This window comes from Notamacropus eugenii, chromosome 4, assembly GCF_028372415.1.
Source record: "Notamacropus eugenii isolate mMacEug1 chromosome 4, mMacEug1.pri_v2, whole genome shotgun sequence".
NCBI classification, from domain to species: Eukaryota; Metazoa; Chordata; class Mammalia; order Diprotodontia; family Macropodidae; genus Notamacropus; species Notamacropus eugenii.
The window spans coordinates 474,200,316-474,344,494 of NC_092875.1; the positions used below are offsets into that span (position 1 = coordinate 474,200,316).

Sequence of the window (144,179 nt, forward strand, 5' to 3'; positions counted from 1 at the left end):
CAAGTTACTTAATTCTGTTTGTTTCGTTTCTTCATCTGTCAAATGAGCTGGAGAAGGAAATGGCCAACCCCTCCATCGTCTTTGCTAAGAAAACCCCCAACGAGATCACGAAGGGTTGCACGTGGCTGACAGCTGACTGAACAACGTAAGTCTCTTCTAACTGAATTCTTTGCCTTCTATTTTTTATTCAGTCCGACTTACCCTGAGTTTCAGGCCTCCTCTGATTGTCCTCTGCTAGAAGAGATCCTTCCCTTCCGTGCTCATTCCTCTCTGCTAAACTTGTCATTTCATGGTTCTAGCCCCAGTATCTTGCAATAAGTAGGCACTTAATAAATGCTGGACAGAATTGAATCATCTTGCCTTCCTTTATGTATTTTTAAGCCTGTCCAGGAACATCCTGTGAAACAAGTGAGCACAAACATCTTCCCCATTTTCCATGTGGGCAAGGAGGGGGAAGTGGGAAGACTACATAACAAGCTGTGGAAATGACCACTACAGATCACTCAGGTATGCTCTTCAAGGGCCATCCTAACTTAATGGGTCAGGGGAAGAAACACCTGGAGGGACCAACTCTAGATTATATTTTGCCAAGTTTTGAACTGGGAGCTACAGACTAACCTAACATAATTTTTCCTGATGCTAGAATCACTTATTTTAATTAAGACTATTCACCAATAGCTTCCTCTTCTCTTTTTCATTCTCTTACACTCAGATACCTTCCAACACTATTTCCTCCTTCAGCCCTGTCTCACACGAAGAGGTAGAGCTTCTTGCCATGACAAACCCTTCTTCGTGTACAAGTGATCCCATTCCATCCTGTCTTCTCAAGCAAATTATGTTCTCTGTCACCCCCCCTTTCACTAAGCTTCTCTCTCTCTGTGTCCACTGGTTTCTTCCCTACTGCCTACAGATGCCTGTGTTTTCCCCATCCTCCAAAAACCATCCCTTGATCTGTCCTTCCCTGCCAGCTCTATCTCTCTTCCCTTTAGTGAATGAATTTCTTCAGAAGGCGCTCTGTAATCAGTGCTTTGACTTTCTTTCCTCTCATTCTCTTCTACACCCTCTGAGGCCTGACTTCTAATCTTATCATTAAACTAAGCAGCCTTCTTCAAAGTTACCAGTGATTTTACAATTGCTACATCTCATGGCCTTTTCTCAGTCCTCATTCTTCTCAATCTTTGCAGCCTTTGATGCGATTGATTTGTTGTTAGGCTGTGTAAAATTCTTTGTGACTCTATTTGAGGTTTTCTTGGCAAAGATACTGCAGTGATTTCCTCCACCAGTTCATTTGACAGATGAGGAAAAGGAAGGAAATAGAGTTCACTCAGCTAGTAAGTGTCTGAGGCTGGATTTGAACTAACAGATGAGTCTTACTGACTCTAGGCCCAACACTTTATCCACTGTACCTCCTAGCTGCCCATATCCAGTCGGTTGCCAATCAAGGTCAATTCTACCTTGGTAACATCTCTTGTATACATGCCCCTTCTCTCCTGACAATTCCACCACTCTGATCCAGGTCCCCATCATTTCACTGCAATAGCTAGCTAGTTGGTCTCCCTGCCTCAAACCTCATCCCATCCCAGTTCATCTTCCCTTCAGCTGACAAACTAATCTTTCTAAACTGCAAGCCTGTCCATGTCACACTCTTATTCAATAAACTCTAGCACAAGAGTAGGAAACCTGAAGCTTTGAGGCCACATGTGTCCTTCTAGGTACCTGGGCATGGCCTTTTGACTGAGTTCAAGTTTTACAGAACAAATTAAGCGGGTTTGTTCTGTGAAGTTTGGATTCAGTCAAAGGGCCACACTTGAGGACCTAGAGGGCCATATGTGGCCTCAAGGCCACAGGTTTCCCACCCCTGATCCAGTGGCTCTCTATTACCTTCAGGAGAAAATCTAAAATTTTAAATCCCTCCATCACCTGGCCCCTTCCTACCTTCCTAGCCTCCTTACACCTTACTTTCTCCATGTACTGTATGATCCAGTGTCACTGTTCTCTATGTTCCTCACACAAGACAGTCCTCCCTCATCTCCCTTGTCATTGATGTCTCCCATGACTGAAATTCTCTCCCTCCCCATTCTGGCTTGTCTCCTGGCTTCCTTCAAGTCTCAGCCCAAATCCTGCCTTCTATAATCTTAATGCTAGTGCCTCCCTAGTATTACTTAGCTCCGCTTTATGCTGGGTATAGCTTGTTTGCACATATTTATTTGCTTGGCATCTCCCCCAGTAGATGGTGAGCTCCTTGAGGGTACGGACGGATTTTTGTTTTGTTTTCTTTTTTGCCTTTCTTTGTACCTTAGTGCTTAGCACAGTATGTGGCACACAACAGACACTTCATAAAGTTCATTGGCTTGACTAATACTTGGCAAAGTTGGTTCCATAACTGTCCATTCATGTAGCATTTCTTCACGCTAGCGGAGAAGTTAGGCCCGGTCTAGGAGTTTCCCTTTTCTTCAGAAAAGTCCAAATACCATCTTCATGGGGCTGATTCTTCAATGCTTCCCACCGATTCATGCATCCACCTAAGACAGTCAGTATTTGGATAAAGCCCCTAAAATCCTTGGAGCAGCTAGGTGATTCAGGGGATAGAGCATAGGCCTGAAGTCAAGAAGACTCCTCTTCCTGAGTTCAAATCCAGCTTTAGACACTTACTAGCTGGGTGACCCTGAGCAAGTCGCTTACCCCTGTTTGACTCAGTTTTTTTACCTGTAAATGAGCTGGTGAAGGAAATGACAAACCACTCCACTATCTTTGCCAAGAAGACCCCAAATGGGGTCACAAAGAGTCTGAAACAACTCTGTTATGGCTCCACTATGCCTTTCATAAGCATTCTACTCAGCAGCCTGCTAACTGAGGTCAGCTGGAACTAAGCAGGCAAGAGACAAGATACAGGGGTACAGGGACAGCTTGGTGGCCGAGTAGATAGTGAACGAGCCCTAGAGTCAGGAAGCCCTGAGTTCAAATCCCAAATCTGACATTTCCTAGCTATGTGACCCTGGGCAAGTCACTTAACCCCCATTGTCTCCAAAAACAAAGCAAAAGATGCATGAGTACAATGAAAAGAGCACTCTGAAGTCAGGAGATCTGAGTTTGAATTTCAACTCTGTCTCCATGAGAAGGTGGAGAAGGCCTTCCTATCTCAAAGTATCACTTTCTTCATCTATAAAAGTAAGTGGAGTGGTCAGACTGGATGACTTCTAGGAGTCCTCTAACATCCTCTTGATATTTTGTATGATATAAGCTCATTAAGCATTGTATTCTGCAGAGAGACAGCACACAGAGCTGTCTGCACTGTGTTGGGCCTGAAGATGCTTGCCAAGAAGAAAATCAATCTTCCTGTGGATGAAGGTCAAGATTCCATGACCTCAGCAAAATCAGCACAAAAGAATGCAGTGAGAAGTAAGAGGAGGAAGCCACAGGGTTTGCTTTTGTTTTATGTCTCACACAAAACCTAATCACGTTTTATAAAGCCTGCCCACACGGAGACAGAGGCTGGTCGGTTGTCGTCCCTCATTCTTGAAGAGGAGCAAAATCACATTCCTATGTTAGAGTCAAGTTACAGTGTGTCCGAGCTCTGCCAGCTCTGCCACAGGTTGGGCGCAAATGGTCCAACATCTGTGCTGAATTCTCTAAATTTGTTGCAGAGATGGTTCTCTTTCATGATCCCAATTCATGAATCTCTCTCTCTCTCTCTCTCTCTCTCTCTCTCTCTCTCTCTCTCTCTCTCTCTCTCTCTCCCTCTCCCTCTCCCTCTCCCTCTCCCTCTCCCTCTCCCTCTCCCTCTCTTTCTGTTTCCTGCAATCAAATCTGGTCTCTTATGTCTATGCCTTTGAACAGATCGTCAAATCCCTCCTCACTTCTGTCTCTGAAGAGTCCTTATTGTCTTTCAAAGCTTCTACCTGAAACCTGTCCTAATGCCCTGTGAGTGCCCCTCTCTACCTTAAATTTGTCTTGAATTTCCCTTGTATTTCTTTACATAACTATAGAATGTAAGCTCTTTGGGGACAGGGACTATCTCATTTTGGTTTTTATATCCCTACCACCTAGCACAGCACTTGGAACATTGCAGGCACTTTAAAATACTCAAATGACTGAATTATGCCAAAGAGGAGTTAAAATTAATCCTAAAGCAATTGTATAAATACTTTCATATTAACTTTATTAAAACACCATTTCATATATGTCCTGACATCTTCAATAGCTTCTCTTTGTAAAATTAAGGAATTTATCCTTAGCTAGGCATTGAGGGATGTCCAAAATCTCACCCCACCCCACCTCTCCAGCTCTGTTTCCCATCACTCCCCTCCATCATGCTCCCCCCCAATCACATTTATTTACATGCCATTCCATGAAAAGGCTCTGAACATTCAGCACCCTGTTCTGGACACCCCCTTGTAAGAGGAACCCTGACACACCAGGTAGTATCCACAAGAAGGTCATTAGGATGATGAAGCATCTGGAACCCATGTCATGTCAGGAACAATTTAGGTAGGTTAACTGGAGAAGAGACCTAGTAGGAAGGCTGGGGAAAGGTAGCACTGCAGTAAGCAGCTATGTGGGAGACGAGAGTAACGGTTTTGTTGCTCTAGGAGGAAAGCTAGGACCAATGGGCACCACTATAGAAATGCCCAATCTCAGCTCACTAAAAGAATGAGCTTTCAAATAATGAGTCCTGTCCCAAAACAGAATGCACTACTTCATAAAGTAGTGAGCTCCTTGTCCCCAGCAGGATACAAGCAGGTGTCAGGATAATCTAGAGATGATTCCTGCTCTGGGGGAACAGCTTGTTGTGAGACAGTATAGAAGACTTTGGTTCTTGCTTCCAAGGGCCCACTCTTTATTACCTGGGCAAATGCTATCCATTGCTTCAGGTCTCTTCAAGACTCACATCTACCCTCTAACTGAGGAAATTGAGGGGATTAAGACAGCAAGTAGTTATTTGCAGGAATTGAGTGAACCACTGACTCCATCTTGGGCCTCAGTTCTGTAGCTAGCTCAGTATCTCATCTATTCAGTTATGCTTCTAGTCCAATTTCTTGTGAGAAAACTGTATTCAGTTCTGGGAATGAAAGAAAACATTGTATTGTTTGAACCTAGCCCCCGCATGGCTGGGAAGCTGGACCACCCCTACCTGCTGCTTAAAGATCCTTAACTAAAGACCAAGTCTATGCTGACCAGAAACCCAGTCAGATCCAAAGATCGATGCAAGGAGTTTTCTCACAATTGTACATCTCAAGCAACCCATTTGTCTTATCTGAAAAGTACCTCCAAACTGATCAATCACTTATTGCTTCTGTTGGATGTTTATGGGCACTTAGTGGGCGTGGGGGACCTCTTTTTCTGAATTCAGGAAATTTTACCTATTCACTTCCAACTTGGAAAGTCTCTAATCTTCCCTCCAATTAGAAATCAAATTACCTGATGTTGTATTGTTTCCTTTTAATTAATTGGTCTTTTTTGACTAATTGTTTTTAATGTATGAAAGTCTGTCTCCCTCTGTATTGGGGTTCACACCTATGCGGAGGAGATCTGGGCCTGGTTTGTTAGACAATTGTCAATTGCTTAATAAATCAATAAGCTTAGAAGATCAAACCTTTGTTTCCTCATTTATTTCATCTTTCACAGGTCACATGCCCTTTCCTGGCAATCCTAATCCTCAATGATCATGTGAGCCAGAAGTACTAATTATTTTCCTATCATATACTTTCCTTTGTTATTTTCTTAAGAATGTATTCTGCCTCCCCAACTAAAGGCTAATCTGAATCTCTGAATCCTACACAACTGGCGGGATGCCTGGCAGAGGACATTCTCTACCTTAGTACAAATTAGCCGACTTTAGGAGCGGAGACAACTGGCTGGGAGGCTATAACTAAGGGGCTTCCCATACAGTCAGGGACAAAGGATTAGCACAGATGGGGCAGAGGCTCTTGGGAATCAAGTTTCTTTAAGGGGTTCATCCAAAGCAAACCTCTCCTTCACAGCCTAAGCCTTCCTGAGGAATACCTATCCCTATCCATTATCCACCCCTAAGGTATCTATCTGCCAAACATATGACAGTCAAGAAGCACTTATTAAATGCTTACCACATATCAGACATTGCAAAAGTCTGGGGATTCCAAGAAAGGCCCAAACACGGTCCCTGCCTTTAAGGGGCTAATGTTATATGGAGCAGAAAACATTTAAATGCCTGTGTACATACACAGCACATACAGTGTAAACGGAAGATTTCTGAAGGAAAGGCCTGGGAGTCTGTAGAAGGGGGAGAAGACCCCCCCAGAAGACAGGATTTGAGCAGTGTCTTGAAGGAAGTCAGGAGACAGAAGTTAGCAAGAAGGAATCCCAAGCATTCAGAGTCAGGAGATGTAGTGTAGTCAGGAAGGAACAGGAAGAAGGCTGGTGTAAATGAGTCCCAGAACATAGAAGGGAATGAAGGAAAGGAGCCAGCTGATGGAGGGCTTTAAATGACAAAAGAGAAGATTTTATATTTGATCCTGGAGGCAATAGGGAACCACTGGAGTTTATTGAGTAGGGGGTGGTCAGGCCTGTACTTTAGGAAGATCACTTTGGCAGCTGAGTGGAGGATGGATTAGAATAGGAAAAGACTTAAGGCAGGAAGACCAACCAGAAGGCTATTGCAAGAAATGTGTGGGTGCTAGGTTGAGGAAGAAAATGGGGACCCTAATGGTTTGTAAAAGACTGGTTTTATCATATGTAGATGGGAGTGGCAGGGTGGACTTGAATGACCAAAGTTACTTCCAGTTCTAAGATCTTATCCATTTATGTTCAGGATCATCCACATAGTCAGTCAACATGTATTTAAGTGCCTACTATGTGCCAGGCACTATACTAAGCCCCAAGGATACCCACTCCTTTTAAAAAAAAAAGAAACAAAAACCAGTTCACTCTCAATCTAAGGAGACAACATGTTATCAACCATGTACAAATAAACTATCTAGAGGGTAACTTAGAACTAGTCAAGACAGGGAAGTCACTAGAATTCAGGAAGATTGGGGAAAGCATCCTATAGAAGGAGGGATTTTTGCTGAGACTTGAAAGAATCCAGATAAGGGAGGAGGCAGAGATGATGAGGGAGAGCCAAGAGAAATAGTCAGTGAAGAGATCTGGGGTCAGGGGGTGGAATATCCTGTTTGATGACCAGAAAGTGGACCAGCGTCACAGGATTACAAAGGTCTAAGAACGGAAAGGTTAGAAGGGGAAAGCCAAGCAGAGAATTTTATATTTGATCCTGAGCATGATAGGGAACAACTAGAGTTTGAATAAGGAGCTGTTCCTTGTTCAGTTGAGGACTTGTTCTAGAGCCTTCGACGGTTTCTGAATGACTTCTAGATCAAAGGATCATAGACTTAGATCCAAAAGGGACCTCAGAGACCACTTAACCAAACCCACTATCACCCCGAGGACACAGAAACTCCAAACAAGGGAAGTGACTTGCCTAAGGTCACATAAGGTAGAAAGCCATCAGTTGCAGTTGGGTGTGGGTCCTCTGCCCCCAGTGCCAAGAGCTTTTCCTGCTGTACCACAAAAACCTCTCTTCCTCTCTTCTAAATAGAACAAGAACAACGTTGTTTGTTGAGTCACAAACACTAAACTCCAAATTACTTATGCTTCTCAAAGCTATTTTTTTATCTTTATAAATTGTTCTACTTCTCATTTAAATTATAAATTGTTTCTAACTTTTGTAAATACATGCATTCATATAAAATTTTTATTTGTTATCCATATACACTAGACCGTATTGTGCTATTTACACTTAAATATTATTTTAAAATTCCACATCCATGTTATCTATTGTTCGCTGTTGCTCAGTTGTTTCAGTTGTGCTGAATTCTTCATGACTTCATTTTGGGTTTTCTTGGCAGATACTGGAGTGTTTGCAATTTTGTTCTCAAGCTCATTTGACAGATGAAGAAACTGAGGCAAACAGGGTAAAGTGAATTCCCCAAGGTCACCCAGCTTGTAAGTGTCTGAGGCTGGGTTTGAACTCAGGAAGAGGAGTCTGCCTGACTCCAGACCCTGAATTCCATCCATATCATCACCATTAAGGGAAAGGGCTGAATAAAAAGTTCTCAAGATGTCTGGCCCATGTCTGTAGAACCCAAAGGATGCTGTTCATGGAAGGAAGCATCTTCTTATCCGCTTGTTTTTTGTTTTTTATGATCTGTATGAGTTCAAAATTCTTCTACTTTCTAAAAAAAAATAGATTCGTTCATTTTCAGTCTGGTTTGTCTTTTTTTAAAATTCTAACCCAAATTTCTAGTGAGGTGCACAGTAGGTCGCATTCTGCTTTTATCACATGGGTGAACAGAACTGAGATTATTCTCACATCTATAAAAGACACCACTGGCCCAGTGGAAACAAGCTCAGAGAAGGAACGAACTGGGTTTTTGTTATGTTTTATCTTGGTAGCCTCAGTGCTCACCACACAGTAGGTGCTTAATAAATGCTTGTCCAATTGAAATGACAGCCTTTATCTAAAGTTCTTTGCTGTGATTAAATCTATCAGTGTCTCAATCTGGAGATCCAGCTTTTTAGATTTGATGCAGTTTTAGGACATGGAGAAAAGGGGATGGGGATACAGACAGATGTGGGTGACAGAACGCATCTATCTCTGGTGTAGGACCAGGAGGGGCTAAGAGGGAGCTCTTGGTGGATGACCTTGAAGAAATCTAAGTGATCTAGAAGGCTCGTTTGCAGCATTAACAAGTATGAGAAAGGAAGCAATGACTGCAAGGCCATCTGGATGAGGAGACGGTGGAAGACCTCTGACGGATCTGAGAAGGGAAGGGGCTCTTTTAATGATCTCTATTTTTTTTTTCGGTGAAACAGGAGGCAAGGTCCTCAGCTGAGAGCGCAGGGGGAGGACAGGGCATGGGACATCTGAAGGGAGATTTGGAAAACCACTGAGGGAGTCTCTGCGTTTCCTCTCCTCTGGGCATCTATCTCCACGGTTTTCTGGTGTCTCATTTCTACTTTAATGGAGCATCTTACAGTGACTCTCCCTTCTTCCCTGACATACCCACCATCCTGGTCAAAGTCTTTATCATCTCACCCAAGACTCTGGCAATAGCTTCCTGGTGGGTGGAGCAACCTGCCTCCGCTCTCTCCCCACTGCACAGTACATCCACCACTATGCGGTCAAATTGATCTTTTTTTAAAAAATACAGGTCTGATCACTTCACTCCACACTCAATAAACTCCATGGCTCCCTATTACCTCCAGGATGACCTGTAAAATCACGCATTTGGCTTTTATCATAGCCAGGCCCTTTTTAACCTTTCCAGTCTTCTTACACCTTACTCCCCCTCCATGTACTCTGTGAGTCAGTGATTTAGGGCTCTTGTCTGTTCTGTGCCTGACCCTGGCTGTGCTCACCCAAGACCGCCCCCCACTCCCCCAGACCTTTCTCTCATCATTTCTGCTTCCTGGCTTCCCTAGCTAGGACCCAGCTAAAATCCCACCTTCTTTGAGAAGCCTTCCCCAGTCCTCAAATCTTAGTGTCTTCCCTCTGAGATCGCCCCAACTTATCTTGCATAGCTCTTGTTTGTACATGTTTGCCTGCTGTCTCCCAAATCAGACTGAACTCTTTGAAGGGAAGAATTATTTATTATTTGCCATTCCTTGTATTCTCAACATTTTAGCCTGGCAAATAGTAGGTAACTAATAACTGCTCGCTGACTGACTGCCATCAGCTGGTCTCCCACTGCCTTGTGGGTAGAGCATCTACCAGCTCCTCATTAGTTTACTGTACAAGTGTTCCCCTCAGATCTTCAGTGATGCAGACCCTGCCATCCATATCCAGGCATTTTAAAATCTGCTTTAAACATGTGTGTGTACACACACACACACACACACACACACACACACACACACACACACACACACACACACACACACACACTTTCAGACTATATCATTCCTTGGGTCTGGCAAAGCATTCCCAAGGATTCTATTTAGCAAAATTGGAAAGAAGCCAAGTGAAGCAGTGATGTGCCTTTCTTTTCTCCCGCTCCAGTGTTCTTCCATGAAAATCATAAGGTCAGCTAGAAAGACGAATACCAAAAGGGCTGGTGACCTTTGTACTCCTACCCCCTCAACAAAATTTTGCTTTTCTTTACCAGAAAACATTATTCACCACCAAGGCAGTGACTTTATAAATTGGGACCTGATGGGGAGAAGAAAAAAAAACCAGCTGATTTTTACATTTTAAACTTTATTCAGTTCTGTACTTAGCAATTTCTAAGTATAATACATGAGAGACTGCTTTAGACACTGTAGAAAACAGGGAGGTTTTTGGTTTTAAAAAAAAGAAAAAGAAAAAACCCAACACATACAAACCCAATTGTCAGTAAGAAGCTAAAATCCTCACCAAGTGGAGGCCAATACAAACTTCAAAACGGTGGTACATTTAACTCTAATCTAGCAAACATGTCCACATTATCCGACTACAGCTAAGTAAAAACATTCCAAAAACTACATTTAAAAAAAGTCTCTGTTTCAGGAAAGTAAAAAATTTTAAAAATATTTCTTGTAAAACTTATCATCAAAGTTTAAAAATTGCAAAAACTTTTTGCAGCCATTTTTGTAAATAAAGATAAATTTCAATCTTTATCAAAGGAAAAAAGCATCCTCTTAAATTTCTTATAAATATCCTCTGAAGACATATATTATAAATCTGCCACAAGCTTCACCTGAAAGAATTTCCAAGGCTCCTTCACCAGAAAGGATCACCTTACTGAGCTTACTTTCATTAAACCTCGCTCACATAAATAAGATCCAACCTCATCTACATTTGAATTTTTACTCCACTTTGTTTCTTCCATTTTTATCAAAATGACTGATTTTTAAAAAAATTCTTAAAAGGGGGATTCTTTGGTTAAAAATAAAATACTATTCCTCTCCTCCAAAACAACTGCCTCGATGGGTTTGATTAAATGCCTACTTGGGAAGGAATCTGGGAGATCTGAAGGAAAGACTTCAGACTGGACAATTCTATTTCCCACAGTTTTTGTGAACAGCTCTCCTTGGGTGACATGTCATGGAAAGCCCAGAGGAGATCCCAACTGCACCCAGAATATAGCCCTACGTTCAAAGCTGCTGAGATTTGCTAATATTACATAACAATAGGGAGAAAGCACACTCAAACAATGCTACAAGAAGACTAGATTTAGGATGTGGTCTACAAGCTAATGGTCAGACCCCAAGCTATCACTGGGCCTCCCAGATGAAGTTCTCACCACCCAGCATTCCTCTTGGGTGTGAAGCTCTTGACACTGGCATCCCTTTTCTTTTCACAAGAGATCATTTTTTTCACTTAAAAAAAGGTAAGTATTCAAGTGTGTATCAAAAGGACAGTATAGAGAGGAGGAAAGGGAGTGGGGGTGGGGATGAGGAGCCACAGCAGTTTCAATACAATCCCTGGGATTCCCTTTGCTAGGGAAACATGAAGCACCAGTGTAGTAAACTCAAGGGAGAAAAAAAAAATGTGAATCTATATATACTGCCTTATGGTAAAGGATAGCCTTTGTTTGGGAGATTCTATCCCAACATCCATGGCTGCTCACTGCACAAACACTGCTATGGGACTAGGAAGAAAAAACATGGAAGCCTCTCAGCTAGCAACCTCCCATTCGTAGGCACAGAAACTCTAACTAAGATCTTCAGGATTTCCCCCTCCCCACCTTATCCATATTTTACATATATATATATATAAAATATCCATTTCCCTAACCTCTCCAAGAAAAATGGCTCCAAATTCTTCTGCAAAGTAGTTTTCTCAAGCGCTTCTCACCAAAAAAAAGAAAAAAGAAAAGATGTATTTCTGAAAGCTGACACCAAGAACTTGGGTCAGGCAGTGCTCGATGTGGCACAGATGAAGGATCTGTGGAGCAAGACCCCTTAATAGCTTATATGGTAAATAGACAGGCTGGCTTCTTAAAGGACATATGGTCATCAAGTGTAGTACTCTTACATAATGCTATATACAATAATCCCCAGGGACCTCCATCTTAGTGTTTTCATCATTCACAAAAACAGGCAGAAAAGAATCTTAAGGGTTTATTCTTCCACTATTTCTAACATCAAGTGAATAAACAGTATAGAGAAAGAATGCAGACCTTTTACAGTCTCCTCCAGCTTCTACGAGGGAGGGAGGGAGGGTGTCTTGTGGAGAAGACATCCAAGGTCATTCCTTTAATTATTCACAAGAGGCGTCATCTTTTTGATAAAGGCCAGTGAGATGATCCAGTTCGAACCACTGAGAGTAGACCAGGTAAGTGAAGTTGGCGATTTTTTTTTCCAGTTTCTCTATCACCAGAATCACAACATCCCATAGCACAAAAAGACAGGTACACATACATATTGACCCATCACCTGAGCACGGCTTATTACTATAATAAATAAGGTAGATTTCTACAGATGTCCCCTAGGCCACCAGTACTTTGGGCACATCAATCCCATTTTATATCATACACATAAATATTTAAAATTTCAAAAGGGGGGAAAAATTAAACAGTGGCCACAGCAGCAGTGCGTGAATCTGCCCACTTGAGCACCTCAGGTTGGAAAAGACAGTCATGTGCCCAACACCAAATCTTCAGAAGTTACACATGGGACTATAATGGGACTGGATGACAATGGAATGTCCACACTGAGGTCATGTTCCCTTCAAAATGGTTGTTGGCCAAGGGTACCCTGAACTTCTCTGCCAGATGTTCTAGGAAGCAGAATGCCACTCTCTCATGTAAGCAAGACCCAGTCATTTGAGGGATTCAAGATACCTCTTGAATTTGGGTTCTGACTCAGTTCTAGAGCATAAGGCCTTTACTGCCCAGACAAAAAAGAATATGAGGGCAAAGTAAGGAATACTATGCCCTCTCCTCAGAGAGTAAAACCACTGCCCACCCCCACTAACCCCCGTTACAAAAACTTACTTGTGACTTCTCCAAAAAGTTCAAGTTTTCCCTTCTAACTTCTACTGAAGACTGCTCCTAAGCCTTATGCAACCAAAGCCTCAATCTGAGGAACTCCCTGACGCTTAGACAACACTGTGCCTCTAGGCTTCGAATAACGACCACAATGACAGATATTTTGCAAAGCTACAAAGCTATGTGCAAGCCGAGGCCTCCAGGGTCAGTATATATCTATTTACTTCAAGTTACAACACCAAATGGATTCAAGAAGCATGGTGATCAGTCAGTGTTCATTTTTTCATTTTTTTCCCCTGCTCCTGTGAAACTTCCTAATTATAAAATGTGAAGGAATTTACAAGGTTACATACAACATGTGGTTATGCATAATTAGGGTGTGTTCAAATAATTCTTTCTTCGAAAATGAAAAAAAAATACTTTCCATGGTGACTAGTAATTGTTTCTTTCATTTCACAGGGGAAAAAAAGTCCATAAAATTTATCTAAAAACTGAACACTGTGGCCAACATAAACATATGCATAATTGTGTATATTATATACATGTCATATATGTGTTGCACATATGTAGATGGGTGTGTGATACATATACAGTTCTAGAAGTATTGATCTATTATTATAGACTGGTGAATGGGGCTAAGGGAGAGAAAGAAGAGGAGAATACAGATGGAGGAAGAGTCCAAGAGAGAAGAAATGGAATGGATACACTCTCATTAGATTTCTAACTCTGGTATTCAGCATGTTGTGGGCTACTTCAATTTACTAGGTCTTCTACAGGAAAAACTGTTCTCATCTAGAAGGATGAGAGCATTACTAACAAATCTTTTGGTTTTGAACGTCCTCCCAATGTACAGGAGGGGAAAGTGAGCTCTGAGGCTGAGCCCTCAAGCTGTTCTGAACATTAGTCATCTCCTACTTCTCCCCAGCTCTTATTTCTAGACCAAGAATGGAAAATTCCAGAAACACCAAGTGTAGATTTCCCCTATCACATCCGTGTCATGGAGCACCCAGGGTTACTCAGCAGACCATGTCTCTGTTTGGGCTGATTTTAATAAGATACTTCCTCATGCAATGGCCAGAAATTCAATTTCTCAAGGTAAGTAAAGCACTGATCTGGTGAACTGCCCAAGGATGTACCCAGGCAAATGCTATCCTTTCCCATAAAACAAAGGGATGCCCTTCTCTTAAGCCTAAGTGTCACATTCACAACAAACCTACTTGACTCTGGCCCCAAAGTTCTCTTGAGACACAACATCCCAGAGAAATAGCAAAGGTGATCATAGGAAACATAACCCAAGCTACAAAATCAAAGCCCTCTTATGCACAGAAACAGCAAAGTTGGTGGGAAGGACAGAGGAAAGAAGAGTCACATGCCCAGCAGGTTTCAGCCACAAAAGCCATTTGGGGATCCGAGCCCTTTTAAGAACATTATTATTAAAAGTACCTACAATTTTTTAAAAAACCCTATCTAAGCATCTACCCATAGGCTAGGTACGGAGAAAGACAACTTTGTAGTTATCTTGAAATCACGTATGCCACAATACAAATGACGGTTGTAATTACTGCAATACCTTTATCAAGTAATAATGATTAGGTGAAACTGTGTTGTCAACAAATTGTGCTTATTCACATTATAACAAAGAAGTGGCAGAGAACGGGTTGGGGGCTCAGGGAGACAAAGAAGACAGCCAACGATACCTGTGATATCCAGCATCACAAGCTCAGGGAAAGACATTCAAGACCCACAGGGAAACAGGACTGAAAAAAAATTTAAACGAAATCTCTGGGATTTGATTAAAGGATTACTATCACTAGGTATGACCTGCCTTGAAAGTAATGGCTGCCTCCTTCAATACTGAAATGTTAGGAAGTCAGGAAGAATGAAGAATATGGCTGCAACTCCATACTTCATCCCAGAAACAAAGGATACAAACCATCTTAGTGTTTCAAGTGCAGAGTCGGGTCAGCCCCAGAATTCCCCTTTCCAGATAAAGCCAAAAATTGACCTTCAGGCTGCTTGATATGCTTTTGTACATGGAATATAGATCTCAGACTACAGAAACTTGTTCTTTACTCTACAAAAATATGCTGAACCCTTGACCTCTATTTGGGGAAAAAAGAAATCTGCTGAAAAAATATTAACTCTCAGATTTAGCAGCCAGATTTCTAAATGAAAAAAAAAATAGAAAACGTAAAAACACCCCACCTTTTAGAATCCCGCTTTCTGAAAGCTGTATTCTAACTAGTGACGTGTGTATGTATCAAGTGAGACCTAGTAGACAATCAGCTTCATGAAGGCAGGGGACCACCTTTCACTTAACTTTACAACACCCCCAACCCCAGCACCCAGTATAGTGATGTGCATGTTGTAGGCACTTGATAAAGATTTGTTGAATTTGAACTTAATGGCACCATCTTGTTATAAAAGGTCAGGAAAGTTGAAAGCATATGTATAGTAGATATTACGTAAGATCAGTGTGGACCCAAGCAATTCTTCCTTCTGAGGTTTAAAATAAAACTGTGCTTCCCACAGTGAACGGTAGTTTCTTTCATCATTTCACATGGAAAAAACTCAATACAGCCCAAACATTCTTATCACACGCATGTTCCTCCTGACCTACTTTGGGCCAACCTAGAGCTGGAGACCTCACAGGTGTTTTTAAGGACTCCAATCAAATAACTGCTCACGTTTATCATTACTTAAAAAAAAACCTTTAAAAAAATAGTCTTTTAGTTGGCAGACTGGTCAAACTGAATGATGGTTGTTGATAAAAGAAGGACTCTCAGATCTTTCATACAGAAAATTCTCTGGTAGGGCAGCAGAGAGGAGCAAGGAGGGTCCACAGATAGATTAGGACACACATCCAACAAGACGCCATCTTGACCCAGAAGAAAGATGTGCTTCCGCTGAAGAATTTTTCAATGTGAGCACCTTCGTAGCTGTTAGAAAGAAAGATAAACAGACTCCTTGAAAGCTAATTCTTTTTCCTTTAACTTGCTTCCTTTTAGAGTCATGCCCCAACAGAACCAGGAGAACACTATACCCAGTAACTGCCAGTGTGGGGATGACTGACTTTGTTAGACTTGGCCCTTCTCAGCAAGGCAAGGACCTAAAACAACTCCAAAGGACTCAATGATGCAAAAGGCCATCCGCATCCAGAGAAAGCGCTATGGAGTCTGAATGCATGTTCTTTTTGGCTGTTGCTTTGTGTTTTTTCTTTCTTGTGGCTCCTCCCACTCATTTTAATTCTTCTACACAACATAACCAACGTGAACATGTTTAATAGGAACGTGTACATAGAACCTGTATCAGGCTGCCTGCTGTCCTGAGGAGGGGAAAGCTGAGGAAAGGGGAGAAAATTTAACATTGATGGAAGGGAATGTTGAAAACTAAAAACAAATAAATTAACTTAAAAAAAAAATTCTGCTCCAAGCCATCTAGGATCTCATAATTAAAATGGTGGCTTGGTATCCCAATACTCAGAATAATGACAGGGCACACCGTAGGAGCTTAATTCACGTTTGGTGTCTGACAGGGATGCAGGCACACTTTCCTATACTGATGCTCAGAGCCTACTGACACTTGATGACCTTCCTCTAAATCAGCCCTACAGGGTCCAGCAACATGGTAAGGGCCTCCCTCACATTCTCCTGACATTGTGTGAATACCCACAGAGCTACGTGGAGTTGGCCTGCTCTGCCTTTATCCCTTGTTCTCGATGTGTGGCTGGCCCATCTTTTTAAAAAACTGGATTTAGGGTTTCATTGCAGGAAAGCGCTGGTGAGATGGCTGATCAGCACCTTCTGAGCTGCTTGAGAAGCAGGGGACTTGCTCAAGGTCAAACACTGAGTATGTGTCAGAGATACAACCTGAATCTGGATCTTCCACAGCCCATTTCTAAAAAAAATCAGTCAAGTATTTCTCTGGTGGTATTCTCTACACTGGTTCTCCTGTCTTCTGATGTCATGGTCCTCTTGGAAAAACGAAGGACAAACACAACCTGTGAGTCATTCGAGCTGCCTGAACGGGGACCCAGCCAGTTGTGGAATTCTCCCTCTCTCTCTCCTTCCTCTCTCCAAAGGAAGGTAAAGTCTGATGGCTAGAAGCTGCCCAATGAAGTTGGGGTTTACTGGCTAGATTTCCTTCCTTCCTTCCTTAAACCCAGTTCACAGGTTCCACTTAATGACCATATTTTGGGCCCTCTTGGCTTAGAGTGAATGTCAATGGTAACTGTTTCTCTTTGGAACAGCAACCCTGAGCGTCTTCCCTTCTCACCTTGATTTTTTTTTCTTTTTTCTTTCTAACTAAAGGGGCCATTCCTTGACTCATCTCTTAAAGAGGCCTATTCATTGAATGGGCATTACCTCACTCTAAGTGAGTACCTGAAAAGGCCTCAGCCTACAAGGGCCAGGGTCTAGCCACTGGACCCAGATGGCTCTGGAGGAGAAAATGAGGCTGGTGACCTTGCACAGTCCTCCCTCACTCAAATCAAAGTCAGGTGCAAGTCATTTCCCTGATGTCCTGGTCTTCTTTGAAATGAAGGATAAATATAAGAACAACCTGTCTAATTCCTCAGTTATAATACTTTGTGTATTGTAAAATTCTAACCCCAGGGAGACTTGGATTAACTCCTGCATTCATATGAAGACATTGTGGAGCCAGTCTTGGGTTTTGTATTCTGAACCTCCCCATCATTTGAATAGCTCTTTAGGATGGTATCCTTTTTGAATTTGTTGATTTTTCCAGCCTACTTTCTGACTTCCAATTTCATGCTACTGGACTCTAGGCACTTCTGAAGGGAAGGTCTCACAACTGGTCCCTGCTGCTGCTTTTTTGGGATATCGAGTGTTATTTTACTCAAGAATCTCAGGAACAGATCAAGCTTTCAGCACTCCCCAAATGGTCTGATCCAGGGCAGCATCATTCGATTGCTGCATCCCTGCTGTGAGCTCTATTACTTTCTGAGCTGTCTTTGAGACAACTACTGGACTCAGCCATTATCAGACACCTGGAGAGCTCTGTTGGTTCAGAGTGAGAGAACCACACGGGCCCTTTTGGGATGCCTACCTTTCTTATAGCTACGCAGGTTTCACACTGGACTGGAAGTTGGAACTGAGACGACTCCAGGGGTATGAGCTAAAAGGCTGCTACTATCATATGAACTTACTTCTAGTGTCTGCAACTGCTCATTATCCCTAAACACAACATCCCTGAGCTCATGTGCCTTCCTCAGCTGGCCCTGGCTCTGTCATCAGAACTGGACAGTGAGCCACAAAACTGTCAGCTGGCACCTGTTCAAGGTCACAGGACTCTTCATTCCTTTTGCAACTCTTTCTCCCATAGCTCTCATTCCTTTTCCAATTACTTCCTCTAGTGCTCTCACTTCATTTATAAAAAACATGCTTAAACTTTTCTTCATCTCAACATTTTACCATCTACATCTAGGGCCTCTTCTTCGTCTGGTGTAGACTCCCTTCAGCGAGCTCTTGGCCAGGCCCTGAAGACCTCTCTGTGTCCCTTTAACAACCTGAACACACTGTGATCTTTTTCTTGGATTTCCCCATCAGGATGCAGTCTGGCATCTTTTCTAGGTTCATATGATTCACTGTGGCTTCTCTTGGATTTTTCTTTCTAGGTCCACGTGGAGGAGTTTTCAGAGAAGAGCAACCAGCTCTGCTCCTCCTCTCTCTAGGTTTCTTAAGAACGTGGATAGTTCAGAAGCTAAGAGAAAGAATTATTAATAACCTCTTCATTAACAGAGGTTTATTAAGAGATTATTAAAAATCTCTGGGGAGATCCAGAGTTTCCCCGTTTTTTTCTAGAGTCTTGATTTTAAATAGTTCACTCTCTTAAAGGACATTGCTGATAATGACATTGGGCTAACTTTTTGGTTCAAATTCTAACCAGATGGAGTAGCTATTATGTCCTGCTCAGGCTTGGGTGGGGCATAATTCTTTGAACAAATTGTCCAAAGGCTAGGAGTGATCCGGGTACGTAGGGATGGTGTCTAAAGGAGACGTAATCTCACTCTCAGCCCCTCATTGTAATATTCTCTCATTAATTGTCAACCAATCAGGATTGATATGAACCCTGAGGAACACCTACTCTTTGAGGGGTAAATAGACTCTTAAGCCTTCCACCATGATTGTCTTTGGTCTAAGAGAGATGGCCAAATGGCCATCTTCTTAAGTAATGAACATGCTGGCCTTACTAACAAAATGACACAATCACCTGGAAACTACGTCTCCTGGACCTTTTAATTCCCGCAAAGCCATATTAATTCATTTACGCAACAAATGATATATTAAGCACTTACTACACACATGCACTAGGGACACAAAGAGCAGTACAGTGCTGCTCTCAGGAAGCTTAGTATGCTCTACAGAGACTGGCGAGAAAACCCTTCCCCAGAATCGGACCCTCATTATTAATTACTAGGCAATATATTATGTTATTATTAATTATTATGACATTATAACTATATTATAGTGTATTATAATTACATTATAATACATTATAATATTATGACATATTATCATTATAGCAACATTCAAAACTGCCGCCTTGGCCTCCCACCACCCACCATGAAGCATTAGGGAGCACAGGCTACTCACTTGAACCAGTTGGTGACCGTCATCATCACATAAAGGGAAGCCAAGAAAAAGACAAAATGAAAGTAGGCGTAGCTGTAGACGGTGCCTTTCTTCTCATCGTAGATGACTTGCTGTCCTCCCCTCCGCCCATCAGGCTCCTCCACATCTGCTAAAAAGGAAAGGGCAGAAGTGAGGGGCTCGGCTGCTCCGGAGAGGCTGCCCCTGCTCCCCCACTTCCCTCCAATCTTGTCTTGCTTCTAACTGTGGAAGAAATGCTGAGAGAAGCTCCCTGGGGCTTAGTGCAGATTTCATCCTGGCCTCGAATGCCCTTACAGAAGAGTGAGTGTCTGGAAAAAGAAATAACTCCTTGGCACCTTCTGGCTGAAATGGATTTACTGAAGAGCCCCATCCATTTTGGCACAACTTCCTAAAGGCAAAATGGTTCCAACTCAGAAGAAAAATGCCCAGTGTGGAAGAGCCCCATAAGTACCCAGACCCTCTCCTTAGAGGACATAGCTAAGGATCCACAAAGATTATCATCAAAGATTTCTTAATTCATTTGGATTTTTTTACATTTAGCCCTTAAATAATTATAAGTCATGACTGACATTTATACTGGGCTTGAGATTTAGGAAAGCATTTTATATATATAATATATACACACACACACACACACACACACACACACACACACACAGAGGTAGACAGACAAATAGATGAATAGACAAACAGAGATAGATAGGCAGACAGATAGATAGCTATAAACAGGCAGACAGACAGACAGATAGACAGACAGACAGATAGATAGACAGATAGATATGTGTGTGCGGAGGGGAGAGATAGAGAGCGAGGAGGTGGGGAGTGGAAGGAGAGAGAGGATGGGGGGAAGAGTCAAAGAGTGGGGTGGGCAGGAAAGAGGGGGGAAGGGAGAGAGTCTCTGCTGATCTTACCAATAATCTATAAAGTGGGCAACCTAAGTATTATTATTTTCTTCCTATTATGGATGGGGAAACTGGAGATTCAAAGACAGGAAGCGGCGTGCTTACGGTCACAGAGCTGGTAAATGGTAGAAAAGCTAGGACTTGTCCAACCCCAAAGGCCAGCGCCCCTGCTATTAAACTAGTAAACCTCTCAATAATAATTATGAACAACAAAAAACCCCAGAAAATAGTAACAATAGTGATGATGATAACAATAACGTAACATACAGCCAGGTACTGTGCTGAGTGCTGCATAATCTAATTTGATCCTCACAGCAACGCTGGGACATAGGTGCTATTAGCATCCCCATTTTACAGATGAGGAAACTGAGGCAGAGGTTAAGTGATGTGCCTAGGGTCACATATCTACTGCCTGAGGCTGGATTTGAACTCAGATCTTCTCTAGGCCTTGCCTAACTGACACTGTAATACAGTCAATTGAAAGATGGCCTAAGAGCCAGGAAATCACAATTCTGGGCCCACCCCAGGAACTTTACTGGCTTTGGGCAAGTCACTTGATCTCAACTCCAGAGAAGTCCCAGAGAAGGCACTGGCCTACACTGGTAGAGGGAATTTCCTCATTGAGGAACCCCTTATACCAAAGCAATCACAGGGCTAGCCTGCCTGTCCATGACATGACTCCAGAAAAAGGAAAATGGAGAAAGAAAGGAAGTGAGAGAAAAAAAAACCTAAGACTTTAAGAGCTGCTGACATTTTAATTTTCAAACTATTCCTTTAAAAAGCTGCCTGCAAGCCCTCTAAATTCCACTGGCAGTTTTATGTAAACAAAAGCCCTGGTAAAGAATGAGAGAAATGAGTATTAACCCCCACCCCACCATGAGGAGAAATGGAAAAAAGTCTTGGTGTATAAAGGCACACACACACGTGTGTATAAACACACATCAAACACTTCTACCGTCGACAAAATTATTCTATCTGAAGTCAACGGATTCGGATCAAATAAAGCTAATTCCCCACATACCTTCTCCATCAGGAGCTAAGCAAAAGCAGCACCGAGCTACCTATGAGACAAAAGGAAACAAACAGAACGAAGGGCTGTTATTAAAGTCATCCTAGGATCAGACTTAGATTTCAAGCTTGAATAATTGTATCATTTATATGGTCCTTTAACTAATTTGATTCTCGCAACCAACAACCCTATGAGGAAAGTACCATTATCATTCCCATTTGAAAGATGAACAGGATTTGAAGTCAGGCGCCACAGGGCTAGGAAACTGTCTGAGGCAGCATTTGAAGTCAGGCCCAGCATTCTAGCCATTGTGCCACGTTAGAGATCTCCTAATTCCAATCCCTTTATTTTACACGTGAGAAAGTGAGGCCCAAGGATGTGATATAATGTAATGTAGGGTACGTAGGTAGCAAGCAGCAGAACGGGAATTAAAACTCAGGTCCCTTAGAGCAACAGCCCCAAAGTCAGGAGGACATGAGTTCGAATTCAGCCTCAGACAAGTCATTTAACCCCAACTGCCTCCCAAAGAACAAAAAGACTCAGGTCCCTCTGCTTCTAAATTCAGCGTTCTTCAATACCACCTCCAGTACTATTACGAAAGATTCTGCATGTCCTAGCAGTTCAATGAAAATTTTTTTCAATGAACAATGCTCAGAGGGTCCAACAGCTTTCAAGATGGATCCAGCCAAGGCTATTATCTGAACCACAAAAGCCCCGATTGTCACTGTGGACTAATGAATAGAGAACGTCGATCTAAAACACAGCTGTTGGGTTCATAGCCCCAGTCAGACAATAGCTAGTCACTGAAAACCCGTGCACTTTTTTCTGCCTTTTTTCCTTCCTTTGTGAAAGAGACCTCTCGCAGATTTCAGTTATCATCCTAATGAAAACAAGACCTACTACCTTGGACACAAAATAATATTCATTTCTCTTAGAGGTCCAACAATGTCAGGGCACAGCAAATCCCACTCCTAATTGTAACAGCAAGAAACCACATTTCTAAAGTTCGTTAACTGTTTCTAACGGGTGTGACACATCTCATTTGTGAGGTTAATGTTATTATTATCATTTCACTGACGAGGGAACTGACGCGCAGAGCGTAAGTGACTAGCCCACAGAGGCAGGATTCCAACCTGCCTCAAGACTCCTGCAGAGCTGTAACAAAAGTATTATTGTCTCCAATGCCCCAGTAAGAAAATGACAAACCATATATTTGCTGGTTTAGAAAGAAGAAAATAATGGATTTTTTCCCCCACATCAAATACGGAAAAAAAAATCCCCTTATGTTAAATCTATCAGGAGATTGGCTGCTGCTTTTTGTTTAAACCCTAAACACAATCAAGATACTGAAAATGCGACAGGATGGTCTCAGCAGGAGGTCACCCACTCAGCTGGCAAGAAATGACTCCAGCTTCTGGAGGGAGGATTCTCTTCTCATAAAGGAGGTGCCATAACCATTTCAAACTCTGCTCCTGCGTGACAGAGATCCAATTAGATGCACTGGCCGGGAGACAATCCCAACTGTCTCAGCTCAGGTGCAGAAAAGATCATCCGCAGTGTCAGCTGCATAGAGACCACTTCTGGGTAGACAACAAAGCTTGTCTATCCAGGGGCGGTCACAGAGATGGAGCTGATGGGCAGATGTCAAAAGGGGTCTGGTGCTTCTGACCTGGGGCCAGAGCCCAGCTCAGCCCCACTCCACCAAAGTTTGCATTTCTACAGGGCTGACAGCTGGACCTTTCAGGATATCACTGTTTCTTCCTTTCTACAGTATCAGAATTCCTTCCAAATGTGGCCCTACCTCAAGTTCTTTGCAGGACTTGCTTCTGGATGGACTAGAAAATTATTTTTGCAGGGAATGGAAACGATGGACTTATCCCCACAAAACACTAGGTCCAGAGGGCTCCAAAAGCGCCGATTTAAAATGAAGACTTCCCAGCTGCATCATTATTTCCTCTCTACCTGCCTAGGCAATTTCACTGTGGCCCAAGGTGTTCCAGTGTTCCATTTAATTTTCCAACCTCTCAGCTCATCACCACAGATGGTGGAGAGGGAAGAATCAAGCATTCCACCGTAGCTCGAGTCGCTTACAGGTCTCCAGAAGCAGGACGCTCACCAAGGGAAACAGCAGAGACCTTCAAGAGCACAGCACGGAGTAGTTACTCAAACATCTGCTAGAGGCCCAAACAGCAGGAGCCGTGCGCAAAGAGCCAACTGTGGTGGCAGGAGCCTTGGAAACTGTTTAAACAACTTCGCCCCCACAGCACACATGGGAAGGTGCCAACCAGTTTTCTCTTTAATCTTCCCAATCTTTCCCAGGGAGAGAAGTGGATGACGAATACAGACCGAGGGGGACACAACATACAAAATGCACAGCTAAATAAACAAAGGAGTAGATAAGTAAGATGTAAATGACCAAATGCATTCCTGGAAAAAAAGGCTTCTGAGAAGCAGCAAAAACAGGGGAAGGAAATAAACCTACCTCTTGTTCAGGAGCCGCATATCTTCCCCGAAGAGCCTCCGAACTCGATCGGGTTGTTGATGTCAGACTAGGGAGACAGACAAAGGAGAGTCACCGAGACACATCATTCTGCTATGGCAAGAGCCATCCAACAAATCCGTGCCAGTGTGGACTGTCTAGGGAAGGCTTTCCTGAGGTCAGCTTGTCATCTGGAGGGCTAACGCTAGACCAAAGCATAGATCACCCTCAATTTCTACTGTATCCAGAAAGAGAATGAGAATACTAACATTAATAGTGCATTAAGCAAGGATCGAAGACAACTCCAAAAGACTCACGAGGCAAAATCCACACCCAGAAGAACAACTACGGAGCATGAACGCAGACCAAAACACACTATGTGCTCCTTCATCTTGTCATTTCTTCCTTGCAGTTTCTCCCACTGGTTATAATTCTTCTTTACAACATGATCAATATGAAAATATAGTTAATAGGAATATATATGTATAGCTTACATCAGATTGCACACTGTCTTAGAGAGAGTAGAAGGAGGGGGAGAAAACTTAGAACTCAAAATCTTATGGAAGTGACTGCTGAAAACTATAAATAAACAGATACATAAATAAAAGACAGTGCATTAAATTCTAATGCATCTAATAGTGTATCAATGTCTGCAAAGAGCTCCGCCTTCGTGTCCACTCATCTGAGCCTCACAACCACTTCTGTAAGATAGGTGCTTTTCATTTTACAAATGAAGAAACTGAGGCACAGAGAAAGTTTTTGGGGGAGTGAGCTGGTTTGTTAGTAAGATTTCATTTGTTTTCATGCATCAAAGGCTTGGAGTAAGGCATTTTTAAAGAGCAGCCTCTTTTGGCTGCCTCCCCACCATCACCAGCTTGCTGTTTCATGTTTTTTCTCACATAGCCATATATCAGAACCAAAGGCAGAATCATCTAAGTGCTGTCTGGGTTGTTACATTTTCATATTCCTTTCCCTGGAGAGAGGTGTTCACAAGACGGTGTAAAGCCAGATGTGCAGAGGGCCACACAAACAAAAGCCTCCACAATCACACCGTGGCCAGGTGACTGACACCCAGATCAGCTGTTTTTTCAGAATCCAGTAAATAGGAGCAAATGAGATGAAAATATTTGTCACTTTCCCCATGCCCAGAGGTAAAAAAGTATTCCTAGAAAACTTTAAACCATTGGGGGAAAAACAACTTTGAATTCCACCCAGCAGGAGTGGGGAAAAGAAGAACTTAATTATGGGTGACAAAGGGATTCCGGGGGGGAAAGGCGGAGGGAGGAGAAATTCTTTTGTTTAAGCAAAATCTAGTATTCAAGAAAGGAAATGCATGTCTGCGCTGCAGATCCAATCATAAGGAATTTGAGCCCTAAAAAAACCAAAAGCAACAACGACGGGATGCCAATAACGGATCAGTTGGCAGAAGACCAGGAAAGTTTTTCAGTTATTATCAAAAGCAAAATATAAGGCTCCTGTTTAAGAGGTGGTATCAAGGATGATCAACTAAGAGACCTGAGAGAGCATCCAGGCTCAACCAACTACTAATCGAGGGTGAGGCCCCGGACAAATCGCTTCATCCTCCTCAAGCCTCAGGTCCCTCAAATCATAAAGTGGAGCTAAAAACAACATCACCTCAAAGGGCTGCTGTGAGGCAATTGGTTCAAAACTTATATAAAGCATTATAAAAATGCAAGCTAATTTTTAATAAGAAATATGTGCTTATAATAGGTGCCATATTGGTCGACTTCTCAATGGATAAGGAAAGGACAGGAGGAAGGGAGATAATTTGGAACTCAAAAAAATTTTTTAATAACAATCACCTTAATTTAATGGCTTTTGAAATGATAAAATTTAAGCTGAATCACAGATTCCAAAAAAATAATTTAAAAAGAATACATGGAACCTTTCACAATGGGTGTAGATTTTCCCCACGCTCAGTTGCCAACCAATGGTGAGCTGCCTGATGTAAAGTGGATTTACATCAAGCACAGGAGAACTCAAAAATTTTGTTTAAATGAATGTTTAAAAGAAATTAAAAAGAAATACATGAAAAAAAGATTATCTGAACAGATTAGGCAACAAACTTTCTAGCTCCAAAAATTAGTCTGAGAATACAAAGATATGCTATCTACAGTTGGAAAGATCTTCAGCAATCACATAACTGAAGCCTCTCATTTTGAGGGGGTCCAGACTTATGATTTCATTGGTGAAGGGGATTCCTGGCATAGAAACTCCCTCTATCAATGGAGATCAGCAGATGGTCTGAACCATAATTGTCTTCGCAAGCTGCTTGGGTCCTAGAATGTTAGCTGTAGCAATAAGAGAAAAAAAAGAAATTGAAGGAATTAGAGCAGGCAAAGAAGAAACTAAATTATCACTTTGCAGATGATATAGTGATATATACTTAGAGAATCCTAGAGAATCAAGTAAAAAACTACTTGAAATAATAAACAACTTTGGCAAAGTTGCAAATTACAAAACAAACCCACATAAATCATCTGCATTTCTATATATTACTAACAAAGCCCAACAGCAAGAGATGGAAAGAGAAATTCCTTTTAAAGCTATGGTAGACACTATAAAATACCTGGGAATCTACCTGCCAAAAGAAACCCAGGGACTGTATGAACACAATTATGAAACACTTTTGGCACAAATAAAGACAGATCTAAGAAAGTGAAAAAACATCAGTTGCTTGTGGGTAGGCCGAGCTAATATAATAAAAAATAATTCTACCTAAATTAATTTACTTATTCAGTGCCATACCAATCAAACTACCAGAAAAATATTTTCTAGAGTAGAAAAAATAATATCAAAATTCATCTGGAAGAACAAAAGATTCAGAATATCAAGGAAATTAATGAAAAGAAATGCTAGGGAAGGTGGCCTAGCCCAACCAGATCTCAAATTGTATAATAAAGCAGCAATCATCAAAACCACTTGGTACTGGCTAAGAAACAGAGGGGTAGACCAGTGGAGTAGGTTAGGTACTCAAGATACAGAAGTCAATAAATATAGCAGTCCACTGTTTGATAAACCCATAGACCTCTGCTTCTGGGTTAAGAAAACTCACTGTGTGACAAAAACTGCCAGGAAAACTGAATAACAGTGTGGTGAAAACTGGGCATAGACCAATGCCTGATACCGTATGCAAGAATAAAGTCTAAATGGACACATGATCTAGATATAAAGACTGATACTATAAATAAATTAAGGGAGCAAGGAATAGTGTATTTGTCAGATTTATGGAGAATGGAGAAATTTTTGACCAAACAAGAGATAGAGAACATTATGAAGTGCAAAATGGATAATTTTCATTACATTAAATTGAAAAGTTTTTACACAAACAAACACAATGCAACCAAAATTAGGAGGGAAGGAGAAAACTGGAAAAGGATTTTTGCAATTAGTATCTTTGATAAAGGCCTCATTTCTAAAACATATAGAGAACTGAGTCAAATGTACAAGAATACAAGTCATTCCCCATGGATAAACGGTCAAAGGATTTGAACAGGCACTTTTCAGAGGAAGAAACTAAAGCTATCTCTAGTCATATGAAAAAATGCTCTAAATCACTATTGATGAGAGATGCAAATCAAAACAAGTCTGAGGTACCATATCATACCTATCTGATTAGCTAACATGACCAAACAGGAAGATGATAAATGTTGGAGAAGATGTGGGAGAGTAGAATACTAATTCATTGTTGGTGGAACTGATCCAATCATTCTGGAAAGTAATTTGAAACTATGCCCAAGGGGTTACAAAAATGTACATACCCTTTGACCCAGCAATATTGCTTCTAGGACTGTATCCCCAAGAGATCATAAAAATAGGAAAGGGTCCCACATGTACAAAAATATTTATAGCAACTCTTTTTGTAGTGACCAAGAACTAGAAATCAAGGGGATGCCCATCAGTTGGGGAATGGTTGAAAAAGTTGTGGTATATGAATGCAATGGAATACTATTGTATTATGAGAAACGAACAAGAAGACTTCAGAGAAGCCTACAAGGACTTATATAAACTAACGTTGACTGAAAGGAGCAGAACCAGAAGATTGTACACAGTAACAACCACAGTGTGTGAGGACTGTTTCAGGTAGACTTAGCCCTTCACAGCAATGCAAGGACCTAACACATTCCCAAAGGACTCTTGAGGCAAAATGCCTTCCACATCCAGAGAAAGAACTATGGAACTGGAATGCAGAATGAAGCAAAATATTTTCTCTTGTGTTATGTTTTGTTTGGGGTTTTCTCATAGTTTCTCCCATTCATTTTAACTCTTCTGTGCAATGTGACTAATATGAAAATATGTTTAATAAGAATATGTGTGTAGAATCCATATAAGATTACATGCTGTCTCGGGGAGGGAGGGAGAGAAAATCTAAGACTTATGGAAGTGATTGTAGAAAACTGAAAACAAATAAATTAATAATTAAAAAATTTAATTTAATTTAAAAAACAAAAGTCGCTTGGGACAATAACAAAAAATTAAGTGATTTCTCCATGCTCATCATGGCTAATATGTGTGATAGACAAAGACTTATTCAGTGGCTTCAGAGAGTAGAAGGGAGACCAGAGATCACCTCTTCCAACCCCCTAATTTTATAGAAAGGTTAAGTGAAAGTGCTGGTGGGATTTGTACTCATATCTGTCTTCCTGGCTCCAAACCCTACGTCACCCGCAAAACCATCTCTTTGCCTAACTTGGCAGACCAAATTGTGATGATAAATAATGTAAAAGTAGTGTTTATTCATAAGATTATAAGCTTATTAATTGAATTTAATTTTAAATGTTTCTAATTCTGTTACCAAGGCTAATAAAATCAAAAGAAAAACCTCAGAGACACCAGATTCTTGAGTTTATAAGAAGCAGGTCAAAATATGGCCTGACAAGAAAATCTCAGCAATTAGAAAATTACATTTCCTGCCCTTTTTACCTCCTCCACAGTCTGAGGAATACATAGATATTCTACAATAAAAATGTTTATATTCATCATTCTAGGAATATGAAGATATTCCTAGAAAATTTTAAACCATTGGGGAGAAAATAACTTAAAATCCACTCCCCAAGGAGGAAAAGACATTTGGAGAATTTAAATATAGGTGCAGAATATATCACTCATTTTCAGGAAAAGGACTAAGAAAATACTGTTTTTAATCATATCAGGGTCTTCTGAGTTCTCATTACCAATGGGTCACAGTTATCCTCAAAGCTTTCTGAAAAATATAGCTTTGCCTGGATTGGCCAAATAAAGCTTTCTACCCTTTCACATGCTACTTTATTTTTAATCTGCTGCAAACATTTATTTCATGGTATGTAAAAGATGGCAGAATGTGAACCAGGCCAAAGGAACCAAGAAGGGATTGTGTCATACATACAAAGACTTTCTTTGCCTCATTACAGAGGTGAGACACACTAGGAAGAATCCTAGCCTATCTTCTGGAACCTCGCACTGAAGGTATATTGTAACTGAGAAGGAACTTCCCAGCATTAAATCCTAAAACTACTGCATGCTTCAGAATGGAATCATCAAATGTTATCATCCCTTGTATTTCTGCCCTAGGGAGCTGGCAGAGGTGGGGAAGGGGGATTGAGGGGAAGATCTCTGCCTACTCCTACGTGGATCACAGGTTCTTAACATGTTTTTTTAGTGTATAAGTACTTCAATGTAATTGGGTTCCTTTGTAAACTTATGCCTTTAATTTTATGTATTTAAAAACACTCTGAGAAAGAGCTATAGGATTCATATGACTACCAAAAGTCTATGACACACAAAAAACCCAAAAAGAACAAGTCATGAAAATGAAGTTCACAAGCAAAGAAGGCACCAACGCCTTTCTTTTTCTTGTGAAGAGAGTAATGCTTGAGGACAAAAGAAGTGCACTGCCTCCCCCTTATATTTACATTGGCACGTGGGGACAACAAAGGGAAAGGATCTCACGAGGACGACTGCTTTATGTCAAAACTCCCTATTACACAGTTTTTAGAAATCGTTTGGTGGGGAGGGGGAGATTCAAGACTGGCTAGCAACATATGAACATAGAATTTGTCTGGTTATGTTGGAGGTGAAAGGGGCTGACCCTCCTTGTTTTACAGGTAACGAAACTGAGGCTCAAAGAAATATAATGACTGATGCAAGGCCAAATTAATGACAAAACCAGAACTAGAATCAAGGTCAATAACATGTTTTCTATGTTGTTCATCGATTTAAACTTCCTAAAAACAGAATTTTTCTTCCACCCTTCTTGTCTTCCTGCTGCCTCCCCTCTCTCCCCCCGAAATTGTTCAATATTTTAAAGAAAAGTCTTTGGGAAAAATAAGTAAGAGACACCTCCCCTCCAAATTTTCCATCTGTTTTTCTGGGTCTGCACTCTCAAGTACAAGATAATATTAAATAAGTGCCTTTTTTCTTTATTCTTAGAAAACACTTTTAGGTAAGCATTAGTGAAATATGGCTTGGGGCAATCAATTGGTCTTATGTCAAGAGTTTTGGTTAGTTTTAAATAAAGTCAGTTGTAGCATGCTAACTTTGACTAATGCAGGATTTTTCTTTAAGGGCAGGCATAATTATTTGTAATTACTCTAACCCAGGAAATTCTTATCTTCAGCATTCCAGCTTCTGCTAAGACTTGTCTGCTTCATTATAGCAATGTAGGTGGTAACCCAGCACTTTGGGCTCCCTCTACATTCCTCTTTCTGGTGCTACATGGCAGGCAGACTTTCAAGCATCCTCAAAACTTCTTCACTGGAGGCAGAATGACTTATGGGTACATGTATGTACCCCCTAAAAGACAGGTTTGAAACCCAACACCTGTTTCCTGCTCACTCCATCCAAAAGTAGCCTGCTTGCTTTGACCTTCCTAAAAATTTTCAAAAGACCATGGAAAGATGGTAGAAAATTATACCTAAAACCTAACCTTCCCCTGATAAAGTCTCTGGCACACTCAGCAACCTTCCAAATGGGATTTCCCCAAGAACTCAATGGTGATCCCAACAGTAGCGCTGGATGCACATGTAATTTAACACTTGTCCTTCTGTTTGTTACAAAGTTAGAGAGCCACCAAACATCAGACCTCGATGGGAATTTGGAGATTGAGGTGGATGTCTCAAAGAAGTAAATTTCAGTTAGAGGTGAGAAAAAACTTCCTGTCCGTAAGACGTATCTACAGGTGGAACTGATTGCCTTGGAAGGTGGTGGGTTCTGCCCAATGACCACATGGCTGGGATGCTGGGGAGGGAAGTCCTGTTCAGGTAAGACTCCCAAGGGTCCTCCCAGTTGCATGAAGTTTAATCCCCAAGAGGAAGAGATGGCCTGTCCAGAAGTAAGAAGGATATGATGACTGACGATCTACAATGGCTCTATAGTACCGTTGTGTCCATAACCAGGTATTAGTGATTCCTTAAGGAGAGCTCATTTGTGATGAAAGGTGGCCAGAATCACACTACCAAAAAGAGACAAGGTCTACGTGTCTGAGACAAAAACAGGTGAAAGAGGAAGGAGAGAGAGGAAAAGGGACAGAAGGAAAAGAGAGATAAGAAAGGGAAGGAAGGAAAAAGAGAGAAAAGGGAGGAAAGAAAAGAGAGAGGGAAGGGAGGAAAGAAAGGAAAGAAGGATAGAATGCAATTGATAAGCTTAAGTTCAGAGATTTACAGCCATAAGATTAGGTGAGCCAGTAAGATTCACCAAGAACAGAAATATTAACAAATATGCATGACAATAATATGTCACTTCGGTTGTGTCTGGCTCTTCATGACCGGAGCGGTTTGTTGCTGCTGTCAGTGTTTTGTTGATCAGTTGTGTCTGACTCTTCCTAAGTTGTTTTGGGTTTTTTTGGCAAGGATGAAGAAGCAGGTTACCATTTCCTTCTCCAGTTCATTTTACAGATGAGGAAACTGAGTAAAATAGGAAACTACCCAGGGTCACACAGCTACTAAGTATCTGAGGCCAGATTTGAACTCAGGAAAAGGCCTGGCACTCCATTCGCTGCACCCCCTAGCAGCCCCATAAAAGCAACTACTCACATTTCTATAGCACTCTGAGGTTTATAAAGGACGTTTAACAACTCTGTGAGCTAGGTAGTGTTTCTCTCTTACAGCTGAGGAAAAAGAAACTAAGAAAAGGGGTGATTTATCCATGGTTACACTAGTAAATAGCTGAGGCATGGTTAGAGTTCAGGTCTTCTAACTTCAAGGTCACAGATTAGGATTTGAGAAGGACCTTAGAGAATCAGCTAACTCCAATCTGAGGCCCAGACTGTTTTTCTAACTCCATATTCAGACTCCTTTCTACCACACTATGCTGCCACCGCTAATCTCTACTTCTGCCTGCTTCCTTCCTTCTAATGATGCTCCACTCCAAACCCATCACACTCTCCCCCACCTTTTTTTAAACTGATTCTCCACCTCAAGCACCAGGAAATCCCACCTGGAATTCTGATATAAGTCCAAACACAGACTCATGAACAAACACCAATTTAACATCTTTAATGACATTACCCCCAAGGTAGCAGGATGGCAAATGAGCATTTCCCTTAAACTCAAGAAGTATTTCACGTCACGCATTGTTTTCTAATTATAGGACTGTGTGTACTTAATCACGGAAAGCATCTATGTTGGTCTAGCTTCCTGTCTCTAAGAAGGCCTATACTTCGAACCACCATGGAAAAATAGTTGTCAATGTTTCCCTATGAGGTCTCTAAAAAGAGAAGAGGTAGATGCTACGTGAAGCTGGAGGCAGAGGGACGGAAGCAGGATGGCTAGAGTGGGACATCAGCATTTATGGCAAACTATCCATAGGAAGTGACCATAAAAAGCAGTGTTTTCTTAGTAACCCCGGATGGCCACTTAAATTAGGACAAGAAAGGTCTAGAACAGAGGTTCTTAAACTCTTTTATTGCCATGGATCCCCTCTGGCAGTCTAGTGAAGCCTATGCCCCCCTTCTCACAATAATACACAAAATAAAATGCATACGATTACCAAAGAAAGCCAATTCTGCATCCCAAAGAGATCATGAAAATGGGAAAAAGTTCCATACGTACAAAAAATATTTATAGCAGCTCTTTCTGTGGTGGCCAAGAACTGGAAATCAAGGAGATGCCCATCCACTGGAGATGGCTGAACAAGCTGTGCCATATGAATGTAATGGAATACTACTCTGTTATAAGAAATAACGAACAGGCAGGCTTCAGAAATACCTGGAAAGATTTATATGAACTGATGCTGAGTGAGGTGAGCAGAACCAGGAGAACATTGTACACAGTAAGAGCCACAGTGTGGGAGGACTGTTTCTGATAGACTTAGCCCTTCACAGCAATGCAAGGACCTAAAACATTCCCAAAGGACTCGAGGCAAAATGTCATCCACATCCAGAGAAAGAGCTATGGAGTCTGAATGCAGATGGAAGGAGGCTATTTTTTGTTGTTTTTTTCTCGTGGTTTTCCCTTTTATTCTGATTTTTCTTTTACAACATGACTAATGTGGAAATACGTTTAACATAATTGTACACGTATAATCACGATCACGTTGCTTGCTGCCTAGGAGACAGGAGGGAGGAAGAGGGAAAAATTTGGAATTCAAAATTTTACAAAAATGAATGTTGAAAACTAGCTTTACGTGTCATTGGGAAAAACATTAAATACCATTAAGGAAAAAAGAGATTTTCAAACATCAGAGTTGAAAAGAGACCCTCCCTCTCCCATTCTCCATCCTCCAATTATTAAAAACTTCTTTATAGTGTGCAAAAAAAATGGGAAAGTGAAAGTTCATGCATCAGACTGATCCACTGTGGGCCTGCCCCGGCTGCCATGGCCCACTCCGAACCTAAATTCCATTCTGTCCTTTCCTTCCACAAACTTGAACTATTTGCTTAGTAAAGTTAGTCTATGCAGAACTAGAGGAGGTTGCTATTATCCTAAATATTAATCACTAACTACCCCGACAAGCTGCTTCTCTTTCCTGCCAACTTCCAACAAGTGATGTGCTCATGGGAAATGTTAGCACTGCGGAGAGAAAAACCTTCCTTCTCAGAGATGCAGTTTACCACACTGGACAGAATACTGGACTGGGGTCAGGAAGACCAACATTCGAATCATATTCTCAGATACTTCTTAGCTAAGTGACCCTGAGCAAGTCACTTATTCTCCGCTCATCTAGAAAATACTCCTCAGTTCATCTATAAAACGAGGAAGATAGGCTTGAGGATCTATAAGATTCCTTCCAACTCTAAACTCATGATCCTCCACAGGAATCTCACTATTTTTCCTCCAAGCCCTTTGAAATCTGGTCTCCGAAAATCTAAGTTATTAAGTCAGATTATACTTGGCTTTCCTCTTGTTTTCTATCACCAGTTATGGAGGGAAGGGTCACTTCTCCCCAAGGGTCCCCTTATTTCCAACCAATTCCTATTAGTGGTAATCAGATTTGGTACAGGTTTTTCATTGCTTCCTCTACACCTTTTGTAGAATAAAATTACAGGTTCGTAGGACCATAGACCCAAAGCCAGAAGGGACCTCAGAGGTCATTTTGTACAACCCCATTTTAAAGAGGAGGAAAGGTCCATAAAAGTTGAGGGACTGGCCCAAGGTCACACATGGTAGTGAGTGAAGAGACTGGAACCCAAGTCCTAACCGAAATCACTGTTGCCTCCTCACCATTGAATTCAAGTCTAGAGAGAGGCATTCAGTGGATGTCTGGATAACCAGTGGTCCCCCACTACTTATATTTTTATATTCCTGTAGTAGACTGAGAAAAATAAATAAATACATTTCCCCTGCTCCTGAGTCCACTGCCCTTCACTAAACATTATCTGTTATGTTCCTCTTTCAGGGTCTCGGACCTCTTCACATGAGTGAACAACATGAACAGAACCCTCCTTCCCCAACCACTCACCTTTGTGCTATCTTACTTCTTTTGGAAAAGGTCTTTCATTCATCTCAGAAACACATTCCAGCTATCACCACCATCACCATAATAACTCACCCTTCTACAGCTCTTTGAGGTCTGCAAAGCATTTTACACGATCCTCACAACAAACCTACAGAGTAGCTGCTGTCATGCCCATTTCACAGATAAAAAACTGTGCCCACAGGGAGGAGAAGAGACTTGTCTTAAATCATACAAACTAGCAAGTGGTCTGAGGCAGGATTTGAACTCGGGTGTCCCTGATACCAAGGCCAGGGCTCTATTTCCTACCCTACCTAGCTGTCTATAAATCCTGGTTCTATCACTCAGTAGTTCCTGTGAGGCTTTGCCTCCTTGTATTAATAAGAAATCTAGTTCTTGTTTGCCAGGTAAATTCTGGGCATCTGCGTACAGACATTTGAGACCAAGGGTTTTATTGCATACTGGCTCCTTTCCTGGGAGTCGTCACTAGTGACTCACCTGAGGGTCCCTCACTTGCTAAGCATGGTCTCTTATATTGTGTCAGCCCTGCTCCTCCCTAGTTTCCCACAGTCCCACGGGCTCACAGTCAGGGCCAGCAATCCCTTATCTTTGGTAGCGGCCACCCCTCCCTCATTATCCTCTTCAGTCTCCTACATTTTCTGCACTGGGTGGTACAACGGATGGAGTGCTAGATATGGAGGCAGGAAGACACTACTATGAATCCTGCTTGAGACACTGGTTTCCTCATCTGTAAAATGGGGATAATAATAGCACCTACTTCTCAGAACTGTTGTAAGGATCGAAGGAGATAACACGTAAGAAGCACTTTGCAAACCTTGAAGTGTAAATACGTCAGCTATTATTACGATGATTACAGTTCATGTGGATAACCAGCCATCAGCACTTCAGATGTCGTCTCCACCTCATACACAGACTCAAAGGTGGAATTGCAAACACAGATTGCCTTAATGATAACCTTCTTAATTGCCCTAATGACACCTTACATATTAATTATATGTGCACATACTACAGTGGAAAGAGGGCTGGATTTAGAACTGATTTGTAGCTACAGACAAGTGCCTTTGGGGCCATCTTAGAGATGGAAGACATGCCAGTAGATGAACTAAAGAATCAAAGGCCTTGAGTGAGTGTTAAACGTGTTCACTATCTATCCCTAACAGGTTTTAGAACTTGAGGAATGGCTCATGAAAGCTTAATCAAAAATCCAGGCCACCAAATCACCTCAAGATCCCTGGAGCAGGGAAGAGTCTCTTCACCCTCAAACCCATGGTCATCATCCTGACAACGGCAAGAACTTCCTGGGAAGGTTCCCATACACAAGAGCTGCTGCGCTTGTTCAGTCATTTTAGTTGTATCCAACACTTCATAACCCTATTTGGGGTTGCAAAGATAGTAGATTGGCTTGCCATTTTCTCCTCCAACTCATTTTACAGATGAGGAAATTGAGGTAAACAGGGTTCAGTGACTTGCTCAGGGTCATACCATTAAGTAAACATGCCACTTAGTAGACACTAAGTGACTAAATAAGTGTCTGAGGCCAGTTTTGAACTCAGGAAGATGAATCTTCCTGACTCCAGACCCAAAACTTTACTCACTAGGTCACTGAGCTGCCTTCTCCCACGCTGTCCATATTAAGTGGTTACTATCCTGGAGCACTCCATGTAGTTATGAATGCTTTGCTTTCACCCCTAAAACCTTTCTTTCTGTCTCTCTTGATTATAACTTCAGAGAAAGGCGTTCCCTTGAGCTCAAACAGCTTCACAGCATCTGAAATCTCACACGAATTCTCTTCCACTCTTTACTTACCTACCCTTAGCAGATCCCAAGCAGATGACCAAGGGTGGGCATTTCAATACGATGCCCCTCGTCCCTTTCAACCAGTTATGATGCCCCCAAATCCCAAAGTCTAGCTCTGGAACTAGTAGTAGTAGATAGGCTCTTATTCACCACCAATCACCATCCCAGAACCCTAGAAAACTGAGAGATGATTTTCAATATTCAGTAGGCACGTGACTTTTCCTGAGTAAAAGGTGAGAGCAGGGGAGAAACTTTTGGAGATACCATCACATCATGACCCCAATTACTATGCAGACTTGGAATACCACAGGCCTGCCTCCCAACTTCAGCCCTCCTGAGGCCTCAATTGGCTGTAGAGAATATCTTCTAATAAGACCCACTGGGATATGTAAGTCTTAGACACAGGTTTTCTCCTTTTCCTTTCCTTAGTGGGGATGTTGACTTACACTTAATTTTTGATTTGGAGAGGTCTTTGCTACCAAATATAACTTGAAATGGGTAGGAGAAATAACCAAGTCTCCTTATTTAAAAAAAAAAAACCACCACCCTAGAATTCCCATGAGGAGCCCTCTTTCAAATGGCTCAAGTCAATGATCCTAATTCACTAGCTCTGCCACTTACTAGCTGTGTGAACATATCTATCAATCTAAGCCTGTATTTTGCCCCACCCCTAAAATGAGGGGGTACATATTACATGGTTTTTAAGGTCTCTTCTCCCTGTAAATCTGAGATCCCATTCCCGCTCATCACAAGGGACAGAGAAGAAACGGAGATGGGTGTGACATCAGGGTCTGAATTCTGCCTCAGATGAGAGATACGTAACTCTGGACAAGTCACTTCACATTCTTGGAGCCTCAGTTTCCTTCTTATAAAATGGGGTTAAAGGATAATAGCCTAACTCATAGGGTTGATGTGAAAATGAAATGAAGTTCATTTACATGAAATATTTTGAAAACCTTGAAGGGCTATATAAACGTGAGCTATCTATCATTGTTATTCCCTGAGAGAAAGTCAGTGCAAGGATCAACCCTCAAAGACTTGGCGACTCTGATCGATACAAGGATCCAAGACGATTCCAAAGGACTCATTGTGAAAAAATGCCATCCACCTCCAGAGAGATGAACTCTGAGTACAAACTGGAGCACAACTTTCTGATTTTCTCTGTCCTTACTGCTCTTTTCTTGCAACATGGCTAATGATTTCACGTGTGTAACTGCTATCAGGCTGCTTGCCTTCTCAGTGGGTGGAGGAAGGGGTAGGAGATAAACTGGAACTCAAAATTTTAAAAGGTTAAAAATTGTAAATTTTTTTAAAGTAAAAAAGGTTAAAGATCAGAGTGGAATTCCAACAATACACCATTATCTTCATGATTATTTCATTTCTGTAATGGGAAGGTTAAGATGGGTTCATTGGATAAAGTGAATTTTCATACAGAAACCAAATATGTGGACCAAAATGCAGTGATAGGCTCATGGTACACTAAAGGTAGTCTATATCCTGAACTCAACTTACCTCTATAATAAGTCATTTATCTTTTCACTCTCCCTTCCTGATTCTGATCTCTTCACTCAGGTTATTATTTTTGCTTAGTGATGGAGCAAATCATACCAGGGACAAAAGACAGAAGAGTGCTGTGCTTCCATGTCTTGCCTAAGGAGCTGCCAAGACTATTGGAGTGCTGAATCATGGATTTTGGCACTAAGGAAATGAAACCTTCCCATCTTTTCTGGATGGTTTACAAAATGGCGGCATGTGCAGCTCACATACCATCTCTATCAACAGGAAAAGGAATGTCTTTGGATTATAAAGTTGCTAAAACTCCCCAAATGGAGCCACCTGGGAGGTCTTGCCCAAAGGTGCTATTCAGGGAAGCATAAACGCCACGGCTCCTCTCTTTGATTCACCTCATGGGTGAATACCCAGCATTGTCTTTTCATTGCTAGCACCACCAATCAAACTGGCATAGGGATTTAACTGTTCCACACACCCCTACTAGCACCTCTGCCTTACGTCCTCAGGGCTACCCCCACAATCAAGTCCGGGTACTTACCACGAGTATAAGATGCAAGCAAACAGGAGTGTAGTCCCCAGGCCCGTGACCAGATTTTCATCTCTATAGAGTTCCTGGCCGAAGTTAGGTGAACAAATTGTTATGTTCTTCTGGTTTTTATCCAAAACTTACAAAGGAAAAATAGTAACCACAGTCAGTGAGGAGTAGCTTCCCATCAACTCACAGAACAAATGACAACATTCAGGGAAAAGCTAGCCCAGTTTCAGGAGTCTCTTAATCAAACTGGTCAATTCTTACAGAAACTATTGAGATTATTCACTGTAAGGACAAATACTAAAGCCGAAGCCACATAATGAGAAGACAGGGCTCACTGGAAATGACCCTGATTTGGGGAAAGGTTGAAGATAAAAGACAAGGGGACAGCTGAGGATAAGATGAATAGAGGGTGTCATGGAAGCAAAAAACATGAGTTTGGACAGCCTTTGGAGGATGAAAGGACCTGGCATGCTATGGTCCATGGGATCACAAAGAGTCAGAGGAGAAGGCTGAACAACAACAAAAACCCAGCCTTTGCCTTCCCTCAGAATCCCAAAGGATGAGCCCCATGAGAGGCTCTGACCTACAAAATCAAACATTGTCTAAGATAGACTTACAGGTATTTCTCTAGAGAAATAGATGGCAACCCTACTTCACTTCCTTATTCGGGGTACACCAAGGAAAGGAAATGACATGCAGGAGATGTGCAATCCCTATTTGGAACAAGTCCTTGGACTCTGCTCTGGCTGGGAGCTGCCCTAAAGATGAGCTGAAGTGACCATAAGTCCTACATTTCCAAAAATCAACAGGCTCATGTCTTCATCTCTTCTAAAGAAGATGAGGAAACTCACACACTTTCAATGACCTCTGTATTAGACAATTATACTAATAGCTTGGTGTCATTTTATAGGTTACTTCTCTGTGAATACCCCGTAAAGCAGGCACCTTTATTTCATTTTGTTACTTCTGTACTTCCTAAGAAGAAGGCAGGAGAGTTCAAGAAAATATTTAAGGTAGGCCCTTTTAAAAGAAAAACTTTTCTGAAAAATCATGGCATCTACTTTATCCTAACTTCCTTAATATTACCCGATGTCCTGGTCCACATGGACCCCAATTCTGAATACAGAAGCTGGGCTTCATTACCAGCTCTGACCATATATAATTAATACAGATCTGAAATCACCTTAGAAACCATTTCACAAACAGGCACATCCTAGGTATCTGAAGTTGCACTGAAATTAGGACGAGCAATTGCGCTTTAAAAACATTGTTGGTTTCCAGCCCAGTGGAAAAAATCTTTTTCTAAAGAGCACTGATCTCAGCCCCAAATAGGCATTTTCTGTCTAAGTAGAACCATTAGAAATTAAAAATAAATGAGCTCTCATCGCTGCTGTAGCACTTCCACCATTTTACCATAACCAAGTAGCACAACAGTCAAGACCTTGGGTCTGTGAAAAGCCACGAAAGAAATTAGGCTTAAAGCAAAAACATCCAGGATGTCCTCTTTGTCTTTTGGGTTTTTGTTATTTTTAACTGAGAGCTAGTCCTTTAATAACATAATCTGAGTCTTCTACCATCAACTCTTCCTCTTCTGAATAGCTATATAGAAAAAAAAAGGGACAGTACATACTGAGTTTTCCAAAATTCTCTCAATCCAAAAGGGAAGATGTAGACTTTGTGATGAATTTAATCAGAGAAGGAGATTCATCTATTTTATGCACAACCCGGAAGCCATGCTTAAGCTTTTATACAATAAAGAGAGCTTTGATAAAGATGAATCACTGCTTTGCCTAAAAGAAAAGTAAATGGCTTGAAGTTCAGAGCAGGCAAAATTTTACTGGCTAAGTTCAATCTTTGTTCACAGCAAGAATTCTGCAGTTGTTTAGTCTGTTAGTCATGTCTGACTCTTTGGGACCCATTTGGGGTTTTCTTGGCAACTACTAACGTAGTTTGCCATTTTAGTCTCCAGCTCATTTCACAGATGAGGAAACTAAGGCAAACAGGGTTAAATTAATTAACCAGAGTCCCACAGCTAGTAAGTGTCTGAGACCAGATTTGAATTCAGGTCCACCTCGCTGTCCTTTCTAACATTCTTACTAAAGAAATTTTTGGCAAGGTCAACCACTTAGAATGGATATAGTAAAACCGGCTCCTATCAAGGGATATCAGACCAGCCAACAAATAAGTAGCTGGCAGCCTGCTGCTGCCTTTGCTTCAGAACAGCCAAAGGGAAACAAATAATCATCCCTGATGTATTCACAATTAAGGCTTTCATTAGGCTAAAACACCTCCAAGTAACAACTCATTTGAATTTTTATGTTTTCAAACAACTTATAAACATGAAGGCAAGGTCCTTCCTCCACAAATCACACACACTCCACACAGCTGAAGCATCACTTACTTGTCTCCACAGGTTTGCTGGAAAGAGCTGAGAAGGTGAGATACGTGACATAACAGCTAATGAGGCCAGACTGCAGCAACCCAGAATGAGGCTGCTCTGTAAAGGAGAAGAGGTCCATGGTCAGACAACCCTAGAGGCCAGAATACAGAGGGCTTAGGCGCCATCTGGTCAAACCCCTTTGTGTTATAGAAACTGAGCTCCAAGGTCCCAGACTTAGTCAAGAAGAGGGCCAGGATTCCAATCCAGGGTTTGGACTGCAAATTCAAATGCTTTATGCTGTACCATGCTGTTATGAATTTGGTACAAACATCTGGGAAGGGGAAACATCATTTTTTCCTGGTGGATCTCCTCTGAATTTGGGTTTACAGGCTCCTAACAAAACTACCTGATTCTAAAATTAGAGGCCTGCCATAGTTTGAAAGGAACTGGGCAGAAGGAAATTACATATACTCTTACACAAAAGGTACTTTCTGCTACTATCTAGAATTTTCAGCGATAATTAACTTTGATAATGTTTTTTTAATTTAATAGAGTTTAAATATATAGTTATATATTTAATTACATATTAATTTTACTTACGATATTCTTTATTATGTATTATATTATATATTATACATCATATTGCATTTATTATATATTAATATATTTTTAGGAGGAACTTGCATAAATTCTGGTCCACAATGCTAGAGTTTTTTTGCCAGCACCTCATGATAATAATGCTGAAACATAACCAGCCTGAAACCTAATCTGATCCCTAAGCACAAAAGTGTTACTCCAATTATTAGACATCCCTAGTGGCTCCATGGAATAACATAAAAGAGATATCTTGGGAACAAAGCACCACAAACTCTCTTCCACAGATAGATGCACATCAGTCCCTTGGGGATAGGGGGTCAGACAACTGTTTCTTCATCTGTAAAAGAGCAAAGGCCCTAATGCTTGATGGAGCCTTGAGCAAAGAACAAAACAGATACCAATTAAGGAAGAAATCTACTGGAAGCCAGGCTCCAAGAAAGAGAGGTGTCCCTGGCTCCTAAGAGGCTGGATTGTAAATGAACAGGCTGACTGAGCTGTGATTTAGAAATGTTAGCTCCTACATGGGATCATTAAACCTGTTTTGTGACTAATCATTTCCGGTGCGATTTTTTTGGATTTATGAGGACACCACAGTTATAAAAAGGACTCGCCAATTACTCACCATGCTATCGAATCTTGCAAACTGAATGAAAAACGCACTGCCTGTCATGGACGCCTATCATGGATAACTCTCATGTGCCTTTCTCAGACTTGAGAGTGTCCCCTGAATATGTTTAAACCAGAAGTTCTTAACCTTTTAGGTCATGGACTGCACTGGCAGCCTCTGCTCAGAAGGATGTGCATTTTTAAAAATTCATGATAGAAGCAAATTTTAAATGTAGAGCTTAGTGAAAATAAAAAGTGTGTTTTTTCCCCACTCAAATTCATGGATCCCCTGAAGTCTACCCATGGACCCCGAATTACGAACTCCTTTATTAATAACTCACACAGGTCTTTCCAGATCTCTACACCCTCCAAACTCCTTGAAGACAAACACTGTTTGTGTCCTTGAATGCCCAGCACACAGCAGAGTGCCTAGCTAAGGGAAGGTGCTTAATATATCTGGTTGAATTGTACTTTCAACTTTTCAAAGCACTGTGACACCTATAATCTTCAAACTCAAAAGTGGGTAAGAATAGATGCCATTAGTCCTTTCTGACACAAGGATCAGTTAAGTGATTTGCCTCAGGGCACACAATTTTGTTAACTGACAAAATCAGGTTTAAATACTGAAAGTCTTACTGTGCTACGTTTGTATCCCTGGAACCTAGCAGGTGTTATGTAAATACTTACTGATTGACTAATCAGTCCTAGTCCTGACTCCTAATCGTTGTGTTCTGCAATTATAAATACTATACATTGTATATACACCATGTTATATGTTACATATAATACAGCTATGTGTATGTATGTATATGTGTGTATATATATGTACAGTGTATATATATAGTACGTATGTACATACACATGGTATCGTTAGTGTACACCGGGATTATACACTGGGATTTCCAATTCTATTGCCATCAACCTCACCACATTAGTAAATAAATGACAATACTTTCAAATGAAAACCCACACGGTTCTAGAGCTGAGGTTCCTATTTCCTAATGCTGGAATCGGATTAAAATGTAACTGGGAAATATTTGACAAAATAAGTAAAAATACAACATAGACAAGGCTAATTTGTGGTTGTGGTTGTCTAAGTCAATATTTGAGGGCTTCCAAGACCATAAGGCAGAGGGAAGGGAAGGAAGAAAAAGTCTCAGTGACCATGCTTACTATTTTGTACACAGGGCGAGATGGCTACCAGGGAAATGAGCAGGCAGAGGCCTCCATTGACACCAATGAAAATTTTGTTCTGCAAGCAGCCTTCCTCCCGTGTGTAAAACCAGGCCATCAATATCAGAGCTCCCACGGCGATCGTGTACATGAGAAGAGTCACCAGGGCGAGAAAGGCGTACCACATCTTATTGTGAACTGTGCCTGCTGTCCTATTTCCAAGAAGGGGAGAGAAAAGAAAGGAAGAAGTCAGAGAATCATTGGTCTCATAATACACTCTTGGAGTAATAAATCCCTTGTATTCAGCCCCCAGGATGATGTAACAAGTGGCACAAAAGTCACACACTGGCTTTCTGAAATGAATGCACCCCGTGACCATACCAGATGGGCTGGGAAATGTTTGACCCCCTTCATCTCTAAGAATCTCATAAATGCCCACTAGAAACTGCTTTGGCCTTCTACTTCTGGCCAGGGCCAGCTCTGGGACCCCCGCATGGCCACCACCCCTGCTTAGATGGATGGTTGTGTTCAGAGCTTTTGGGTTTGGGAAATGCGTATGTTTCTACTGGGGGACATCTTCATGAAGCCCTGAAAGGAAGACCATTAATGATTACATGATACAGTAGGATGAGTTTGGCACATACTCAAGGCAGTTCTTCTCCAAGGCGCTTGTCCAAGAAGCTTCCCTTGTTATACGTGTACCTAGTGGTTTTATTAGGTCTTCCCATGTCATTCCCCTGCTCAAGAAGCTTAAGGAGGGCTGGCTCCCCATGGCCTCTAGGATAAACAACAGCTGGCCTGGATGGAGTGATCACTGTGCACCAGGCACTGCACTAAGCGCTTGACAATTATCTGACTTGATCCTCACAACAACCCTGAGAGGTGGGTGCCGTTATTATCCTCATTTTGCAGATGTGGAAACTGAGGCGAACACAAGGTGAGTGACTTGCCCAGGGTCACACAGCTAGTAAGGATCTAAGGTCACATATGAGCTCGGGTCTTCCTGACTCCAGGCCCAGCTCTCTCTCTACTGAGTCACCAATTGTCCAAACAAAGTCCTCTTGGCTTTTAAAGCCCTTCACAATCTAGCCTCTGGACCCCTTTACATACGCCACATTCAAGCCAAACTTGGCATAATCTGTTCATCCCCTATACCTTCAATGTTCTCTAGAAGCTCACAGATCTCATCAATTCAACTTCCTTCCTTAGGCCTTTTCCTGAATTCCCTAGTTCAAGGGTGGGGAACCTGCAGTCTAATTTCCTCATCTGTAAAATAAGGGTTCAGTCAAAGGGCCACACTTGAGGACCTAGAGGGCCATGTGGCCTCAGTGTCACAGGTTCCCCACCCCTACCCTGTTTATTAATACCAATTACTTTGTATATATTTTCTATTGATTTATCTGTACAGATGTCACTTCCCCCCTAAGTGGGCCATCTGTTCCCTAAGAGCAAAGACTGTTCCATTTTTGTTTTCTGTATTCCTAACACCTTGCACAATACCTGGCACACAGTAGGTACTTAATAAATGCATACACTGATCCAAACTGATTTCAGAATTGCCCTGGAAGCATCTTTCTCTTCAGGGTTGTGACCAAACTACCATCATTCAAAGTCATGTTTTCTATACCTCACCATTCACTACAGGTAAGGGGAGGCAGCAAGAGAACTTTAAGTATAATGATGACAAATGGAGGCCTGGAAAATTTAGGAGAAAAGGCAAGTAGGAGGATTTATACATAAAAAACTGAGGAGAGGACAACACTGTGCAAAAGAAAAGCAGAGAGACTTTAAGTATGATTTCCAATGTTGACAGGGAAAAAAAATTACCTATCAAAAAAAAAATCTTAATATTGGTGAGAGAGAGAAGGGAAAAAGACATGATTCCAAACCTTCAGAAACTGTTCACACAAAAAAAGAGACACAGAGAGAAACAAAAGGAAGAAAAATATTTCGTGAATCATCGTCATCTGACTTTCTGCAACCTCATTCTCAAGAAATACAGCAAAGAAAAAAGAGAACAAGAATTTTCTCACTGTTTTCACAAAATTGGAAAACATTCAAGGAACCCAAGATAAAAGTTACTGGAACCAAAGATGAATGAAAACGGGAAAGACAGGATGACAACCACTCTGTGGTGACTCAAACTACTGACTACAAACTATCTCCAATTCAAAGATGAAAAAGCAGGAAAAACTGGAAAAGGATGACAGCATTTATTAAGTGCTACATTCCAGGCACTAGGGTAAGCACTTTATAATGCTCTCATTTGATCCTCATAACAATCCGGAGAGGTAAGTGCATGGCTTTCCCTATTTTGCAGTTGAGGAAACTGAGGCCAAAAGAGTTTAAGTGACTTGCCCAGGGTCACAGAGCTAGTTCGATGTTTGAGGCCATGTTTGACATTCTGACTGCAGGCCCAGAGTTTCCACTGTGCCACCAGACGCCTCCAGAGGAAACAACGGGTGAGAGAAACACTGTAGTGGGACCTTCCTTTCTCCACTGGTCCAGAGTCTTTTACAGTCATGACGTTGATGGACCTGTGATTTAGAAAGTGGGCAATCTACATCTGTAACAGAATTAATATTTATCAGGGTTTCCTGTGCCTTCTCTCTCCCCGCTTTAACATAACCAGTCCATACCAGTCTCCCGCTAATATGCAGTTCAGTACTGTCAGGTTCAGTATATGTTCTGAGACCAACAGAGTCACCGTACATTGACTGGCTGACCAGAAAAGCTTCCATAAGGAAGCAAAGGAAGCCCTACGAGTACCAAAACTCAAACTAAGTGCTACTACATCTTCACCAATATCGTTCCTTGGTGATATCGAGGTAAAAACCTCTTTTGTTAACTTCACAATGAGAATTTCATTTTGGGATCTCAAAAGGGAACTAACAGGGGAGTACTGGCATAAGGCCTACTCCTACCTACAGATACCCCTCACAGCTCCTCCTGGTACCTTATCCTGTATAATTTTTACCCACATCTTTCCATATATCCTCCAGAGAGGACAGGCAATGTTTTTATTCTGGCTCCTTCCATATTTAAGGGATACTATCATACCATCCTGAACCACTCATCTTTGGGTTACAATTCTTGTTTCATGACTAGCTCATAGAAAATTCATAGGAAAAAATTAATTGGATGATGTCTTTCATGCTGTAAGTCCCATTAAAGTAATGGTCTATCAGTCAATAAGCATTTATTAAACACCTACTATGTACCAGGCACCCTACTAAGTGCTGCTACAAAGAAAGGCAAAAGACAGTTTTTAACACAGGACCATGCCACATTCAGCCCACTTATACTCAACAAGAGTCTTTCCACTGCCCTTCTGGTCTTCTATGATCCAAGTTAATGTCTTATTCCTAAAAGAACACAGGGATAAAAGAAATATGCTGTTGTTGAATCGCTGGAAGTACCGGACGATGAAAAAAAGGGAATCCGGCCCATGCTCTTCTTCCTACTCAGTTTATGTATCAGCAGGACTTGTTTAAGACATATGAACTACATACCCTCTGACCCAGCAATATCGCTTCTAGGATTGTATCCCCAAGAGATCATAGAAATGGGAAAGGGTCCCATAAGTACAAAAATATTTACAGCAGCCCTCTTTGTGGTGGCCAAAAACTGGAAATCAAGGGGATGCCCATCCATTGGGGAATGGCTGAATAAATTGTGGTATATGAATGTAATGGAGTACTATTGTGCCATAAGAAATGATGAACAAGAAGACTTCAGGGAGACCTGGAACGACTTATATGAACCAATGCTGAGTGAAAGGAGCAGAACCAGGAGAACTTTGTGCACAGCAACGACCACAGTGTGTGAGGACTTTTTCTGGTAGACTCAGAACTACATTGCAATGCAAGGACTTAAAAAAATTCCCAGTGGTCTCTTAAGGCAAAATGCCTTCCACATCCAGAGAAAGAACTATGGAATTCAATCACAAAACAAAGCAGATCATTTTCTTTTGTATTATGTTTTCTTTTGTTTTTTGAGTTTTCCCATTCATTTTAATTCTTCTATGTCACATGACTAAGGTGAAAATGTATTTAATAAGAATGTATGTGTAGAACCTATATAAAGTTGTATGCCATCTCAAGGAGGGAATGGGGAGGTAGGGGGGAAGAAAGGGGAGGGAGGGGAAAATAAATCTAAGATATATGGAAGTGATTGTACAACACTGAAAACAAGTAAGATTATAAAAAAAATCAATTAATTAATTAAAAAAATAAGACATGAACTAATCCAATCAACTATCAATTACTTTCTACGTCTCCATCTGGAAAATGTATTTTTCATTCACTTGGAAGCACGGATGGTTTAAGCAACCTCTTTCACGTTAGTGTGGATTTCGCTGACACTTGGGAGGCTATTCTGGGATTCTCGGTACAATACGGAAACAGGAGAATTTGGATATTTTTGTTATCAATAGGGAATCCACACTTTGTTTAGGCTACATACAGATCATCTTCTATGACAATAAAAACTTAGGAGAACATTTATTTCTGAATTTTGCACCTCAGTTGATTCAACATCTTGCTAAAAATAAGGTTACCTCTGTGGTCACATATATCCTGGGGTCTCATATGTGTGCATGGCAGCCACCTTACTGGAGATCTCTTAGCTTGGATCCTGTTCTGATCACTCATATATTTGGAGCTAAGGGGGACCTCCTAGACATAATCTAGTCTGACTTCATTTTACAGAGGAGGACATGGAGGCCACAGAGACACAGTGACTTGCCTAAGGTCAAAAATTTGAGAGATAATAAAGTAGGCCTGTGAGTCATATTGTTGTCTCGTTGGTTGCCTTTAAGGGGTGAGAAGGACTTGGGGCAGAGGACGAGGACTGGCTATGCCTTTTTCCATTCTTTTAGCATATTCTCCAAGATATCTCAAAGACAAAAAAAAAAAAAAGGTCCCTGGTGCTCTACAAATTGTGGTGCCTGTCCTGGCAGTTTTCTGTCTATTTATTTCATCAGGTCCACATGCTGTTTCCAATTTCATCTTCTGAAAAGTCATCTCCATTTCCACACATAGCACTTCAAATGAAAAGGTAAGAGAGTGAGCGCCGTTTCACTATTATTGTAATAAAAACAGATCGCTATAAAATTGTGATTAAAATGCTAATCTATCTGGGGCGCTTCCCAGTTTCATCTATGAATGTTTTTGTGATAATATGACTCAACTGAATCTCATGCCAAGTTATCGTCTCATGCGGTTTTATGAGGCAAAACAGCTCAATCTGCTGTCATGCTCTAAGATGTTTTTGCAAATGAGGTTGTAAACGACATCAACCTTGCACTTGGTAAAGAGATTCAATGTTGGCTGACTGAGGCTTCTGGGTTCTTTCGGACTCCTTGTGGTCATGACAGAAACAGTGACAGAGTCAACGATTGGTGCTTCTATCCATTATTCAGAGTTGAAAATATTTAAACAAGTTGAACTGGAGTCACTAACTACTCATGATCTCATCATTACCCTTTCTTCTCTATTTTGACTTCTATTACAACCAGGAAATAAACTGGCTGTACACAGAAAATTGATTATTAAAAAATCATTTTTAATTTTTAATTATTTAAAGGCATCCAATCAAATCTGCAGATGAGACGAAACTGTAAAGTACAGTAATGTACTATATGACAGGCAAGTGAATAACCGATAGGGATGTGGTTTTGGTTTCACCAGTAGCATATGAAATCATCCACTGGTTACCAGATAATGATTGTACATTAGTGTGATGTCTTAGCACTGCCTAATCTTTGCCCCATCTCCCACCATCACTGGAGAAGGGAAGGAGTCACAGATTGAATGGCATTCTGTATTTGGTTTTTTTTAATGTTACCACAGACAGACAGACAGACAGACAGACACACACACACACACAAATCAGTTGGCAGTTAACTGTGGTGATAAGCTACCACAAAGCTTAGCTCATTAGATCTTTAAATAACTGCCAACTTCTGTGTCACTAGGATTATATTCATATGGTGAAGGATTTCTATTTAGAGCTAGGAGGGATCTCAAAGGCCTTCATTTTATGGATGAGGAAAAGGAGGGACTTGCCCAGGTCACCAGCTGATATGTCTGGGAGGATCTGAAGTCAGGTCCTCCTAACTCTAAGCTCAACGTTCTTGAAACTCTTCTGCACTGGTAGAATTTAAGATCATAGAAGAGATCTCAGGGAGCATCGAGTTAATCCCTTTATTTTACAGATGAGGAAACTGAGGCCCAGAGAGGGTGAAGTGGCTTGTCCAATGTTCACACAGGTAATGTCAGAAGAGGGATGTGAAGAAATGAGATCTGAACTCAGGTCCTCCGAGTCCAGAAGCAATGATCTTTCCTCTGTTCACTGCTTCCACTCTACTGACACGCCTCTCAAGAACTCCAAAGCATTAAAGTAGGACCTGGGTGGGGATGGGAGGAGATTGGGGGGGGGGAGGTTCCAGTCATTAAAATGACAAACAGCCAAAAGGGCTTCTGATGAATATTTTCAAGGAGCTTTCCCCCACACCACCCTCAGAACAAAGTGACATTTTCCTGGAAGAACACGTTGCTTTGAGCTGTTCCCTATCAAAAACTAAAATGATGATGATGATGGTGATGGGAAAGGGACGGGAACAGGCATTTACAGAACCACTACATGCCAGGCGCTGTGCTAACCACTTCTTACCAACGTTATCTCACTTGATTCTCAAAACAACCCTGAGAGGTAAGTGCTATCATTATCCCCATTTTACAGCCGAGGAAACTGAGGCAAACACCAGGTTAAATTACTCACCCAGAGTCACATAGCTAATAAGTGTCTAAGGTCTTACTGACTCCATGTCCAGCCCCGTGCTCTCAGCTCACAAGAAGATGAAAAAAAATCTGAACACCATACATTTGAAGAAACTTGTCAGGATAATGTTCTTTTAAGATCTTTGAGATGCATTTGCTTCCCGGCTCTTCTATGAATAGGCATGCCCTATGGGAGAGGGGCCAGGAAAGGGGCTGGGGCAGAAGCAGACAGCAACCAGACTGCTGGCAAGCTGAAACTGGACGTATAAACTGGTGGCTGGGCTCTGGTCCTTGAATAAGACTGGGAAAATCAGGGAGTACTTGAATCTTAACTGAAAATCCAGAAGACTGTTCTCATTAAGGGGGAAAAAATCTCCCTGCTCTCTAAATTCCTAGTTTAAAAAAAGTCTACACAGTACTGTGTTACATGGGACCCTCTTTCTCAAAATCACTTTTAAAAGTGTGGAAGAAACACACCCATTTTCTGCATCATGAGCTCTTGATTAAAGAAAAAAACCCTACTAAATTGGACCATTATGGGTGATATTACTACTGGCCCAGGTAGTTAATTCTTTATTTTTAAAACAGAAGTATAAATTTTATTAATAAGGGATTTTCACTGAGATATCAGTTGCAAAGTCAGGAAGGACATAAGTGACATTCACGATGTAGGCTTAAACTGCTTACATGGTGATTTCTAAAAAGTTTTAAAGCAATCCAACCATTTCCAGAAGTGCCAGCCAACAAAACAGCATGGATATTACAGGCCCAGAAATAAGATGGCTTCAGAAGTAAGAAAACCGTTACAGAGCCAAAAAACCAAGAGGCAGTCCCAAGAGAACACTGTTTGTTCTATAAGCAAATAAGTGACACTCTGCCAAGGACACTAGGTTTTCACTGTAAAGTTCCCTCTTTGAAATATGTCGCTACTTTGTGAGGAAAAAAAGGCTTGGAGAAAAAAAATTAATGAAGCCTTACGAAAAATTTATAATCAATGTACATACATGATTTAGGACTGCAGAGCTGAAGGGACTCCCGCTGGGTGCACAGCTCTCAGTTTATACAGATAAAGACAGGAAGGCCCAGAAATGCTCAAAGTTCAGAGGCATCCCCGAGATTGGAACGTGGCTTATTTCACTCTAACTCCACAGCTCTTTCCTTGTACCATCCTGCCTCCTGTTTGTGGACACCACCAAACATGATACAGGATGTCCGAGACAACTGGGAAAAGGGAACCCCAAAATAGTCACATGAAATGATTCTGGCCAAAGAGTCTGACTCAGTAACAGGAGTAATCAGAGAGTAAGGAGGTGGTCAGCAGTGCAGCTGAAAGACCCAACACTACAAATACATGTGTGCATGTGTGCATGTGTGTGTATATATGTGCATAGATACGCACAGATACATATACACAGGCATGCATACGTAAACATGTAAACATGTGTGTGCACATGCACACAGATAATATATACAGGCAGGCGTGCATACGTAAACATATGCATATATGTGTATATAAACACACGTGTGTTTATTACTCAGCACATACATTATACTGAGCTTTCTGCCACAAGTGCTTCATAACTCTAATATTTAGTAGATCATAAACTGATTTTGAACTTTTTGTTAACGCACATAAGAAAAAAATATTTTTAAGTTTAAAAAACACAGTAACTAGGCTAAGAAACCTCCAAAAAAAAAAAAAAGGACCATTCATGCACTGGGTATAAACTGACACTGACGAGCACTACTACAGGGTTCTGCTGTGGCACATACCAGTTTTTATTCCATTTATGTGCAAACTCCACCAACAGGATGAGCTGTATTCCTATAAAGAGAAACGCTCCAATGGCCCCCACATAGCGCCATGCTGCAAAGGAAAAAGACCAATGAATTCAATTTAAGACTTAAGTCACCTATATATCATTATTATTGCATATTAGGGTTTGTAAATTTATGTATTATTATATTTTATGCTTACAAAGCCACATTTCTGAATGAGCTATACATTGTGAAATAAGACCAATGAGAGAATCATTTTTCTTGACTACCGTATTTGTTAGAAAGATTGTCTTTTTTCCCTCGGGAAGCTGAGAGGTCAGGGAAGAGAACGGAAAGGAATAAATGTTGAACTTCTTTCTGGGGTTTTCTAAGTTACAGTGTCACAGTATGAATACTGCAAGAATGTAATAATATGGAAAGAAAACAAGAGCAAAACCTATAGACTGGGTGGAAACAGACGAAGGAGAGAAAACAAGTCATTTTATGAAGGTCCAAGAAAACCATTGTTCTGACCAATAAACGCCTTTTGGCTTACCCCATTGGTTCATTTCACAAGGCACGTAAAAATACGAAGCATGAGCCCCCAACTGCCCACTGGTACCTTTCAGAAACGTGTCCTGGTCTGGGATAAAGAACGCTCCTGAGCACATGGCAACCAACAGCAAAAGTTTAATGAACCAGAATCTGGCAAGGAGGAAAACAAGGCGGAAATGAATTTAAATGTCAAATACACAATAAAAGTACAAGAGAAACACGTGCTTACAAAAGAGACATCCTCAAAGAAGTGGAGAGCTTTCAGCTTGGTCCTTTGGAAAAAAGGTCTCTCAAAACAACGACAAAAGACATATAAAGGAAAACACCACCTTCAACCAGAGAAAGAACTGATAAACAGATGTATAGATGATTTTACATATGTATACACACATATCTGCTGCGTCTAATGGCAGCCATCTCTAGGGTAGGGTGGGGGAGAGTGAAGAAAAAAATTCACATGATAACTTTATTATATAATTAAAGGGATAATATAATAGAATTGCAGTTTCATGGGCAATCATCTTTTTATTATACTATGTCATAGAAATGCTTATTTTATTCTATAATTAAAAATAAAAGTTTAAAAAAAGGAAAAGAAAAAATGGTCTCTTGAAACGAAACACGAATGATTACGGCTATGATGACAGAAAGTTGGGCTCTGGAGTCTTATTTAAAGGAAAAACTCCACAAAACTGAAAAGACAGAAGAATAAGCTGGGAAAAAATCCTGACATAAGGCATGAACTTGGTGCTTTTCATTTCTTACTGCCACATTTCACTAACTTCAGATTAAATTTAAATTTTAAATTTAAGTTAAATTTAAACTTAAATTTCTCTAGACCGCAGGATATCCCGGTAGCCCCCACAATACACCTCCTTCTTGCTGCATTTCAACCGAAGGGCAGGGGGAGTGTGAGAGAATCAGAGATTCCTCAGAACTGTAAGGAAACTGGCAGGGGAGGGAACTAGGGCAGCGAGGTGCCAGGCCTAGAGTCAGGAGGATCTGAGTTCAAATCTGGCCCCAGGCATTTAGTAGCAGTGGGTACAGTTACCCTAAATGAGCTTAATCCTGCTACTTCAGCTGCTTCTCATTTATAAAATGATCATGACCGAAATGACTGAACTTCAACAGGAACTCCCCCATCAGCCACCTACCCATTGTGAATGTAGGCTCGGCAGCTCTTACTGTTGTTAATTTTGATTGTAAATAAGCAGAAGATGAAGAAGAAGCATGCCATTCCAAAGCACACTCTGTAAACCGCAGAATAGCCCACCAGCTTCTCACAGGTGTCTCCTGCTTTAATGCCTTTGCAGATATCTTCATAAAAAGGAATCTGAACGGAGGAAAGGAGAGAAAGAGCCATTTTTAAAACTGGCTAATCACCAAGGCCTTAGGCAAGGGCAGAGGGGAGAAACAGGGTTTAAAGGAGACAAAATTATTTTCCAATAACCTTTACTTCCCCCAGAAAGATTTTAAATTATTGAGAATGGAATGAGAGACGAGAACAAGAATCCAGAGCCTACTATGTGCCAGACACTGTGCAGCGCACTTCACTCATAACCGTCCTGCAGGGTAGGTGCCATTATAGTCCCATTTTACAGTGGGGGAAACGGAAGCCCAAGGTCTCACAGCTATTAAGTATCTAAGGGAAGAGCAGTCTAACTCTAACCACTGCACCACCTAGCTGCCTAGCTAAAAATAAGTGGGGAAGGGGGATCAATATGATACCTATATGTTGCCACCCAGCCCTAACTGTACCCCAATAACTCATAAGAGTCCAACAGGAAATGTTACATACACAGCATCAGATTATTGCAGATCTCACATAGTGAGGGTGGCGATGGGGTGCTGCCTCACCCTAAGTGAGTACCTGCAAAGACCTTGGCCTAAAGGGCCCAAGGCTCCCAGTGTATGCTGGGTCATCTCCAGTCATCCTGATGAATATCTGGTCACTGGATCCAAATGGCTCTGGGGGAGAAGTGAGGCTGATGACCTGCACAGCCCTCCCTCACTCAAAACAAAGTCAAGGGCAAGTCATGTCATTTATTTCTCTGATGGCAATGAAGGACAAACACAAACCATACAGACCCTCACAAAAGAAGGAAAGAAAACCTGTTAGCTTCTCCTTCACTGATACTCCCATGTTGTTGACCATAATCTCCTGTCTTTCCAGTTCTCCCTGTGACTCACTGCTCCTAAAGTTACTCTCCATGCAGAAAAAACCTGCAATCATTCCACTCCCTGTTTCCTAGCCTTGCTTTATTCACTTCAACATCTTGAGCCTCTACTTTATAAGTTCAATTTTATAATGTTCCTGACCACTGAATCCCTTACCCTACCATTCGCATAAATGAACAGATCACTAAGTTCATTCATTGATTGAGCCAGGCCCTGTCCCAGGCTTTGAAATAAAGACAAAAAGTAAACTCTTTTCCACAGCAGCCAGGTGAATATCTAAGTTCATCCACAGCATAGATGCCATGACCTAAGTTGGGGGGCAGGCAGATGCCCTATTCCTCCTCCCCCAGTTTATCCTTTGGGTTTGGGATTTGGTTTCTGTTTGGTCTTTTGGGGGGCATCCTTTCTCAGTTCTAGGTACAGGTGTTATAATCCCCATTGAACCCAGAACTGAGCTGTAGTGACCTTAGAAGCCAGATTTGCAGTCAGCCCAATCGGAAAGGGAAAACCAAGAAGCCAGGGTGTCTGGGACGTGGGCCCAAAGGGAACTTTGGACTTGGAACCTGGGACTGCGCTATACAAGAACAGCTCCAGACTATGAACCACTTAATCCCTCAGAGAAAAGGCAGGGGAAGGAGGGTAGGAATGATACCCTTGGTGTTGGGGAGGAAATATTCATGTGTTCATTCTTCCTATCTTTGAAGTAAATATTCCTTTTAATTGGTTACATGGAACAGGGGTGGTGCTGGGGGACACCCCCCCTACTATCCATAAGGGAATGGTGCCAGAGACAAAGAGCTTAGACATCATCCACCAAATTCCCTTAAAGAGAACCCTGGAGGAGAGGTAAAACATAGCACACCTGACCTTTATGTAGTGGGGGTAAGAGGTAGAAGATTAGTCACTGTGACATGTGAGGCCTGGGATAAAACTGAGCCCTTCCAATGCGCAGGGACCCCTGAAGAGTAGTCGTACATCATATCTCTAAAGTATGTCACAGCTTCCTCACAACAGTGCTGTGAGATTAGGGGTGTATAAGTATAATTACTTCCACTTTGGAGATGAGGTCACATATTAACTGGTAGGAGTGAGGCTGAGGTGCAGGCTTTCCGAGCAGTCCACATCCTTTGTCTCCTGGGTAGCTAGGAGACGTAAGGATAGAGTGCTGGGCCTGCAGGCTGGAAACTCATCTTCCAATCAGGACTCTACACCTCTAATGTGACCCTGGGCAAGTCATTTCACCCTGCCTCAGTTTCCTCATCTGTCAAATAAGTTGGCGAAGGAAACAGCAAACCACTCCAGTATCTCTGCCAAGAAAAGTCCAAAAAGGGGTCAAGAAGAGTAAGACACAACTGAAAATGACTTAACAACAAGGCTGGCTGTCTCTTTTCATAGCACGGCTATGACAGCTGACTACACCACCACACAAGCAGCGCCGGTAACCCTTGATGCTAGAGTAGGGGAGCCCTTATTCTGGAATGGCAGAATGAGCTGTGACACAGGAATGATTTCACAAACTGTGGCTGGCTTCTGATGTGGAACTGATAGCAAAGGGAGTGCTGGGCATGACCTGGAGGCGGTCGATGTTAGCAATAAGAACAGGGAAATACATTAAGGGAGACAGGGATGCTAAGTGATAGTAGCTGAGGGGAGTAAGGAACAAGGAGTACCGTGACTCTACAGCCACACACTGTGTACCTAAGAGCATGAGAGAGACAGTAGCATTCACAGGAGGGTGAAGGAAATGAAGACCCTTCCATAGAATGCAAGCAGGTGGAAACAGCATCAGAGTAGATGTAATACGCAGAGGGAACTTGAGAATGAGGTTGTTACAATGGAAGGGAAAGCAAAGACGAGGTCAGGAATGCGAAGGTGCAGGTCTAAAATGGGTATGGAAGGTTCCAGGAGAATTAGCAGGGAAGGAGGTTTCTGCCTGCACAACACGGAATCAATGGGTCATTCACACACCTCAGCTCAAACAGAGACAACCCCACCCCACAAATACCGAACAAAACCTTCTATACATTCTAGACATGACTTAATACAGTGTCCGCATTTAAGAAAATGTTAAATATATATACAGGGAAAAGAAGGCTACATTTTAATAAGGATAATTTGCTCTGGTCAAATATTTGTTGTTCCAAGCCCCTTCCTAGTTTTCAATAAAGAGAACACACACTACACACATGTTCCATACTAAGAAGATAAATATATCCCAGGCCAAAGGGTGTTACCTCCTTAGACTGACCAGACATGAGAAGAAACCTCTCCTGAACACTAAACCCACTGGCTTGCCTGTGATGGTCCTGTAGCAGAACGACCACATGGAAGGTTGGGCGAAACAAATTCAAGGCCAAGAACTACTAAGAATACTCAGTTTATAAATAACATAACTGGTCCTGTGGGGTCTCTACAAACATACCTCACTTTAGACAAATGCAAAAAAATGTCAGACTTAAACAAATTAGGTGGTTTCACTTTACGTATTAATTTAGTATAAGATGCCTTCATTAGGGCACTAAAACGATCCATTTGATTTTCCAAAAAATCAGATTTATATACAGGCATCCATGAAAAGTTTTAAGGTGAGGTATGCCTATAGACAAATAGTTTATTTAATAGAAAAATTAGTATACTGTGAACTGAAACACTACAGATTGAGAAAGGGAGAAAATGATATCTGGAGGGGAAAACCTATCTGTGCACATATATGAGACCATTTGCCCAAAATATCCAAAGATCATCAGACCTGGAGTCAAAAAAACCTAGATTTGAATCCTGGATCAATCACTATCTCTGGCTCTTACTTTTTCATTTGTAAGTAAAAGGGCTGGGCTAACACCCCTCTCTACTCTCAGCTTCTAGGACTCTGGCATTCCAGTGAGAAAAAAGATGGAAAGAAAAACTGAAGAAAAAGCAGACTGGCCAGTTCTGTTTGTTTGCCAGACATGGCAAACATCTGTTGTTGTTATTTTAAAGAAAGAGAGAGAAAAAGAGAGGAAGTCAGCGACTTAGCTGGTCTTTAAAGGGAAACACAAAAGTTAGATGGAGATGGAAAGAAGAATGAAAGATGAGAATTAGAATGATAGAAATACTGCAGGCAAAATCTATTTCATCTACATTAGGTTATTCTATTTGTGTGTAAATATTAGCTACAATTCATTCAACTGTAAACTCTTTTGAGGATAGGCAACATGCCTTAGTTTATATGAAGAGGACCTGGGAGTTTTAACAGGCTACAAGAACAGCAGAAATCATCAATTTGACAAGGAAACCAAAAGATAAGACGACTGTGTTAACGGAATCAAGTCAAGAAACATTTAGTAAGCACCTACTATGTGCTATGCACGGTGCTAAATTCTAGAGATACAAAGAAAGTCCCACCCTCCCTCCTCACAGGCAGGATTTTCAAAGGTTAAACAATCTCAGCCTCCTTAGAACACATCTGGGATGTTGTGTTCAGATCTGGGTACCACATTAATGGGCAACTAGAACAGGGAGCTGATTGGAAACCAAATCATACAGGGATTGCCTAAAGTAATTGGAGACTACTAAAGAAGAAAGGAATGGAGGCCTTGAAGCAAAAACAAGATGCCTCCTTATAGAAGGGAGTCTTCACCAGTTATGGGCTGGAATAAATAATCCCCAAGGTCCCCTTCCATGCTGAGATTCTAAGAATTCATTTTTGTATTTCTCCCGCTTACATAAATGTTTGTTGAGCAAATGAGCAGATGTCACTGAACTCCCAGCACTTTAGGGCAGTCCCAACATAAATTGGGTCTTAAAAATCACTGAGGTTAATTGAGCACACAAAAATGAAAAATGAAGGTCTCTATCCTCAAGAACCTATACTCCATTTCTGGAGTCAATGGTTTCTGTAGAACATCCTTCTCCACAGTAAAAAGAAATAAGGACCCTTCTGTAACATTGGGGCTGAACAAAGAAAAGATATTATCCTAAGACAGATTTCATTACGTGACAGAGCTGCACACTAACATCAGCTGAAGTCAAAAGCGGAACTGAAATTCTGCAAATATCTCTGGTGTGGTTTGACCTGCAACATCTTGAATCATGAAGTATTTTCCAAAACATCAACAGCTGTTCAATGACAATTCTCTGCCACCTCAAAGTTAATGCTATAAGAACAGGAGTACAAATAACCCTTTTAAAGGCAGGCATACTAACTAATACACCGTTGGTGGGACTATGAATTGGTCCAATATTTTGGAAAGGAATTTGGAATTATGTTTATTCAATATGATATATGATTTAACCTAAAGATCCCACTCCTGTGCCTATATTCTAAGGAAATCAAAGACAGAAAGAAATGTTTCACATTCACAGAAACACTTTTTGTAACAGCAAAAAACTGGAAACAAAGCAGATGTTAATGGACTGGCAAATGGAGAAACAAATGGAACATTATTGTACGACATGAATATTAAAGAGGAAGAAGCCCAGAAAACAGTGACTACAACAGCATCAATGGAAGAACAAAAAAATGGAACAGAACATTGCGCAATGACAACGATCAAGACTGAAGAAAAGGGAAGAAAACGTGCCTCTCTCCCTCCATCACAGAGGCGGAGGGCTAGGGAAGCAGAGCACTGCCCAACTATCAGATTTGGTGGATGGATGCGTTCTATTTGCTAAACTGCTTTTCATTTTATCATTTTCTTTTAAAAATTTTTGATTCCAAGAGATCACTCTTATTTAGAAATGAAGGTATATAAATATACACACATAGGCGTGTGCTTATCAATTTTGTTTAAAAGAATGAGATGTTGGGGCACTCAATGGATGAAGGGGAAGTTTCCACTAAAAACAAGATTAGAGAGGCCTTAAATTTCAGTTTGTTCCATTAATCAACATGAGCAAGACAGAATTTACTGAATCACGTGAATAATAATAGTAAAGCACACGAAGGGCTCTCCCACCCGAGACAGTGAATTCAGTCTCCGCCCTCTGAGCAGAGCTGTTCAGCATTGCCGAGGATGGCTGACCCACACTGGAGAAGTCCTCTTTCTGGCAGGATTCTCACCTGACTGGGATGGTTTTAGTTAAGTTACATGACTTTCTTCTTGGATGAATTCTAGCCTGAACATTTAGGGGAAAGGTCAAAGAAAATGCTAGCACCTCTCAGACACACATCAGACACCACGATGGCCCCACCTCGGAGGTCCTCATCGCTGCCCCCTAAGGTGTATTCCTCTCCCTGCCTCCAACCAGAGGCATCAGTGTGAGCCAATGGCTATCCTGCTGAGAAGCTTTTTGAATCTGAACCAAGGACAAAGAGGTTGGATGCCCATCCTGTTAGTAATAGCTTTGCCAGAAGAAACAATAGTTATTGTCCCGAGCCGGTGAAGATTTCTTCTTTGGGGGGGGGGGGGGGGGGGAGATGTCAGGCATTAATGAGATCTCTGACAATTCTGAAGGCAAGTTCTTTTCTCTGCTCTCCCTCCAGCAAACAAAGCTGCAGTCCAAGCCAATCTGCTGCCACCACCTCTTCTCAGGAATAATGATTAAGAGATTCCTGATAACTGAGTCCTAGAAACCATACCCTCTCTAAATCTACCTTTCAAGTACTGCCTGATCAATTCTCAGAGACCCTTGTGATTTCAAGTCTCCAACTCGAATTGAACAGTACATCTTACTACGTGTCACCATAGCAACAACCCAGAACTAAGCCCTCCCCTGACTGTTTCGCTGTTTTCGGTCATGTCTGACTCTCTGTGAGCCTTTTTGGGAGATTTCCTGCCAAATATCCTGGAGTGGTTTGCCATTTCCTTCTCCAGCCCTTCTGAAAGATGAGGAAACTGAGGCAAACACAGTAAATGAGTTACTGACTGTATTGGTGAATATAAATGAAATCATCGTATATTAGAGAATTTTAGAACTGGAAGAACCTGCCAACATCCCCTGGTCCTGGCACAGACTAATAGCAATAAGCATCAGCTCGGCTAGCAAAGAGGGTAAATTTAAGCTGAAAAAGGTGAACAGCGTCAGGGGCAGGATCTGAACCCAAGTATTTGGGATTCCCAAGCCCAGCATTCGCGCCAGTACATGAGAGATCCAAATGTTTATATACTGAAATTCCCAGGTCTTCGTTGTTTTCTTTAATGTCTCCTGTTCTTGCCTCAATATAAGGAACAATACTGCTTGTTTTAGACTGTTTGGGGTCACAAAGGCCTGTTTTATAACAGCCCTTGTCAAAAAGCAGCTTTTACTTGATGGAGAGGAAAAAAAAATGTTTTAGAAAGAAAATTTCTGATCATCTTTTCTCCTCCCTCTCCCCCAAACAAAGCCACAGGTACAAGCAAATCCTAATCTGTTAACGTGTGACACCAAAAAGAGAGACAAATTATCTTCTCTAGGTCAGGACAATAACCATTGTTTCTTCTACTTCCTGGCAAGCACATTACTTACTGGACAGGAATCAAACCTCTTTGGCCTTGGTTCAGATTCAAAAAGATGCTCAGCAGGATAGCGTTTAGTTCACATGGCTGCACATCTAGCAAAGAACTCATTCCCCACAGCTATTCTCCCAGCTCTCATTTCTCTAGATCCAGAGAAGAAAGGGAAAAGAAGGCTATCCCTTGAGGGCAAGGGACTGGAGGACGGGGAGGAAGAGGTTAAATCAAAGTCTTTGAAGTAGTCAAGTTTCTTTATGGGAAACTACTGGTGTTATATCTGGATGATATCAGGAAGAGAAAGTTCAGAAACCAGCTTTCTCACAATCAACCAGACTGGGAAGGAAGAAAGAGGGGGGAGCCTGCCAACACAGACACACACACAGATACACAGACATATACAGACACACACACAGATACACAGACACACACACAGATACACAGACACATACAGACACACACACAGATACACACACACACACAGATACACAAACACACATACACACACACAGACACTCACATAGATACACAGACACACTCACATAGACACACACACAGATACACAGACACATACAGACACAGACACACACAGACGCACACGCCCACACTCATATAAACACAGACATACACACACACACAGATACACATACACACACAGAGACACACACACGAGACTTTCCCCTTAATGTTCCAACATGTCCATCATCTCTGAAGGTACTTCACTCTGTGAGTTATTAAGAAAACTTTTGAAAAGCATATAGGGGAATAAAAGGAATCTTCAAAACTTGTGAGACAAAAGAACCCACTGGGTTAACAACTCTCTCTGCTGAAGCAGGTCCAGCTCTCACACCTCAGGTGGAAGCTGGCCTAAGAATGCCCATTTCTACTCAGGGGTTTCAGTGTTCCCATTAACATCCGCAGTCACTGTATCTCAAGGGCAAAAATTCACTGAGCTCAGCAAGTGTCTCTCATTCAAAATCAGAGTCAGACTTTCCATATTCCGCAGGCCGATCTGGTTGGCTTGGCGTAGGGGGAGCTACATGACACACTGGATCAGAGGTGAATATTATTTGCCAATGAAGAGTATGTTTGTTTCCAGAGCAACTTTACGGCAAGCTTCACTGCACATGGAAAGCCACCAAATACATAACTGAGGGTGACAGCTTCATTCCTCCTTCTTCCTAACAACCAACCAAGCTGTAAGGTAGCCTCTCCACAAAGGAGACTCTTTCACTCAACACAAGGGGTTGGAGAAGGGGGTGTTCATTGGCTACAAAGGGCTGCTTTAGGACCAAGAAATATTTCGGGAAGAATAATGGTCTCAGAAAATTCTGAAACTTTCTGGGAACGCGCACCATGTGAGTGAAAAAGGGCAGCACGAAGAGAAAGGCTACAAATCCGGGATATGGGTTTTCCAAAGTGCTATTTACTGGACTCAGGTTTAATGGCATTAATAATTAACAAAATATATCCTGCAGGATATGTGAAGAAAGCAATTTTCAAATGTTAAAGTGCGCTACAAATATCAGCTGTAATCATTTGTCTTAAACGTCATTTGACTCAGTCACATGCTTTGTTCTTAAGGTGTGATAAGTGATTATATTTATCCATATATTTTATATAAACATATATATATAATACGTATTTATTATAGGACACTTGAAGGCTAACAAAGTACTTGGCATATGTGATAGCCTTGTAACATGCCTATGCCTCATTTCCTTGCTTTCACTAATTTTCTTAAGGGCTGGGAGCATGTTTTGTGCTTCTTTTATCTCCCACGGCCAGATAACTGCATGTGCTGTGGGCAGTGTACAGCCATGTACCCTTTCACCCTCGGCCAGTCACTATCAAAATAACTTCATTTCTAAAAGGAAATGCCATGTGACAAAGGATGGCCAAGCCAGCCGGGATGACACGGGCTCTCCTCCCAAGAAGTTCATAAACTAACAGGAATCAAAGAGGAGAAGAGGGGAAAACGCACACAAATAAACCACAACCAAAAGGAAGGAGGCCACATGCCAAGTCAGGACTGGATGGAATACAAAAAGAAACAGGTAAAGACTGAGACAGACAGCTGGTGCCTAATAATCTAATTTCCCATTTCTGAATCTCTTAAGATAATAAACACGTGTTATTCACTAGGGGCAGCTGGTGGTACAGGGAACAGAGCACAGGGTGTGAAGTCAGGAGGACCGAGTTCAAATCAGGCCCCAGTCACTAACTTAGCTATGGGACCCTGGACAAGTTGCTTAAACCTCTGTTTGCCTCAGTTTCCTCATCTTTAAAATGAGGATAACAACAGACCCACCACTCAGGGTGGTCATGGGGATCAAATGAGACATCTGCAAAGCATTCAACATGGCAGCGAGCACACAGTAAACACCATACAAATGTTCATTATTATCATTATAAATGAAAGGGGAGGCATGGGGAGAGGCTGCAGCTCCCTGGAGTGCAGGACCGCACATTCAACTCAACTGAACAAACAAGGAGGAGGCACTGCGTTAGATTTTGCACGATGGGGAAGGTGGCCAGGGATGGCACATGCACAAGAAGTGAAAAGGTCCAAACTGCTCCTAACAATAGGTGCCGTTACCTGTAAGGCCATTTACTTATGTCATGTTATCTGACAGAACAGCCTCTCCAAGAATCGCATGCCTACTTGTCATTTTACATATGAAAACACTAGAAATCATACGATTTGACCACAATCGAACAGCTGGTAAATGGAAATTTTAGGTTTTGAACCCAAGACTTCTGATTCCAAAGACAGAGCTCCTTCTAACATGGATTGTACTTGGAGTCAAAATATCCAGGTTATGCTAAGTTTTACAAAAAATCCATTTCAGAATTCTGTGATTTTGGGTTCACCTCAGTTCACCAAATGTTAATTCCCTTGTTTATAAAATTGGACCAGATTGAGGTCTGTGAACTTTTTAATATCTGATAACTATACTTCAGTACTTAAGTTTCTCTTGTAAATCGGTGTATTCTATTTTATGCATTTAAAAGCATTCATAGCCTTCACTAAACTGCCCACGGGGCCAGTGACTCCCAAAAATGAAAAGTCCCTGGACTCGGTGATCCCTCCTGTCCCCTCCATCTCTGACTTCACCAGGACATGCTCTAAATAAACCGAGCTAAAGAGAGGAGCAGTACTTGTTGCTCACTCCCACACACCAGAGGTCCATGTGACCACAGACAGAGCTCGCATACAAGTCAGTAGAAAGGAAAGAATGCTGGTGTGGGTGGGAAAGAAGTTCTTCTTCCTAGCAATTACAAATTTACAATTCTCATTCTTCTTCTCTCAGTCATAGTCCTAAATTTCCACAGGCCCTCAAAGTGGGTCAGACAAAGCAGAGGCTCACAGCCTAAGTCACCACAAGGAGTTCTTTCACTGAACCAGTGAGAGCCTTCCCATTCAGAAGGAACAGGGGAGGGGGGGGAGAGGAGGAGGAGGAGGAGAAGGATGAAGAAGGAAAAGAACAGTTCAGAAAGAAAGACAGTTCAGAAGTCTTCATGACTATATCCTTTTCTTTTAAAGAGGTCTTCTTACTTTTAATTCCCTCAATCATGCAAGCCTACCCTCCAATCTATCCTGCAAATGGCTTCCAAAATTTGCTCCCTCCCTTTTTCTCTCAAGAATTTCAAATGGCTCCCTCTGTCTGTCAGAAAAAAGTCTGGCTCTGTTTTCCCTAATCAAAGTCATTTCCTTCTAGGTGGCACAGTGGAATATATTTATTGTCATAAAACTGTTAAGGCACTGGTCAGTCAAATGAAGGGTTTGGGAGAGAAATCTCCAACGGCAAAATTTAATAGATAATATGAGATAATTCTAGGCAGCTAGGCGGCCCAGTGGATGGAGCGCTAGGCGGCACAGTGGATGGAGCGCTAGGCCTCGGAGTCAGGAAGACTCATCTCTCTGAGTTTAACCCTGGCCTCAGACACTTACTAGCTGTGTGACCCTGGGCAAGTCATTTAACCCTGTTTGCCTCAGTTTCTTCCTCTGTCAAATGAGCTGGAGAAGGAAATGGCAAACCATGGCAAGAAAACCCCCATGGGGTCATGAAGAGTTGGACAGACATGACTGAAACAACTGAACAACAAACCATGCTTCCCCCATACCACAAAAGGCATGCCCCTCCAAGTATCCCTGGATGTTCATCTGACCTTGTACCTACTGAAAAGGTGAGGCACAAGACAGAGAGCCTTAGGGTCAGACAGGACTAAAAACTGACTTAAAAACAAATACAAAACAAATGCCCTCTGCCCTAGCAAAGGTGGCTGCTCACTGCCACCCACGTCATTTCCATCTAACCAGCATCTTCCTTCCTCTTCTCCCTTTCTCCACCAATCTAAAACTTATGAATTCAATCCTTCAAAGGCCATCTCCAGTCTTCCCAGATGATTCAAAGGATGCCAGGCCTAGGGCTGGAAGGGACCGTAGTGGTCATCTACCCCAGTTCCCTCCTGATACAGGTGAGTGAATTGAGAATCAGAGAGAAAAAGTGATACACAAGCAGCAAGTGGCAGACCAAGGTCTTCTGACTCTTGAACTGTTTCCATTGCATCATACGCTGCCTTCCAACTGATCTCCTTCATGTTTACAGCACTGAGCACCCTCACCATACAACTGGGTACTGAATTAATACTCTGGCAACAAGCTTCTAGTCAAGCCTCAAGTCTCTCCTGACTCCAGCAAAATTCTAAAGCATAGCTCTGCCCAGGTCAGCCCACTCCCCATCACTCAGACTTCCATGGCTCCTCCACCACCTGAGTCCTTCCTCCTAGATCTTAAAAGTCTTCTGATGCTTCACTTCCCTTTCCATTTGCTGTTCCTCACAAATGACACCACATCCCTCATCTCAGTGCCTTTGAATATGCCCAGAATGATCTCACCCCCTTCAAAAGTCTCACTTCTGATAAACTGTACCCCACTCACCCCAAAACCCCAACCAGTATTTTCTGCTCTAAGATCACTTTTCATCTATTCTGCATGTCCCATACGTATCTAGCTATTTGCCAAGCTGCCTCCCCCATTGGAAAGGCTTCTTGAGGACTTTTTCCGTTCCTTTGTGTCCCCAGAGCTCAGCACATGGAAAAAATTATATAAATTTTTTATAAATGCTTATGGGTGAATTATCTCTGCCACCAATCCACAGTATGCAGAATGTAATACTTGCTAACGAATTATCATTCATATCCCAAAGCCTAGATGCAGATACAACCGGAAAAAAGTTCTGGTTTCTCAGGGTTAGCTCTGTGGTTTGGCCAAAGAGGAAAAGACAGCAGTGCTTCTAGGCATAAGGCCCAGGGCAAGTCCGAGCCCAGCCTGGGGGAGATCAGCCCCCAGAACAGGAGGCAGAAGGTTCTGCTTTAGGTTTCCAGGATTATTTTTCAACATATTCTTATTTTGTTCAATATTTCCCAATTCCATGCAAAAAGTTTTATAATCTTTTTTTAACATTTTGAGTTCTAAATTCTCTCTTCCTCCTCTTTTCTTGAGAAGGCAAGAAATTTAATATGATTATATTATTTTTACTCATGGTAACAAAATCTCTGACGTTGAAGTGTGTTGTTGAAGCGCACCTGTCATTAATAAATGCATTACCAAACCGAAATATAGATACTGTATATTTTTATTTTCTTCTCATTGCTTCAATCTCTGTCCCAAACTGAAAGCTTTCTGAGGGGCCACCCCACAGATCTCTGGGGTGCTCAGGACAGCGTTAGAAAACATCAGGGGTGTTAACTCAACACACACTGACAAGCTCTAGAGATTTCATATGAAGGTAGGATCACAAAAATAGAACCCCCTTAAGTAAGGCAGGTCTGAGACATATCTTAGCAGAAGGACACTCTGCCTTCCTAGAGTCATGGGAAAACACCCATGGAGTTTGCCGGTAGGTACTGTTGCCAGGAGGCAAAACCAAGGTTTTTTTAGATAGTTAAGCAAAGACCCAGAATTAATAAACTCTGACGCCTTATGAAGAGAGTTCACACATTTTTAGAAAGACAAAGAAAAATTTTTTAATAATTTTAGTAATTACTCATTTTTTATCTTACACTTATGTTAAAGGGGAAATAGATTCTCACCCAAAACTTAAGGAAAGAAAAAAACAGGGACAGATAGTTTGGTCTACAGAGATAAACAAAAGAGAATTACCTTTCAAAGCTAGGCTGCAGGCTACATTTGGAGATTTTACAAAGGGCTAACTGAGAGGAAAGAGGTACAAGCCCAAAGATAATTTCACAGCTAGACCTGGTGGCAGATCCATCAATAAACAAAGAAAAGATGTGCTGGGAGCTTTGGCTGCTGTCAAGCCATTTTCCAGTCTGTCCGACTTTTCGTGACCCCATTTGGGGTTTTCTGGACAAAGATACAGGAATGATCTGCCATTTCCTTCTCCAGTTCATGTGACGGAGGAGCAAACTGAGGCAAACAGTGTTAAAGGGACTTGCCCAGGGTCGTAAATGTCTGAGGCCAGATTGAGCAAAAGAGGATGAGATCCCGGACTCCAGGTCCAGCACCCCCTTGCAGCCCCATAACATAAGTGTCATAAATTTATTTTTCCCCTTCTGGTTCCTTATCTTAGATAAGAAATACCTGAGAATGAGCATAAGAAGGGCTACAGCAGACCACCCTGGCTTCCTTTAAGTCCCAATAAAGATCCTACCTGCTACAGAAAGGCTTTCCCCAACCTCCAGGGCCTTCCCTCTATCACACTTCCTAGCTATCCTGTCCTGCTTTGTCTATGTTTGTTTGCATGTTGTTCCTCACAGTAGATTTTAAACTCCTTGAGGGCAGGGACTTTCTGCCTCTTTTTGTAACCTCAGTGCTAAGCACAGTGCCTGACATACAGTAGGCACTTACTAAACGTGGCAGCTCTGGAGCTCCAATAGTAAAGGCAGAACAAAAGGCCTCAAACTCTTACGACATTAGGATCGTTTGCTCTACAATTTCCTAGCCCAAGTACTCAAGATGAAGTCATGGAAAGGGCACATATACATTAATAGTTTACTAAGTCAAGCCAAGGAAAAGGGAAGAATCTGGATTACAGAATAATTTAAATCCCACCTCATTACTGATCATCATTTAATATCATTTTTGAACCCCAATAAGGGCCAGAGCCTGAACTAATCAGTGGACCTAACAGCTTCTGTGTTCTCTGAAGTAAACTCAGAATACCTCTTCCTATGTTAACAAGGCCAAACGGGGCTGATTTAAGAGCCTTTTCCTCTGTTCATGGCCATTAAGGATGAGCCCCTTCACCCGAGACACTATCTTGAATAACGGGATTTTTTCTTGTCTTAATATTTTATGAACACATACTATATTATGGCATGTCAATGGTAAAGAAAACACAGATATCTTGGGTCATAATTTCAATTGACACTCTGCCAACTCTCTTATCTTATTGTATTTACCACCTATTCAATTAAGAAAATTCCTTTTTTATAATAGGGTTAAACATACATGGAGATTATAAATTTGAGTGACATAGAGGCCCTGAGATGGGATTGTCCTAAAAAATTTTAAGCCTGGTCATTCTTGTATCAGACAGACAGAGCTATCTTACTGGGAATAAACAATATGAATTTATAATCACTTAGCCTGTTTGCCTCTTTTAATCAACCTTTCAGGTCATTACTTTCTAGTACTTACATTACATACAACCACAATTATAAAGTATTTTGTAATAAAGGCCCTCAAATCCTAAAAATGAACTTCAATTCACCTGAATGAATAGGTAAGAGTCTGACATGAGCAAAGTGTTTGATATGGGTCTGTTGTTTTCACAGTTCTAAGTACTTTCACTGAAATCTTATCTACATCACGCTTATTTACTGAACCAGCCTTTTCTTTCTAGGTAAAATGCAGTTAGAAACTTGAGTCCAAGTCCCTTCCCTGTTCCTGAATTCCAAATGAACATGGTTTTCTGCTGGGGATGGAAGCTCAATTCCATGTGGACGGTCTCGGGCGGGTAAAGGTGGGAACTTCTAAATCTTAGAGTTCTCACGAGACCCCCCAGGAAACGACTGGGAATCGAGGTGAACCGAGCTATCTCGTGTATTTCTGCCTCTTCCCGTGAGAAACGTGATGGGAGAGAGCTCTCCCCGCCCTCGAGATTGTCCCGGATCTGGGCACACCTAACAGCACGGTATTCAGATGCAAACTATGCGGCTGGAGAGCTTAAGTACGATCAGGAAAGCCTGAAAGCTCTCTTGGGCGGAGGGGCCACGTGTGAGGACACAAGGCTCCACTTTTCCTCTCTCTTCTCTCCCCTCCCCCTCTCTCCCCACTTATACTTCTACTTCCAATCTCTTATTGTAAGATCTTTGCCTCCTTGGGAGATCTTTCTCTCTCCCTCCTAAGGAAGAATTCCCCTGCACTTGTAACCAGACCCTGAAATAAAGCTCAACCCTTGTTCGACTCTGGAACGTCCTTTCTCTCATACGAGCATCTGGTTTGGCCAGCCGAAGACCTCCGATAGAGGTAAGGGAAGACTCGGGTAGCCCTCAGGCCTCTAGGCCTGGCAGTTTTCCCATACTGACTATATAAATATAGCAAATACTGCAAAGCGAGGAGAAGCCACTATTTGAGGCAAGAAGAATGAGCCCTAGAAATAGGCTCCGTAAGGGTCTGTGGCAGCATGCTCCGCTCTGCATTTAGTATTCCAGGGAACCCCTCCCCACCACCAAAAGCCTGGCCTTAACCAAACAGGTAAGAAAGAGTTCTGGAAGCCCTTCTCTATCACCAATAATTCCACTATTCGACCACTTGGTATTCTCATACCTCTCCTGAATATTGAATGCATCATATAAATAGATATTTGTGTGTGTGTGTGTGTGTGTGTGTGTGTGTGTGTGTGTGTGTGCAGAACTTTCCTGACAACCCTTTGCAGTAGATGCTTTGCCTTTCTCCTGTCTAGTACTGCATCCTCACCTAGGCAGGAAATTTCCATCTTAAGAGACAGCCAGCACTGAGGAAAACTGACAAATCATATGCATGTTAGTCTGGGGTATAAAGAGGGTAATGGGGGCAGCTAGGTGGCACAGGGGATAGAGCCCCAGCCCTGGAGTCAGGAGGACCTGAATTCAAATCAGGCCTCAGACACAACTAGCTACGCAGCCCTGCATAACCCAGTGTAAAGTCACTTACCCCTGGCTGCATCCAAAAGAACCCCCCCAAAAAAACAAACAAAAAATGAAAAATAACAACCAAAAAAGAGGTGAAATGACTTGCCCAGGGTTAAAAAGTCGGTACTTAAACCCCTGCCTCCTGACTCCAGGGTCAGGGTCTGTCCGCTACAGAAATATCACTTGCTTATAAGAAGCCAGTAAGCCAGAACCAGATTAAAATGTAATTGGGAAATACTTAACAAAATAAATAAAAACACGACAGAAACAGACAATGTTAGCATGTGGTTTTCTGGGTCAATGCTGGGCCTGTCAGGGCCCTTACGTGTTGTTTAAGGCCCTGCTGACATCACTGCTCCACTGCTGGGCCTGTCAGGACCCTTAGGTATCGTTTAAGGCCCTGCTGACATCACTGCTCCACTGCTGGGCCTGTCAGGACCCTTAGGTATCGTTTAAGGCCCTGCTGACATCACTGCTCCACTGCTGGGCCTGTCAGGACCCTTACGTATCGTTTAAGGGCCTACTGACATCACTGCTCCACTGCTGGGCCTGTCAGGACCCTTACGTATCGTTTAAGGGCCTACTGACATCACTGCTCCAATAACTGCTGGCTAACTAACGCTAACCCAAAATTCATTTCTAACCCCAAATTTGTTTCTATCATGCCCATTCCACAGGTGAGGAAACTTGCCCTAGGCTGAACAGCTCAAGGAACGAGGCAGAACTGGATACGTGCGGTCCCTGGACCACAGATGCTACTACCACACCACCTCAATGGACTTCTGTAAAAGAATATCTGTGGACAGGTAAGTGTGAGTCTGATTTGAGCAAAACGCACACAGTGCCAACTTACATGTTTCTTCATCTCTGTGGCTACCGTTCTGGACATCATGATGCAGCAGATGAGAGAGATGAGGATGAAGTAGAGGGCGTACATGAAGCGAGTGCTCCTGGATTGCCGGATCCGGGGACAGCATTTGCAGCACAAGGCACACCCGGCATATCCACAGCAGCATGCCAACTGAGAAAGAAACACACACAGATATTCTGGTTGTATCATTAAGCACAGGAGCTCACACTTACGTCCATTCAGCATATTTTATCCACAGTCACCGTGTAGTCAGAATACACCTATAGCGTTATGTTCAGGTCTGGGTGCCACAGTTCAGGAAGGACATGGATAATGGAGGGCACAAGCATTTCCTAGCTGTCTTCTAGGTACCAGGCGCTGTGCTGCACACTTTATAAGTATTATTCTGTTTGATCTTCACAACAGCCCTGGGAGGGAGATGCTATCATTACTTCCATTTAAAGTCTAGCACACTGAGGCTGGCAGAGGTAAGTGACTTCTCTAGGGTCAAAAAGCTCGTGAGGCCAGATTTGAACTTGGGTCTTCCTACCTCTAGGCCCAGAGTTTATTCACTGTGTCTTTAAGTCTTTAATCAAGTCAACAGTCAGTCCACAAGTCTGGCACTGTGCCTCATACATGTACAAGCTAAAAGCAAGGCAGTCCCTGCCCTCAGGGATCTGATACTCTAATGGGGAAGACATAAATGAAGGGAGGAGGCTGGGGTGGGGTGAGAGGGACCGCAGCCTATGGGGAAACAAAAAGATGGCTGGCCTTGACAGCTTCCTTAAATGGAGGCTCTTCAAGGAGTCATCCAATCTGAGGGACAGGGGTCTCAGGGGCCTTCAGAGGCGAGTTCCAGGGCTGAAGTGGTTGGCAGGGATTTAGTGATTAAGCTGGAAAATATCCAGAGTAGGGCAATTTAGAGGGTCAAAGGTCTTGAGATCATGTCAGAAGGTTATTTCAAAGAACTGGGTAGGTTAACCTGGAGAAGAGAAGCCTTAAAGGGGATATAAGAGCTATCTTCAAGTATCATGTGGAATAAGGACTGTGCTTGCCCTTTTGGTGTCAGAGGACAGAAGCATGAGCTGCTTCAGGGGTTAATGTGCTCCTCCTCCTTGGAGGTCTTCAAGTAGAGGGCAAGACACTTGTCAAATATGTCATGTGGGGATGTTACAGTATGTTATAGAGGGATGCCTTTCATAGATGCTTGGACTGGATGGATACTAAGGTCCCAGCTAACTCTCAAATCCTGTGATTTGGGGCACATGTTATGCAATCAAACAAGGAAAATTACAAGAGCTGGATGCCAGTACAAAATAAAATTTACGATAAAGACAGTGACCTGCTTAACTGTTACTGGGCTATAAGGTAATTAGGTAAAACTATGAGGAAAGACACAGGAGCAACACTAATTAGTTTACTCTGACAAGGAGTTTAGATTTTAGGAGGGAAGATTGGATGGAGGTAAATTTGGACGCTGGCGCACTTCCTGAACCACAGGGCTAAATACAATAGGAGACCAGAGTACAGGTAAGGAAGGATATTTTGTACCTAGGAATACAGTAGGGGAAAGGCCTAGGGAGAGGGGAAGGAAACAAAAGGACCTTTTGGAAGAACGAGACACAGAGGGCTGCAAATGTAAAAGAGTGAGGCTGGGGAACCACATACAAAGATTTATATGCTGGAAAGAGAACGCATTTCAGGACGTGGAGTCCAGCTGAACGGCAATTATACTGGAAGCAAATTTCTTGAAGAGGTAAGGACGACAGGGCCAGGGCCCAAGGCACTCCCCAGATTGGGTTAGTTGCTAATAAGTCAGGTAACATTTCACCAAGAACTGGAAACAAAACCCAGACACCTCACTCTTCACAATGAGCCTGACTCCCCTTCTTGGTGAGACAGTCTCTGATAGGTCTTATTTGCTTTTTGAACTCCTGAGAGGAAAAGTACAAAATTAAATCTCCGTTGTCTTGAATGGTGAGTATTCTGGTTAATTTAATCTTTTACAGCAAAGTCTAGTGGCCTCTATAGCTGTGGAAGGGCCTAGGTTAACAAGAGAGACCACTCCAAACAAAACTGAAATAGGTCAACTTCATCGGTCAGCCTTTTTTTACCCATCCCTAGAGGCTTCTTGGCAATCAAAAGGCAGATTCTAAGAACAAAGACCTTAAATAAATGAAATACTCCCACACACTCCCACAGGTGCCTAGGCAGAGTGCTCTACACAAAATAGGTCCTTCATCGGTGTTTGGACCAAATACCAGCTAAAGGAGAAGCAGATGGCATGTGCACAGAATAATATCAGGCAGGAAAAGACCTTAACCTTCTGGACTAAGCAGAACAAAGGCAAAAACCTCTGACCAGTGACATTTCTTATTTATACACAAGTTTAAGGTTTAAAAGAACTTTCTTCACAACAATTTTGGGATGAAGACAGTGTGACCGTATAACTATAACGTAACAGCTAACATTTACGTAGCTGCCTTTTTAAAGTTGTCTTTACAATGTTGATGTTCCTGCATAAGCTGTTCTCCAGGTTCTGCTCACTTCAGTTTGCATCAGTTCGTACAAAACTTTCCAAGTTTCTGAAACCAACCTGTTGGTTACAACAATAAGAATGAAAATAATATCATCTAGCAAAAGTGCTTTATAAATATTATCTCATTTGATCCTTACAACAGTCCTAGGAAGCAGGAAGCAAGAAACATGAGAATTATTATCCCCATGTTACAGATGAGGAAACTGAGGTTTACAAAGGCGAAGTGACTTCCCCAGATCAGAGAGCTAAGTAAGGGCCTGAGGTCAAATTAAAGTACCGTCTTCCTGACTCCAAGCCACCAAAGATAATAGCACTGAGGTTCACAAGAGGACTTGCTGAAAGTCACCAAGGCAGAAAGTTCAAATCCAAGTCTGATGACTCCAAATCCAATGTCCTTTCAACAGTCTATGAGCTCTGGATGGAAATTAAAGTAGGAGAATCAAAGCCGACAAAGTCCCACTAGAAAAAAGATAGGACAATGCTGGACACCCCGAAAGACCTGGACAGGGCTTCAAACCTATATGATTATAACGACTGCAAGAACCTCAACTACATGTAGCTCTTGTCTGCAAATTCCCTCACCCTATAGTTAAAGAAAGAAGGAAAAGCAGCCTGGGATAGTGGGTGGACAATCAGCCTCAGACCTAGCATCAAATCCCTGCACTGAAAATCTTGGTTCTGTGAACCAGGGCAGACCAAAGTCAGCTGAGTGGTAGAATGGCTGCCAATCTGCACTGGTCAAGTTCCTTACACCAAAGGAATTGCTACTCCAGAACAAGAACAGAAAAGCAAAGCATAACCCTGCATCATGATAAACTACCAAGTGAATATGATGGAAGTAAGGACTGTGGAAGGGAAAGGAAAGAAATAGGAAGAAAAGGTAGCACCCAGAAAAAACACCTTCCTTTTTTATGCCTCAAGGTGGCAAAAAGTTATATCGAACTTCATCTGGCAGCCAAGTCAAACCTCCTTTTGGTATAGTGGGTTATCTGGAGTTTACAAGGAGGTTTCCAATGACTAAAGAGCCTTTCAAACAAATAAAGCCATAGCTGCCTCCTTCATCCCTCACCGCCCTTTCTGCTTCTCCCACAACAGGGAGTAAATTAAAATTCATCCTACCACTTCAGAAACGCTACTGGAGTTTTTCCAGACTGGTCTTTCTCATTCCAGCAGGCTGCCTTATTCTCTAGTCACATTGTCCTCCTCTCCTCACTCCTGACATGTCCTTCCTCTCACCCCTTCTCCTTTTCTGAAGCTGGATCTTCTGTAGCCACAAAATCCTGCTTCCTAGCTCAGGATCTCAGGGTTGGAAACCAACCAATCAGACTTACCTAGAAGAGTCCCAACACTCCACCCTCATAAAACACCTGAACTGAGCTGAGCTAATCAACTCCCTAGAAGAACTAGACCATGGCACCAAAGCTGAACCAGAAGCTCTGACCCTAGAAACTGCCTGAGCTGCCTTGAAACATGGCCTTGGATAAGTCTGTAAAAAGAGGATTGGGTGAGAAGGCTTCTAGGGTGACTTCTAGCTCTAAATCTATGATCCTACAAACAATGTGATGATTCACTAAGTCCAGTATTTTGCCCTACCTACAAGGTAACTAGGTAACTAGCTTTGTAAGTGTCAAAAGTACAGAAAAAATGTGAAACCAACCATCAAGAGGCAAATAGATTTCTTAAATAAATCCCTGAAAAAGGCTCTTCTTGCCTGTGCTGTACAAAAATAACGTACGCCCGAACATAACAGAGGCATGCAATGACCGCCTTTCTATGAATATACATATGTTTACATAACACAGTTATGTTAAACATAACTACCAAGCTACCTTTTCGCAAGTTCTTCTTCCCTGGAATTGATTAGTTCACTTCAAATGATGAAAAGCAAAAGCGTTCGTCCATGTATATATCACCATCCCTTTAATCTCCCTACTGAATCCCAGGCCCTCTTCTATTTTATGGAGTTTGCTGAAAAGAAGAAGCACCCATCAGTATGAGACTCGGTGCTAATGGAGATTCTTTCTATCTTTCATCACTCAGCTTCATCAGAAGACTTTTCCTCACATGCACCATTAGGCCACACTTCATCAAAAAAATTATTAGCTGCCTCCAGTATATTTGTTCAAATTGCATGTTAGTTGGTACAAAAGATTTCAAAGATCAACCAAAAACAGCCCCAGCTAGAGAAGAGCTATATCTAGTAAAAGAGGTAGACAAGTCGACAGGTATAGAAGTATGGAAGTACAGGATGTGCTAAGTGCCCAAAGCATCCCACTGCTTCTGGCCCATCCTCCTTTTCCTAACAAGAACCATGTACTCTACTCTGCCCCTGGACCACCCTGGCCTCTGATGGCTGAGCTTTTGCCTAATGGCAAATTAATTTATCAATTCAACTAGCTAATGCCAATAGGCCAGAACGAATGAGAAACAGGTTTAATACATTAAGAGTATGTCATTCTCCTTCCAGGAACTGATGGGGAATGTGATTTAGCAAACAATAATTATACATTATGTGAAACCAAGAAAGGAAAGATGACTTTATTCAAATGCAGGTGGTCATACAAAGAAAAAGAGCATGCTTGTTAAAAGAAAATTTTATATCATTTGCTCTAGGAAATGGATAAAGGAGTCATCTTCTTAGCATATGTAGTTTCACCAAGTCAAAGGGAAATGGCTATCAGGCCAGAGAAGGGAGAAGGACATTCCCAGGCTTCCGGAATCCTCCACCATCAGCGGCTAAGTCTTTTTATACCACTAAGAAGAGACCTTGAAGGACACCAGCTGCGGGTGTCTGGTCTGGCAGTTCATGACAGTGATGTACAACAAGACGGTGAATACAGAACAAGATGAAGTCAGTTTTATTCTTCTATAAATTCACTTTCAATCTTGGCAAGAGCCAGGCGTCCAAGTCACTTCTTGCCATCAACAGATACTCCCTGTCTCTGTGTTGACTCCCCCTCCATCCGACCTTTTCCAGCTTCCCTTTCCATGCTTCTTCTCCCATTAAATGTACGCTCAAGGGAAAGGACTACCTTCTTTGCTCATATCTGTATCCCTAGCACTTAGCACAGTACCTGATTCATAGGGGATTTTTAAAATAGGTAGGGTTTTGGTAAGTGAAAACTGAGGGAGAATATCTAATGGTATAAGCAAAGAAACACAGGCAAGAAAGCATGGAACATGGTGAGTACTCCACATTGGCCAGGTGCACAGCACACGCAGAGAGAAGGATAAGGCTGGAAGATTCACTGAAGCCTTGAACAGAAAGCTGAGGAGTTCAGACTTTATGGCACTAGGCACCACAGAACCACTGATCACCTCACTCATGTGCGGCTCAAACAAAAAGTGTACAGGATGGGTTAGAAGGGCAAAGCCCTTTCACTACTCCAGGCAAGAGAAAATGGACTTGAGAAGTAGCAGTTTCAGAAATAAGAGAAATATTGCAAAAGTCTTTAAAAACCAATGGAGGTAGCTGGGTGGCCCAATGGATGGAGAACCAGCCCTGGAGTCAAGAGGGCCTGAGTTCAAATCCACAAAGACACTTATTAGCTGTGTGACCTTGGGCAAGTCACTTAACCCCAACTGCCACAACAACCAACACAAAAGCCAATCCACTTGGTTCAGTACACTGTGGTAAGCTAGTGGATGACTTTCCCATCACCTACCACGATGCACCACATGAGGACAGCCTTTTCACTGGATTCCTCCCTTTCCTCTTCCCCTCTTCATTACAAGGATCAGGAAAGATACATTCACAATATTCTATTTCAAAAACAGCAAGAAAACTGCTAACTTCCTATTGTGGAAACTCTAAGTATTATGTATCTAAAGCTATTAACAAGGGTAAGTATGTTACAAGCACGTTAATGCTTTTTAAAAAATGAAAACATGCCTCTAATTATCAACCCTCCATCATATAGTGGAGCATCCCTTCGCAATAATACACTTCCTCTCCCCAACACTCCCTTCACCCCCACAATTCCAGGGGTTTCTTCCACAGTCTCAGTTCATCCCTTCCTTCCACTTTTGGCTTTTCTCCCCCCACTTCTAACAGTTACTTCTTTTCTGAAATAAATACTGTATTTATACTTTGTGTGCAAAAAGTGGTACGAGTTTTTACTCCATGAACGTAACAAATAATCTTATCTAGCATTATGAAGGAAAAATAGCTTTCAAGGACGCTAATGCACGCTCTTACCAGTCCCACAGTAGCTTCAACATTTAAATCAATTCTCTGTGCATCTGGGCCCAATTATTAACAGATACACAAATGAATGCATAGAATGTGTACCTAATTGGTTACTGGCAGTCAGACAAATCATGGCAAACAAATGTGATTGTGGGAAATCTGAAAGGAAAGCTGGGCTAATTTAATCAGATTCAAACTTTGCTACCAAAATCTTAGAAGAATATAGTGGCTTTTGATTATCCTTTGGTTATCTTTGTGGTATTTTCCATTTAATATAGCAAATATACTTTTTAAAATTGGGGCATTACTTTAAAACCTTGGAACTCATTATCCTCGTGCCAGCCTGCAGAAAAGTTATAAATAAATCCTGACCAGTCTGCCCAATTTAGGGCAACTGTACCTAAATCTAAACATAACTACATGAGGAAATTAACGTAACATTTCCTTTGTTTTTATTACCGTTAACACCTGAGCTACTCTAGGAATGGGCAAGTTGCCAACCATGGAGCATACTGCTTTCTTACCATTTTGTGTCAATCCCCATTGTAGCTATAAAGCAAATAACAAGAATCAAGATGAAAGCCAGATGTGTCAGCAGCTGGGAGATACTCAGGACAATCACTCAGATCAGCTCAAGGAAAGAACCTAGAGCAACATGCTAAACTTGGCAGAAAATCTATCAGAAATTCTGCTCCGGAGAAGGCAATTACCACCCCCTCCCCACTCCCCAGGAGAAAGCTGCTAATGATTTGAAACAACCCCACCACTAGTATTGGAAAATACAGGATTGCTATGCTTACATGTGAGTTTTTCCATAACAGTGAATCTGGGCAGCTCTTTAGGTTAAAGATTCCAAAGCTGGAAAACTTTAGAGGGTCATAGAGTTCAACCTCCTCATTTTATAGGTGAGGAAAAAATAAATATTTTTATTTATATATTAAATATTTTATTTATTTAAAATAAAAGTATTTTATTGAAACAATAAAATAAAATGTCCACATTTGCAAGTGGTAGAAGCCAGATGAGCCCAAGTCTTCTGTCTCCAATCTAGCATTCTATCCACTTTACCATGCTATACCTTGATCACAGAAGGTTTTTAAATCTGTATTCCCTCAGGAGAATGGATTCCAGGTGCCTCTAGTTATGTTCATCCAGGGCTAAGAATCCATTCAAACAACAGTGATAAAATGAGCTACCCACGCTAAGACCATGCAGATACCTAGCCAGCAATACAGTTATCATGAACAAATTGTACCAGTCTCCCCAAGCTCACCAAGTAATGGCCCCCTTCAAGGGGAGCAGTTGCTCTGAGCCTTTTGGACCTCAAAAATGCATAGCAACAGGCTACGGAGCCGAATATCTACCGTCAGGGTCCCTGGCTATCTGACCCAGACACATCCTAGGGCAAAAGGAATGGTCTAGAACAATTCACTAACTCTTTGCCTCAATTTCCCAATCTATAAAATGAGGTGACAATAACAGCACCTACCTGCCCAGGGTTATTGTGAGGATCAAATGAGACAAAGTGCTTTAGGACAGTGCTGGCACACAGAAAGGGCTACATAAATGTTTATTAGTATTATTATAATAACCTCATGGTACATTCGTCACCAAACTTTGGTACTCTCAGTACCTCAAAAGTTCAGGCAGCTAAAAAATAAGGTCCCCAAACCCAGACTTTTCCTGGGAAATCATAAAGAAAAAAGGTGAACACCCCATATACGAAGAGGAAGAGATCCTCACACACCTAAATCCTACACTCACAATGCGACCCGGATGAATGAATGAATGAAGAATTTATCAAGTGCTTGCTATGAGCAAAACACTGTGCTAGGCACTGGGGATACAAAACAGCCAGTCGCTGTTCTCGGGGAGCTCACATTCTAACAGGTGAGACAACAGAGCTGGAAGGTCTCAACTACCAAGTCAGATGGCAAAGTCCCCATGGCTCCTAATGATGCTTATCATGTCATTTCCACTCATAAAATGATCCGTTTCTCATGCTAAATCATAGACAGTGTCAAGGACTTTGTTGAAAAGGACTTTCTTTTCTGGGTCTTCCATAGCTGTGCCTGTAGCACCTGCAGAAGCAGTGACCAGACATCATCTCCAGAGGCTGCCTGGCTTCCAGGATGACTGCTGAGGGTATGGGGATGGAGATGTTGCTATTGCCAATGCTCCTGGGTTCAAGGTCCTGGGCTGTCTCCAGAAGAGTCTGAGGGGAGTTGGTGGTCCAAGTGGTGAATGGTTTGACTTGTCCCTCTCTCCCTGCTTACTGCTTTAGCTGCAAATTTGCTTGCCCTCTGTGTGTCAGATGATAGGGACAGTTTCTTTTCCACTGGAGCTGCTTCCAAGAATAGTGCCTGTGACTGGGTGGGCTACAAGGAGGACCAGGGGTGTCGGAGGGAAGTGCTGCCCCTCCCAGTCTATTCCTGAGCCTGACTGTTGGCAGCAGCTGGTAAGCAATTGTTGATGGTGGCGAGGAAGGAGGGGCTAGTCTCCAGTGCTGTCAATCAGATAATGTGATGTGCTCATGGCATGCAGCTCCACGGTGTAAGAGAGGGTAGGCACACTATTCAACTGCCCTGCCTTCTCTACTCTGCAGTCAGAAAGACCAGAATTCAAATTCCACCTCATTCACACACTAGTTGAGTGTCCCTTCCCTAAGCTCACTAAGCAATTTCCTCCCTCAAGGGCAAGTCACTGAACCTTTGGAGTAAAAAGGAGAAGCTGGTCTCAATAGCCTTTAAGGTTTCTTTCAGCTCTGATCCTATGAACTAAGGGCTCACTACCTTATAAGATATACAACATCTTTGTGCAATGAAAAAATGCGATTGGAACTACTCCTACAAGATGTTGTTAACCAAAGGCTAGATTTTATGGTGATCCTTACAAACTATTAAGATGCACCCAGAATTAAAGGTTTACCTAGAGCAGGGCATCCTTCACCTTTCTGGGTCATGGAACTCTTTCAGCAGCCTGGTAAAGCTCTAGAAATCTCTTCTCAAAATCAAATTTTTAAATGCATAAAGAATTGAAAAGAAAACTGATTGTATTGAAATACAGTTAGCAAAAAAAAAAAAAATCTCAGACCCTCCAGGTTAAGAATCCAGGTTCTAGAGGCTATAACAAAAGTTTTAGTGAACAGAGAAACAGCCTTTAACCTACTGAAAAAGAAGCCGATACTGAACGCAAACAGAATCTTGACTAATCATATTTTCCTTCTGAAATGTTGCTTATCCTTTCTTCCCACTCTGCTAAAGTGGAAAGAAAGAATGTTTTGACCCAATAATCTCCTCCCCCTGCTTACTTCTATCTGACTTTGAAACTACAGTTTCTCTAAGAAAACTGGGTTTTGTGCCGGCCAGGCAAAGTACTTCAAGGGATATCAACAAGAACCATGGGTAGTCCCATGGGTAGACAGGCGGAAAACCCTTCACACTCTCTCATCCCATGCAACTCTTATCCCAAGCTCACTGGTCCAACCAAAATCCTGGGGGAGCTTTTTTAATCCTTACCACTATGTAGGTTCAAAGGGCTCACAGAATCTGTCTGGTATTCCTCAAAATCTTACTAAATGACAGGCCCACCTCCTTTCCCAGTCATGTCTCTGATAACCTCTTATCATGCAGACTATGGGTATGGTGGAAAAAAAATAGAGTTAACCTCTACCAACTGGACTACTGACCCTCTTCTTATCTCTGTCTATCTCCTACCACCCCCTAAAGATACAGGGTTGTTTTGAAGTTACTTCTTGTGCTTATTTCTTGTAGTTTTTCTGTTTAATACCTAAGCTCCTTCAGAAATATGGGTATGTAAACCAGGAAGTTTCGGAGCCTCGGGGACCACAACCCACCCCTCTCAGTACTACTGGCCCATTCTCTTAACTCATTCTCTCCTCAAGTTCAAAGGTATTCTAATGGAAATATTCTGAAATATTCTCATTGATTACTCTGTCATATTTAACTGCTAAATCCAAAACTAGAAAATAGGCAGTCCTAGAACCTACAAATTGTACAAACTGGAAGGTCTATGTGACCTTAGAGATAATCCTTTCCATCTTTCCTAATTTTATACCCAAAACAGATTGTGACTTTCCAATGGTCACAAAGCTGGTGACAGAACAAAGTCCCAAACTTCCATCCTATTTTTATTAGAGAACATTCCCTGAACAGTATTACTCTCTTTCAGTCAGTGTCTCTGCCTCAGGAAAAACTGAATAAATTGCTAAAGGAAATGAGAAATTTTAATTATTTCAAATAGCTGTAAAAATACCTTCACAACTGTTGTTTAGAGGGCAAGGATGGTCTAAAACAGTTGTGTCAAACACAAAAAAGTGGGCCACTAATCTGTATATAAGGATTCTTATGAGCTGTATGTTGACTTTTTAAAATTGTAATATTATGTTTTATTTCATTATTTATTTTGTTAAATATCTCCAGCACTAGGAAGTGTTGCAGGCAATGGGTCTGATACCTCTGATGTAAAGAATCTCCAGGATATTTTGTAGGAAAACTTTTTTGAACTGATAACAGAAAAGTAAGTAAGAATCAGAAGACTAGGTTCTTCTGATAGAATGTGAGGACCCTGAGGACAAGGATTTCCATTTCCAGGACAATCTTTCCGCAGCAAAGTGCTTGGCACATGGCAGACACTGACTAAATGCTGGCTAACTGATTAAACAGGAGAATGTTACACAAAAGGACTGTAATAATGCTGGGTTTGGTTTTTTTAAGCATTTAAAGGCAGCTGAAGTTGTGAATTTCAAGTACCAGTTTTGGTCTCATAGAATAAATTAGAAAACATATTTCCCTCCTTTCTGTATAGCGACGTTGATTAGAAATAGTGTGGGATGTAGTGTGAGATGGTGTCTATTAGATTTCATCCTGATGCCAGATGTTTTGTTTAACTGTCTGGGTGTTCTTGGTTTCGTGAAAGGATAGATGGGGAAATAACTAGTACAAAAAGGAACCATTAAAATGTTCCCCCAAAAAGTTTTAAAGAAGAATCCCAAAGGATTGAAATGGTTGCCACAGTCGGAGAATATCCTTCTGAAATACAAGTAGCAACAAGGGATAAAACAGGAACGTGGGGGAGAAGAGAATAGAATATGCAAGTATCTTTTCCTCTTTTCATCTATAGCTTTAGTTACTTTGTTTCCAAGGTACATACTGGGCAAAAGTTAGCCAACAAAGATCTGGAACTCTTGAATTGTAGCACAGGAATTCAGGGTGACCACAAAGAAATGCCTATTAAATGATAAAATGCCCCACACACAAAAATCTGATCAGGGGTTTGTCCTACTGTATTATTTGTTTCTAATGAAACGGACTAAACAAATGCAATCCAACTTAGACAAGATAGCTCCTACTTCAATTTCCAGCCATTCAAAAGAATCACTCTCTCGGCCCAAGTGGTTCTTTCCAGGCAATGCCCCACACTGTGGGAACGGTGTGAAACAAGGTCAGACAGCATTCCTCTTGTTTTGAGTCAGACCCAAAAGAAAAATACAACAATGGAGAGGCACAAACACCATTTTGTGAAGTTCCATGTTCAACACAGTCATGGCTAATGTAGGGAATGTTAGTCCTTCAATCGACCTACTCTGCCATTTCAAAGTTTATGTGTATATACGATATGCAATAAAATCTACCTTAACGAATCACCACCTACATAGTTCTTCAGGTAATGGGGTGTTTTTGACAGGTCATCTCCTGCATAAGTTTCAACTATATATTCAAGTACACTGCTTTCCATTTTCAAAAGAATCTCCATCCAAAGTGCTGTTCAAATTGTCAGCATCCTGCCTGAAACTGCACTTAGGGATAAAGCCTGTCTCAGTTAAATCTTAAGGAGGACTAAAGAATTTCAGGATATGCAAGGTTACGGTTCATATTCCACAGTGAGGACCTGGCCCCTGGGACCAAGTTGTTCTCTCTGGAATCTTCAGAATCTCTCAGGATATATGTGTATACATACAGATATATATATGTATATATGATATATATTTGTATATGTTGGTTTTTTTACTGTAGCAGATATCCTTAATGGGCAGATGGATTCTCCCAAAAACTCTACTGCATCCCTAAAGCCCCTTTAAAAACTAAAAAGGAAAAAAAAATCAGATGTGCATACTTTTGAGGCAGAAAATTTAACTTTAGAAATTGTATAGGGTTTGAGGGAAGTAAAGAACACTTAAAGTTTAACACTTAGTAACTCCTGAGAGGCATCATGGTAAAGCAGACCTTGGAGGCTCCAGCTACACAGCCTTGAGTAAATTAATTTTTCAGTGTCCTAGGCAAGGAGCAGAACAGGTGCCAATCTAAAGTGGGACATCCCCAGCACGGTAGGAAAAAGTTGTAGCTAGCCTATTACATGAGGTATCTGATTGGATGAACCTCCAATCTATAGAATTATACAGAACTTTCGAGCTAGAAGGTGCCTAGAAATTGTAAAGTTAGAAGTGACTTAGAAAGCCAGAAGATAATCCAGTCTATATTCCCTAGTTTTGTAGCTAAAAGACACTGTGACTTTCTAATGGTTACAAAGTTAAAAGTCAGAATTAAGGCCATTTTTTTTTTGCTCTATCTGTATTGATTACTGAAATGAACTGGAATTATGAAATGGAATCACAGGGCCGGGGAAAAAAAACGAAACAAAAAATTCTCCCTTCTACTGGTATTTCAAGAGAACACAGGAAACTTCAGTCTGTGGTATATATATGGTGTGTGTGTGTGAATATATACGTATATATGAAATAATCAATAGCGAAATAAAGTTCTACCATTCTCCAGCCCCCAAGCATATCACCAGAAACGCCATCATCACAGAGATGAACTCAGCTTTTACACTCACGTCACCTCAGCACCTTCAGTGTCCACTTCCCTGCACCTGCAGGGCTGGCGGGCAGAGCAATGGATCAAAAGCCTTCCCTTTATTGAGGGCTCAGGGCTTTTCAGCCAATCCTAATTTGGGGGGGCGGGGGGTTTGGGGGGAGGATTGGGGTTTACAACTCCTCATTTTTCATCAGCTGTTCCACTTGGCCCACAAACATTGTGTTCCCTTCCCTGTCCCCAATCTTTCTTTTTCCTTGTATATTGTCTTCCCCCTAGGATTATAAATTCCTTAAAGCTAAGAGCTGTCTTTTTCTTATTTGTATCAACCACTTAACACAGTAGGGTGTCTGGCACATAGTAGGCGCATAATACTGACTGCTGACTAAAGCTGACAATCATATTTTTTTCCTGCAAAGGGAAACTGAAAAAAAAAAAAAACTAAAATTTATTTAGCCCTTTAAGAATTGCAAAGCAATTTAGTTCTCCTTTGATCCTTAGATTAAAGAGAAGACTTCTGGGATTCAAAGCTTTTTTCTTCCTCCTCTCCTTCTCTCCTCCCCCTCTGTCCAAAATGTGGCACTTTAAGGAGAGCTGGTCTATTGAAATTAAAACACTTCCTGCATACCAGAAAGCTAAAGAACGCTCAAGATCTTGTTTCCTCTAGGGGGAAAAGAAAGGCAAAACCAAAAAACACAATAACATCAATGAAAAGTTCTTTTTATTTAGTCCTTTTAGTAGCTGAAGTCTTCTTTCTAATGTCAAAATATTTTTTGTACCAAAGGCTTGAAAATCTAAAACAGAATGAGATAAGTAACTCTCAAAAAGCAAGCAAGCAAAAGGAATCATAAAAGCTAGGCATTTAATTATTTGAATAAAAATAAACATCTTAGAAGAAAAAATTTTTTTAAAACACAATACAATGAATCTTAAGTATGACAAACAAGAAAAGAGTGGTATGGATTTTAAAACTGGGGCAGATATCACTGACATCTTATAAAATTCCAAAGATTTAATTCAGTCACTCATGACGTACATCTAAGTATCCTGGAAGGTACATAGTGACTTTCCTTGTAGGGGTCTGTGGTATGTGGGGGAGAGGGGCCTCTCTAAGATCTAATCCTATGAATCTATAAGACACTTCTGATTATAAGAGGCCCCTTTGATCCAGCAATAGCACTGCTAGGTCTGTATCCCAAAGAGATCATGAAAAAGGGAAATGGATCCACATGCACAAAAATATTTACAACAGTTCTTTTTGTGGTGGCCAAGAACTGGAAATGGAAGGGATGCCCATCCATTGGGGAGTGGCTGAACAAGTGGTGGTACATAAACGTAATGGAGTACTATTGTTCTATAAGAAATGATGAACGAGAAGACTTCAGAACAACCTGGAAAGGCTGCCATGAACTGATGCTGAGAGAAGTAAGCAGAGCTAGGAGAGTGTTGTACACAGGAACAGCAACCTTGGTCAATTATCCACTACGATTCGCTGAGCTCTTCTCGCAATGCAACAATCTCAGACAATTCCAAAAGACTCATGATGGAAAATGCTGTCCACATCCACAGAAAGAACTAAGGAGTTTGAATGCAGATCAAAGTGGACTATTTTCACCTATTTTTTGCTTTTTCTTGCTTATGGTTTTTGTTTTGTTCTGATTCTGCTTTTTACAATATAACCAATGTGTAAATATGTTTTAACATCACTGTACATATAGAACTTGTATCAGATTTCTTGCTGTCATGGGAATGGGGGAAGAGGGGGGAAAATCTGGAACTCAAAATCTTGCAAAAGTGAATGTTGAAAATTATCTTTGCATGTAACTGGAAAAAATAAAATACTATTAAGTTCAAGGGAAAAAACAGGCCTTTAGCAAGGCAGAGATAACTGAACCAGCATGTTTGAGGTAGGCGATGAGGGTCATGCCTCTTTTTTTCTCAGTTGATCAAAGTAGAGTAGAAAACAAATAAATACAGAACAACTAGTGGGAGGGGCAGGGAACCAAACAGATTGCTGTCTTTACTATTCTTGGCTTCCAAGGGAGCGAGGATGAGAAGCACTGAGGTTTAATCAGTAGTGGTTAGGGAGAAGCCCACGCTACAACCATGAGATCCCACAGGTCCTTCTGTCAGGTATCCATTTCATCCCAACTCTCTGAACCCTGACAGGCCACAAAAGGCTTTCTGAACCCTGTGCAGTCAAGCAAGGTAGAAAGGAGAGATCTGAGATGAGAAACAGAGTAAGCCGACTGCGGTGGTGGTGGGTATCCTAATATATCCTAATATAAATGACTGATTAGACTAAGCTCCATTCCACACAATCAGAGAACTGCAGTGCTGGAAGGATCTCAGAGCCAATCTCACTCCAACACTTTATAGATGAGAAAACTAAAGCTCTTTAAAAGAAAAAGTTAATAGTGACTTGACCAAGGTCACACAGTTGATCAGCACTAAGGTCAGCTAGTTGCCCATGTGAACTTTTTTTCTGTCTCACTCAGCATTCCCAACAGCCTGGCACTGTGCCTTACACATAATCAATACTAAAAAAAAAATAAAATAAAATTCCTGAATCGATTAACAGAAGCATTGTCTTCATCTACATACCACATAAAAAAAAAACTGGCCACCTAGTTTAGAGAGTCTCCTAGGACCACTGCATCACTCCTGTGATCTCTACCAAAACACAAAGCTATTCTTCTAGAACACCATGCCAGTGGCTCTCTCTTAGCTTACTGGTTGAACTAAATTTCTAGCCCATACTTTCAATCGGTATACTTTGAGAGATTATATATGCTCTCATTGGATAATCCCCTTGGCCTCTGTGCATCTGCCCTCTAAAGTCAACTCCTGGCCCTGGCACCTATAGAACCTTGTTTTAACTGGGCTTAACCTTCCTGCTGGCTCTCTGCTCCCATGGCTACTGATCTTTTCCATTTCAGCAGTGGCAATCCTCACCCACCTAAAAGCTTAGTCCAATAAAACAGATTTTAATCACCAGTCCCTAAACGCTTCTGATTTAATACCTCATTGAGGTTACCAGCTGAAGAACATTAGCTGGAGCCTCTCTGAAGGTTATTTTCTTTCAGATAAGGGCAGCCCTAGGTGGCAGCTACCTGTCCAGACCTCTCAAGTATATGAATCAAATCCCTTTTTGTCAATGCGATTAAAAATCAGCCCACATCTCTATTAAGCCTATACCCCAAGGAGATCAAAGAAAGAAGTTTGTACAAAATATTACAGCAATTCTTCTTGTAGCAGCCCTGAAAGTTGAAAATAAAGAGGTGCTCCACCTACTAGGAAACGGCTAAACAAAAATTATAGTAAATGAATGTGATGTATTTTATTGTGCCCTAAGAAATGGATAGTTCCAGAGAAAACCAGAAAGATCTCTATGAAGACAGAGATAAGAAGAATAATTCATAAACTGACAACAGTATAGGAAAAAAAATCATCTTTCAAAGACTTTAAAATTCCATATAAACCAGGAGTTCAGGACTCTCTATCAGAGAGAAAACAATCAAAGATTACACAATGCAATACACATTTTTGGACATGACAAATGAGGAAATTAGCCTGCTTTGCCTACTTGTTAGGGGGACATCCTACAGAGTAGGTAACTGATAACGTGTAGATACCAGAATCAGGATTTGGACCAAGGGTTCTCCTAAAACAAAATCTAGGACTCTTTAAAAATTCATAACTAGAGTAGTTTTTTTTATTTTTATGAGCCTTTATCTCTTCCCTCTTCCTTTCCCCTCACAGAACAATTTTTAAAAACCTTCACAAAAAGCACGAATTCCAGCAAAACAAATTTCAACATTGTCCAATAAATTGTGCATATTTGTTGTAACAGTTTATTACGGGGTGGGATTATTGTTAAATTGGGAAGTGGGAGCAGGGGCAGGAAGAGATAATAGCCAGTAATAAATAAAATCTTAGCATAGCCTGAAAGAGGATGAGCAGTACTAAAACTAAATTACAAAAATTCAAGAGATAACTTCAGTTCTCTCTGTCTTTTCCCTTAACCCTCAAATTCATTCACTCATTCGACATGCTTCTTCATTCATGTTTCAGTCCCCAAGCATATCAGTAGCTCAGCTCTATGGCTAAAAGGGACCTGAGGCCATGTACAACGCTCTCATTTTCCAAACAAGATGCTGAATGACTTGCCTAAAGGTCACCCGGCTCTCCTGGGTCATTTCTGATTTGCTAAAAGTATTTAGTGTAATTTTTAAAGCTTTCGAACAATAAAACTATAAAACAAAGCCTGGACATATAGAAATAGTTTAGTATTATAATCAAATACAGCTTACAAAGTAGTCTGATATTTAATGGTATTTCTAAGGGTTACTGTTCTGAATAGTCACTAGACATACATAGTGTGCAGTTCATTAGTGGACAAGTCTCCAGGCCTCAGTTTCCTCATCTGTACAAGGGAGAGACTGGACTAGATGACAGCGCCAAAGTCCCTCTAATATTCTTACGTATTATTTTATCTTCCAGTTATCAGTGTATACTGTATCCCTCTATATATACTACACAGTAAGCTAAATGGGGCAAAGGGATACAGTAGATACTTAATGCTTGTTGAGAGTCCCCTTATTTTTTCCTACAAGGTCTTAAGAGGTAAGAAAAAGAAGGGATCATTTTCCATGCATGCTCATTTTCACTCCATCTGTTTCCCATTACTGTTAGCCTTTTTGAGCATTTCTAAGGGGTTTTTATTGCCATGCGCTTTACTTCACAACAGGGGAAAAGAGTGGAAAAAGTAGTGGTCTGTTCTCTTCCAGTTCGCCAGCGGGTGGGGATGGAAAGGTGGAGAGGTCCAAAACAACAGGTGGTGGCAGTGGAAAGGGAAGGGGACAAAAGTCTGGAATTTAAAAAAAATAGTGACCGGGAATTCTGCCAAATTAATAAGTATCCATGGGAACCACTGACCAGTTAAGCTGGAGTTTCAGGGAACAAGATGGTGGTTTAGATATCTTTTGGTACAAACACAGGGGTGTGGTGGTTAGCTAGTACCTATAACACTATTAGCAAAGTATCATACACTTCTGAGATATTAAATTTAAAAAAAAAATTGTGAGTTGGCCCATACTTAGCATCTGAGATTAAAAAAAAGAAAACCCCAAGATCTAACAGACGCTTTTCTTAAAAAAAAAAAAAAAAAAAACCCATTTGTAAGTTGGGAACAATTTGTAATCAAGAAAATAAAGAGGTCATCTCCTGAACCATAAGAAGTAAAGAATTAAGAAGGTGAGGAAGTGCGGATCTTTCTGGAAAAAATAATATGAACAATAAAACTTATTGGCTCCCGCTCCTCCCCCCTCCCCAATCCTATCAGGCATAACACAATTTACAACTTAATTTTATTTTAAAATATACTTCCCATTAGTGCATTCTAAAGCAGAACAAGATGAACCTAAGCAGAAGCAAATTTTCTTTGGCTGGAAGGAAATCAGAAAGATTGTTTAATCATAAAATGATTTTTTAGTATTTTCAATGAAGCAAGGCTATGATACTTCCCCAGATTTTACTCCTGATAGTAGAGAGAATCAAATTCCACTGTGCCACGTCTCTTCTCTACAGAAAAGATGTAAGACCAGCCTGCTAAGAGGAAATGACAAAACGTACAGCGGCAAGCTTAAACCGAGGGTTCAACACAACCGAGGGTTCAACACAACCGAGGGTTCCACACAACCGAGGGTTCAACACAACCGAGGGTTCCACACAACCGAGGGTTCAACACAACCGAGGGTTCCACACAACCGAGGGTTCAACACAACCGAGGGTTCCACACAACCGAGGGTTCCACACAACCGAGGGTTCAACACAACCGAGGGAGTTCCACACAGGACTGTAACTCATCCTCACAAGTGAGCAAAGGAGTGAGGTATAAAGGGTATAAAAGATTCCCATTTTTTAAAAGCCAATAAAAAGTTAAAATAAAGCATGGGGTCCCAAGCAACTCCGGCTTTCCAAGAATGTTATTGAAATGAGATCTCAACATCCATGCCTCCTCCCAATCCCACTTTTCCAGTCTTTGTCTCTCTTCTCCTCCTCACCCACCCAACCTAAATGCTCCTTGGTCCAATGACAATGGACCTCCAACAAGGCCCTCCATCGATAAAATCCCACCTTCTACAGTAAGTCTTTCCCGATCCCTTCTAGTTCCAGTGCTTCCCCTCTATCAATTATTTCCTATTCATCATGTATATAACTTGTCCATGCATGCTGTCTCCCCCATTAGATTCATCTATGAAGGCTGGGACTCTTGCATTTCTTATGCATCCCCAGCATTTAGTACAATGCCTGGCGCATAGTAGGTACTTAATAAATATGTATCAAGTGACAGAAGCATGGTTCAGTATTAAAGTCCTATGGGATAATACAGAAATTCCTTCATCTCCATGATGGCAACAGCTAAGAACAGCCCCCTCAACGGACCTGGAAAGGAGTCACTCTGCCTTCTGGCACACTTCTCGTCTCTCAGACTTCTCATCATGGGGCTCTTTTCTCCGCTGTGCTTCTCTTCAGCAATGGGGATTGCTTGCAGCTACAGACTGTCTAAGCCTGAGCCTGGACCTTAAGTCCCTGGCTGCCTCTTCTGCTCTGCACTTCTTCCCCTGAGCACACAGAACAGACAGGTCGGCAATCCCAGTGGCCACCTCTGGAGTTCTTCAGTTCTTGGGTTCTTTGGTTGGTGCTGAATGGTAGCAGATAAAGTTTCTACAGCCACCAAGCAAGCCATCCCATGCTCTGGCTTGCCAGAAGACAGGGGCCTGGAATGAGGATGAAATGGCTCTTTAACAGACCCACTAAGGCTTTGGGATTTCAATGTTTTTAAGAACCAATCTCCCAGTAAAGCATAAGAGTATAACAGGAGCTACAACTTACTGTTCTAGATTTTAAATACTGTCAACGCATGCTTCTAAGTCTTCACCCATCCTATACCTGACCCGCCTTCGGACACCAAGTATCATCTTTCTAATCACTTTTTAAAGACTCTAGACATAAATCAATGGTACCAGAAGGAACTCTCCAATGGGAGAGGGGAACCAGCACACCAGAGGCAAGTTCCAGTGTGAGGTGGTGGCTGGGGCATGATGGACAAATCCACAGAGAGTAAGAAGTGGGCAGGGAGGGAAATGAAGGTTGGTAAGCCTGAGCCCCTTCCCAAAAGGAAAGGTAGTACAGTAGATCTGAAAATAAAATTTTTAGTAAATTTGGAAAATTCCTTCTTCTTTCTTAAGAAAGCAATCTAGTTGGAATGTGAGAAATACAACCATAGCCAACTTTTCTTCCTCATAGTTATTTTGTGGCTAACAATGCAAAGACCCTGTTGTCCACAAATACAACTTTTCAACAATGCCCACGACACCTTAAGGTTAAATGTTCCCGAAACCTGGAAAGTTACAAAACAAATATAAACAGGAAATCAGCCTTCTACATTAAACAAAGCTTAAGCAAACATTAGGGGAAAAGATGTTTAGACAAGTAAGAGAAATGTGATTCCGAAATGCAGGGGGGAAAACTATGAGTCTGTAAAGTCATTTGAAGATGTAAACATATTCATCGGTCCCCAACTGCCCGAACCAGGAAATGAAATATGAAATGTGAGGTTGGCTATCACAAACACGGTGCCCCAGCGTTCACAAGAATTCCTAGAGGGGACTGGGAGTTTAGCGGCAACAGTATGGCTAAACTTACTTAAACTTTCAGCATTCCTCCTCCTCCTCAGCAACGATAAAGTTTAGAGAAAAATCACAACTCCTCTGGGCTTATTAGTTCCAACGTCTGGGAAACAAAAGGGTTGGGGAGTACGGGTACTTTCAAACTTTTGGTCTTGAGACCCCTTTTTTCTACTCTTAAAAATTTCTAAGGCCCTCAAAGAACTTTTATTTGTATGGGATTATATCTTTTATATTAATATTATAAAATTTATATTATATATTATTAAGTTATGTAATATTATATTATTACATATATTATAAAATATAATATATAACATACTTATATAAATTATTAAAAATGTATAAAACATATTACATATTATTATAAAAAAATTATCATAAAATATGTGGTTATTTTCAAAGTTCTATATCATTATATAAATACGGACCCCCTGAAAGGCTCTTGAGGAACCCCAAGAGTCCTCCAGGCCACACTGAACATGGCTGGACTATACAGTTCTTACCAGCTCTAAGTTCCTAAGATCCTATAATCGGGGAGGAGAACAAAGAGAAGAAAAGGAGCTCACCAGGAAAAATGATGTTGTTCCTCAGTAGGGTCTAAGCTAGACTACTCTTGTAAGAATCTCCCAGTAGGTTCTTATAACCAGAACATCCCTGAATATTCATCCTGTAATCAAAGGCATCAGAGACCAGGAGCTGAAGGGGGTCTACAAGGTCCTCTAATCAAGCCCTTCCATTATCATCTCACTCATCTACTTCAAAAGCTGCATTTGCTTCTCACTGAAATCCCAGCTCCTGAGATTGAAGTCCTCCATAATCAGGCTCAAACCCTCCATTCCAGCCTTGTTTCACATTACTTACTCCTCTTTCATGTGGTCTACATTTCAGCCAAGTTGGGTTAAGGAACCAGTGTTCTTTCAAATCGTAGTTGCTCCATAAAGGTTGCTGACTTGAATTCAATCTGGCTTTTCAAAGTGTATTTTGAGAGAAAGGGTGGGACTGCAAGGGCTGCCTCTCAAGGTCTAGCCACAGTCGCACCTCTACCCACACCTACGTCCCCAGACCACCACACCCTTCTTCCAGATCAGAAGTTCTTTACATGAGGTCAAATGAATTTATTTTCTGGGGTTTTTTTAATATTTTGAGGCCAGTGTTTCAATATTATTCATTGCCTTTGTAGTTTTGTAGTTTCTATGTATTTTAAGCACTTACACCAGTACTCTGAGAAGGGCAGGCTTTACCAAACTTCCAAAGGGTTCCATGACACAAAAATAATTACAAACCCCAGACCCAGATGCCTTTTCAAGTAAGGTACATAGAGAAGTCTCACACATACACACCCAAAAAAAAAAAAAGTGTACTCCTGTCCTATGTGTGAGAAGTAATCTTTTCAGGCTCAGAAGAGGTGAAGATAAAAGAAACAATTTTATTAACGAATGGGTGCCTCATAAAATAGACATACCCTGCAGAAACAAAAATAAGCCTTAAAAACCTAAGCCCGACCACAAAGTCCCTCCCCTGGCTTCCCATTAGCTGGGTAATACAGGGGGCACAATTTTCCATTATGCCTACTACATAGTTCCCCCTCACATGTTTTCTCCTCTTGCTGCATGTGTTGTATGACCATTCAAGTGAACCTTTAGCCCTCCTAGGAGGAGGAAGTTAATATTCATAAGCTTATTACGCATAAGCTTGCAGGCAAGACTTTTATTCTACTTCTAATCTCAAAACAAGATAAAACCAGTTGGAGCCTTGCTTTGCCTGTTACCTTTAGTGTGAGACATAAACTCCATCATGTATCCCATTCTGCTGATGGCTATCCTGGATTTCTGGAAACAAATTTGGTCATTATATCTCGCACTTTTCCTTCTTCTGCTAGAAGATAACCTAACGCTAGTCTATGTTGTTAGTGTCTTCTATCAATTTATTTTCCTGCATTTGCTGCAAATCAAAAGACTTTCTAGTACGTATGGATCCCCCAGATTTCCTAAGTCATATATTACATAATTTCTGTGGAAACAAAAGTTTTAATCATTCCTCATACTAAGTACATTCTGAAGACAGCTAAAATGGCATTTCCATGTTGTTCAGTCATTTCAGTCACGTCCAACTCTTCGCGACCCCATCTGGGGTTTTCTTGGCAAAGACACTAGAACGGTTTTGCCATCTCTAGCTCATTGTTTTTACAGATGAGGAAACTAAAGCAGAGACGGTTAAGTGATTGCCCAAGATCACACAGCTAAGTGTCTGAGGCTAGATTTTAACTCAGGAAGATTAGTCTTCCTGACTGCAGGCCCAGCCCTCCATTCACTTCACCACCTAACACACTTTAAAAAAAAGCGTCCACGATAAAATACAGAGAGAGAAACCACACAGGATCCAAAGGAATCGACAGAGGGATTTATGACAGTAGCTCCCTATTGACTAGTTCAAAAATGAATATTTTTACATGATGTTATTTTACAATTAGCAAAGCATAAAGGAGATCTTTCTATTCAAAAAAAATTTGGGGGAGAGAACACAATTTTTATTTGTGGCTCTGTATGGCTATTTCTTCTGCACATCATGAGGAAGACTTCAAGTGTCTGATTTTCTGTATTGAGAATTTTCTTTCAAAATGCAACAAAAAAAGTACTGTCCATACTAAAAATTCTTTGTTTAGCAAAGTGGAAAAGCAGTCAAAGGCAGGCTTGCAGGTTTTACACATTAACCAAGCAGCTATTTATGGATTACACTGTATGTGTGAATTTGCAAAAGAGAAACGATGTTTAAAAAGGGAACTTCAGAAAACCTATTAAATGGTTATAGCTTTGAAGAGGAGGCTCTTGGAAGCAAACAGAAGAGAACAGAACTGTCTATAAAAATAATTGATTTGGAAAGTCAAAGTAAGACTCATTTTCCTCTCAAATTACTGCTTAGCTAAACAGAAATGTTAACCAAGTAACTATGTTATTTGGCTAAGAATCTTGTTGATTCATAAAAACTCTTATTCAGAGCTACAACAACTACAGAATGTGAATTTGAACTCGCGTTACTAAAAGGCAGCCAGGCCCAATGGCTAGAAAACCAGTTTCAAAGTCAGGAGATGTGCTTTCGAGTCCCACTTCTGATATATTAGCTACATGACCCTGGGGGGTCATGGAAGTTGTCAGTGCCACAAACCACTCCAAGACTTTAAGAAGTAGAGCAAATATCTACGGGAATTTCCTCAGTGATACTCAAATAAAATCACAGGTTAGGATCAACAAGAAAAAATGTTACTACTATTTCTACTGTATGATCTGCAGCACCACCATCCCCCAAAACAATCATCTTTTGAACTTCTCTTGAAGATGGTTAATCTACAGAAATGTAAACGCATGCTCAGAGAAAGTAATAAGCCTCTTGAAGAAATCACCATACATGCCTTACTGCTGTGACTGACAGTTCCTATCCAGCAGCATTCCAGAGCATGGCGAACGATCTTAAAGGTACCGTTATCCCCATAAAACCTTAAAATAAAGTTATTTAATTCATTTTTTTAAATGAATGTCATGCCAGAAGATGTTGCAAAAACCCAGCAAATTAAGACAGAACATCAACTTGAAAAAAGTCTTGGAATTTCTTTTAAAGAAGCATAAAAATGAACAAAGTTACAAAGGCAGACTCAAAGCTGGAAAGAGTTCCTAAAACTGCTTAAGAAAAGATAGAAGAGATAGAAAGAGGTAGAAATTGGCTAATAACTGAATAAAAAAAAAATTCCTCCAAAATGAAAAGCAAAAAGAATCTATTCACATTGTGGCTTTGACAGAAAGCTGCCAATTGGCTGAGAACAGGCAGGTGAAGCAGCCAGCATCGTCCAAAGGATGACTGAGAAGCACCCAGGGAGGTAAGTACGACAGAAGCCATGAGAGCAGGCCAACGACAAAGCACTGAAAAGAGCTTCCTTCCAGAAAGCCCAGAAGGCAAAGTCAACTGGGCAGTGAACAGATGATCATTTCTGTCCAGTTCAAGTTAATAGTTAAAAATGTACAAAGTGTAAGCTGGTCTATCTCTTAGGGGAGAAAGTGAAAATTCAGAAGACTGATTCTCCACTTACCAGCTAACTGCGGCAAGTGAAATATTCCTTGAAAGAATGAGAAGTGCTTCAAGGGAAAAAAAAGAAAAAGATCTAATAAGGACGGGAGAAATCTAGTCTGTGTTGGGCAATGGGGCGAGAGGGAGATGTTCACGAATGAAAGAAGAGAAAAGGAAGGACCACTTGGAACAGTAAGCACCCCAACATACACAGGGGGGCCTGATACCACAGGTTCTTTAATCTGCTTCTCTAAAAGGAAAGGAAGCTTTTGAGATCATTTTAATCAAGCCCAAGTATCATTCAGTTAGTTCAGGGGAAAAGTCAGTACCCTGAACTTCAAAGAAAATACAGAGAAATCAAAGATCAACAGACATGGCTTCTTCTTTCTGACCATAATCAATATATACATCACAATTCAACAGACAGGTCCAACTGTCTGACCATAGTTACCAGATAGAGAAGCACAACTTCTAGGTTTCCAAAGTCCAGCAGGGGTCTCCATGGTTGCTTCCCAGAGTCCTTTCTGGCCAAACACTTCCAGTTGGTAAGCCCCAAAGTAAAACCTCACCCTCAGAGCCAAAGGGCATGACTTTCTGACCCAGTGCCTCAACAGAAAAAACAAAGGGTACTTGGGACCCTCCCACAAAACAACTCCCCCAATCAAGCTTCCCTCGATGGGCAGGCCCATCAACGTGTGGGGATGATCTTCTTTAATCACGCCACTGACCATCTGGAACCGAGTGAGAGGTATAACGTTTTTTCTCATAGAAGGGAAGCTGAATACTATTAAAAGAAAACAGCTTATTTCAGTAAAGGTGGGAGGAAAAAAAATCACGGTCAATGGCCAATCTCACTGATCCAATATTGACTATTTTTCACACAGTACACTCCCGATTCCAGAGCTGAGAACTCTGCACCACTGCACTACCTAACTGCTCAAGGTAATACTGACATATGGTCTAAAAAGATGTAGTTCTTAGGTCTCCTCCTCCCCTTTTCTGTCTCTCTGCCACTACCACTGCAGGAATGGAAGAAGGAAAGGCAGAAAAACCAAGGGCCATTTTCCATTTCTCATTTTTTGGGGGCTTGTCATATCTAAATAATTCATCCCCAAGCAGCTAGTACTTAGACTGTGCTGCTCCACTTAGCTAAGCAGAGTCTCTTGCTAGGAGCCTGTTCTAAGTCTTTCCAGCATGGGAGAAAGGGCCAGGGCCGGAAAGATGAACCTGGGTCATCACAGCACAATGGCCATCAGACAAGGCATTAGAGTAGTATTTAGTGGAACACTTAGTGGATTTTTAATCCACTATTAATGGTTACTATTAAGTGAGATATAAAACTGGGAGACAAATGCTTCCCAAAGATGTCTTCTACCATCATGGAGCAGGTCCATTACGGAGTCCAAACGGAAACGGTATTCCCTACAGATGGAGAGGTCTTTCAGGGGCTGTGATATATGAAATATCAAGCTTGGAACATTTCTGAGCCTCTTAAATGATATTCAAGTATTCAGCCTTGTTATCCATACAGGGAAAAACAAATAGATGAAAAATACCTGTTTTTCAAAGTAGGGCATGGATTTTACTGGACAAGCTGATCTGTCAGTATGCCCAGAACTGGGGAGAAGGTGAATAGGATGGATTGGTTTTAGGTAATTAATTACAGTTCTTTTAATGACTCCAAGAGTCTCTCTGAAATAAAGACTCATCTTTTCTAATACCAATATTCTGGTGGTGACACAGCATGGAATTACAGTTCTGAAGGACTGACACTCAGATCACTCAAAGGGACTGGAACTGCGTACAGTGATCCACACTTGTGGAGTTCTGAGCTACAGAGGGTTATGCAGATCAGGCATTCACACAAAGTTCAGTTCACTACTACTGTGAGTCTCCGTGGCTGTGTAGAAGAAATGGTGATAACACCTCAATGAACAGGCATGTACTAAGGGTTTCACTATGTGCCTGGCACTGCACTTCTGATAGTGAGGAGAATGATCTTTGGACTCGAAAGGACAGAACAAAAATGATGCCCATTACTAAAGAGTTGAAACACAAGATTACTAAGGAGACAAGTTACCAGCTTCTCAAGAAGTCAAGATACTAAGCCAAGATCCTGGGATACGTAAAGGACCAGATATATACACGTTACACCTGGTGATCTTTTTAAAGGACAACCATGGTTCAACAACAAAAATCTAAATGTAGATAGTGTCCACCTGGGTGAATCTGAGTCACTCTGGGCCTCATTTTTTGGCCTCATTTTCTGCTCATTTGCAAAATGAGGGGCTTGGACAAGAGGCCTCTGGTGGGGTCCTTCCAGGCCTAAATCCAGGATCCTAGGATTGTGAAGAATAAGAGAAAGACACATCTCTCTCAAGAAGGTCTACCCTGATTTTTTAGAATCTCCAAATGCAGGCCAATACACCTGACTGGAGAATTTTTCTAGAAATCACAGATTTTTCTTCAAGGAAAAGTTAGCAAACACCTAGAAAAGGAAGTGGTGATCCAAAAGAGTATATACAGCTCCTCAAGAACAGGTCATGCCATATTAAACTCATTTCCTTTTCTGACAGGGTTAGCAGACTGGCAGGTCACAGGAATGTTATATACGTGACAGAGTCAGATTTTAGCAAAGCACCTGATAAAACCTGCCATGTTATTCTAATTGAAAGGAGATACAAGTTAGACAACATTTCCATTGGGTAAACTGACCAGCTGAATGGTCAGACCCAAAAGGCAACGGTTAATCACTGTATGTCCACATAGAAGGACTCCAATGGGCAGCCCAGGGATCTGCCCTTTGCCTTGTGCTACTTAGCATTTTAATCAATGGTTTGGATTAAAACATGGATAAAAAAACATGCCCATCGAATTGTCAGATGACATGAAAATTGGAGAGAGAGCTGATACAGGGATGACAGGGTGAGGGTCCAAAAAGAGACCCTGACAGGCAAGAATGTCAGACCAAATCTATTAAGATAAAATTTAACTGTAAAAACAAAAGCTATTTTCCAATTGATCAGTACTCAAGGGATATGAATAAAAGAACTGTAGATTATTAAACAGCCATCCAAAAGAATGCTCCAAACCACTGACAGTAAGAGAAATAGATGCACAACAAATCAAATCTGAGGCTTCATCTCACAGTCGGCAAAATGGAAAACACAAGTGACGGAAATCAACGTTGTAGAGTTGTAGAAGGACAGGCACATTCATGCACTGCTGGTTTAACTGGCAGCATTCTGAAATGCAATTTAGAATTATGTGAGGAATATCTATGTCCCCCAAGGAAATCATAGACAAAAAGAAAAGCATCCGTGGGAACCAAAATAGAGCAGTACTTTTTTGTGGTAGCAAAGAACTGGGAACAAAGCAGATGCCCAGCAACAACTGGTGGGACATGCACGTTGTGCAACTGCGGTGTGCAGTAAGAAATGAAGTGATGAATGCAGAGAAACATGGGAAGATCTGTAAGAACTGATGATGCAGAGAGAAGAAAGCAGAACCAAATACATATATATGTGTGTATATGTATATATATATATATATGTGTATATATATATATCACATACATACACACAACGACTGCAACAGTATAAAAAAATCAAAAGTGAATGGTGCTACATGAATGGAATGGAATATTACAAAGAAATGACAAACAGGATGAATTCAGAAGCATAGAAATACTTCCAGGAAATAATGCAAAGTGAAACACAGAAATGAAAACAACATACGCAATGGCTAATGTAACATAAAAGGAAGAAGAGTCACCATAAAACAACGGGAACAATGTAAAGTTAGTCTCAAAGAAGAAGAGATCCGAGAAGACGCCTCCCCCCACTCCTCTGCAGACATCAGGGGGTCTAAAGATGGGGTCTGGAAGGAAGGATCAGTTTCACTGCCTTTTTTCTCTTCTTTTTCTTTTTAAAACTCTTACTATAAGGGATGGCTCTTTAGGGGTGTCATAAGGAGGTGATATAAAAACAATAAAAATAGATGAAATATAATAGAAATTAATGGAGTCTCACACTTGGGTTTTTTAAAAAGGCAACTTTACAAGAGGAGGAAGATATACCAGTCTATCTGAAAAAGAGCTGGGATTTTAGTGGTCTGAAAACTCATAAAAACCAACATTGTGATATGGCAGCCAAGAAACCTAGTAAGATATCTGGCTGCATTGAAAGAAATAGTGCCCAGGAATAAGGAGGTAATGATATAACTGCTCTGCCCTAGGCAGATCTATACATACTATCTTATTTAGTTCACTGTAGCATAGTTTAGGAAGAATCTTGATAACCTAGAGCATCTTTAGAGAAGAGATATCAAGAGGGCATCAAGATCACAGCATATGAGCATCAGTCAAGGGATGTGAGGAATGAGACCTGGTCTCCTTTAGCCCCAGAGACCAAAACGGGAAGCAATGGACAGCAGTGGCAGAGGAGCTGATTTCAATGTGGTGGATGGGAAACAGGCTGCCCGTGGGGAGAGCAAGCCCGGCTCATTGGAGTTTTTCAGGCAGAGACTAAAAAACCACTTGTGGGGAAATTAGGGGTTGTCTGTTCAGCTACAAGATATTCTAGAGGACATCTGTGGTTCCTTCTAACTGAAATTTAGAGGGGAAAAAAAATCAACATTTTCTCCAACCCCAGTTTAAGAGTAAAATGAAAGTGGTAGGGGTTTTTTTGGTTAATTTTTCTAGTACACCTGCTTGTTTATAAAGGAGTAAAGTACCCTCCAAGGGCAAATTCTTCATATTTTATAAGTTAAGATAATTTTTCATTTGTTTCTGAAGTTGCTGCTTTGCTGTAAAATGCTTCATAAAGTTTCCATAAAGTATTTTATGACTTGGACATTTTGTTTTCCTAGGAGCTTATCCATTTCACATAAATAGGTTTTAGTTCAAGGCTCCACTTCACACTAATACGGATTTTCCTTGTTTTGGGACCATGGAGACCCTTTTAATAGAACTTCCCAAGACATCTGCAGCTCATCTAGCCACTTGCTTGCTAAATTTAATCTTCCACCCTATTTTTATGAGCAAGGACAGTTTTTTCTCACTTCCCTCTTCCCAGTAAAACTTGGCAAGAAAGCCTCTTCTATAAATCAGCTGATAGGTAAATTAAAGATAAGAGAGAGAAAAATCCCTTGAAGAACTATGGGGGAAAAAAGGCAAATCAATTGTCTCAGCCTTCCGCAAAAGGCAACCTCTCAGATGTGATGCCTTTCCTGGTCAGAGGCACATCCCTCCTTCTCCTCAAAGATGACTGCTGAAGGGAAACAATACTGGGAGATGCTCTTAGGATGTCAACACTACTTCAAAACTCCAGGGTTTCCAATTCCACATTCACTTCCCAAAAACGTTCCAGGGAGTTAATGGAAAGCAAGGTCAATTATCAAACCTACTTGGCCATCCAACACTTTCAGCCTTGAATACATTATTTTTATATGCCCGTGAATGGTGGTGCAAGGGTTGGCACACCTACCTTCCTCCTCCCTCCTCTCTCCCCCCTCCAAGGTTTTAAGCTTTTCAGATCACTTAAAAATGAAGGTGGAGAAAACTTAAGAGCAAAGTAAGATGAAAGTAAGCCCCCTGCTACACTGAGAAACTGCTCCATGTGTGTATGGGGAGGAGGGGGCGGCAACACTTTAAAATGCTTGACGTCCTAAGTAGGAAGGGAAAATAACCCCAGTAGGATGCCACAACACAGCAGGGGAAACTGAGGAAACACCAGCATAAGCTATAAATTATGGGTATATTTGACAGAGGGATGAGGATATTTTCCTTCCTTTTAAAATAAAAAATATAATAACTAAATGTAGACCAAACAAGTTCTAAAGATGGAGCTCCAGAGAAAGGATTAAAGCTCAAACTAAAGGTACGTCCGCCCCACCCCAATCCGGGGATTTGAACCCTAACCTCACACAGATGTTGAGAGAACCAGGACTCCACCAGGAAGGGCGTGTAGGGGAGATGCTCCTATCCTGCTTGGGCTATTCCACCCTTCTCTTCCTTTAACACCCGGCTGCTCCAGCAGCATTTAGGGCATGCCCTCCCTCCCAACTACCTCATACTTGACTATTTTATATACCTTGCTATTCTCTTCATATTTAGGCTTTTACACACAAGAGACACACACAGACACACAGATACAGACACACAGGCGCACACACACACACACACACACACACACACACACACACACACACACACACACACACACACACACACTCCTTCACCCTCACTTATAAATGGCCAGGTAGCTAGGTGGATTGACTCTTGGCCCTGCAGTCAGGACACGTGAGTTCAAACCCAGCCTCAGATGCGCACTAGCTGTGTGACCCTGAATAAAAGGCTTAATCTCTGTCTTGCTTTCCTCAAATATTTTTTTTTTAAATGCGGATTACAATAGTGCTTACCTCCCACAGTGTCGTGAAGATGAAGTGAGATAATATTTGTAAAGCATTTAGCACCAAGCCTGGCACACAGTAGGCACTTGATAAATGCGTGTTTCTTCCCCACCCTTGTTTGAGTAAAATGGCTTGATCCTTTGTAAGTGTGTCCCAAGCAGGGAGCACTGTGCTTCTTAGCACCCAGCACAAGTTTGACAGATATGTGTTGATAGCCTGACAGCAACTGGTAATCATCCCTCACTGTAGTAGAAGACATTAGCTTTGTTCTCCCCTGGAAATCCAAATTAGGGAGTAGAGAAAGTTGTTAAAATCTACACATATATACACATACACAGAGACACAAACACACACAGTGTTTGGGTACAGAAATACGTTTCACTCAATAGTGAAATAGGAGGGGAAAAGGAGGAGGGGGTGAAGAAAGGGATTAGTCCTAAGAAAAATAAATTCTAAGGGTATACAAAAAAGAATTTAACTCTTTCTGAGGAGGCAAAGAAAAGGAATCTGAAAGAATGCACACATCCTGGAAAATGTATGAACAAGCTGTGGTTTATAAATGTGATGAAATATGACTGAACTCTTAATCAAAGTAATGCAGAGCACTAATGAGGAAACGTGCTATGGGCTCACCACGTGTAGGAAAGATGAAGGACTCAGAAAGCAAAAGGAAATAAATACTTTTGAGGACACGGCCAATGTGGACATTTGTTTCGATTGACCACGCATCTTTGTAACGGGGCTTTGCTTTTCTCGGATTCTCAATGGGGATGGGAGGATGAGAAGGTAAATATTGACTTATTAAAGCAAAATATTAAAAAAAAATTGGAATTCCAAACCACACAATGACCAACTAAATACACTCCGATTCTAAACATTTTCTGATAGGCTCAGAATGCAGAGAGACAGATGTGTATGTGTATAAATATATGTGTGTATATATATATATATGCATATAGACATGACTGATGAAGAAATTTTGTTTTGCTTAACTACAGATGCCTGTAACAGGTTTGGTTTTTCTTGCTTTGGGGTCTGAGAGGAAGGGGAAAGATGGCTATTAGTTTGAAAATAAAATGTAACTTAAATTAAAAAAAAAAACTACAGATCTCAATCTCCTTGTTGTAGGAGGATAGATCAACAGTCCTTCCTAACTGCCTTTGCTAGTTTGAACACAAAGTTCACACACTCCTGGGTTGGGTTTCACAATCTCTTCACATAAAAATGGCTAGATGGTCCAGGCTCAGTGCCCACTTAGATAAAGTGGACTGAGAAAGGCAAAAAGGAACGGCCTGTTTGCTTTTCTATCACTTAGAATCTTACCTCCCTTCTCCACGCCTACAGAAAGAACAGGTTGGACAGAACTGCTTTACTACAAAGAATATGAAAACAATCCCTGAGTTTTTTTAGTCTTTTTTTAAATTTCTACCTCCTCCTGGGCACCCCTTTCCCCCATCCTCATCCTATGAACTATTTCTAGCTGCAACTTTCGGTTCAACAGAACTTATTTAAACTCATTTGCAACCGAGTCTCAATTCATTAACCACACTTCCCCAAAGTGGCCCTAGCAAAACACTTAACAACCATGATCAAGCTTTGTAAAGCACCTTAGGGAGAGGCATCTCTGAAAAAAATGCTCCCTCCCATAGGCTAGAACACAGAAATGTAAACAAAGATTTGGGGCAGTCATCCTTGAGATTTAAATGAGTTTCATTAAACTGCTCAAGTGGGCGATCCTCATTTTAAGCTTAAAGCAGGTGGCTGATCTGAGGTTGGGTGCTGGGACCCCACTTCCAAAATCACCTTTCTCCCTCACTCAGAACACTGGCCCTGGCCCTTTCTCCCCAGCTCTAGGCCAGCATGCCCCAGCAAAACATTTCCCTCTCATCCTGATCCAGTAACCAGCTGCACCTAAAGAATTATTAGTTTGAACTGGCTTTGTCCTGGCTGAACTGGCTGTTTTGGCTCATACAGATCTTCACTACTCACTGAACTATCTACACCATCTCCCTACCTTATTTGCATCCTAGACTCCTCATGATGTGCATGCTAGACTCAGCCATTTGTACCCTCCCTACGCTCTCTTGTCAAAACAAGACACTGATGGGAGCAGCCTGGGTGTTTCTCAGTCAGCCCTGACCGTTAGTTGACTCAGTAACGTTTCATGTCCAAAACCAACTCCATGGAGCTCTGCCTTGGGCAATTTTCCGATGAAGAGGACACTAAAAGTGCATGTTCCTTTAGGAACTGACCACTCCCTAATCCTGCCCTCAATCACCTGTTTAGTATATTTGGCACATGTCTTACTACAACTGCACCTCTATCAACCTTACCTCTACCCCTTTCAAATCGAAGGTTCCCTAAGAACTCTCGCCCACTGAAAAGGGTGACAATAAATCTTCACCACCTTGACTTCAAAAATGCTTGAGTCTGCAGAATTCATTCCAGACAGCCTTTTCCTGTACTCCAGTATTTGGGGAGTCCCTGAATCCCCCCACCTTTCCAACCCTCATCAGAAACCTAGGTCACAATGTGTATGAAAAGAGTTTAGAAAGGACCTCTAGGTAGCTGAGGCTACCAAGGAATATGGAGGGAGAGAGGGCAGAGAAGCAAAGGGCCACCTCACTCACAGACTGAGAAGGGGCAGTGCCCCAGACAAGAGGCCTGCTTGAAACAAAGCACCATGGTGGAAGACTGCAGACCAGTCAGACAAAAGGAGAGGCAGGCCCTGAGAAGTGGCAGAAGGGGCAAGGGGGGCGAGCTCAGCAGCAGGAAACAAAGTCTCAGGGTCTGGGGAAGCCTACCTACCTTCCATTTTCCTCCATAGGAAAATAATGGAAAGTTCTATCTCTTCCCAACCCCAACCCCTACCCCAGGTGGTCTGAGTAGACAAGTTCCCAACTGTAAGAGAGGCAGGCTCCAAGGGCCCTCACCTGGAAGCTGTTTCTAATTATTTCCTAGGGTTACTCATTTAAGAATAGGTCTATTTTAAAACAGCTTCAAAGCCAGCTGGGCCTGGCACAGATGATCTCATTAAGCTAGGTGGCCAGCTATCTTAATTCCAAACAAGGCTGAACCACAGTATTGTGTGCCACAGCTGGGGGCAGGGCTTAGGAGCCCCAGTACTGGGGATGGTGTTGGAGTTCCTTTCTCCTCCATCCCAGTGTGCAAATAAATGGTCTTTATGTCCTAGGATACTTCCCTTTCATACAGTTTTTAGCCTAGATTCTAGTTCAGCAAGCTAGGTAGCCTTGGGTTCAAAAAGGTGTGGCTGTTTTCCCAGCTATTACCATAAGAAAGTAACTGAGCCCAGAAAGCAAACTAAGACATTACAGAGGCCTCAGCTGAAAATCAGAGACTCAGCTGGGGACAAGTTTTACCCTCTACACAAGCTCCCAACCAGTGACTCCAGGCATTTGTGAGGGAATCCCAGGATCTCAGATCCAGGGCTAGAAGGGCCCCAAAGGGCCCCCTATGGGTCAGCTAGTTCAACCCCCTCATATTTTAAAGATAAGGTTTGGGTCTAGAAAGGTGAAATGATAGTTAAGAGATCTAGCACTGGACCTGGAGTCAGGAAGACCTGAGTTCAATACACAGCTGCATGACAAAGTCTGGAAACAAGGCATTTAACTTCTGCCAACGAATATTTCTTAAGGGCCTATTATGTGTCAGACGCTGTGCTAAACCTTGGGGATACAAAGAGATAAAAGACGGTCCCTACCCTCAAGAAGCTGACAGTCTAATAAGGAAAACAAGCAAATACATATACAAATAAGCTACATATAGGAGAAAACAGGAAATAATTAAAAGAGAAAAGGAAAGAGGAATTATGAAAGGCCTCCTGTGTAACATGGGATTTTAACTGAGACTTAAAGGAAGCCAGTGAATCCCTCAGACAGAGATAATGAAGGACAGCATTCCAGGCATGGGCAACAGCCATAGAAAATGCTCCCTGCCGTGAGATGGAATGGGCCATTGTTACCCAATCAAAGAGTAAGAAGGCTAGAAAGGCATCTGGAGACTGGGTTATGAAGGGCTTTGAACAACAGAGAATTTTGTATTTGCTTGAAGGCAGTAGGGAACCACTGGAGTCTACTGGGCAGTGAAGGGGTGGGGAGGTGTCACATGATTGGACCTAGGAAAATCATTTTAGTGGTTTTAATAAAGAGTGGACTAGATTGAGGTTTTCCTGAGACAGGCAAACCCACCAGCAGGCTATTGCCATAATCTAAGAATGAGGTCATTTTTGTTGTCTGGTTGTTTCAGTCATGTCCAATTCTTCATGACCTCATTCGGGGTTTTCCTGGCAAAGATAAAAGAGTGGTTTGCCATTTCCTTCTCCAGCTCGTTTTATAGCTAAGAAACTGAGGCACACAGGGTTAAGTGACTTGCCCAGGGTCACAAAGCTAGTAAGTGATTTCAGATTTCAACTCCGGAGATAGGCACTCCATTCACTGTGCCATCCAGCTGTCCTTGGAGGGGAATAAGGGATAACTATTTTCAGGTATCACATGAGACAATATTTATAAATGTTATGCAAAACTCAAATCGCTAAACTATGCAAATGCTATCGTTAGAAGCAGCAGAGCAGCATTTGATGTGTGTCATCTTTCTGATGTACGTGCTACCTTTGTGGCCGTGGAAAGTGTCTTAAGGTTTGCTTGACAAACATCTCTTCTGATTTTTACAACCACCCTAGGCGGGAGGTGCTACTATCATTCCCATTTTATAGATGAGGACGGTGAAGTTCAAAGGTCAAATGACTTTCTCAGAGTCACACAGAGAGTAATTGTCTGAGGCGAGATTCAAACCCAAGTCTGCCTGGTTCAATAACAGAAACTGACCTGATTTTAATCAGCAGAAATGACATTAAGAAGAAGCATTAACATCTGTTGTGCCACTACACCCCAAGGATCGTGGGACCTTTCCATCTGGGCACAGACTGTCTTACTTTTCTATTTTTACCCCCAAATCTTAGCATACTGTAAGCACTTAAATTCTTTTTTCATCTAGCATTCTAGCACTGAATCCAAATGATCTCTTACATATCCCTCTCCCCTCTAAAATCATACGATCTTATGACTTTCTCAGAGTCCTAATTATCTTTTCATGGACTTAACAACTAATTGTACCACCCAACTGCATGCTAATTTCCCACCAAGAGTGACTGGGAACATCACAACCAAGCCTTTCCTTCTGAACTAAGGTTTTTGGTGGGTTACAGGAAAAGTTAAACCCCAGAGAGCAAAGAATTGAGCACAGACTCCTCCGCGATGGTGAGAACCAGACTAGAACCCTGGTGGACAAATCCCACTTCTGATGTGGGAACAGACACAAGTGTCTTCATCTGGGTCTCAGTGTCCTCATTACTAGAATGCGAAGTGGACTCTATAGCCTACGGCTTTAGTTTTCTGTGATTCTCCGATTGTAATTATCTGTGGACCTTTTTTCCGTATCTCATAATGTTTAACAGAAGTGACTTTTGGGGCAGCTGGGTGGTGCAATGAATAGCACTGGCCCTGAAGTCAGGAAGACTTGAGTTTAAATTTCAACACAGACACTAGCTATGTGACTGTGGGCAAGTCACTTAATAACAGAAGTGAATCTTATTCATTTATCCTTTGCACTGGAACTGGGTAATCCCCCACTGAAGTGCCTTACACACAGAAAGCTAATATATTTGTTGAATGAATGAATGAATGACAAAAAATAGGACCATAGCTCCTGCTCACTTCAGTTATACCCCAACTATATAATCCAAAGACCAGTTCTCTGTGATAGAAGCCACCATTTTCTCCTATTATTGTGCATAAATCAAGGGTTACCTGCGTTTGTCAGGTAAAAGTCACTTTCCATCGAATCGTGTTGTACCCGATTTGACAAAAATTTGACTGGTTACCCCATAATTGATTCTCAGGATTCCCAACCATAACTGAGTTTCAAGTGAAGTGATTCCCTTCTTTCTTTTGTACTCAATAAGACTCACGTAAGGATTTGCACATGCCATCAATAATTGCCAGTGAGGATTTTTTCTGTCAGTTATAATAGCGTATTTGTAAGATAGGAAATTTTAGTTCCACCTCCCCTGGGTTTCACTTTGGTTCTGATGATCAAAAAAATAGCCAAGCACCTCCACAAATCATCTAGATTTGTTATCACTTGTCCTAGGCAAGAAAGAGCCTCTTTCTTGCAATTAAATTTACATAAAGGGATGACAAACAAGTCTTGTGGCTCCACATTCAAAACCACAAGTCAGAAGCCCCAGTGAATTATTTCCAGTACTATCACTGACTCAAATACCTATCAAGAAAAAAATAACAAACTTGATTTTTCTTTCTCTTTCGATGCATGATGAAAATGTGCAATATAGAAACAGATATATTTGTTTGTAACACTTCTGCAAAAGGAAAAAAAGCATCCCTCTTGACTGTAATCTAGGCTGAGTGACAGCGTGTAGAAACCCAAATTCTTCTCCCCACTCTGGCCTGGTTTCTGAAGCCCATCATTCTTCCAGAAGAGTTGTCTTGCTTCCAGTTCCTGACAGTCATTCCTGGAAAGAGCGGACTTGAACCAGCAAAGCCCATGATTTAGCCAAAGTGACGACACCAATGGAAACGGAAAGAACTACTGCAACCAAAAGAGAATAATACTTATGATAAAGGCCTATTTTGTATAAAACACACCCTTCTTTGCCAAAAACCTGACTCAGTTGGTGAGTTTGCTAACACTGCTTTCCCTCAACTCTTTCCATTTCGTTATGTTATAAGGAATGGAAAGTAAAGAAAGAAAAAAGAAAGCTTGGGAGGGAACAATATATTCAGAATGAAGTGTAGAAAACTAAGACATACAAAATTATATTTGTGTAAAGTTTTTAGTGTTTTTAAGTGTTTTTTTTTAAATAAATGAAGAGGTCATTGAAATCTATCTGAAATCACAATGAGAAACACTTAGCATTTGATGGTGAAGGGAGGTAGAACACAGCTCACGTGCCACCTCCTCCATGAGATTTGTGCCCATCCTGTCATCTGCTATCGCCTCCATTATCTTTAGGGATGTATCTTATGTACATAACTCACCTAATAGAAGGGAGAGTTTGTCTAGAGTTTGAGTCTTGTTAGAAGCATCAAATGACATTGGCAGCAAGTGGGAAGGTGGGATTTCTGGTCTGTTTTCTCTTAGCATTCACCAAATCATTCAGGTAATCTTCAGTATGGGCAAAGGGACAGATGTGATGCTACAGCGCCATTGGCTTGTTTTTATCTGCTGTCAGGTGACGAATTGTTATTTATTAAACACACCTTTCTGAGAGAAAAATTGTCCCAGAATAGGACATAATAGTTGCTTAATAAAATGCTTGTTGACTGATTTAAAAAGGAGTCAGCCTTACCAAAGGCATGGTTGTTTGGTACTAGGGTCAAGTAGGCATATGCCTATTTGTTTCCTGGCTTCAAAAAATCTAAATTTTATACCTCTCCAAACATGGTTTCTAGAATAACACTGGTTTCATTTCTGCCCAGTTATTTCACATGCTTCTTCCTCTACCTCCATCTTCTCCTCTCTCTTTTCTCATATGTTTATTCAGCAACAAACATTTAGTGATCATGGATTTTGTGTAAAGCACCATATTAGAAGCTAGGGAGACATTGAGGCATGAGATGTTTAGTCCTGCCTTCAGGAGGTTTACACTTTAGCCAAAGAGAACATTTTGTGTACACTTCAGGACTACAATACTACCAATAAGTTAAAGTAGTTCACGCTAAGAGCCAAAAAAACCTGGGACAGGTACAAAGTGTTCCACAGGACTTATGAGGAGGGAGAGACCACTGTGGTATGGATGGTCACTGTGAAGGGTGATGTGGAGCACAGTCTTGATGGATGGGTAGGCATCTGGGTAGAAAAGGAATTGGGGGAGAAAGAACAGAATAGCCAGGATGCACGTACCAGGGAAAAACAAGTGCTGTGTGACCCCAGGCAAGTCACTTCACACTGTTTGCCTCAGTTTCTTCATCTGTAAAATGAGCTAGAAAAGGAAATGGCAAACTACCAAAATGGGGTCATGAAGTCAGACACAACTGAAAGGACTGAACAACAACAAATAAAGGCCTACAGAAAGCTGTGTTAAAAACAAGCCAATGGCACTGTAACATCACATCTGTCCCTCTGCCCATGCTGAAAATGAAATGAATGATTCAGTGAATGCTAAGAGAAAATAAACCAAAAATCCCACCATCCCACTGGCTGCCAATGTCATCTGATATCATAACAAGACTCAAACTCTAGCCAACAATGAAGCCAAGGTGAACAAACAGATCACTAATCTAAAATCATACCTACAGCAGATTCCCTTCCATTTGTGAGGAGACATTCTACAACTAGACAATGTAAATTCAACAAAGACCCTGTAGATTATAATTCAAAAATGTAGCTGGTTTGTTTATGTAAGAGTGAAACAGTCAACATCCCATCAGTTGAGGAGTAGCTAAACAAACTATCCACAAAGTATGGGAATGCTGCAGAATATTGTTCAGTGGTATCTCACTGCTCATGACCCCATGTGGGATTTTCTTGGCAAAGATACATGAGTGGTTTGCCATTTCCTTCTCCAGCTCACTTGACAGATGAGGAAACAGAGGCAAACCAGGTCTTGCCCTGCAACTTGCCCAGCGTCACACAGCCACTAAATGTCTGAAGCCAGATCTGAACTCAGAGAGAGGAGTCTTTCTGACTCCAAATCTGGCACTCTATCCATAGTACCACCTAGCTACTCTAGTGCTATAAGAAACTATGGATGTGATGGATACAGGAAAATATGCAGACACAAGAACTGCTGCAGAATGAAATAAGTAGAACCAAGAAAACAATATGCACGATGGCTACAACAAAGTAAATGGAAAAATCAACCACACCCCAAAATCAAAAGCGAGTGTTGCACAATTATGAAAATCAAGCAGGACTCAAAAGAAGAGATTGAGAAGACACCCCCAGCCTGCCCCATCACAGAGGCAGAAGGTCTACGCTGTGCACACTACACACACTTTCAGACTTTTTCAATGTATTGATTGCTTGTGCTAATTTTGTCTCCTTTTTTGTCTTAAAATATTATGTTTATGGGATGGCTCTCTGTGAGGGGGAGGATCACAGAGAAAATGACAATGATATTAAAAAAATTTTAAAAAGACATAAACGGAAGTCTGATATGCTAATCTCTCCTAATTATCTCTGTATATGCGTGACCATTTTTTTTTGAAAAATTTGTTTTGACTAGACATTCCTGATGAAGGGGGGAAAACTGCTGTCTAATCACATTGTACTGTAATGTGATTTTTTTCCCTGTAAATTTTATTCTACACTAAGAAGCTCAATGTAACGAAGTTTTTCCACAACAGCTGTTTTCCTTCAATACAAGCTCAATTTTCGTCTCGTGAGACACAATACTGAGGAAAAGCCAAATGTAAAATCCTGTTTCCTGTAAAATTCAAACAGATGTTTTATGTAATCAAACCAACCACTATAGTGAAGCTCCACCCCATCTACCGTATCCCATATTCTTTTATAAGGTAAGGGCAGAACTGGAGGGAGAAGCAAACCACATGGTCACAAAAGGACATGGGGATATCCCTGCCGATAAGACTGGTCTTTAAAATATCATAACATATATATTTGGAGGGACACTGGGTAAAGCATATGATCTATAACTTGATACATATCACTCAGCAACAAATCTCAGTTCTGTATTCAGTTGGCCAAGGCATGCAAGCAACAGTAAATTCAAGAAAGATGCTGACCAAGCCAATAACGTAAAAACATAGATTAAACAACCCAGGGTAATTCAACAGGGTATTACTAAGCTGAGATAAGCATCAGGCCAGGCTCTTGAGACATCCTATCTTATTTGAGGATTTTCTTCTTGAGGCTGAATTATGTTAGATGGACGGGCCTGGTAACTGGCCCAACTCACAAGTAAATGTGGTCACTATCCTCTGCCTGGTTTTTGAGGTTTCTTAGATGGGACATGAATCAAGGCATCTTAGAGGCAATTTGATACAGTAGAAAGAGATCCAATGGGTTTGGAGCACGAGAGTTCAAACCCCAATCCTGCCACTTAATACCTGTGTGACCTTGAGCAACATACATCCCCCTCCCTCCCACCCTAGTTTCCTCTTTTGTAAAATGAGGGCCTTCAAGTAGAAGGCTCCAAGGAGTTCCTCCAGCCCCATGTCTACAATCCTGTGAGCCAAGAAACTGAAGAATAACTAAGTTTCTAATGATATCTCCTTTTACTTTTCCTGTGTTCATATCCAAGGATACTGTATCTCAAACTGGAAAGACTGTGAAACAAATTAATGGAATACATAGTCATAATAAACAGGCATGTTCCCATTTATAACCTTTAGCAAGAAAGACCACTACCCAAAATGAGTCAGAATTTATGGGGATAAGGTAGAGATTGGTTAAGTCTGTGATCTCACTGGTTCAGGGAACTACTCGGGTAAGGAAACTGCCTCTTTACCAATGCAGCTAGGCATACGTACATATGTACAAAAACTAAGGGAGTGGAGGACGGGCATCAGTTAGGGAATGGCTAACTAAGGTATCGATAACAGAATATTATTGGGCTGTAGACTAATTTAGAGAAACTTGAAAGGTCCTTTATGAACTGATACAATTTCAAATAAGCAGAACCAGAACAATGTCTACCATAACCCCAGCACTCTAAAGAAAAACAACTCTGACATACCAGAATTCTGACCAATACAAGGATCAACCATAATACCTGAGAAATAATGATGAAGTACACCGTACGCTACCACCTGACAGACAGGTTTAGACTGAGGGGTAAACAGATATAAATTTTTTTACTATGAGAGTTTCAGAGAAAACAGGGATGGAAAATAGTGATACCAAAAAGAAGAGTTATTTCAGCATTTGCTTGAAAAAATGAACAGAAAGGGGCAGTGAGGTAACACAGTGGATAGAGTGTTGGGCCTGGAGTCAGAAGGACCCAAGTTCAAAATCTGGCCTGACAATAGCTGTGTGACCCTGGGCAAGTCACTTAACCTCCACTAATAAGAGAGATAAAAACAGAGAATCAGAACAAGTTTGAAACTAATATACTGAATTTTTTACTGCAACCTTTATATAACGGATTTGTGTAGACATCCATTGCTTTTCTCGTTCCTCTCTATAGGTGAAGATGCTATTTGTCAATGTATGTTTTTTGTTCAGAACAAAAAAAAACTGAAATATTTAAAATGATTGAGAAGTTGCCATTCCTACAGGTCTGCCACTCCCCAAATGCTACCCCCAGAAGTGAAGGCTTCCACTAGGCATTTCCCAGTCTCCGGTTATACGCCAGTTTCATTCAGGGCAACTAAGGCCAGTTCAGAAAAACAACCTGCTGAGCAAACAAACTTTATACCAAAAAAAAAAAAAAAAAGACATTCAACCAACACCACACACTTTGCCCTTCTTAGAATTTAAGGCAAGAAAAAGAAATTTAAAGCATCTCAATGTAAGCATATAAAAAACATGCCATCAATAAAAGGCTTACCCACTAGAGTACACAGTCTGCCACAGAAAGCATGAATACATAGAAATACATAAAATGACAGTGCTGCTGCTCTGGCATCTTAATAAATTTCAACAAACGTTGTGAGAGCTGACTAGCAGAGGGCACTCACAAGTACTGGGGCTGTTGTTTCGTCATGTCTGACTCTTCATGATCCCATTTGGGATTTTCTTGACCAAGATACGGGAGTGGTTTGCCATTTCCTTCTCCAGCTCATTTTACAGGTAAAGAAACTGAGGCAAATAGAATCCAGTGACTTGTCCAGGGTAATATAACTAGTAAGTGTCTAAGGTAAAACTTGAACTCAGGGAGATGAGTCTTCCTGACTCCAGACACTGGAGTATAAAAATGGTGGGGGGAAGGGGGAATTAATCTTTGTCCCACAAAGTTTATAATCTAAAGAGAGAGAGAAAGGGAAAGAAGACAGAGGAGGAAATGTTCAAAAGAAAATGACAAGAAAAAAAGGAAGGATTGGGACATCTGACATAGGGCTTCAAGAAAAAAGAAAATATGAGAGCACAGATCATGTTTCAGATAATACAGATATAAAGTAAGGGAAGCAGCTGTGGTACAGTGGAAAGAACCCTAGGCCAGAGAGGCACATCTGCAGCACTTACTGGCTGCTTGGCCTTGGGCAAGCCACTTAAATCTTACTGGGACTAAGTAAATTTCCCCATCTTTAAAAGGAGGAAGGTTGGACCAGGTGGGTCTCTTAATTCCAGATTAACAGTCCTAAAATCTCCTGAAGGAGCAGACCCCAGACCTGGGCATTAAAGAGAAGGAATGATTTCCTTACAGGCAGAAATGAAGGCATCCAGCCCAGCCACAGAGGTGGGGAGTGCGGAGAACAAACAGCTTGTGCTAATAATAACTCAATACACTCCAGAGGCTTCTCCTATCTCCTGCAGGATCAAATATAAAATCCTGCGGCATTCAAAGCCCTTCCTAAGCTAGCTGCCTCCTACCTTTCCAGTCTTCACTCTCAGATTCAGTGACTCCTAGCCTGTTCCATCACTCAGACTATGGGCTTCCTTTAAGTCCCAACTAACATCTGCCTTCTACAGGAAGTCTTTCTCCATCCCTCCTAATTCTACTGCTTTCTCTCTGGTAAATTATCTCTTATTTATCCTGTCTATAGTTTGCTGGCATGTACTTGTTTGCTGTCTCCCCTCCCACTCCTTGAGGGCAGAGACAGTCTTTGGCCTCTTTTTGTATCCCCAGTGCTTAGAACAGTACCTGGAACAAATAGGAGCTTGAAAAATGTTTACTGACTGACTAATCAATACACCCCAAAAAATGGGAAATTGTAAAAGGACATCTGGGAACAGCTAAAAGGTCCAACTGAGCTGGAATAAAAAGGAAGTTAAAGGAAGCCTGAAATACAGTTATCGAAAGGTAGACTGGAAGGCTAGGAGGGGAGGACACCTTGATATCTCTTTCTGCAAGGAATGAGCAGATTCTGAACCAGGGATGACATCGTCAGTCCTAGGTCCCAGGAAGATTACTTTGGCAGCTAAGCAAAGAATGAATTGCAGAGAGGGAAATATTGAAAGCAAAAGAATTAAGTCCAGCTGAGAAGCAATCAAGGCCTAAGCAAAAGTTTTGTAACTAACTTGATGTACAAAGCCAACCCACCTCCACCCCCACTCTTGGTCAAATTAATCGTACAGAGGCCCAGGTCAATAGGCAACACCATACAGGTGAAAAAACCCGATGGACCCAGATTCAAGTCCCAGCTCTGCCACCTGTCTGACCTTGAGCTAGTTAACTCCCCTCTATGAAAAATCAAAGACTGGACTAAGGTGGACTTTTTCCAGGCATAAAATTTCTCTCCATTTTACTTCAGCACCTCTGGTTGGTTGCCTGCACAGAATGTCATCCTGCCCCCCAATATATCCAGACGTTCCCCCCCTTTCAGCTTCCTTTCATATAGTGTCTTATCACTTTAGGGCCCTCTTTGAGGGCAAAGGCTTACTTATTTGTATCCCCTGGCTTAGTACTATGGCTGCATTTCATAAATGTTTATTGAATTAAAATTATATGAAAGCTTCCTTCCCCAGTGACTCCACTACAAAATGGCCTTTTCCTTGTAACATAACAAATGTGCTTCAAGTGTTTAGCACAGGGGAGGGCCAAGAACTCTGCAGCAGTAAACAGAGTTGGCTTTGGCACTGAGAAGACTGAAAGAAATGCTGGTCACTTTACATCTCTGGGACTCAGTTTCCTCATCTGCAAGAGACAGAGACAGACAGACAGAGACAGAGAGATAGACAAAGACAGAGAGAGAGAGACAGAGACACAGAGAGAAAGAGACATAGAGACAGAAAGAGAGAGAGAAGTCTAGATGACTGATAAAGCTCTTTCAGAGTTCTAGATCTAGTAAAGGTACCAAGGCACTTGGGGATACAAAGACAGAAGGCAAACAGTGGCTCCCTTCAAGGATTTCATGCATAATAAAGTAGACTGTATTTGCTTAAATGTTATCTGGAAATGTTTCTTGGTGACTTCCCGGAGGGGGCGGGCAAGATGTCTGCATATATCGCCCTATGAAACTGTTTAATAAGAAATAAAGCGTTAAGATCATGTCAGTTGAAGGTACAAAAGCAGACAGAACCCACACATTCACTGTCATGTGCTTTCAGGAGTATGTTTGCCTCCTTCACTCAACTTCAAATACACTGAGACTGCTAACTTTATGGTATTCAGCACAAAACTTTAGTCTCTTAGTTGGAACTAATGAAGTCTATGTAAGCTACTATTGTCTTAAAGAGAGGATTGAATATATCTTCTCTAGAAGGCGTAAGGGGTTTTCTCCTCTTTGTGATGGGATGGAAGGGGAGGGGGACTCTGCTTAGGGCTGATTCTTTTGGCCAGATATTTGGCTCTTAGGAAGACGGCTGCCTTTGATCTAAAATGAAATTTTTAAAAAAACACACACAAACCACCTTACTATGCCTAAGGAAAACAAAGAAAGCCTTGTACAGAATAGATCAAATCTACAAATGGGCATTTCTTTTTTTTTAAAAAAGTGACAAAGTCTTTAAAAAGAAAACCTAGTCCTATTAAAATAATTCAAAATCTACAAAGCACAACAGAAAGAAATTTTTTTAAAATTGTTTTGAATACTAAGCTGGGGCCTTGGGGCAACGTCCTCATAGCTTGGGAGAATAAGACAACTCAAGTGTGTTAGAACAGTGAACATACATACACATACACCCACATACACCCACATACACATCTTCCCAGCCAAAGAGCACTCAAAGAAAGTATAGTAACCATACCTCCTTTACTATCAAAAAGCACAATAAGCAATAAGCGTGCCTAGAAGGCCTAAAGAGGACTCAAACTCTCAGTGGGAAGAGACATTGTTGGGGAGACAGGACCCCAGATGAGTTATTGTTCAGCCTGTTTTTCTCTTCACCTTTGTCCTCATGGGCTGGCGCTCCTGCTCTGCAATAAGCTGGCAGGCAACCTGTCAGAGATCATTAAAGGAAATAAATCTACCTGGGACTGGAAAGGGGAGACCACGGAATATCATAGTTTTCTATTCTTTTTTTGCTGTTGTTGAGCCATTTCAAGTCATGTCTGATTCTTTGTAACTCCATTTGGGGTTTTCTTGGCAAAGATACTGGAGGAGTTTGCCATTTCCTTCTTCAGTTCAGTTTACAGATGAGGAAACTGAGGCAAACAGTTTTGCCCAGAGTCACACAGTGTGAGGTCAGATTTGAACTCAGGAACTCTAGTTCCCCAGTACTCTAATCATTATACTACCTAGTAGTCAAGTTTTCTATTAGAAATTGCTTAAATAAATCCTTTTCCTTATCGTGAGGGAAGGGAAGAGGGACAAATCTCAAGGGGGAGACAGAACAGAGAAATAAAACATCTTCCCATTCCTCAAAGCACCCATGTATTCAGCAGCTGTACAAGGAAGGCCTTTGGAATGAATGGCAAAGTAGTTTGGTTTTTAAAAATTTATATTATTTATATTAAAAGACAAAGAGCATGGCCATTCTCATTACATTATTCTACATAATTACAAATTATTCTCCAATGATCTCTCGGGGAATGTGTCCTTAATTTTAGATCTAGAATGTGTTTTTAAGCAAAGTGGTTGGTGTGCATTTATACAACTGACACAAAACTTTGGCCCAACAAAAAGAGAAATCTCTGGTTATTTTTTTAAGGCAGCAGAAAAAAACAAGTATGGGGGGGTAACTCTTCCAATTTTAGATGTATGAACAAGGAAATCAAAACAGTTATATGATAAAAGCAATAAAATGGGACCTCAGGTATGTCTGACAGGTTCCAGACAATTTAAAGGAATTATTTGCTGCCTTGGACTGGTATTCAGAAAGCACAGGCTGGAGTTCTGGCTCTGCCACTTAGTCAAGTGGGCATTTATTAAGGCATATAGTAGGTGCTTAATAAACTTTGGTTGGCTGATTACTATGTGCCAACCCTGTGCTAAACTCTGGGGAAGTCGCTTAACCTCCCACATCCACTTAAGTGTCTGTGTTGTAGTTGCTGCGGTTCCTGACCTCACATTTGGGATTTTCTTGGTAAGAGAGCCTGGAGTAGCCTGCCATTTCTTTCTCCAAAGCTCATTTCACAAAGGAAGAAACTGAGGCAAACAGGGTAAAATGGCTTGCCCAGGGTCACACAGCTAGTGTCTTGAGGCCAGATTTGAATTCATGAAGCTGAATCTTCCTGATTCCGAGCTGGCATTCTATCCACTTTACTGTGAGCCTACCCGCACAATCATTTCATTTCCCTGAACCTCAGTTTTCTCATCTATTAAATGGAAATAATAGAGGGTTGCTGTTGGAAAAAGTGAAAATGACTACATAAAGTGGCCTTTTAGCATCATCATCATGAACACAGGCTTCCTTTGCCACCATGAAAAAAACCACTGGTTGGTACAGTAAAGCCAGTGTTAAGAACACTCACATGAGGTTCCCTTTGTACTGTTTACAGTATCATACTGTTCTTAGTATGATACTGTTTGCTGTAACTGCTATGAATTCCAGTGCTCTTTACAAACATCTTTATGCACATACACCCCCCACATGATGCCCCAAAAAAGGACACAGTGGTGATTCACTCCCAGACTACAAAGATCCATGGACACAGTGGGAGAAAAAAAAACACAAGTGCACAGACTGTGAGGAACATCTTAGCAGCTGGTTCTGTCCAAGGTAGAGCTATCAAGAGGGGAATTTTAGAAATTTGGAAATACAAAGCAATCAAAATACTGATAATTTAGGTATTCTCCTTTGGTACCAGTAACCCCCACAAGGCCTCCACCAAAAAGAAAAAAAGATTTGTGTGTTCTTTTACCAGCCTGGGAACCTTTAACACTCCAGGAGTAAAGCTTTACAACATTACTTAGGTCTCAAGGAGCCTGGCTCTGAACCCAGGGCAAAGTCATTTAACCTCGATTTAAAATCCTCATGTGTAAAAAGACCTAGCTGAATGCTACGGTATTAAAACTAAGGTGAGCCCTTCAGAGCCATCTTGAATCATCTAAAATGTGGACATTCTTACTACCCCAACTTCAAATTCATTTGTGGGTTATTAGCAGGAAAGAATACATCGTACTTTTAACCCGATACAATAAGCATTTACTAAGCATCTCTGATTTGGTAGGTACAGAGGAAAGAAGTCCCCACTCTCCAAGAGCCAAGGCACATCGGCACTGGATCACCCCAGGTCCAAGAACTCTAGATTTAGGGCTGGAATAGATCTCGGAAGTCAAGCATCCAATCCCTCCTTACAGAGGAGGAAACTGGACGCAGGCAGCTTCGTGTCTGACCCTGAACTTGAACCCAGGGCCCCCTCACTACCTTCCACACCAGGCAGCCTCTCTAAATCCATTTCCTGGACAAGATTCACTCCTCGCTTACAGAATTAAGATGGGCGGGGAACGTTTCCTGCAAAAGAAACTCGAAAAGGTAGGACTCACCTCACCCACGCCTTTGGCACCAAAGCCCTGCAAAGCCCGAGAAGACACGTCCAGAACAGGGCCAAGCCCGAGGAGCCCCCCATTAAGCACCCCCAGCGCACCGGCCGGGAGCGCGCCTGCGGACCAGTCGGGCCAAGGGGACCGAGGAAATGAAATGAGGAGACCGGTCTGCGCGCTCCGGAGCCCGTACAAGGTCTGCACACCTGCCCAAGTTCTGCCTCCGAGGCCCGGAGCGGGCGGGGGCGCGGCCAGGGAGGCCGGGGAAGGGCAGCGCGGCCGGGCTTCCCCCTCGCTTCCCGTGCCCGGCCGGGGCCCACCTGTCAGAGGCGCAGCAGCGGCCATTCCCGGACAGGTGGGGATGGCCGAGCCCAGCCCGGGAGGCCCCTCCCCGCCGGGAGCAGAAACCGGGCTGCGAGGAGGTCAGGACGGAGCCCAAGGCGGCAGCCCCCCCCGGACTCAGGTCCGGCTCCGGCCCCGAGACGGGCCGCCCAGCCCTGCCTGATCCCCCCCTCAGCCCGGCGGCTGCCCCGGACCCTCCGCGCTGGGCCGTCCCCCCGACGCCCGGCGTGCGCGCAGCTCCGGCCCGAAAGAAAGGGGCAACCGAGCCGGAGCCCGGACCGCGCTCCCGGAGGTGGCGATGGCATGGGGGGCACCGGAGGAGTCGCCCAGCACGCCCCACCCATGCAAACGAATCGGGGACCCCTCCTCCTCCCGGCCCAGCGGCGGAGCCTCGGCCCCCTGGAGGCACCCCGAGCCCCGGCCGGCCCGGCTCACCTGGCCTGCGCAGCAGGGGGCGGACATCACGGCGGCCGCGGAGGAGCAGCGCTCTGCCCCGACGGCTCCCGGGCCACAGCGCCGGAACACGCAGCGCCCGCAGCCTCACGCGCCTCCCACTCTCAGCGATCGCGGCCGCTCTGAGCTCCGGGGCGGCCCAGCCAAAACAAACGCGCGCGGGCCCCGCCCCCCGGACCCCAGTCCCCGCCCCCTCCGTGCTCCCCGGGCCCCGCCCCCAGCCTCCCAGGACAGACAATGAGCGGAGATGTGCCCCGGTCCACCCTCGCCTCTCCCCAGCCGGGCCGTGATAGGTTCTAGCTGTGCACTGACTTCCGCTGTCGTCAGGGCAGCCCAGGCAGCTAAATGACTTCCCGGTGGGGAAAAGTAGCCTCTCCCCAAACGGAGCCCCCGGCCCGCCCCTCCCCGGCCTCTGACAGGAGCTCAGCAGGGGCTGGGACCCAACAACGAGGGGCTGATGGCGCCCCCAGATCTGCTCTTTCCCGGGATCCGCTCCCAGAGACGTGAGCCTCGCGGAGTGGCCGCAGGGCTGCCCACTGGGCAGGGCTGCCCCCTGGGAAGTCCAGCCTCGCGTGGGACCCAGCTCCGGGTCCGAGCGCATGATGCCCCTGTGCCTCAGTCTCCTCCGTACTTGTGCTCCCAGTTCCGCAGTCTGAGGAGTGCGAGGGCTGGTCTGGTGCCCAGATCCCTGCGAGATGGTGGAGGCCAAGACGGGGGAGTCAAGGCAGAGATGGCCTGAGCTCTCCCAGAAAGGGCAGGGTGAAACCGCTTTCCAGCTCAAGACACCTTAAAAGGTCGGAAGGGTGTGCCACCGTTGGTGTGTCAGCGCTGCTGTGCCACCGCTGCCTATGCCACGACTGGCCGTGCCACTGCTAGTGTGCCACTGCCGGTGTGCCACTGGGGCCAGGCCTAGCAAGCCGGCACAGAAACAGCTTCAGGGAGTCTCAGTCCACAGACTGTAAGGGAGGAGGGAGGGGTTACAGGAGTCCGTGTTCCGTCACTGGCATCTTTTTCAGTTTATTACTTTGTGCTACCCTAAAGATAGCATCCCCTGACCTAGCCCTCCCTATCGCTCATTTTTCCCTGTGTCCTACCAGGGGATGGCTGCTGGACATGCTACAGTTCTTGAATCTAGGGAGAAAGATGACTGAGGCAGGAGGTGGTTGTTTGTCCTTCATTCTCCGAGATGAGGAAGGTAATGCCAGGACTTGCAAGTGAATTGGATTTAAGTGAGGCAGGGCTGTGTGCAAAGTCACCAGCCTCACTTTCTCCTTCAGAGCCATCTGGGTCCGGTGGCCAGATGTAGATCAGGATGACTTGAGATGGTCCTGGATGCAGTGGGAAACCTTGGTCTTTTTAAGTTAAGGTGTTTAACAGGCCTAAGTTTGACTGAGGCAACACCCATTCGGTGATCAAGGCTAGATAAGAAATAAGAAAACTAATTTTAAAAAAAAGTCAGTCTAGGAGCGAAAGACCCTCAGGGTTTCTGACCAAAACAGAAATAATTTCCATTTACATTTACTCTGAGCCAGTCAGGGTCCAAACAATGACAGCTAAGTGTGACTTGCCTTTTGTTGGTCAATCGATGAGAGCCAGTCAGGTGGACATCAAACAGCCCTGAAAAGGGCAAGTCCTCACCTCGAAGACACTAGTCCTCCTTGAACATGCCATGTAACAAATGTACAGTCAAGCGAACTAAATTCCTACACTTACTGGGTCTAAAAATGTAAATCCTATACTCTGCATCTTGTCTCTGTCAAGACTGGAATCATGTTGAATGAATCTGATAAGACATTACCCCGAAAGGGCCAGGATCTCCCATAGCATCCTGGGCCATCTCCAGTCCTGATGAATATCTGGTCATTGGATCCAGATGGCTCTGAAGGAGAAAGTGAGGCGGGTGACCTTGCACAGCCTTCTCTCATTCAAAACAAAGTCAACTGCAAGTCATGTCATCCTCTTGATGTCATGTTCCTCTTGGAAAACGGACAAGCACAACTGTGGAATCATGCTGGTCATTGCACTCATATCATTCTCAACGTTTCAAAGTTATTTTTCTTAGTGATACTATTGTATAAATTATTTTTATTCTTCTCACTTCACCCAATATATCGATATTCCCAAGTTTCCCTGAAACCATCCATTTTGTCATTTCTTATAGCGCAATAATATTCCATAACATTCATAGGCCACAATTTGTTCAGCTTTTCCCCAACAGATGAGCATCCTCTCATTTTCAGTTCCTGGCTATTAAAAAACAAAGAGTTGCTATAACTATTCCGTACCTAGGAGTCCTTTTTTCTTTATTTGATCTCTGTGAGGCAGAGGCCTCATAAGGGGCATATATTAAAGAATTTACATAATTTTGTGACTTTGGGGACATAGTTGCAAATTGTTTTCCATAATGATGTCTGGACCAATTTAATTTAGAGGTTCGCCAAAGGTGCATTATTGTGCCCATTTTGCCAAAACACATCACCAAATGTTGTTACGTCGCATCAGACTCTCTGTGACCCCATTTGGGATTTTCATGGCAAAGATACTAGATTGATCTGTCCTTTCCTTCTTCAGTTCATTTTACTGATGAGGAAACTGAAATAAGTGGGATTAAGTGATTTGTCCAGGGTCACCCAGCTGGTCAGTGTCTGAGGCTAGACTTGAACTCAGATGTTCCTGACACCTGGTACAGGCAGCTGTACCAACTAGCTGCCCCTCACCAAATCTTATTCCTTTTTTTATCATCTTTGCCAATCTGATAGGTATGAGGTAGGGCCTCAGAATTGTTTTAACATGCCTTTCCCTAATTAAGGATTTCGAGCATTTTTTTCATATGGTGAAATCTAGCTTGCATTTCTTCCTTTCATGCTGTCGGTCTATCTGCCATTTATCTGTTGGGAAAATGATCTCCATAAGTGCTTGCAAATGAATTTCACTGTTTTGCTTATTATGCTAATAACAACGTTTGCATCACTGATAGGCTTCCTTTGCTTTAGATTTGAACCTCATTGGATTTTGCTCCTTTGATTTCCTTTCAAAGATTGATCCTTTATTCTTATCTTACTTTCTAGATGGATGACAGTGATGAACCAAATTAAAAAGCATCAATAATTTTTTTATGGAAAGATATAAAAAACAAAGATATCCAGGCCAAGCTGCCTATCAGCCAGCCTCTGAATGTGAGGGGTATCTCATATAAATTGTCAATATTGTACAATCCTTTAAAACAATAAAAAGATAGATAGATAGTTCAGTTCTAGCCATTGTTCTATTAATCCCAGGTTGCTGCAGTCAGCTCTGGGAAATTTCTTCGGTGCTATATACAACTGAGAAACAGTCTATGACATGCTTCCTGTCTCTCAGCCAACAGGAGATGGGCTATAGGTAAAGAATGAGACATACATAATGTGGAAAAACTCAACACTCAGCTCATTTGGCACAAGTCTGTCAAAGACAAATTTATTCATCATCTGTTCAAGCATGGTTGGTTGGAGAGCCACATGGGCTTATAGAAAATGTCTCCAATTCAAGTCATTCCTGTTTAAAATTTATAGTGTTTAGAAACAAAGACAAGATCCTACAGAAAGATAAAAACAGAGGTACAGTGTCTAGGTTAGGGATTTGGATTTTATTAAAAGAGAATTACAAAAAATTAAACTATCAGCAAACCCTGGAAAATCATCTTTTTAATACCATTAAATTTGGCTAAGGGTAGAGAAAGAGGTGTTGTTCTTAACTGCATCAGTCAAGAGTTCCCTTAATCTGGTCACCACCCTAATTGAAATTCAGAGAATTTAAGATTCTTTGGATTAACTCCAAGAAAACTGTGATTGACTTTCCCATTATAAAACTGATTAGACTTTTTTTATAGTGATGAAACAAAAGGATTTCAGAATAGGATCTTGCTTCTTTGAAAGTTGAAGTATTAATAATTACAAGATTAATATTAAAAATTATGTGGTTTTTTTTTCCATTCAGGGAGTCCAAAAGAACTTAGACTGAAATAACGTTTTTTCTTAACCTTTTCCTTAAGGAACAGGGAGACCTTAATGTATTTCTACAATTGTCAGATATGACCAATATGTTGATTAGGTTTTACTTAAATGTACTTTGTTTCAAGTGAGGGTTCAGGATTAAGTCAGGGAGTCATCAGAAAAGTGGCAGAAATTTTTTTTTAAAGGCATCAATAAAATATTAAAAAGGAAAAGAAACCATGTATGGGGATAATTTAAGAGCATCTACCTTCCTTGCATACAGATAGAGTGGGAATGCTACCAAGTACTAGAGTTTTACCACACCATGGAACTCTACCTGCAGCTTCTAGAACATAACGTACTGTTTAACAACATGAAATAATAACTGTTTCTTTTTTAATTTAAAAAGCCTCATGGACTTTGCCCCTTCACACACACACACACACACACACACACACACACACACACACACATGCACACTTTTTTTTTTGAGGGACAAAGTTGTACGTGCCGTTCCTAAGGTATAGGTAGGGTTTGGGTGGACATCGTTGGATGTGTGTTTGTCAGATTCTATTTGCAGGATGGCCAAGACTTTCCTCCCCACAAAGTTTTCCTGAAATAAACTGGGTTGGCTTCTTTTGCACATCATAGCTCTGGGGTATGCATGTACACATTCATAATATTATAAATAACCAGCTTTCACTCCCAGGTTTGGAGTATTTTGGAAGGAAGGGGAACAACCTTGAACTAAAAAAACAAAAATTAAACTGTTCAAGTCAGTAAACATTGATTTGTTTATTATTAGAAAATAATCCCCCATGACTGGATGTTCTCCCTTGGATAAATTAAGCTTCTTTAATTAAACAAATTCATTTCAGATCTTGTCAGCTGGGTAGACTAGAAATCAAAGCTGATATTTTTAAGTTCCCTATCAAAATGGAGACAACTCTGGATTTAAGAGAATTCAGTCGTGTGTTGAGGGTCACGTAACACAAAAGGAATTTTCACTATCAAAATGTTAACAGTGAAAAATACACAGCCTCAATAATAGTTAAGGAAAGAGGCAGTTGGGTGGCAAAATGGACAGCTCCAGGCCTGACGTAAGGAAGACTCATCTTCCTGAGTTCAAATCTGGCCACGGATACTAGCATTGTGACCGTGGGCAAGTCATGTATCCCTAGAGAAGGAAGTGGCAAACCACTCCAGGATCTTTGCCAAGAAAAACCCAAAGGGATGAAATGACTGAACATTCAAAAACAAAAACAAAAAAAAACAGTTAAAGAAATCCAAATTAAATGAGCTTCATGGTACCATAAATTAGCAAAACAAACAAACGATAAGGATTTTGAAACTCAAGGTCAGCGAAGCTATAGGCACAGATACAGTATCTTATTGATAGTGTCTATAAATTGGACCCACTTTCTGGAAACCAATCTGCCAATATGTAACAAGAGCTAGACAACTGCTTTCTGTCCTCTGATTCAACAGTTCTATACCTCAATGAACTAACCCTGAAGGAAAAAAGTAACCCAAACAAAGAGGTTCATGTAGTAACATTTATATTTTGATGGATTGGAGGCCAACTAATCCAACCCCATTTTATTAATGAGGATACTGAGGCACAGGAAGGTTAAGTGATTTCCCCAGGTCACACAAGCAGTATATGACATGGGCAGAATTCAAACTCACTTCCTCATGAAATCCAGTACACTTTCCTCTGTACCCCACAAGGTGACACTCTTTCCAGTTTGCTCTCTCACACTGCACCTCATTCATGCCTCCTCACCAAATCCTCCACAAAGGATCCACCCAACTTACCAGAGAACTGTTAGTTTCCTTGAACATGAATACCGGTGGAGCATGGGGTAGTGAGCACTGGACCTAGAGTCAAAAAGATCCAGTGGGGTGCTGGTAAATATTTAACAACCAGCTTTCCACAGTAAAAAACAAAACAGCACAATTGACATACTTTTAAATTTAATCTATGTTGTTAACATTTTCTCCATCATTTATTTAAGTCTAGAAAATTAACAAAACAATAAATCAGGTCCTGATTTGTAGCATTTTCTGATTTCCAAAATGCAAATGCTCAAATTGAAAATTTAACAAATGACTCTTGGGAGCTGGCTTTAGCACAGCCACATCAGAGTTCAAATCCAGCCTCAGACAATTCCTAGCTTAGCCGTGTGAGGCTAGGCAAGTCACTTAACCTCTAGCTTCCTAATTTCTCACTTGTACAATGGGGATAATAATAGCACCCACCTCACAGAGTTGTTGTAAGGCTCAAATGAGGTAATAATTGTAAAGCACTTTGCAAACCATATAGCAAAAAGGTCAGTGGGAGAACTCTGTGGAATGTGGATGAAATGCGCTGGAGGTCTGGCCCAGTCTGATCCCTGCCCCAGGCCAGTGGCTTTGGCAGCAAAGGCCGCTTTGGGAGCCCTAGGCCCACAGATGGTGGGGGATCAAGTGGCTGATACAAAACCTCTGAAGCCTGGGAGAGGCCACCCACACCCCACCCACTGGAAGCAGAACTCTACTTGATAAAGAGTTAGGAAGTCAAGTGCTTGGCTGGGAAGAATGAACATCATAAGAGAACTCAGAAGATAGAATCTTACTTTGGGGACAAGGAAAATCAGGACACACAATCAGAAGAGGACAGCAGAGTCAAAGCTCCTGCATCCAAAGCCTCCAAGAGGAATATGAATTGGTCACAGGCCATGGAGGGGCTCAAAAAGGATTCTGATAATCAAATAAGAGAGGTAAAGGAAAAATTGGGAAGAGAAATGAGAGCCATGCAAGAAAATCATGAAAATTAAGTCAACACCTTGCTAAAGGAGACCTAAAAAAATAGTGAAGAAAATAACACCTTAAAAAATAGACTAGCCCAAAAGACAAAAGAGATCCAAAAGGCCAGTTGAAGAGAAGAATGCTTTAAAAAGCAGAACTGGCCAAATGGAAAGGAGGTCCAAAAGCTCACTGAAGAAAATAATTCCTTCAAAATTAGAATGGAGCAAATAGAAGCTAATGACTTAAAGAAAAATCAAGAAATTATAAAACAGAACCAAAAGAATGAAAAAATAGAAGACAATGTGAAATATCTTATTGGAAAAACAAATGACCTGGAAAATAGATCCAGGAGAGAAAATTTAAAAACTATGGGACTACCTGAAACCTGTGATTAAAAAAAGAGCCCAGACATCATCTTTCAAGAAATTATCAAGGGAAACTGCCCTGATATTCTAGAACCAGAGGGTAAAACAGAAATGGAAAGAATCCACCAATCATCTGTGGAAAGAGATACTAGAAGAAAAACTCCTAGGAATATTGTGGCCAAATTCCAGAGTTTCCAGGTCAAAGAGAAAATATTGCAAGCAGCCAGAAAGAAACAATTCGAGTATTGTGGAAATACAATTAGGATAACACCTAAAACACCACCAAAACTGAGTACAATCCTTCAGGGGAAAAAAATGGACATTCAATAAAAAGTTAACTTTGAAAAAGAAAGTCATATGACTCTAGAATATAAATAAGCACCTAGTTGTTGATGTTCAGTAAATACTATCAAAGTGTAATTCAGTGTCATGATTAGTAATTTTTGAATTCCATTTTATTTTATTTTCAGGTCCACATTTTCATACTCCCACCTCCCCTACCCCCTTTCCATCCATCCCCATTAGAAATATGTATAGTCAAGCAAGATAAATGCCCAGACTAGCCATGCTCCTCTCAAAAAAAAATTAGTTTCAATCTGCCTTCTGAATATATCACCTCTTTATTTGAAGGTGGGTAACATGTTTCATCATGAGTTCTTGTTGACCATCGTGTTGATAAGAGCTCCCAGTCTTTTAAACCTACCACATATTTTAGAAGAGTACCTAACTCTGTGTTAAGTGCAAAATAAACAGATCCAGAGTCCTGATACCTAATAAAATCTAGTTGGGTCACATTTATCCTTAGGGAAACACCTGGAAGAACCTGTATCCCTAGCTCTGAATCTAATGTTTTCCTTTTTGTCTTGTACCTTCCTCATGAAACGTGTCCAGAGCCATATAAGCAAGTTGGTAAGTAGCCAAAGATCTGATCTTCACTGAGTAGATTCTGCTCCAAATTTAGAGGGTTTAGGTGAAGTAAAGTTTATAAAAGTAATTGGGTATTTTTGTAAAGGCTTCAAGGTTTCTGATAACATTTTATAACTATTACTTTTCAAATTAGTAAGCCATTCAGCTTAAAATAGGGGCAAGAACTTCCTATTTTAACACCAAAATTGTTCCAGTCAGGTGGATTAGGGTGAAGGTGTTAAGCTCACTGCATGAAATTCACTTCTGTTTGAGATTGGTACCACTTGAATAGGGAACCTACCAAATTCATCTCAGGTTCTGCTGTAAGCCCAAAAGGTGAGAAGCAAAAACTTACTATCCAGTCACCTTTGAGCTGAACTTTGAAGAAAACTACGTGAAAATAGGAAGGGAATGGATGATGGGTATGGAGGACAGGCTAGGTCAAAGGCAGAGAGGATAGAGATGGAATGGTAGGTCTGAGAAACAGCAGGAAGACCATCTTGGCTGGACTGCAGAGGGCATGACAAGGGGTAATGCACTGTGAACCATTTTTGAGACACCCCCCACCCCCATCACCTGAGAAAGACCTGAGAAACCTGGATTGGCCAATCAGGAGAAAGACATTTTTGGCCCACTCTGAGCTTAACCTACCATAACGCTTTGTGTGCTCTGGCATAACAGACATGCTTTGCTTTATTCTCTGAGTGAACCCAAAATGCCCCTTCTTGTGTTGGCAACTACAAGACCAGATGCAGCTGACCAGGACCATTCTTTCATTTATGACTGCAAAGGACAAGGAGCCTCAAACAGGACACTGCCTTGGATAATGCGACATTTCTTATCTTGGTATTGTAGGGACACATGCTCTGCTGTGTTTGCTACATATATCATCCAATTAATGATAAAAGAAACACAGACATCCTGGATCTATAATTTCAATTGACACTTGGACATTCTCTTATCTTATTGTATATTTACCACCTATCCTATTAAGAAATTCTGTTCTCCTATTATGGCTAAACACGTATGGAGACTATCATTTTAGGTTGACACAGGCATCCTGAGTTGGGATTGCTCTAAGTGTATAAAGGATCTCCTTCAGCCTGTCTACTTCTGAGCTCAGAATGATTTCTGACTCCATCATGCATCAGGCTTCCTGAGAATAAATGAGCACTTCACAGCACACGTACAGCCTGATTCTGTTTATTCCTTGTTCAAACCTTTGGTAAGGTAAACTACATTCTGTTTATTCTTGAACAAATCTTTGGTGAAGGGGAAACCCATGCTGTTTGCTCTTTGGACAAACCTTTGGTTAAGGGGGAAACTGATTCTATTTGTTTTTTTGGACCAAACCTTTTATAAATGGTTGACAGTTAATAAGCCTGAAATAGAGTTAGGTCTTCCAGCCTCTGAGGCCAGCTCTCCATTCATAGCGTATCAGTGTTCCTCTTCGAGAGAACTGTATATCTGACCAAGTAAAAAGACCCTCTGCCAGAATCTTGAGCCCCTGTATACAGACTAGCAAATGTAAAGAATGTTTATGAAGCAGCACTTTTATTGTAAATTATACATGGGCCTGCATTTTATTTTGTAAAAGCTCAGTAGGCCCAAGAGCATCGATTCCAGATAAATTTCTTCCTCCTCGACCTTCACCCCTTTTACCTAAAAACTTTGTAACTGAGGTTTTCATGGGTTTTTTTTTCATTATGTTTTCTCTGGATGTATTCTTGTTCTCAGTGGGGAGCCAGTTATTTTGGAGGTTCTTTTTGGACTTCTTTAAGCAACTAAAGGGAATAGAAAAAAAATTTTTAACTGTGCTAAAATTTATCTAAGAACACTTGTCAGAATGATTTTCTGAAATATCGTAGGCACTCTTCAGCTGATTTTAAGGGAAGAAAATAAAACAGTGCAATTCAATTCTACATTTAGGAGATTGGTGAAAATTCACAATTTTCTTTTCAAATGTACTTGCTCTACCATATTTTGATGCAAAAAATGTTTTGTTTTTCCAAATCGTGACAAAATGCACTTAAAAGGATTGGAATATTTTGAGCTGAAGCAATTCAAACTGTACAGTAGAACACTCTATTTTTTCTCAGAGTTCTAATTCTTGTTCTGACCGATTCCCTGTGTAAACTTCACCAAGTCAATAAACTTCAGGATTTTTTGCCTTCATTTATAAAATGGAGTTTAAATTCCTAAAGTGTAAGCCTAATGGAAAGAATAAAAAAAGGTTCTCCTCTCTGCTGATATCCATAGGCAATAAAGGAAAATGAAAAACCAGAAAATAATTCCTGCTCATTGAGAGGAAGGAACTGAAAGGAATAAGAGGAGTAAATGTTAGCCAACATTTTCAAGACTTTTGGAAAATATACGTTAGGGAAGTAGTTTGAAATGATCTGTCATGAGCATCATCAGCTCTTTTATGTGTGCGATAAACCAGTGGAATCCATTGAGATCCTGGACATGTTAAAGGAACTCAAAGAAGACTTCTAACTTTTAGGGGAGACCTCTTGTCTTGCAAGATAATAATAATAGCCTTTTTATAAGGCTGTAAGGTTTTCCAAGAACTTTGCTTATGTTTACTATTTTAAACGTTTACCCATTTTAAAGCTGAGTTCAGTAAACATGGATGAAGTGCCCATGATGCATGATGTAACAGGTAGTGTGCTAAGAGGAACCTGAAGAAAATCAAGGTTAAGTTACCTCCCTAGAGTCACCCAATGGGTCAATGTATGACGCAGGAGCCTAGAGTTCAGTTCACTGCAACATTTAACTGCCAAGATTTGGACCCTGCCCAGATGGAGGGGCTACCACATCAGTGACATCACAGATATTTTGGAGTTTTAGAATTTCAGTAAGTGGTCCCAGAAAGCGTAAAGTAAGGCCTCAACATATTTAATATTCTCTGTCCAATTCTCTATATATTATTAAGAAACCTAAGAGAGAGACAGGGAGGATAAAACCTATATATGTTATAGGTTATAGATATTCTGTTTTATATTCATACACACACATAACCGAGTTAAACTCTCCCTTTACTGATAGACACACGTTCTCCCTTGTTGGCTGAGAACAAAACCCAGAACTGGAATAATTTAGGAAAAAGTTTATTAAGTTGTCCAGCAGAGGAGAGAGCTGAAATAGATGGCTCACTCTCCCAAACTTCTGTAAGTTACACATTTATAGGATTCAAACACGGGGCAAGGACACAGTCATCTGATTGGTTGACACATAAGGCACATAGATTAGTTTCAACATCAACACATAGATTAATTAAAATTTATTTCTCAGGAAATTGGAAATTCTGAGTTTAGAATCTAAGAAGCTTTCTGAGCTGGGCACGTCCTGGGCTAAGCATTAAGCTAGTGGATCTCTAAACAATGAAAATCGAGTTTCTTGTCAGGCAAGGCCAGATTCAAACAATAGAATATTTTTTCTCACAATTCAGTAATTAATCATTTCACCACAACCCCAAGAACCACAAATTCCAAATTACTGGACATTGAACAAAGTGTTTTATTTTAAACTTCAATTTAAAATATTTGTTGTTTTATTCATTTTAATTTTTGTTGCTATCCTTTGTTTTTACCTCACCCTCATTTTGAAACTATTCCATCTTCTCCCCTACTCAGGAAGACACTGTTTGTTACCAAGAAATTTTTTAAAAGAGAAAGAACGAGCCGTTCAGCAAAATCAACTAAACTGCTTATTCTTTTTCTTTAAAAAAAAAAATTCTTTGTTACAATGTCTTGTTAGATGGGCAAGGAGAAAGAAAGGAAAACGAGGTTAAAAAAAGGATATAAAATTTTTTCTAAAAATAAACCCTGCAGGCCGTGTCTGCCCTATTCTGCATCCGTAGCCCCCAATGTACAAAGAAGGGATGGAGATTTTTTTTTCAGCTGTTCTGCAGGCCCACGCTTTTGGATCATTGTCATTTCACAGCATTTGGTTTGGACTGCTTTGTTCTTGTACTTCCTGGGACACAAACAGAGCAATTATCTCAGGTCCCACTCTCACTGAGAAGACAGATGCCTCAGTGGATCTACTGTGTCCCCTCGGTTCGAAGGTTAGCCCTGAGGGTCTGGGATGAGGCGTGGCTTTCTAGTACTTTCTAGTACATGAGCTTTCTAGCTCCTGGGGCCCCACTGGTATGCTGTCCACCATGATTATCAGTTAATATTCATTGCACTGGTATGTTTTTTACCATGATTGTGTTAATATTAATTAGTCTGATGGGCTAAATTACGTTTAAGAAGTTGATATTTACTCAGAAAGACAGTGGAGCAGTGGCTAGAGCACTGGAAACAGGAAGATTCATCTTCATGAGTTTGAATTCCTACGCTTCGTGATGCTGGACAAGTCACTTAGCCCTGTTTGCCACAGTTTCTTCATCTGTAAAATGAGCTAGAGAAGAAAGTAGCAAACTACTCCTGAGTCTTTGCCAAGAAAGCACCAAATGGGGTCACAAAGAATTGGACAGGACTGAAATGACTGAATAACAGCTACTTTACTCAGGTAGTTAGCAAATGGTTAGTGCCAAACATCCAGCCTGAAAAGCTGTGACACTCTCCCAGGGCTCAAACTAGGGCTCACCCTTAGACAGTACATGTGTCAAAGGGAAAACTCACAGCTCCTAGAAGCCCTGTTGCTGGAGTCCTTAAGCTGTTCTCCTACAATATGGTATAGCTTTTCTACTCAACACTTGGTAGAACCTTGAATCCATTTTCTTCATCTCATTTAAAACATTTTTGGCTTCTGATGCTAACACTGCCATCAGCTGAGTTGGGAGTGCTGCTGGGACTCTAAGGGACTCTGAAATTTTCAGCATCCTCATCTGTGCAAAGGTGGATGGGAAACCAAACTGAGACCAAGGACTAGGGTCTGTACCTCCCTCTCTACCCCCCCCCCCCAAATGGATACTTTCTCAGAAGTTTGGCTGGAAAACTCTCTCTTTTCCACTTGCTTAAATTTCTTAGATTCTAAACTAGCTCCCTGGTTTTCTAGGGGTTCTATGTTTTACATGGTGTTATTAAGTCCCTCACCCAATCAGAGCAGACCTCTTTGCTAACCTAGCTGAAGTAAGTATCCAGGTCCTTTTCACATGAATGAAGATGTGTTCCTACCTGGTGAATGTAATGGGACTTAGCATCTTCTCACTACTTTGAAGTCGAGTGGAATGATTTCATTGATTTATACAATCAATTCCTACCCTTACGTTTCAATTTCCATTTGCAGTCATTGCATATATTATTTTCCTGATTCTTCTTGATCACCTTACTCTCTATTAATTCATGTTTTCGCATGCTTCTCTGACTTCTTCATATTCATAGTTCTTTATAGTACAGTGATATTCCATTACTTTCACACAGCACAATTTATTTAGTCATTTTCCAATCAATGGAGTTTGTTTCTAGTTCTTTGTATGCTGCTGCAAATAATTTAGTATATGAGGGACTTTCCTTTCCTTCTGTTTTTTACCTCTTTGGGGGTCTGTGCATATAGGGGTACAATCTCTGGGTCAAAAGTCATGAATAACCCTAAATTACCCTTGTTAACGAACCTTCTTCCAACACTGCTGAAATATCACAGAATGATAGTAAAACAAAAACAAGCCGTCCACATAAACTAATGCCCAGGCACATCGAAGAGGGTAAAATCCAGTGGCTAGCTCAGCCCAGCCACCGTCATCAGAGACCATGGTCCTCTCAGCCAAGTTATGCTGAACAGAGAGTTTTGATCATCTCTTTAGTCTGAACTTAATGAAAGTCCATGAAGGATTTGAAGGAATGGAAAATAATGACTCCACCCTTCTTTTCAAAGACAGAAATCTTTGGGCAAATTTGGCAACCGTAATTGAAATAACTGCTATATTCAGTTTCTCAGGAAAAAGAAACAGTCATGTATAAAAACAGCCAATCTGGCTCTTCTGTAAAGGCATACCATTGAAAATTGCCCCTGTTGCTTTGGCTTGAAAAGTCATCTCCATGAGTTCAAGTAAACAAATTAAGATATATTTGACTTTGTGGGGAGAGGGACACAAGAAGAGACTACAGAACTTTTACCATGCTTCTTCCCTGAAGCAGTCTAGTCCAATAACCTTCAACAGACTGTCCTCTGCCTGAAAGTTACTTGGCAAAGATAAAAAAGAAAGGATAGATATTTGGTCAAATAAGAGAGTACTGATTATATGTCTATGCACATGGAAGAGGGGAACAAGTATTTTGGAAATGAGAGTGATGTAAAAACAACAGATATCAATAAAAATTTTCAAAAAGTATACCTTATATAAATATACATACACATACACATGCACATATGTATGTATATGTAAAATATTGCATTGTTATATAATATATACATATGCACACATAGGGATTTATTTTTCGCTCCTAATGTCCTTTATTTGATGGCATTTGAAATAGGTCCAGTTTTGTGGTGATAAGCTATAAGCAGACGACCAGGTAGCTGCCTGTGCTGCCCGATGTTTTAATTTTTAAAAAATCACTAAAAGCCACCATAAGTGTATTCCATTTGAAAGAAGTTTATATTACTTTGTAAAAGCCAGAAAGAATGTAAAGAGAGAGCTCCCCTAGAGTGGGCAGGCTAACAATCTGGTCTGCTTTATAATAGCGTTTTAGTAAAGAGAGATGACTTCAATCACTAGTAGATTAAAGAGGTAGAAAGTTGAAAACAGCAGGAAAAAAGAAAAATATACAAAGACTAGTTTCCCAGAGGGAAGAAATAAAACTTCCAGGAGATTTTGTTTTTCAATCCAAAAGAAGGGGAAAATGTAAAAATTGTTGATAATATTATGTCGTATATTATTAATCATTGATCCCCTGGGAATTACTGAATGTTGTACTTGAGCTTCATCTTAAAGGAAAAGAAGAATTCTAGGAGTACATGTAAATGGAGAATGTGTTCTCAGAATGGGAAATGGCCAGTGTAATGGGTATGACATACTACGAAAGGAAAAGGAAAAGAATAAAGGTCAGTTTGAGGGTATGAAGGCAGGAGGGGGTATAAAGTACGAGAGTCTGGAAAGATAGTTCAATGTTTATAAGAACCTAAATATCAGGGGAAAGGCTTATTATTTGATTACATCTTCTGGAAAAGCAATCCAACAGAAATTAAGGCTAGATCAACATCCCACAACATAAACAATAAATTCCAAATGGATAAGTGATCTAGATATAAAAAACCATATCATAAACAATGAGAAGATTAGGGAAAGAGATGTCACATCAGTACTGTGTCTGTTCTTGATAAAACAAGAGAGAAAGAGCATCACAAGAGATAAAACTGACAATTTTGGTTACATAAAATTAAAAGATTTTGCACAAAATCAATGCTGCTAAGACGGAAGGGGAACAGTTAACTGGGGGGAAAAAATCTTTGGAGGAAATGTCTCTGCTAAACATCTGTCAGCCAAGATGTATAGCAACTGATTCAAATATGTAAGAACAAGTTCCAGTCCACAAGAAATAAGATGTAAGCAGGAAGTTCTCAAAAGAATATATATACCAACTATCAACAATCAACAAGAAAATGCAGCAAATCACTCATAGTAGAGAACAACAAATGATAATAACTCTGAAGTTCCAGCTTGCACTGATCATATTGTTAAAGATGACAAAAACAGAAAATGATCATTGTTGGAAGGGCCGTGGAAGAACATTGGAAAGCCATTTGGAAATATGGGCCAACAAGACCACCTCAAGTCTCATACACCAAAGACAGAAAAGAAAAAGGAAAGAACTTAGGAGTACAAAATGCTCATAGCGAAGACCTGCAAGCAAAGGGGAAGACTGTCAGCTGGGGGGTGGCCAAGCAAATGTATGAACTGGATGGGATACTATTTCTATATAAGAAATTACAAAAGAAAAAACTGGTGTGAGCTGATGCAGAATGAAGTGAGCAGAAACTAAAGAATTGTTTGTCTAATGACAAGAACATGGTAAAAAAAAAAAAACAATTTTGAAAGATTTAAGAACAACCTCAGTCCCAGGAGACCAATGATGTACCTTGCTTCCCATCTTTAAAGGGAACTGCCTGCTTACATCCTGTCTCCTGTGGGTTGCAACTTGTTCTTCTATTTAAATCAGTTTCTTTATATCTTGGCTAACAGATATGTAGCAGAGTAGTTTGTTACAAAGACTTTTTCCAGGTAACTATTTTCCTTCTGTTTTTTCACTGCATTGATTTTGTTTGTGCAAAACCTTTTAATCTCATGTAATAGAAATTATCTTGTTGAACTCCTGTGAGGCTCTTTCTCATTTATTTAATCAAGAACAGACACAGGGTCCTAATGCGAAATCTTTGTCTAATCCTCTAATTTATTTGTGGCATGACCTTTTACATCTAGATCACTTATCCATTTGGAATGTATTGTGGTATATAGTGTGAAATGCTAATCTAATCTTAATTTATGTCAGATTACTTTTCCAGAGTTTGTATCAAATAGTGAATCTTTTACCCCGTAACTAGGGTCCTTCAGCATGTTGGATACTCTGCAAACTGTCTTTTCCATTACACTTCTTATTGTGCTCATATACTCAAATGGACTTTTTCTTTTCTTGTCATATTTATATTCCATCTCCATGCCTTGCTCCAGCCATTTCCAATCCTGGATTTGAAACATTTGTACTTTCAGATTCAGATTATGTGTGGGTCAGTTTTATGAAACTATTTCCTTTTATTCTTTTTCTCTTCAAAGGGATAGGTCACTTGTTAGAGGCAAGGGAGGGATATATTCAGAAATGAAAATTATGTAAAAACAAAAAATATCACTTTTTTACTCTAATATTTTATCTTTTCCAATTACGTGTAACAAATTTTAACATTCATCTTTTAAAATTCTGAGTTCCAAATTCTCTCTCTCCCTACCTCTCCTCCCTGAAAGGGCAAAGCAACTTGACATAGGTCATATGTATGCAGTCATGCAAAACATATTTCCATGTGAGTCATATTGTGAAAGAAAACACAGACAAAAAAGAAAAAAAGAGCAACCCAAGAAATAAGCAAAGAGAGTAAAAACTGGCGTGCTTCAATCTACAACAAGACTACAATATATTGGTTCTTTCTCTGGAAATGGATAGCATTTTTCACCACAAATCCTTTGGAATTGTCTTATCTTTGTATTAATAAGAATAACTAAGTCATTCATAACGGATCCTCTCATAATATTGCTGTTCCTGTGTACCATTTTCTCCTTGTTCTGCTCATTTCACTTTTCATCAGTTCATGTAAGTCCAGGTTTTTTTTGAAACCATCTTGATCATCATTTCTTAAAGCACAGTAGTGTTCCATTACAATCATCTATCATAACTTGTTCAGCCATTCCTCAGTTGATGGGCATCCCCTTAATTTCCAATTCTTTGTCACCACAAAAAGGATCACTTTTAAAAACTAAAAAAAATTTGAAAAGGTGACCACCTTACCAAAATAGAGAGAGAGAGAGAGAGAGAGAGAGAGAGAGAGAGAGAGAGAGAGATTTGAATGAAATGATGTCTAAGGTCCCTTCCAACTCTAAATTCTATGAGTCTATGATCTCATTTTCTTGACCTCTACAGCACAGGCAAAGGGGTGAAAAATAGCCCTTCCATCCCAGGACTCCTACAGCTCCAATGAACTTCAGTCTAGAGGTCCATGGTCAAATTGCTTTCCACCCTTACTCCCTTCTGAAGAACACTGGCCAGGAGATCTTGGGCCTAGTTCCAGCTCTACCACTAACAAAATATAGCTCTGAGCAAATCTCTTTACTCTTCTGAACCCCCATTTCCCCATCCCTAAGTGAGAAGTTGGCTTAGGTGACCTTTGAGGCCATTTCCAGATCTAAATGCCTGCCATTTGGCTCATGTTGCTATTGCCAGCATCTCCATCCTCTCCGTGTGTCTTCACCACACTGACAAATTCTCCACCCCTTGAAATCTTCTTTCTTATTCTGGTCGCTGGAAAACCCCATTCCCAAATGTGAAAGCAAAGGTACCGGGCTTATATTTCTTTGTTTCTTTTAGAAATATCATCTTTAATTATATAGCTGTGATAAACGTGTGTGTATATTTTTTCCCTCTGATTTCTTCACTGCACATAATCCAGTCAGTAAACAAGCATTTATTAATAGTGCTTCTTTTCAAAGTCACATAGTGTAACTGGCTAATATGTATGCTTGAGGTCTAAGGGAAGAGAAAGTTGAGTTAAAATGTGCTAGTTCTAGGCCTTTCCAAATAGTCCTAGGGGTTTAGGAATCATTAAATAATTTAGCACCTCAGAGTGAAGGGAGAAGAACCAGGAGAGCATTTATATAATAACAACCATATTACAGAGAAAAGCCAACTCTGAAAGACTTAAGAACTCTAACGAATGCCATGACCAACCACAGTTGAAGATGAAGCATGCTGTGCACCTCCTGCCACAGAGATGAGGGACTCCAGTTGAGGAAAAAGAGAATATTTTTAGATATATCTAACAGGAGAATTTGCTTTTAGTGACTATGCATATTTGTTAAAAGGCTTTTTTTTTTCTTTTCCTTTTTCCTCCCAATATGAAAAAGGGGAGGTGAGAGGAAGACAGAATAAGTGCTTGTTAATTAAACAATAAAATTGAATTTTAAATGAAAAAAAAACGGAAAATATAGTACCTAACCCTGCTTGGGGCCTTTCTTTGTTTGCAGAGCTATAACTGGCATGGTTTGGCAGGGCCTTTGCCCTAGGGTAGAGGTGGGGAACCTAAGGCCTCCAAGCCAAACGTGGTCCTCTAGGTGATCAAGGGAAGTCCTTTGACTGAATTCAAAATTCATTTGTTCTGTGAAGATCTGCTCCCTTCCTGTGGGGGTCCTCCTGGGGTAGTTCCCTCCCAAAGGTCCTCCATCTGTCACATCCTTCAGTTGGGGGCCCTCTTGTCCCCACCCTGGGCCAGTAGACCCTCACCTGACTGGGTTGGACTACCTCCTTTCAGCGTGGGATCTGGGGCCCTGTGTCACCCAGCATTCTAGGGATTACCTCCAGGCTCACCGACAAAAGCAGCAAGGTTGACCTTCAAAGCAATGGCTTCTGCTTTCTGTCTCTCCTCTCAACTCGCCCCCACTGAACTGTCCCCCAGATGCCAGAATTCTTAGTTATAAACTTTAGTTTAAATTCCAGGAGAAGCAGCAAAAGCAGGCATGTCTCTTGACCCAGTATCTATGGGCCATGTGTCCAGCAATCTGCTTCCTGGCCAGCTCCCAATGGGCAATGCTGGAAGCATCCATTTCTCATCTTGATTGGTATCTGGTCACGTGATCCAAGCTGTCCCTCATGGCTCAGCAAGGACTAAAGCCAGAGGGACAGCCTCAAGGACCTGAGCCTGCCATGGCAGATTACTTTAGCTGTGTCCTGAGGAGTTGGAATTGCATGTGCAGAGCAACCTCTCTCATCACAAATTCCACAGCTAACCTTGCTGGTTTGGCTTCCCACTAGTTACTTCTAGCAGGACCTTTGAAAGAAGAGAATGTAAAACGTTGATATCTTGGTGTTAAAAGAATTCGTTACAGAATTGGCCCAGGGATGGAAAACAATAGTGTTTTGTCCTAAACTGGAGCTGGAAGTGATAGGGCTTCAAAAGCTTTTTAAAACCTTTTCTCTTTTATCTTCTTCTTCTTTTTTTTTTTGGCTAGTAAAAGGGAGGAGGCATTCCTTCTGCCAGCTACTTTCGACTGGATTTGGAAATACCTTAACCAGTTCTGTGATTATGGAAAAATCACTTCACCAAGCCTCAGTTTCCTCATGTGTAAAATGGGTAATAGCGCAGGCTTGTTTAGAGAAAATAAGAGGATGTATGTCAAGTTCTTTGCAAACCTTAGGGTGCCAACACTGCACCCTCCAACAGCTGTCCTGGCCTCTGTGATCTAAGGAGAACCCTGCTCAGGTTCCTAAGGCTTCCGTACCTCCAGTTGAGACTGGAGGAGTTTAGAGGCATTGAAGGGTATGGCGCTGATTAGAAGGGCAATGTTAGAATGCCTTGCACATAGTAGATGTTTAATAACTATTGAATTAATGAATGAATGAGGTCTCCTTTGATTGACCTCTGGGGAGGCATTTTAAGACAGGAAATCTGACTGAGTAATGTAGATGGCTCCATTTGTCTTATCTTCAAGTTTGAATTACATAAACTTTCCCACAGTTCTTACTCATGGGACAATGAATATACATGATACTAAAAGAAACATTTGAATTTTTCAGGGAGGCAGCATGGCACAATGAACAGCCTACAGGATGTGGAGATAGGAATGTCTGGGTTTAAATTCCACCTCTAGCAATAGCTAGGTGACTCTGGGCAAGTCACTTAACCTCTGAAACTTATCTGTTTTCTCCTCTGTAAAATGGGAGTAAGGATACCAGTAGTACTTACCTCACAGGGTTATCATGATTATCAAAAGAGAGGATATATTTTGAGTGCTTTGTAAATTCAAAGCGCTAAATAAATGTCCCAAATGTTGGCCCTGATTTTGAAAATGCTTAGAGTATTTTCTCAGGTGCTAGACCAAGATTTTAGAAAATTCCCAAGTAGTTGAGATCTGTCCTCAGAAGAAGGGGAAAAAGCAATGAGAAAGGTACAAGATGGCAGCCAAGAATTCAAAATCCTTGAAATCTCTTCTCAGGCTACTTGGGCAAATGCAGGCCCCTTGGCTACCATGTGCTTCATTTAGCTGCCATTTTCCCTTACTGGGAGAAAGGAAGGGAAGGGAAAGACAGAGCCCCCGACCCCATTTCTCATCCCCAGTCAGCTGGGAGACAGACCCCTCCCTTATACCTCCTAATCAATATCAAGCCATTAAATAAAAGATAACAGCCATCTCTCAGAAGAGTTTGGGGAGTTGACTCGAGACTGGGGTTTTATTTATTTATATTTAATATGAGTTCTTAATATAGCTTTATTTATTTTGTACAGTATTTCCCAATATCATGGGGGAAAAAAGCTAACCTTTTTTTTTTTTAATTTTGAGCTCTGAGCTCCTTCCCTCCCTTCCACGCTTCCATCGTCCCCAAGAGTAAGTAATCTGATAGGGGTAGAAGCTGGTATGAGTCTGAAAGAATTTATTTGCAAAATATATAATCAGCATTTACAGTAATTCCCAGACTTCCCCATGAGGTCCTTGCTAGGCAACCCTGTCATTTCACAGGAGAAGTAGGTTCATCTCCATCTTCAGCCAGTGCTGCCCCTCATTCTCCCTGAGATTGTTTCCTACCTCATTAGTCCCTGACAACTCTGGGTTTCCCAAACTTCCTCTTTTTAAAGGGCCTTCTCTATCATTTCCAAACTACCTCCCTGGTCTTGCAGTGCCTCACAGACCACATCCATTAGGGGAGGCGGGGGCACAAAAAACCTAAAACATCTTTTTAAATAGACATCTTTTGTTTTTATATCAACTTCATTTCTGAATATCTCCCCAACACACACACACACACACACACACACACACACACACACCATTAAAAAGAAAGAAAAAAAGGCAACTCAAGCTCAGTAAAACTAGCCAACTCATTGTGAAAAAGCAGTCTAAGGGGCGCCATGCTTAAACTTTCCTTAAAATTTTTGCATACCTGCAGCCCAGAGGGGACAGGGGTCATGAAGTGGGCAGCTATGTGGTCCTTTGATTAGAGTGCCAGGCCTAAAATCAGGAGGGTGAGAGTTCAAATCCAACTTCAGACATTTTCTAGCTGTGTGACCCTGGGCAGATCACTTAACCCTATTTGCCTCAGTTTCCTCATCTGTAAAATGAGCTGGAGAAGGAAATGGCAAATCATTCCAACATCCTTGCCCCAAATGTTTCTTTTTAATTTAATGGAGTAGTAAACTTTGAAAAAACAAGATTAAGCTTTTAGAAATCTAAACATGATTGCCTTCCAAATATTTCTAATGGAAAATATAGGATTTGAGTATGTTTTAGTATTAAGTTCTAAAAGTCAGATTAAGGATTTTACATATAAAATTGTGTTAATAATTGTAAAGAAACTTTTAATCATCTTTTTCTTATTTTGAAGTCTGTCTGATAATATTAAGGGAAGAGCTCATTTTCTAATTCAGTCCTTCACGGATCCTTTTAGGATTCTCCCTTTAGCCTCTTGAAGGCATCGTCCATATCAGATAGAGGGCTTGGGTAAAGACGAAAGAGCAAGTGCTATGTAAAAACTGAAATTCCCTGAAGTTTCAGGTGAATGATAGGTTCCTAATCTGGTGTTTTCTTACATCTCTGTTGTTAATAGGATTAGATCCATAAGTTCTGAACTGGTTTTGACCACATGAACTAATTACTAGAAAGCCAATCTGATCAGAGTTTGTCACATTTTACTAAATTATACTGTCTTATCACTAGCAGGCCTTAGCAGCATTACCTAAAGAATTTCCACGAGCAACCTGGAACCTAGAGATGGTCAAGGAAATACCTACACAAGCCTGCCCTGATCGATTCACAGATGTTTGAGAGAGGCGCAACAGGTATTTGCCAGACTCCCTTTTAACCTGTTTTTTAAAAAACAACATTTTGAATTCCAAATTTTCTCCCTCCCTTCTACCTCTCCCCCCTCCCTTTGGTAAACAATTTGATGTAGGTCATATATGTGCAGTCGTGTAAAATCCATTTCCGTATTAGTCATATTATGAAAAGAGACAGATCAAAAGGGAAAAAAAACACTAAAAAAATAAAGTGCAAATAGTACGCTCTGATCTGCACAGGCTTCTGAGGATCATGGTCACTGCCAAGCGTTTATGCCCTTTGGTAAAGGTGCCCCCTGTGGCACCTGACTGCCCAAGTGTGGGGCTACCAGCAGCCTAGCCCTCCTGGACAGAATAAACAGAAGTGTTGAGGGGGTAAAGACACTCTGTTCCATGGGTCATACACTAAGGGCTGTGGTCTTACAAAATAGGCTCACTCTAGACTTTCCCCTGGCAGCAAGGGGAGGGTATGC

General features: G+C 41.4%; 1 protein-coding gene across 6 annotated transcripts; it reads right to left on the reverse strand.

The window, feature by feature from the left end:
- Positions 1-14,490: 14,490 nt before the first annotated feature.
- Positions 14,491-121,353, reverse strand: SERINC5 (serine incorporator 5). Of its 6 annotated transcripts, none has more exons than XM_072606446.1 (12): positions 121,182-121,353; positions 71,158-71,325; positions 53,727-53,905; positions 52,640-52,722; positions 52,033-52,126; positions 43,478-43,689; positions 41,123-41,218; positions 38,725-38,851; positions 23,970-24,036; positions 21,500-21,539; positions 19,559-19,703; positions 14,491-15,883 (listed from the first exon to the last, which is right to left on the reverse strand). In XM_072606446.1, exons 1-12 carry the CDS (start codon positions 121,206-121,208, stop codon positions 15,736-15,738), a joined length of 1,386 nt encoding a protein of 461 aa, XP_072462547.1. In that variant the 5' UTR covers positions 121,209-121,353; the 3' UTR covers positions 14,491-15,735. The 6 variants fall into 6 exon arrangements, with proteins under 6 accessions (XP_072462547.1, XP_072462546.1, XP_072462545.1 ...); XM_072606445.1 differs by having other exon boundaries at positions 19,559-19,706; positions 121,182-121,325; XM_072606444.1 differs by having other exon boundaries at positions 19,559-19,706; positions 21,500-21,535; positions 23,966-24,036; positions 121,182-121,325.
- Between the last annotated feature and the right edge of the window lie 22,826 nt (positions 121,354-144,179).

Coding starts and splice junctions, on each gene's coding strand:
- SERINC5 (XM_072606442.1), bottom strand. CDS start 120,749: ATGGCCGCTGCTGCGCCTCTGACAGGTGGGCCCCGGCCGGGCACGGGA. Junction 21,540..23,969: donor ATGCGGCTCCTGAACAAGAG/GTAGGTTTATTT, acceptor TTTGTCTCATAG/GTAGCTCGGTGCTGCTTTTG. Junction 19,707..21,499: donor CTTAGCTCCTGATGGAGAAG/GTATGTGGGGAA, acceptor TTTCCTTTTTAG/CAGATGTGGAGGAGCCTGAT.